The sequence below is a fragment of the Mixophyes fleayi genome, chromosome 1 (genome assembly GCF_038048845.1).
Source record: "Mixophyes fleayi isolate aMixFle1 chromosome 1, aMixFle1.hap1, whole genome shotgun sequence".
Classification (NCBI taxonomy): Eukaryota; Metazoa; Chordata; class Amphibia; order Anura; family Limnodynastidae; genus Mixophyes; species Mixophyes fleayi.
This window is the reverse complement of record NC_134402.1, coordinates 416137723-416281901: the sequence shown is the minus strand read 5'-3', so window position 1 is coordinate 416281901 and position 144179 is coordinate 416137723.

Sequence of the window (144179 nt, the reverse complement as noted above, 5' to 3'; positions counted from 1 at the left end):
AATGCCTGTATGTTTCAAATATCAGATAGAAAGCAAACAACCTTGGTGTCACGGGCACTAGGAGTCTTTACCCAGGTATCACCAGATGATGGACTTACCAGAGCAGTTTAGGTGGTAATATGGTACTCTGGTAGCGGGGTGATCACGGAACAGGAAACAGCAGATGGTAAGAGAATGCTCGTGGAAAGTCTATGACTAGCAGCACTGGTAATATATAGATAACTGTACACGAGGAACTGGATGGACAAGGAAACGTGAGGGTAGTCAGTGGTCTGCGGGTAGCAAGTTGTACCACTGCTATAGTGAGGAGGAATGTCCAAAGTAACGAGGAGGTGATGAGAGTCAGCGGTCTGCATATAGCAAGTTGTACCGCTGTCTAGGTGAGGGAATGGAATCCAGGTGAAGGTATCCGGGAAGTCAGTGGTCTGCGTTAGCAAGTTGTACCACTGCTATGTGAAAGGATACTGGAAACTGGTGACTCAGGAAACAGGGAACAGTGGTCTGCCTCTAGCAAGTTGTACCACTGAGATATATATGTGAGGAGGAGCACAGGGAGATAAATGCAATGCAGAGTATACACGGGCACACTGAACTTGATCCCACGATGATATGCACAAAATAGTAATAACTGAGCAGCACTGCACAAATATACAAAGTCACAAGAACTATCCAGGCTAAAGGTAACACAGTCAAATGATGGCAATAGTCTCAGTGGATAGGAAACTCCAGAGGTGAACAACTCAGTCCAGATAGATATGCAATACACCAGCACAGTCAATGAAAAGTATGCATACCGTGGTTTAGGAGAGCAGGCTGTCAGAAAGGAGTGCAGGGATACCTGAACGGCTGGAGGCCGGCAGGATACGAAGTCCCAGGAGGGTGGAAGTGGTAACCAAGTAGGTGCAGCGCACAGTAGGTAGACCAGCAAGGATATAAACAATACTCAGGAAGCAGTAGTATATCGAACTGGACACCCGGAGAGCACAGGAGAGTAGAGGCGGTCTAGCCGAGATGGAAGCAGCGGAGCGTTGATCTGATGCAGACAGGCGAGTTGACACAAGCGGGAACACTGTAGAAGCACGGAACAGTCGGCTGGCTGCAGATACGAGGAGTACTGGAGGGTTGCGATGAGCAGGACACTGCAGATACATGGAGGCAGCGGATAGGAATCAGCTGGTGCAGTCACGATGAAACACGGGAGAGTAGAGGTGAGCAGGATATTGTAGATACACGGAGGCAGCGGATAGGAATCAGCTGGTGCAGTCACGATGAAACACGGGAGAGTTGAGATAAGCAGGATACTGTAGATACACGGAGGCAGCGGATAGGAATCAGCTGGTGCAGTCACGATGAAACACGGGAGAGTTGAGATAAGCAGGATACTGTAGATACACAGAGGCAGCGGATAGGAATCAGCTGGTGTAGTCACGATGAAACACGGGAGAGTTGAGATAAGCAGGATACTGTAGATACACGGAGGCAGCGGATAGGAATCAGCTGGTGTAGTCACGATGAAACACAGGAGAGTTGAAGTGGACTGGAAACTGTAGAAGCACAGAGGCAGCGGATAGGAATCAGCTGGTGCAGTCACGATGAAACACAGGAGAGTTGAAGTGGTCTGGAAACCACAAACGAACAATAGGAATCAGCAGGAGCTGAATACACGAGGAAACACAGGAACACCTTCAGAGGCTCATGGGGAATGAGACTCCAAGATCAGGCAACGAGGTATTGAACACAGGTGCTTTAAATAGGGAGTGTTGCCTGATCAGCCAATTAACTAAAAGGAACATGTACTGAAGGATTGAAAGGGCTGCACATGCGCAGACCCTCAGGATGGTGGACGGCCACGGTTCCTAAATACACGAGAAATAGCACTCACAGTCCGGTGAGTGACACTTGGGCCAATTTAAAGTAACAAATTCATTGCCTGTGTTCTTTGTACACACCTGTACTTTCAAGCATTAAAATCTACAATATGTTATCTTAACTGTAACAAGTCCACAAATGACATAAAAGGACCATAAATATATACTTACAAGCTGAAAAAGTCTACAAGTCCATGTCAGTTGCCTTCTGGATGCAATGGACATTTGCAATCCACCTTAATTATTATTTTCAGGTGAGCCAGACATGTCCCAGCCAAGGCCTGTTAGTACACAAAGGAAAGCCTTTAGTTTTGCTATAAACACAACAATCATCAACATTATTGTTCAAACTGTTCTGCCTATAAAAGGCACATCTGATAATCTCCATAATTGCAGACACAGGCCTTCCAGCAGCATTTCAATTTAGCAGAAATCAAAGGTACACTTTTGATTCCCTCCCAAGTATCTGGTCCCAACATTTGTATTTGTTTCTTAAAAAGAAAAATCCATTAACATAAATTCCAATACAATAGTTTGTGTGGACTGACAGATAGTACCCCAAGTGTGACAAACCATATTTGATTGTTTTTTTACCTTGCAAATCAATGTTGAAGGCTAGGTGTCCAGGCTCCACATTTTTGTGAGGAATGGTGATCTGTTGAATAAACATGCACCATGGAAATTTTGCTATACCACATAAGAGTTTAAATAATAGGTATATGATTGAAAAGCTTCACAACACCACACCCCTAAAAAAAGGTTACAATTCAATAGTCAAATAAGACACATTAAAATGCTCATTAAACCTGCAATACAAAATGCACTGTTATTGTGTAACATCAAACATCTTGAAAACATTTAAAGTGCCTATAACACAGTAACTTTAAATAACACTCAATACAAATAAAATGCAATTAAGGAAACCACCAGCAGCAAAACACAGTACTATCTATTGATTTCTAACAAACTTTTAGTGTGCATGAGGGTGTATTTTATAGGTGATTGTAATGAGCTATGTATATGCAGGTGTATAGGCCAGGTATCAGCTGACGAGATCTGATGCTGGGTCTATGCAATGGTGGTTATGAGTAACTCTCTTTTATTTTATACTGATTAAAACAAGCTTGTGTTTAGTTCTTATAGTATAAATATTTGATATTCATTAGACTACACATTGCTTTCTTGAATTTGAAATCACCAAACATGATATTTTCTGTCTGTTACTAAGAAGGTGTGTTCAAGTGTTCAATTAATTCTGTTGAAGGACATTTTTGTGTGCAAATAGTTCATGTGCAGTTTGGTGTGGGTGTTTCCATCTGAAGTATACCTTAGTGACTAAAGAAACAAGCTGCCAATGACAAGGTAAAGTGTTTGAACCCCGAATGATACCTGTACGTGGCTTAACTTTGTATGTTTCAGTTTATGTATTACACTCTGTCATTTATCTAAGAGTGCTTTAGTATGTTTTGTTGCGTAATACGGCATGTTGAACAGTGTGGTCAGCTACAACAGAGAAAAGCAGTTGGTCCAAATTACTTGATTGCAAAGATATAGGAAATCTCTACTGGCAAAAGTGAAAAAACCTAAGTGTCCAAAATAACCTTAGAGAAAAAGGAATAATTGGAAGTGCTAGCAATATTATTATACTTTGGGTCTGTATTAATATACCGTATATACTCGTGTATAAGCCGACTTTTTCAGCACATTTTTTATGCTGAAAAAGTCCCCCCTTGGCTTATACCCCTTATACTTGTTCTCAAGTGGTCAGCAGCCATCTCAAATATATTTGCGTTGGACTTTGAGATTGAGTTGACTTTGAGAGCCGTATCTGCCGTGATTGCGTAGCGTATGTGGCGTTTTGCGCATCTCAAGTGTCGTTTCGCGCATGCGCAGAACCAATTAGCAGATGCGTATGCATTAGCATTCCTTGATGAATCGGGCCCTTAGTTATAATCTACTGCTAAACCCCTTCAATTTATAGGGCAAAATAAGTTATTTGCTTTTATTAAGCACTATGGCGTTGTAAGCATATGAAATATGTTCATTTTCAGCATGTGCGTGAATAAACCATCTTGTTTGGGAACCCATTAAACAACAACAATGCAAGCCAAAATATCAGATGCTGGTCAGAGGCCAAAATAAATGTACCAAGTAAACCTCAATGAAAAATATATAAATGAGCAATAAATTCACTGGTCTCATGACATGTGTAAGGAAGAGCAGTAAAAGGGAATAGAGGAAGCCAAGAAAAATAAATTATAACATGGCTCATCTCCTACTCCAAGCCGTGGATCAGTAAAGACCTCAATAACATACATAGTTAGGGAAATAATCATTTTTAGGTTACATATAAATTTTGCTGTCCTAATACTAAAGTGCAATCACTACTTATTGTCATCCTTCAACATCCATCAGCCAGCAGTGTCAATAGGTTTCTAGATCCTGCAAAGAAGACCCTAATGTTACCGCTGTCCAGCTGCTGATGCTGGGTATCACTGTTAAAAGGAATGGAAAAACTATTTTATATATATATATATATATATATATATATATATATATATATATATACCTAAATATATACATATATATAGTGCAGTCAGAGCCCAGGTGAAGGTAGTGTGATTGCATTCTGTGCATGCAGGACATAGAGGCGCAGCCTGCACTGCTCTGTAGTACAGAGGAGTTTCCTTATGAAATTCTGAGTATTCTGTGCTGTGCCTGTGCTGCTTCGATTGGCAGAGTGACATTGCACAGTCATTCAGCCAATCAGAGTATAGACACGCCCCCTACCCACCCTGCCCCAAGCCACAGAGGTAGCTGGAGGCTTGGGGCAGTGTGGATAGGGGGCATGTGTGTATGAGAGAGGGAGTGTTACTGTGTGAACCAAGCTGTGAATAATAGGCCCCCTCCCTGCTTCTTTGAAGACCCTCTGTCACATCCCCCCCTCCTCCCTGCTGTTAGATACCCCAACCTGCCACACTCTCCTTCCCTATGCACTACCAGTCACCCCGTGCTGCCACTGGCCCCACCAACACATTGTTCCTCCCTGAGGCTTTACCTGACCTGACACAATTTTTTCCTAAAAGACTATAGGCTGATCTCCCTACACTGCTTTCATAGCTGAACTGGAGACATCAGAAAAGAGAAGGAGAGTGAGAGAGAGAGAGCAAGAGAGAAGAAGAGGGAGAGAGAGAGGGAGAGAGGGACAATGCAAGAAGAGATCACAGCAACATTGTTATAGGTAAGTGCATGAACAGTATTTTTTATATATTATTACTAATAAAAATATTACTGCTTTATCTTTAGAATTAAAGATAGTTTGTCAAGTGGAAAATATTTAAAATATAGATACTATATTACTTATGTAAAATGTTTTGTTTTAACTTATTCGATTGATTAAAGTGTATTTTTTTCTTTTAATACTTTTAATTATACAGTCGTCAATGTAGCTCGCAAGCGCTGTGCTACTACTTACACCAGAGCTGCAGTTTTCAAACCTTCCAATGCCTGGCTGATGTAATGGCTTATCCACTGACTTGAGCCTGCAGATGGGGATTTGAAAAAAGCAGTTCAAGTAGGAAAAAGCTGTGCAGTGCTGAGGAGCTACAGTGGTGTCCGTATAATTAACAAGTGCCAAATAGAAAGACTAGCTGGCCTTGACTATGGTGGTTGGCCACACCTCTGCTGGTGGCTGGTCACGCCCCTTCATCGGTGCACCCCTGCACACTTTATTCATGGGCCTCTACCACTGCATTCCCTTGGTGGGCCCTTCATGCTCCAGGTCGACACTATTAAATAGGATCCCCCTTTGCTAACAGCCTGAATTCTTCATGGCATGGATTCAACAAAGTGCTGGAAACATTCCTTAAAGATTCTCCTTGAGATGGCGTGTGCTTGTAACATAGCATGTTATACTGCTAGATGTAACTATTAGAATATGGGTAGATTGGGAACATAAAGGGATTCTCATGGTCAGCAACAATACTTAGGAAGTCTGTGATATTTAAACGATGCTCAGTTGGTATTATGGGGCCTAATGTGTGCCAGAAAAACATTTCCCATAACATTACACCACTACCAGCCTGAACTGGTGACACAAGGTAGGATGGATCCATTTATTCATGTTGTATACTCCTTGATGTCACACCAGAAATGGATATTTGTCAGATCAGGTGACATTTTTCCCATCTTCTCCTGTCCAGTTCTGATGAGCCTGTGCCCACTGTAGCTTCAGTTTCCTGTTCTAAGCTGACAGGAGTGTTCTGCTGCCATAGCCCATTCCCTTCATGGTTTGAAGAGATGTGCATTCAGAGATGCTCTTCTGCATACCACTGTTGTAGCGCATGGTCATTTGAGATACTGTCTCCTTCCTGTTAACTTAAACCAGCCGATCTCCTCTGACCACTCTCACTAACAAGCAGGGAAGGGCATGCAAATTTTCGCCCGGGGGGGAAGACTCAACTCAACAACTTATTAGGAACATATTAAAGGCAAAACATGCAGATGGCCCAGTGACTCAACCCAAGGTAGCCCACTATGTGACCAGCCAGGGGGGGCAGATGCCACCCAACCCAGCCTGCCCCTGCTAACAAGATGATTTTGCTCACAGAACTGCCGCTCACTGGAAATATTTTTGTTTTGCAGACTGTAAACTCTAAAGACTTATGTGGGTGAAAATCTCAGATGATCAACAGTTTCTGACATACTTAAACCACCTCGTCTAGCACCAACAATCGTTCCCCGGTCAAACTCACTTGGATCACATTTCTTCCCATCCTGGGGGTAAATGTATCAACCTAAGAGTTTTCCAGCGGGTTTGAAAAACCAATCAGATTCTAGCTATAATTTATTTAGTGCACTCTACAAAATGAAAGCTAGAATCTGATTGGTTGCTATAGGCAACATCTCCACTTTTCAAACCCGCCGGAAAACTCTCAGCTTGATACATTTAACCCCTGATGTTTGATCTGACCAACAACTGAACCTTTTAACTAGAGATACTAGGGCTCGGTTTTCTGAAAATCTAGCCCACCTGGACTTAGGGGATTCAAATAGACTCGCAAGCTGGCTCAGTACTTTCGCACGTCCTCGGATCTGAATAGAAGCAAAACGTCATTGCTGCATTGTCGGATCTCACGGCTTTTGGATCCATGAGTACCTCCCTCCCCAGGAGATCAAGCGCCATTGCTCACACAGAAACAGGGGTAGCAGTGTCCTTGTCACTCTCCAGTCTCCAGTGCCACTGCTCACACAGAAACAGGAGGGGTAGCAGTGTTCTTGTCACTTGATAAAAATTTACTGAAAATTACTGGAAATTAATATTATTGAGGTTAATAATAATTTAGGAACAAAAAAAAGAGCCAAATTATGTGATTTTAGCAAAAAAAAATTAGGTATTTTAGAAAAAAATAGAGATCAATAACCAAAAACAAAACAAAACACACAAGGGTGGTTTTCCCAAAACTAAAACACAAAGTTAATCCAGATCCAAAACCAAAACACGGGGGTCAGTGAACATCTCTACTTTTAACCTTTAAACATTGAATTAACATGTTCTTCCTGATGTGGTTTGGGGCTGGTGCAATATTAAATCAAACACCTCTCCCAACCCCACCTGAAGCAAAGAACAATGTCTGCCACACTAACAGTTTTGGCAAATACAGATTTACACAAATGAGGGCAATAGCTGAGAATTGTTTGTTTTTGGGGTTTTTTCAACTCACAGTAGGTATTTTTCAAAAGGTGGTTGTAGAGGACAATCTACACGGAAGGCCTAAACAGCGTGGCTCGATCATACAATGTAATTGCATGCCTTTTGGGATATGTCTTTGGGGTTACAGTAAGAGCGTGAAAGTTCATATGGAGAAAAGAATTGTTGGTAAAATAATGTTCTCCTTTTTCTTCCCAGTTATCCTTATTCAATTAATTTGGGTAGATATAAAAGAAAAAAGATATTTCTGTAAAAATTGCTGCGGCTATAGAGATGAGAAACACTCCCCTCCCCAGAAGAGGCTTCTAGATATATCAATAAGTATATTGGAAGAAAGGGAAACTGCATTCCACATTTACCAATGTTAGCCTTTTAAATAATGAATAACTTTACTTTGGCAGAGATGACAAAAATAAATAAATAAAATCCACCCAGCTAGATTACTTCTTGGAGCACCTTAAGTAAAAATGTAGAAAAATATAAAAACCTAAACAAAAAAATGTTTTACTGTGAAACTACAGATCCAGCCCGAGTAAAAAACACATAATGGAATTTCCTATTGAATGGCTGCAGGGCAATGAATTCAGGCACAACTCCAGTCTGGTGTTCAGCAACAATTGTGCTAGGAGAGGCTTTTGTGTCTAAATGCTGTTAAATAAGACCCTCGCTTCTTGGTTTACTAGGTAATTGCAGCAGCTGAGCTCTCGAGAGCAGGCGCTCTGTGCTATATTTTCGTTATGGATCTAAATTCAGCTTGGAAATGTGAAATACATCCTTATTTTTTTTTACGTGCAACCCATTCAGCAGCATCGCTAGCAAGATATCCGTCGGTGTCCTAGAAGCTGAGTTGACGACAAGTAAAGCATAGCTGATATGACATGTGGAAGCATCCTAGCCTCTGAATGTCATTGGAAACAAACCATGCTGCAGAATTAAGGTCCCTTTGCATGTAAATGTTTACCGCTGTCGGTGTCTCGACTAGTTCCCTGACACATGAGCTATGACTTGAAAGGAATTCAGGCTTCAGCAAATTTTGCATTGCTCTTCAATGTGGCCTCTGGGATTGAATAAGGGCAAATCTATTATACTGTTGCCATGGAGACCCTGGCACAACTGCTGATAAAGAGTGTCTGATGTTTGGTGAGCCCCCGTAGCATGGTACAAACCATTCAATATGAGGAAAAAAAAAAGGGAGTGTGTGATTATACTGCACGCATGGGTGCAGAATGAAAGCAGGAACTGAATGAAATAGGTTAGATGAGAGGAATATGATGAAGGGATGTCATGTATCACCATGGTGGATGTGCAAATAATTTCATGCCTCCAGCAAGTTAGTGTACCAAGCACAAATCATCACACAGATGTGATGAGGACAGCAGGAAAAAAGAGCAAAAAAAAAACAACATGCATTTCTTTCCTTTCATCCAATGGAATACAGTGGTTCATATTAGCATGGGCTAAGCTTTAAACTCGGGACATAAATATTCCTCTTATATATAGTTAGACGCCACAGTGCATCTAAGGTGATTTTGATAAATATTCTGAAAAATCACTTATAGAATGTTTAAAACAAAAGAACGTATCTTGGGATGCACATATCTTTTGTGAGTAATGCTACAAATTGGGCTAACATTGAAAGTCATATAATCTTACATTATTTTTGGCACTACCAACTAGATGATTCACTGTTGAGTTGATCATTTTCCCAGGTATATGCTCTGAAACATTATAATATTACAATGTTCAGATACTGAACATTTTCTAGGGATGCCTGAATAACGTCTGCACCACAATTTTGATTTTACATGAGTTGTATATAAAGTGGTAAATGACACTAAGGGGTAAATGTATCAAGCTGCGGGTTTGAAAAAGTGCATATGTTGCCTGTAGCAACCAATCAGATTCTAGCTGTCATTTTGTAGAATGTACTACATAAATGATAACTAGAATCTGATTGGTTGTTATAGGCAACATCTGCACTTTTTCAAACCAGCAACTTGATAAATTTACCCCTAAGACTAATTATGCATCATTTGTATTACTAACACTTTCACACCTTTTATATTTCAATGAAACGAGTGGACAGCAACACAGTTATTATAACAGACTGCAAGGTGTAAGGTAGTAATATAAAATAAGCATTTACTTTATTTTGTCGATTCGAAAAAACCATAACATTTCCCTTTGCACAATTTCGGTAATCTTAATTTGTCAGTTTCTAAATGACTCCATTTCGCTAATGTAAAAACGCGTTAAAAACACAAATGTACGTGCAGAGGGCTTTTGAATACTTGCAGTGCTTTTTTTTTTTTTTTTCCCTTTTTGCACTTTTGGGAAATAAATGCGTTGTCAAGCTGTGGCACATATAAAAGTGCTAGGGTATACACCACTGTTTCATCAGAGCTGGGCTGATGATGGTCTGCAAGCTTTCAAAAAAGGGATATCATCTTTTATCACTATTGTGTATCGTGCAGGTCCAGATGGAGGATAAAACATGCATGAGTTGCCTGCAGCTCTGAAAATAATTATACTCATTTGCCAGAAATGTAGAAAGTGCATTCAACCAAGTCACCACCCATCATAGTGACACTCCGTTTGCATACTGATGAACTGGGGAATCAGAGACAATGGAATTGATATCAATAATAGCGGAGGGGGCTGAGTGTCATTAATGGCGCAGGATTAATGGCTCCATCATTTTACATTACGTTGAATCTCACTTATGCAGCGTGAGATTTGCAAAACTCTTTTAATAAATACAAATTGCATTTCTGGATTAAAGTATTGCAGCACACATATTTTTTTTTTTCTTTGCATTATTTATTTATTTATTTTTACCAGGTTACCCTAAAATGAAATAAGGACAAGTTACTGTATGTAGTAACAGGTCCGAGGATATGTGGTTATGTTGGGTGCACTTTATTACTTCTGAAGGCTGCATATGAATATAACAAGGCGAAATGCTTAAATCCTTGTAACTCTGGCACAGTAATTGACATATGAGTCTGGGATAAGCACTATTACTAGAGTGAATCATCTTATACCCAAAACTCTTCACAAATGACATAGCCATCACCTAATAACAGACACAGGAATATGTTACTAAGTCCGAAATAGAAAAAGAGGAAACGATATTTGGTGTCTATAAAATCTAAAATTATTTTGATGCATCATCCTTGGCGTATTACCCAGCTGAGGAGTGTTAGGTTCAGAAACGTTGTCTTTGGATAGAAAGTGATATAGGTGCTCTATAGTCAATGTACATTACTACTAAACTAAAGCACTATAGAGTCGAAACACAAAGACATCTAACCCAGCTCGATACATTATGAGAATGTTGGCTTTAAAAGACAATTTTATTTTGTAAAGTAATTTTTTAAACTAATTACTATCCAGTAACTGATGGTACTGGGACTTTAAGACGCTAAAACACCACTGGGCTAAAGCAGTGACATGACATGGCAGGGAACAGACCCAACATTGTGCTCTACATATCGGCTGCTCCTATGTGGAAACCCAAATTTCATCAAGAGCCCCACTGGCTCAGAGAAATAGGAGGAACTCTTTCTGTTCATAGTGCGAGTCAAGTATAATTATACAGACTGTAGCCAGGCCCGGCGCTCCCATTAGGCAACCTTAGGCAGTTGCCTAGGGCGCCAGGACCTGCAGGGCGCTGCTGACTAGATTTTCCAATCTAGTCAGCGGTTCAGCGGCTCGGGAGAGAAGTGCAGCGGCGGCGGGGTGCCGCAGCTGTTTTTCAATGCATCTCACTCTCACACATGATCACTGTGATCATGTGATAGTCTGTCCGGAGGCGCCTCTGAAGTATCACACTGTCTGTCACTGTCACTGACAGACAGTGTGAATAAAGTTCTTCCCGACGCCCCCCTTCCCTCCCCTCCCAGCATGCATCGCAAGGAGCAGCTAAAGGAAGAAAAGGTAAATAAAATCTAATTATTTTTTTATTTAGTGTGTTCGGGGGCGGGGCGCAGCAGCAAAATTTTGCCTAGGGCGCCGCGAACCCTAGCACCGGCCCTGACGGTAGCATATTGTGTACCTTAGTAATATCTTTAGTCATTATAGTATTTCTCTTCTTCATTATCTAGAGATCTAGCATGTAGAAACTATATATATATAAATATAAATATATATATATATATATATATATATATATACATACACAGAGAGAGAGAGGTTAGCCATACTTACATATTATTGTATATTTAAGTTATAGTTGTGCTGGCAAAGGACACCGGGTATCAGAGTTAAATAACCAGCATGGATAAAGCTGGATTTAAATTCAGAGACAAAGAAGACAAGTCAATGTCAAGCCTGGTTCAGTAACATTAGAGCATATGCTCTATGCAAGAACAGAACAGTATCCAGGAGAGCAGTTCAAAGCCAAGTACAGGGCAGGCAAGATTGGAAGTCAGACAGGACCAAAACACCAAAGAACCCTAAATAACAGGAACCTAACAGAATCTATCACAGGCCCTACACAACATGTGCCCTAGGCGTATATAGGTTCAAGATGCCTATCCACTAGAAGCACACAGAGATTGGTACATCTACCAATGAGAACACAGTGTCTAAGTGGTTAGCATTTCTGCCTTACATCACTGGGGTCATGAATTCAATTCCCGACTATGGCCTTACTCTATGAGGAGTTTGTATGTTCTCCCCGTGGTTGCGTGGGTTTCCTCCCACACTGGTAGGTTAATTGGCTGCTAACAAATTGACCCTAGTCTGTGTGTGTGTTAAGGAATTTAGATTGTAAGCCCCAATGGGGCAGGGACTGATGTGAGTTCTCTGTACAGCGCTCAGAAATAGTGGCGCTATATAAATAAATGATGATGATGACATGCCATTAGGACTACATCTCCCAGCCACTCTTGGTCGGGCACCAACTGCCAGCCTGTAGTGGTGCAGCTTGACAACTGCGTTTTATAAAATAAGAATCATTTCTTACTTGCTTTGCTGATTCCATTGCATTTTCTATAATTTTTCAGTGCATATTGAGTTAAATATTGTTTTGTGTGCATTTAGCCTTCAATATATTCATAGCTATTGCCAACCTCAAAAACACAAGAATCATTAATCTTCAGTATGGTCTATGTTTGTAGGCTGTAATATGTATGCATATGTTTCTATGTAAATTATATTGTGTGTGGGTTGGTATTTTATATCTTTAACTTTTATTTATTGTTTTATTGTAACAGCATGTGTTAAGGATATAAGATTGGATGTCATTGATGTGTTCTAACACAAGATGATCTGAGTCCAGGAGACTCTCCCTTCAGCAAGTAGAAGCCTTTGATAACATTACAGTCATCACAGAGTTTCAGACAAGCCTAGAAGTGGCTCCTTCGGCAAAATGCAATCTAATAAAGATTGCCCTATCTGTGTATTCAGGAAGCAATTGAATACCCAGAAGGATCCCTCCCTGTTTGTGAGCTAGCATAATCTCAGCAGAAGATATTAATTATGGTCACTGCCAGTGATTAAGAACAGTCTGAAAATTAAATCCATGTGCCCCCCCTGCAAACAGAACAACAGCAGCATAAATTCTAGATCCATTGTGTCTAGTGAGTAAAATGTTACTCAGAAACAACATTAATTTTTCTAATTAATAAAGCCATTGATCCAGTAGGTATATTTTTAAAATCTTTAAATCCAACCTTTTATGTTGATATGAAATATAGAACCAATGAGGTGCCAAATTCACCTGTTTTGTCATAATTTGCACATGATTACCCAATAGTACTCAGTCCCCCATGTTTATCAAAAGAGGAGGAAACAGGAACAGTAGATATCAGAGTTGAAAGCCTTGAGAACAGCACTTTCAATACCTAGTATATATACTGATTTTTTTAATGATTATCTCTTAGATTGAATCTCCACCAATTATAGACTCGAAAGTCACCCTAAACCCAATGAGTGGTTGTGATATTTTCTAATGTTATTTTATCACTAGTAGTTGATTGGACAATAGTAGAGTAATGAAGAGGTAATTGTTTTTACAGATAAAGCACTGCCCAGCCCATGTCGAGGCAGATGCCACAGCTGTCATCTTCATTACATACATTTTCTGCATTGGTAATTTGGAGTACCATGGTTACAGTCTAATCCCTGTCTGCCCCAAGCATTCCCCCGCCTTGTTACCTAATATAGCAGTCTCACAGTGACTGGAGGAGAAAGGCCTTGGTGATCATGTCTGTGTGTATGACATCTCCCTCTTTATTAGCTTGAGTAGCAGTGCTCCTCACAGTGTACGAAGAGGCCCTCTGTGCTTATCATTATTCAAGAGCAGCATAAATTATCCTTTTTCTTTCTGGCTCTTGAAGATCTCAGGATAGTGGGTCTCCAAATAAAATATACCATACCTATGATAACTATTTCAGACGCTGCTGGTGGCTGTTTTTTTTTTACATTGATCGCCAAAAAAGGTTTTAAGGATGGGGCAGCATTCTCTGTCATATTGATGGATAAGTACTGTAGCTTTAAGAGAACCGCATTCATGTCCAATAAACTTAAGTCAATAAACTCAAATGAACCAGTTGGATGTATAAGTAAATGAGCTGCAGGTGACCCCACAAAATTACCCTTCCGTTCTGAAGGGAAATATCTTGTTTCTGCTCTATGGTTTACCCAGGGCCGGATTAACCCGAGGACTAACTGGGCTAGAACTCAGGGGCCTCGGGCATCTGGGGGGCTCACCGGCAGTCATCGTGTCAGGGGCGCCTCCGCGCCCGGCTCAGACGTCATGTCGGGGAAGATGGCAGGCAGCTAACAGCAAATGTTATGCTGTTAGCTGCCAGCTGTCACTGTAGTGCTTCCAGGTTGCGCAGTAATCTTCTTACTGAGGAGATTTCGTAAGAGTGAGACTATGGGTCATAGTAAGGAGCCTACTACACGCCGCAGAAATACTACAGGGAGTGACAGAAGAACGGAAGGAGGTAAGCGCTCAGGGGGGGGAGCTCACAGTACCTCCATTCCCCTAATCCGGCCCTGGGTTTACCACTTGCCTCCATCCCCATCCCCAAATCATAACACTGCTCTAGTCACATCCCCCACAAACACAATGATAGGCTTAGTCAGGTCACTGGTTCCTACAAGATCAGCACACTTATCTCCTGAAATAATATGTGCTGCTGTGAGCATATAAAATATCTGACTGGCTACAGGTTGTTCTATTCCCACCCACATCAAAACTGGAGACAAAGATACTGGTTGGAGGTCAACATTGATAAGGTGCTCAAAGGCACATTAAAAAAATCACTGATTGTATACTTTCAGCTGAGATGTTTGAATGTGAGAACATTTCTTGTGTAAATCAAAGGGTCTATTTATCAAAGAGAGAAAAATCCTTAAATCCAGTGAAAACAGGGACCTTCAGCGAAGAAAGGGGAAGCCTATTTAACAAGAATAGCGGCGCTGCAAATACCGCCGCTGTCTTCAAGATGACGATTGCAGAGTCTCTAGACATGGAAAAAAGCATTATCATTGGGGGGGGGGGGGGGGTTTAGCCAGCAATAGAAAATCTGCCATATCCCCAAATATTGATAAGCAGGGGCTTGATTCATTAAGGATCTTAAATGAAGAGGTATCCCTTTTCAGTCTCCTGGACAAAACCATGTTACAGTGCAAGGGATGCAAACTAGTTCTCTGTTTTGCACATTTGTTAAATACTGACTGTTGTTTCATGTAGCACACAAATACTTGATAGCTTATTTGTACACTGAAATATAAAGTTGAAATTTGTGTGCTACATGAAAAAACAGTCAGTTTTTAACTTATGTGCAAAACAGAAAACTAGTTTGCACCCCTTGCACTGTAACATGGTTTTGTCCAGGAGACTGAAATAAGATACCTCTCAGGGGCAAACGGAGGATTGTCGGGGGGTGGGGGGGGTTCCCTCCCGACCCAAAAAAAAAACCACCTCCCGCGAGAGCTGCTGCGCATGCGCAGCAGCTCAGCAGCTCCGTTTCTTCAGCGCTGTCCTATACAGCAGCCGCGGCGCTGTCTAAGAAGCGTCCACGGCAGTGCTGTATACACTACAGCACCGCCGCGGCTGCTGTATAGGACAGTGCAGCTATAGCGGCCAGTTAGCGCAGGGGGGGGGGTTTCTGGAGACTCAGAAACCCCCCCTGCGTGCGCCACTGCTTCTTCATTTAAGATTCTTAATGAATCAGGCCCCAGATCCCTAAATAGTAAGTATATTTTCTTTAAAATAATTAACCTGACGCAGAAAGTTGTAACATGATGTTTAAGGAAGCATGATATAATATTATTATTACGGTTCTATCTCTTATATGTGACTCTGTATATTTTTATATTTTCATGAAGAAAAGACATAAATTGTAAACGACACTCATCTATATATGTCCTGCTGTGAAAATGGCACCAACCTAGCTCAGAGAAACCAATAACTTACAACCTCATTCTGTTGATGCCTATAAAAATAATTGAATGGTTGTCCTGGAATTGTTTATTCATTTTAATTAACAATGTTTTCCCTGGATTATGATTATGCACACAAGACGTTTTTAGCTAATTAAGTTAAACAAGGAATGCAGTGTGGGAAATAGGTTTGGGCGATAACTTGTAAAGTGTGACAGGATCTGATGTGTCATAAATGTAAAGGGTTAATACCTAGTCTGTTTCTCATTTTACAAGCAACTATATTAGTTTATGTTTAAGCGTTTGTTAGAACTGATATGCAGCGTCTTTATAATATCCATTGCAATTCCTATTGCAGGTAGTGGGTCTGATACATAAAGGAACACATACTGTGCGCAATGGGAGTTTGTTTCAGAACGTACATAATTGGGGTCTGTGCACCCCTGAAATTCAGCAAAGATTGGATCTGAAGATACCTCCACTGATGATTACGGGTGTAGGTCTGCTCTGCTCTTCTACACAGAACACTGAAGGATACGTCCAATACATATGTGGAATATCAATGCGCAAATGAACGCACAGAAAAAAATACATTTTGAATGAATGTTACCTGGTAATAATATAGGCATTAATGACAAAACTTAAATAATTAATTAAAAATAAAAATAAAATGATTTTTTTTTTACATGGAATACATTTATTAGGATGTTATTAATATCTACTATACATAAAATACATTTTAAAGTTGCTACTGATTGCATGCACCTGTTATAGCGTGTATACACAGCCGTCATCATTAGTAATCAATACTTAGACTAACCTTGTAGCTTGAGCAAGGTCTATAGTTTAAAAACAATTGCTTTTCAGATTGCCAGAGCTTGGATAGGACACTACTGCGTGCGCCGTGATTGGCACGTTCTTACTGTAGATTAACTACGGCCAAACAACCCTTTCCCGCCCCGTTCCCTCCCAGAAATTATAGTAAGTGTCCTTTGCGCTGAAAGATAAATTAAACATGGTTGCGCTCTGTGGTGTATGAGCCGGTTATGGGCAGAGTGATTTTACGGATGATCCTACAAAATCGCCATTTACGCCCCTTGATGAATCAGGCTTAGTATTTCCATCACTTGCCATTGGTCTTGTTCACTTTGACGTGACATCCCATGACCTTGGCCACACAACCACATTTTCATTAAATTGAAAACATTTCTGCTGCACTGACATAATATATCTTATAATATTTTTTATTTCCATCTAGAAAAGCATTAGTTATAATGGGAACTTATCCTGCTTCCCAAAAGACAGGAACACATTTCTTCCAAGCCTTTGCATTTCCCCAAATACACATATCAGTCTAATAATGAAGAAAGTGTTCTAAGGTTTTACAAAATAATGAGCATAACTGAGTTTCCTGTGTCTGGAACCACTGCAGTTCCTGATATACTCATCCTGCCGAAGTTTAAGTGAACATAGAGATCAGAGGGGCCTCACTTAGTAGCAAATCCAGCTCAATGGTGCAAATTCTGCCTGCGTTTCATTTAGCACACAAACATTGTACAACTTTATTTTCACATTGCGATTTTGAGTTAATCTAGAGCACGCTTCCCTCTTAAAGCTTAATCTGCCCATACATTTAAAATTTGCCCACCCACCTGAGCAAATTTGCACCTAGAGCTAGATTTATTCCTAATGCTAAATGAGGCCCCATTGTAACCAGAATACTGACAGCATATTAATGGACGTGTAACACCATGTGGTTGTACTAGTTGAGAGTAGAGATTGTTTCTACTCGGCCCTCTATACCTATTTGAACTATTCAATGGAGAAAAATGCTTTGTTCCCAATGCCTTATTACAACATTCCATTGAAAACAGTGTCTTGGCTTTGATATCAACTGAAGATGTCATAATGTTGGCACAATACTTTACTGACTATATATTTTCTCATAGCTGCCTCTACAGTGTGGAGACTGCTCAAAAGGGATGCAATTCTGTAAATAATAAAGTTGGTCCAAACTAGAGATCATTAATCTAATAAATGATGGACAGGATATTGAAATCTCAATGTAGCCTCCTGGATGTGGTCATCTGTTGGGGTTTCATCTGCCAATGTTTAAATCAGTGATCGAAGTGAAAACTTACAAGTGGCGTTATGGCAATTTAGAAGTGGCGGTATGAAAAATGTAATGGAATTTTATAGTTTTTGCATAAAGGCAGTAAAGGGAGGGGCAGTATGGCATATACCAGCCCACTTCAACCACTGGCATAAATGGTACTTGACTCAACAACTAAACCTTCCAAATATATTTGCATGGAATACCTGGGAAATTCAATTGATAGGAGTTAAGTTAAACCACAAGAAGCAAACAATAGAGACCATACAAAAATGGTCATGGCGCCTTAATAAAAAGGCAAATAAGTACATTTCTGGGGATAACAAGCAATTATAGGAGATTTATTCATAGTTTTCCAACTATTGCCAGCCCATTAACACACCACACAAAAGCAAGAGCCCAAATAGTAGTAAAATACTCCCAAAATACAGAGCAAGAATTCCCCAAAAAATGCCCAACCAGTATTAGTGGCATCAAACTCTTTCATAGTGCTGACAGATACTTCTGACATAGGAGTGTCTAGCCATAAAATGGGCTATAGGGATAATTAAGTACAGTATTATGTAGTAGGACGAAAATGTAGATTTGTAACTTACTGTGCCCCATTAACCTGGATGAGTCAAAATTAAGAAGAAAATATAAGATCAACTAAATGGTTTTTCCATTAAACACAGAGTTGGAAAAATCTCAGGTAAATTCTGATGGACACTCGCCCCACTAAGAAGGCAAAGGATATGGGACATAGTAATGGGTAGTGTCTTTATCTATCTATCTATCTATCATGATACCTAGGTGTTAGGGCAGGAGCCAGGTAACTCTGGTAACTAAGGGTTCTAGATCACACCTGAGAACTATTTAAACAAAAGAACACCCAGAATATCATTAAATATCAATAACAACCTCACAGCATTTCAGATTCAGTTTGAAGAAAACCAATATAGTTTCAAATGGGAATAAGTTATGGCCAAGAGAAATGGTAGAGAATAGTTCTCAGTCCAAGTTGCTGTGTCCAAGTGGTCCTGAGGCAACTACCTTGACAATAGAGCACTCGGGTCCAGAAGATCTTTCCCAAGTTTCAGTGTCTCCATCTTTTAATCCTATGCACTCATATATCCAACCAAATCGCACTCCAATTCCTGCCAACTTACTGTTCCCGGTGGGGATGTTAGGGATCTGCACCCCCAGTCACCCTACTCCAGTAGGCACACCAGGTGGACATACCCACGATCAGCTCCAGATGGAGCAGAGTTTTTTCTGGGTAACAGGTTTGCGATCTGGTCGCACTTTAGATCTGGTTGGAGGAAGAGCTCCAAATAGAGACTCTTAAAAATCACCAACAAACACTGTGTCCCCTTATTAAAAAGTTAATCTTTCCATGGTTGAAAGCCCACCCCACAAGGTTAATCCAAGTTCATACAAGATGTTATTGGCTCATACATCCTTAGGGGTTAGAGACTGGAGTGGGAAGTTGGGGATTTGACCCTACAAGTCTGGTGCCCAGGGAGAGAAATAGCCGTTCAAACTAGTTTGCTGATTTACCTAATCCTGGTTAGGTAATAGAGCTTTCCTGTGTTAACCCCCTCGATGCTTTTATGATGGAAGGGGATTTAGATAGTCCAGACTTCCAGGAGACAGTACATCTATCTATCTATCTATCTATCTATCTCTCCACTATGTAAAAGATGTACATAACTATATGAAATGCTCAGGGGGAAGATTCAACTAGTTTTGTTATATCTGTTCTACAGTAATCAGGCCAGTCATATACTTAGAACAGGCTCCAGTTTTGGAATACAGCAAATATACTAGGTTGCAGCTGCAACATCCACATTTGCAGACATAACTAACAGAAGCCAGCTAGTCAGCTCGCTATTGCTCATTTGAACTGTGTTTGGAGAGATACACAGCGAACCAGCAGCAGCTGGATTCCATGTTGAGCCGCATTAAAAGAGAAAAATATAATTTTATTTTAGTTATATGCATGGATTGTTTTATGGATTTGTTTATCGTGAAATTGCTGTGAAGCTCTAGGGTGAAGTCTACTGTACACTTTGCCAATTCAGATCATATATTTGCCAGGGTTGGAGCTCTGTAGATTCTAGTAGACTCTGGTGGTCTCATCTTTCCGACCCAATGATAAATACCAGAGTAAATATTCATAAGGCTGGGAAAGGCTGTGGACACCACTAGCTTAGGGGTATATACACACTTTAATAACTTGCTTATGGAAATACCTCAACAATTTGGAAGTCAAGAAACAATTTGTCATAGTTTGAAATTTGTTGGATTTTAGCCAATTCTACCACTATAAATTTTGTGAATTGTGTGTGGTTTGGCAAAAAACATTTTCTTTAACGAACAATTGAAAAAAATGCAATATGAAACCATAAAAGCAACATAGCATTGTTGACCATCCCTAACAGACACTTCGTATTATTACTAGTTTTTCTTTCAACAAACTCTTTATTGATTTTTTAATTTCTTATGGGAAACGTAGTTTTACAGATATCAAATGAAATCAATACAGCAAATATTTAATAACATCAGAACATTAAAGAAACATTTCAGATATCAAACGGAAACCATAGATAGACTGACAAAGAACCAGCCTTGTCTCTGACAATGGTCTTAGAAGTTCTCAAAGCGAATCAATCATCTGTCAACTTTTAGAAACATTGAGTGATATAATAACAAAGAACAACATGTAATGCCTGAAATATAACAAAAATAAGTCAAAGGGATGAGTTGGGATGACTACCCTGAGTGGGAACTACTGGGGAAAAGGCAGGAGGAGTAGTGCAGATGGGGATGGGAGGTAGGGCAAATTTACTGGGTAAGATAAAGGGGGGGTGGAGCCACTCTGCCCTACTGGATCATTATTTATGTGTTAATTCCAGATGGTTTATTTCAGATGGTTTGTAGAGAAGATTCAGCCTTGTAATGATTAGTCCGGGTTCAACATTAGTAAAATAATTTGAAAAGTAAAATAATTTTAAGCATTTCCCCTGACACCTAGCAATGTACAGCTGACCAGTTCTATTTTTATACAGACAACCTGGTTCTTAGGGACACTATGGCTCTATGTTCAAATATATATAACATTATATTCTAATTTTTGCAGTGGGAGTAAAAAAACATTAAGTTGGGAGAACATGACAGATGTGATACATAAGGTCCTGTTTCCCTGTTTCCATAACAACAAGTATAGGGAAGGAGCTAGGGAATTAACTAGGTAAGTCCCTTTTTAGGAAGGCCGATATTAGTTATATTTTATGACTAGAACCTGATTTCTGAAAATTTTAGTGAGAACTGCTTTATTCGAATCTGCTGGCGCTATATAAATAAATGCTGATGATGGTGATGATGATTATGATAATATATATAAAGTTAGAAGACTTTCATGTGTTAAATTAAAGGTCTGATTATCCAATAGACTGACTAGGCTGCAGCCTATGGCACGAGAAGGGTAAAAACTTTTTGGGGGTACAAAATTGTGAAAGAGAGAGGTATTAACGGAAATTCTATTTACAATAGGAGAATAGTTTTTTTCCAAAGTAAAAAGAAAACGTGAAAGATAAGTGTAGTAATCTTGACGTATTCCCATGGTGAAGGCTGAAGACAATTAGTCGGTCAGATGTTTGAGGATAGCAGAGCAGGAGAGACAAAGATGACGACAGGTGCAGGTGTGACAGTCCCCCTCTACTCCCTTCCTTAATAGCACTTGTTTATGTCCCCATTTTGCACTACAGTTGATTACTGATTGTAATGAAACGATATGAGTGAAAAAGATTGTCGTGATCTCTTTAAAAATCCAAGTGAAGCTGAGTTTCAAAACTGCAGACACATAAAAATGGGGGGGGGCAAAATTTAAATTAGTTAATTTGTACCCACCACGTATTAGCCTGGTGGGGAGTGGGCGCTACAAGTGTATTGGCCTGGGGTGGCCTGAACCCTTTATCAGGCCCTGGTTAGTTTCCTCTCCAAATTAATAGAATCCAGAAAACAGTTCAATGAAATAAATTAAAATAATGTTATTGCTACTACATTGACATTTGATCAGAATAAAATTATATTATATCTTTTTAATGATCATCATTTGCATGTACAGACATATATCAGAAAATGTTATGTGAATTCATGGAGGAGTAGGAATTTTTCCCATCTTACTCAGTGTAACCCTTACTTTTAACAACAACTCAAAGTTATTTTTTGGGCTCAGTGAAGCTCATAGCACATGTCAGCTTCGGTCAGAGCTCTAGACTAAGACAAAGTTTGTATATGAATAAGTTTAACTTAATTTTTTTTTTCTTCAGTCCAGTTTGCTAAATCTTTAAAACAAAAATCACAGATAATAAACAGAATATCATTTGTAGCAATACAATGGCACATTTTAATAGGAGTGTTTAGCTGCCATATAAGTTTTTTTTTTACTGTACTTGGAGTAGGAGATGGTCAATAACTCACCTGCTTGGCATAATTAAAAGTTATATGTAATAGCTGGTGAAGAGGTAAAAATGTTACAAATAAATAAATTAAGCAAGACAACATGATTTCAGTTGTGAAATTAAGCACAAATACCCTGTAAAGCTACTGTCAGTGTAATCAGACAAGAGATGGTGGGACTGAGCAGAAGAGCTTACAATCTTGCCACACACCAAGCATGTCATGTCTAAGAAAACAAAACTCAACAAACATCATGATTCTGAGAATTTGAATAATTACCCAATGGCATGACTGTGAGTTGTCAGATTGTCAGCTCTGTTCCAGAAGGAAACACTGGAGGTGATTTACAAACCGCAAATCATGCACAGTGCTGATGTTGATTTGGACTTGAAGTGTGTCTCGATTTGCTTAAGTACTTAGGCTTCCACCGAAGCTCACAGGTTTCTGGGCAAGATTGTGGAGTCTAGAGAGGTGAACAAACGTTTGTACAGGAATTTGGGCGCAGTGACGGCATGTCTAGCAAGAGGAGCAGTCCAGAAACAAGATTTTCTTTTGTAGAGAGAGACTATTGAAATGAGATGAAATGATGGACAGGGCACATTTTGGGGTGTTCCTTGCTGTTTGAAGGTACACACGACCATTTTCACTCCACAGAAAGACTTGAATTTTGCACCAGTTCAGTGCTCACAGTCTCGTCTTATACTTTTAATGGAATCCATTTTTTGCCCCTGTGTTGCACTTCGGCAGACAAAGCCATTTGCCAACACAATGTGAGCATCGTAATGCAAAGCTTCACACACACAAAGGACAGGGGGCCCTGCATGCTGCCTCCTTGCTTTCCCCTCTGTACTCCATTGAGGGGGAAGGGTGTGTCAGTAGGATAGGTTGCTTTCTAATTAGCTTGCTCCAATTAGGGCCCTTGCAATAATATGTAATAAACTGTATCTCATACACTGAGACCAAGTGAATTCTACAGTCTTAAATATTTTGTATTGCTAGTCATAATACTTAACCTAGCCCTAAGTGTAGACCTTACAGATGAGATAACTGCAATTTAAAAAAAAAACATGGAGTGAAACACAGTACATGTTTAATGTATAATAAACCCAAAATTACACTGTTTCTATTTATAAACATGGATAAAGAATCATAGGTAGAAAAAAAAGCAATTAAATTGTGGTCAGAATTTAAGAACTCAATCGTCACCATCAGGGCCGGATTTACCACTAGGCAACCTAGGCAATTGCCTAGGGCCCAGCGGTCCCCAGAGGGCCCTCCCAGGGCCGGTGGTGAGACCAACCTTTAAAAATGGGCTGCTACTTATGGGCCAGTGCTATGTGCTTGCCCCCCTGGGCTAAAGTCTGCCAGCCAGCCCCTGAATAGGGGTATATGTTATGCTAAAAACTATAGTGCTATGGATTTTTTCAGGGAGGGGGCCCCAAACCAGTATCTTGCCTAGGGCCCCATGAGGTCTAAATCTGGCTCTGGTCACCATCATATATTTATATAGCGCCACCAAATCCACAGTGCTCTACAGAGAACTCACATCAGTCACTGCTTCGTTGGTGTTTACAGTCTAAATTCCCTAAAACACACACACAGATAGACACACACAGACTAGGGCTAATTTTTGTCAGCAACCAATTAACCTACCAGTATGTTTTTGGAGCGTGGGAGGAAACTGGAACCCCGGGAGGAAACCCACGCAAACACGGGGAGAACATACAAACTCCACACAGATAAGGCCATGGTCGGGAATCAAACTTATGACCCCAGTGCTGTGAGGCTAACCAATGAGCCGCTGTGCTGACTTGGATGATGATGATGATGAAACACTCTAACATACATTCTGTACTGTTTTTTCCCTATTTTGTTTAGTTAATAATTGCAAAATATCAGTGTGCATGGATACTTATTCATGCAATTTGTCATCTGTTATTTAATTCAGGAGACATTTTGTTGCAGATAAAGGATATTAAACAACTGCACACAAACAGTATAATTATGATTTTAAATAAGTGTGTGTGTGTGTGTGTGTGTGTGTGTGTGTGTGTGTGTGTGTGTGTGTGTGTGTAGATGATCCCTTGCACTTCTTTCATGGAATAGAAATATGCCCAATGATATAGTTCAATTCCACAGCCACTTCAAAATTCAAACCTCAGAAAAAAAAATACTTACAATTCTGTTCTATTTTATTTTAAAATTCCGGAATATGGAAATATCCATGATGTGTTTCACTCTATAGGGCACTGTGACAGAATTGCCCTCCTATGCTACCATGTCCGTGTTGCTGGAGACCGGCTGGGCCACCGCACCCTTTTCTTTATCCCAATTGCGCCCCTCTAACTGTTGGCTATACCTTTTGATGGCGGATGTTAAGCCACAACACTTTTGTAACTTAAACACAGATGATTGCAGGTACTCACAATAGTTGGTAATTTGTCGTACAGCAGGCAATGGCCGTACTAAGCAGTCTTGTACACAGATACACTTGTTTACATTTTGTATTTCTAGTATTGGCAGTTATACAGATATGGTTGCAAGTCTCTAATATATACTGCACGTCCGTGCAGGTTATTTGTGGGCAGACAGACTTCTCTTCTATATCGCTATGTGAGCCTCCGTTCCCCTACTCAATATATTTGGGGACTTTAGATATACATACTGAGCGCAGCTAACAGTACTTTTTACTGGTCAAAGAGAAAGTGCCCCCACTTCCTGTATCCTCACTAGACCACAAGAGGTCATGCTGCGGTTGCCATAGCAACACAGTAGGGGCGACGGAGAAAAAGCGCTCCTATATACTAACATATGGAAATATCCATGATGTGCTTCATTCTATAGGGCACTATGACAGGATTGCCCTCCTATGCTACCCTGTCCGTGTTGCTGGGGACCGACTGGTCTTGCCTTACCACCGTCCCCTTTTTTATCCCAATTGGGCCCCACTAACTACAGTTGGAGGGGCCTACTGCCACCACTAGGCTCCTTCAACGAGACCTAAATCCAATTCCTTCTGGGTAACTCTCACTGCTACCCTGTACCCCCTTGCTGGACACCTGGGTTGGTACACCTTACTTCTTCCTTTAGGTCAGGGTTGCTCTGGATGGTACCCCCTGGCCTATCACACTGGCCAGAGCTGTGGGGTAACAGGCAGAGAGTTGGCCCTGGATGCTGTGTCCCAACCACAGAACAGCCAGATAACGGATTAGATTGGTCTAATCTGTTGGTCACAGGAATTGCCGCAGGCAAATAAGCGTCAAAGGATATTGAAGCAGTGATGTTATATTAGCTCAAGTAGTCCTTACAAGGACAGTTACATGCTAGTTTGTGGTACAAGCGATCTTTCCAGAAGCTACAGATGAAATGATACATTACATGGTCAAACAGTGCTCTTTTTATACAGATTCTGACATTCATGTTGGCAGGTGGTAACCCAGCCCCTGTCCTAGCTGGCACCACAACATCTGATATATCACATTCAATAATTACCATTAGGATGTAATATATCATCTAAACTTGGAGCTATTGCAATTTAAACTTTAACAAAATTTACATAAATCTGTGATTTCCTAAAACTTGGTGTTACATTTCCAATAATACTTGCATCCTGTCTTAGAGAGATAACAAGTCTAATTACCCCCTCCTGTGCCTTCAGGCTATAGGATGTGTTGGACACTCACACATCAAAAGGTCTAATTAGCCTGGGGGACTTTCTTTAGAAAAGTAACAAAAACAAGCTTCCTCCAAGAAATGGCTATTGCATCAGAAATCAATACAGGAATATGGAAATTAATACATTTATAATCCCAGCGCAGGGACTTAGTCCTTTCTGGCTCTGTGCGCCGGTTACTAACTGGTGCTACAGCTCCATACATTAAATATTTACATGTAAATTAATAAATATTCCCTTTAATCGATCAGTGCTGAGGTTTAACCCATTCGGAACAGCACCATCAGGTATTAACCCATTTGATGCTGCAGCAGTCATCGTGGTCAGGGGGGAGGTTAGGGTGACCTTGCCACAGGCACTTATTCATAGAGCGATATTTGCAGCACTAAATTTGAATTTGAATAGGGAAGGGGTCCTGGGTCTCGGCTACTGCCCTAAATGCCTCTATTGTAATCCTTATTTTGCAACTGTGATATAAATCAATGCAATATGTTCAAGATAACAAATTAAGCTACATTTAAATATTTATTTTTTAGTTTATTTTAACAAAATTTATGCTTTTTCTCTTGTGAACCACTGCTTTTCAACTATATCATTTGTTTTACATTATCATTTGGAAGAGTAAAAAGATGCACCTAAAAATTATTGTTAAGTGAAAAATAAGCAATTAAAAGTGCAGTTGTTTCCAAAAATATTGGCACCCTTGCCGTTTTTTCTGATAATGAGCAATTTCTATCAGAAAATTATTGAAATTAAAGGATATTTTTCTATCCACATTTCTTTGCTTTGGTTTGCGGTGGAATAAAACATATAAAGCAGAAAGATTCACTAAATGCCACACAGAAATCTTTAAATGAGCCTGGACGTGGCCTCAAGACAAAACGTGATCAAAGATTGCATTGCAGGATTGTTTGAATAATGGAGAAAGCACCTTGATCCACTGCCAAACAGATTCAGGCTGACCTTTAATCACAAGGTACCATAGTTTCAGCTCGCACCATCCATCCAACTCAATGAAAGTTGTTATATGGTAGGAAGCCCAGGAGGCAGGGGCGCACGGAGGATTGTCGGGGGGGGGGGGTTCTCCCCGCCGACCCAAAAAAAAAGCGCCGCGGCTGCTGTAAAGGACAGTGGCCAATTAGTTAGCGCAGGGGGGGTTTCTAGAGACTCAGAAACCCCCCCTGCGTGCGCCACTGGGAGGGTCCCACTGCTGAGAGATATATAAGAAAGCCTGACTACAGTTTGTCAAAACACATCTTAATATGCCAAATTCCTTCTGGGAGAATATCCTTTGGACATATGAGTCCAAATTAGAGCTTCTTGGTAAAGCATATCATCATCATCATCATCATTTATTTATATAGCGCCACTAATTCCGCAGCGCTGTACAGAGAACTCATTCACATCAGTCCCTGCCCCATTGGAGCTTACAGTCTAAATTCCCTACTATAGACACACACTCACACAGACAGACCGAGAGGGAGACAGACAGACAGACAAAGAGGGAGAGCCTAGGGTCAATTTTTGATTGCAGCCAATTAACGTACCAGTATGTTTTTGGAGTGTGGGAGGAAACCGGAGCACCCGGAGGAAACCCACGCAAACACAGGGAGAACATACAAACTCCACACAGATAAGGCCATGGTCGGGAATCGAACTCATGACCCCAGTGCTGTGAGGCAGACGTGCTAACCACTAGGCCACTGTGCTGCCCCTAGGTTTACAGAAAATAAAATTAAGCTTTCAAAGAAAAGAAGTTCTTCCCTACAGTCAAACATGGAGGAGGTTTAGTGATATTTTGGGGTGCTGCATCTAGCACTGGATGCCTTGAATGTGCGTATGAAATCTGGAGATTAATAGGCCATTTTGGAGCACAATGAATCCAGTGTCAGAAAGGATCTCTGCCGAAGCTCGCGGATCTTCCAGCCAGACAATGACCCCAAACACACTTCAAAAGGCACCCAGGGATGGTTGAGGAGAAGACGATGATATATTCTGAAGTGGCCAGCAATGAGTCCAGATCTAAATCCCATAGAACACCTGTGGAGAGATCTGATAACAACAGTTGGGAGAAGGAACCTTCAAATCTGGGAAACTGGAGCAGTTTGTAAAAGAAGAGTGGACCAAACTGCCAGTAGAGAGGTGCAGGGAGCTCATCCATGGCTATAGTAGGTGGTCGATTTCAGTTATTGTGACCAAAGGCCATGCTACTAAATATTAAGTCTAGGGTGTGAATATTTTTGTCATTGTCATTTCTTGTCACTTACTGATTTTAACGGATGTACAGTATTAAATTGAAAATCAAAAACAAATATTCTGTAATATTAACAAGAAAAAAATGTGAAAACAAATAATGTTGTTAATTCCAAATTATGTTTAGAGGAAAGTGTGAGTTCTATGAAAAAAGTGTAAGGGTGACAATATTTTTTACCGGAGCTGTATAATTGAAATGTGTCATTTAATTAATTTTTCTTCATCCCGTTAAAGAAATGCAGAGATTTATGAATAAGAGTTTTATATGGTCACAGCACCCCTGCATGACTTTTAACATCATAATATATTTCACAACAGGTGCATTATCCCATATATATTATGCCAGTGAGTTTAATATCCAGTTATCAGTAAAAGTAAAAATCACCTAGATGAGGATCACACCATACAAGAAATGTACTTTGTCTGTAATCAAAACTTGTGTACATGTGCTCTGTGTTGCAAAAAAAGGGGATATTAAAAGTCACCTTATGGTTTCCTGACCTGTATAAAGTGCTAAACTTGTGTGTTTACATGGTCACATTCCTTTTTTGTTGACTTCTAAAATCTTTATAATTAAAATGCATAGTGTTGATTCCTCTCCTCATGTACCCAAATCACCTCCCTTAAACTCTACATAGCTTAAACCTAACAATAAATAATGACACTGACACCAATGTTAAGTTTTAGAAGAAGATCACAGTTTATTTATAATTACCAGCGAACCAAGTGAGGTGTCAGCGAGAGCAGGGCAGGCAGCTAAAAAGCATATACCAATAAGGTGGAAGATCACATTCCCCCTGACCCAGGTTAAACCTTATCTATTGGCTAGTACTATTATGAGGCAATAAGTGACCATACCCTCTCTGGACTCAACAATGCTGTACCCTTACTAGGCATCTCAGGGTCCTCCTTACTAGAGAAACCCTGAGTCTAATGACTTTGAAGGAGACAGTGACCATTAACCAAACCGAGTAAGTACCGTTTGCTAACTGCAAGCCGACTGGGATGCTCTCCTACCACAGACGTGATCCTTTAATGGACTCACAGACCGCCAACCCTAGCAACCATTAAAGACCCCAATCCCAAATAAAGTTGCTCTATAAATAGCCTAATGCCTTCCGTAGTTAAATGTACTCCATCTGTTCTAAAAAGGTGTCCTTTATCAATTGTTATTAGGGGATGATCAACGATTGCACCCTCTAGGGCTCTAATGTTCTGTCTCGCATATCCATTAATTTTCTTTACCACTCCTGCTAAGGTGACGGGGGAATCTCCGATCTCCATGACAAACCGGGTATAATATTGGCCTAACAGACCTTAATCTTCGGCCATTTTGCATGAATATATTTCAAGTCCTCCCGAATACGAATAATTAAATCAAGGGATTTGCCTTTAACCACCTCGTTGCCACCCAAGTGAAAGACTGCTATATCGGGAACACTGTTAGTGCTTACTTCCCGGGTTAAAAGGGGGATGACTTCTGACCATTCCATTCCTTGGTTTCCTAACCACTTGATGTCAACTGGGTGGGAAAAACATGACCAATTATGTGCCAAGCTATGTTTTGCTGCCCAGAATATGAAAGAGTGCCCTATGACCAGAGCCGGATTTAGACCTCATGGGGCCCTAGGCAAGATACTGGTTTGGGGCCCCCTCCCTGAAAAAATCCATAGCACTATAGTTTTTAAGCATAACATATACCCCATATATTCAGGGGCTGGCTGGCAGACTTTAGCCCAGGGGGGACAAGTATATAGCACTGGCCCATAAGTAGCAGTCCATTTTTAAAGGGTGGTTTCACTGCCGGCCCTGGGAGGGCCCTCTGGGGACAGCTGGGCCCTAGGCAATTGCCTAGGTTGCCTAGTGGTAAATCCGGCCCTGCCTATGACCCATATTTGCATCTTCTTGTCAGTTAAACCTAGGACAAAAGATATATATCTTCATCAACATATGCAGAAAAAGAACAGGAGTCCAAGCTACTGCTACTTAAAACAAACAAACTAGAGGCATAATCAATGCAAAGGAGCCTGACAAGGCCAGTCTATTTCACCACAGCAGGGATCTAAGCTGCTGCTACTTTAAACTGACCCTCCTTACTAGAGGGCACAATAAGACGCCAAGGATCCTGACGCCATAGCTCTGTAAAAAGCCCAGCACAACCTCTTCACTTTGAAAGGGCTATAGGGTAACTTCAGGAAAAACTCCCATGTGTAGCAATGGGGCTTCCCTGGGCAAACACAGAAAAGAAAAGGAAAGAGAGGCAGGTAACACAAATGAAAGTAAAAACCCACAGAAACCCCGGAGGCACAACACTAATCAGGCCTTGGTCTGAGGAAAAAATTAGAAAAATCCCTTCAAAAATCACCGTTCAACGCCACCAACAGAGGACAGAAAACGAGCTGTAAATGAAGAGGAGGGAGGTTTGAGTTACATAACCTTATGCATCAGTCCGTATATACCTCCTATAGGTATGTGACTTCCATCTCCAAAGTGCCTGAATTTCTGAAATTGATGCGCACCTGGCTGCTGAAGTAGTAACTGTCCCAATCCGGAATTAATAGATGCCTTAAAGTACAGGGTCTAAACCTGTGAGGGTCATGGAGCGTTCTAGCAGTGCATTAAATTGGAATTTCATTAATAGTGATTTATCCAAGTGTATTAACCACAAACCTTCACATTGGGATCGTGACTCGGCAATGTTAGTGCAAAGTAGAACCGGACATATAACCTTCCGGACATATAACCTTGTCCTGATGTGCTGTTAGAGTTAGATAATGACCCCTATCTGATTGTTATGTCTTAGATCTTCTTATCTTGCAATGAATAAGTGTAGGCTGAACCACTATGTGTCTAAATAGCAAAGCTGTATCTGTAGATGTTCTGCAGCGTGCAAACAGCTCACTAACTCAAAAACGCCATGAAAAACGAATGAGAAAGCCACGCTGAGTAAAAGCGTTTCGTAAGGGTCTGTGGTAATCCCAGGCAGGGCTGTAATCAGTCTAGCCAATGTTTGCTGGTCTATGGGCTGGCATTTATCCTTTATAGTTGGGTGAATTCTAGCCCATCCCTTTAGTGCTTTGGAGTTAATGAAGGACTTGGTGAGATCTTGTGTATTATTCATCTTGAACATGAACGAAATGCCAACTAACATGGAGACCATATTTGACATCCCCTCATTATATCGTTCCCACATAAAACCTGACATAGATGCGATCTGACCTGATGGGTCATTGTTTACAGCCGCTTGATAACCCAACCAACACTAACACTCCAAATGATAGATCTTTCTAGCAGATGGGAGCAGAGATGCCTCTGCAAGACACCTTATCCCGAGTCGACCATCTGCCCAACATAAGGGTACAAATTAAGCCAGTCAGACGGGCGTGTGGAGCCAGAGTTCTGAAGCTACACCAATTAAACTGGGAAAGCGTGTCCGCCAGCTCATTGTCAGCGCCAGGAACATGGCAAACACAAAACTTGATGTCGAATTCCAGGCATTTTAAAACCAGAACCCTCAGCAGATTAATCGCTGGGTGTGAGGAGGCACTGTGGCAGCTAATAGCCTGAACCACATCAAGTTTTTCACACCAAAAAACCACGGTCCTTCCGCGTGAACAAGGAGCCCACAAATTCAAGGCTACTAATATAGGGCACAATTCTAAAGTTAGTAAGTTCCGTACCAAGCCATTAACCCGCCATGAATGAGGCCAAGGGGAGGCACACCAATCCCCTTGCAAGAAAGCCCGGAAACCTTTGCCCCCTGAGGCATCCATGTGAAAATCCGGAGCTATACTAGAAATTGATTGGGTGGACCATATCCGAATCCCGTTAAAAGACAAAAGAAAACGCCTCCATATACGCAAATCTCCTTTTATTTCTTCGTTCAAATCTACCCGGTTCCTTCAAAATCAGTCATGTACTGCTGAATGCCACTGGCAGAAATCTCGTTTCTTGGTAGACTTCCTACATTTCAAGTTCGTTCTCTCATCCTACAGCTCCACCCAAAATTGAGTCCACCAAATAGGATATCTCCTCCTCCCAGTTATCTTCTGCCCTCCCATACCACTCTACCCTCCTCTCCATCTAGCCACCACCTCTTGTGCTTCTTCTGCCCCACTAAGGGTGACGAAGTCCATTCTTTTCTATTATACTCTCCCACCTCAACCTGTGCTTGCATCCCATTCCCTCTAACCTCCTTCGCTAAGACTCCCCCACTGCCAGTTCCTACTTTGCTAACCTCTTAAATCTATCCCTCTCCATTGGCATCTTTCCTCCATTCTTCAAACATGTTCTTGTCTCACCCATCTTTAGATACAGTGCCCCATCTCTTTTCTCGCCTTTGCCTCCAAAACACTTGAGAAGCTTTTCTTCAACCGTCTCACCAGCTACATCTCTGATAACTCTCTCCTTCATCCTCTCCAATCTGGCTTCAGGCCCCTCCACACAACAGAAACTGATGTGACCAAAGTCACCAATGATCTTCTTTCGACCAAATCCAGGGGCCCTCTCTTCCTTCTGATCCTCCTGGACCTCTCTGCTGCCTTTGAACCCTAGGATAACCCTCTCCTACTGCACAACCTATACACCATTGGCCATTCTGATACCGTCCTCTCATGGTTCACCACCTACCTAGCAAACTGCTCTTTCTCTGTTTCTACCTTCCCATAGTAGTCCCTCGGGCTTCTGTCCTTGGCTCTCTGCTCTTTTCAGTGTATACCTCCTCTCTGGTGAACTCATCAGTTCCTTTGGCTTCCAGCATCAGCTCTATACCAATCGAAACTAAACTCTATGCCAACTCGACCTTTCATCTCCTGATCTCTCCCCTTCACTCCTCTCCCAGGTGTCCAATTTCCTCTCTATCAACTTCCCCTGAATCTCCCTACATTTTCTCAATCTTCACATGATTTTAACTGAAATCATTGTCTTCCCTCGCTCAAGAGTCTCCCCCCTTTCCTCAACTCTCCATCATTGTTGACAACACCACTATCTTCTCTGTTCTCCAAGCCTGTTGCCTGGGTGTCATTCTTGACTCCTCCCTTTCCTTTGCCCCCACCCCACATTCAATCTCTTGCTCAATCCTATTGCCTTCAGCTCTGCATCGTAGCTTGTATCAGACCCTTCCTCCTCCTTTATGTCACCAAAGTTTTTATCCACTCACTGATCATTTCTCGCCTTGACTACTGCAACCTTCAACTTACTGGCCTCCCCAGCTCCCATCTCGCTTCTCTTTGGTCTATACTTAACAGTGCAGCAAGACTTAACTTCCTCTCTTAACGCTCCACTTCTGCCTCCCCTCTCTGCCAAGCTTTACACTGGCTCTTCTTCAAACTCCTCACCGTCACATCCAAAGCCCTTTCTAACTCCACTGCTCCCTACATCTCAAATCTCATCTCCATACATACACCAACCCATCCTCTCCGGTCAACCACTGACCATCACCCCACATCCCCTCCTGGATGCGGACCTCTCAAATCCAAGATTTCTCCTGTGCTGCCCCCCATCACTAAACTAATATCCCTTGTTCTATCAGATTATCCTGCAAAGCTTCAAATGCTCTATGAAAACCGACCTGTTTATTAAAGCCTACCATTCCACTGTTTAACCATTCCCCTATGAAGAATACCTCACCCAATGTCATCATCCATCTCACCCACCCTTGCTTCAAATCCTCCTTTCTGATTTCTAGATCCTCTTACACTGATTCACCACTATGTGTAAAATGTATTTCTGACCCTTTCCATTTAGATTGTAAGATCTTATGAGCAGGGCCCTCTTCCCTCCTGTTCCTCCTCTTTCCATTACCTATGACTTTGGCTCAGCTGCTAAATATTGCACCTCCTACTTGGAATCTCTGCCCGTTGACTCCACCCCTCCATTGTCTTAAGACCTCTATCAGTGGCTCTGACCCTGTTTGTCGCGCCAGCGCTAATGGGCACAGGTTTTATCTTGTGTTGAATAGACCATTTGCCCTCCATTGCCCATTTAGGCTATTATTAGTTATGTTGAGATCTATGTTGTTATTTTTTTACTCTATTGTCCTGTTATACCATGTACTGTTTTCTTGTTTGCCCTCTTTACAGCACTGCAGACCAAATGTGGTGCCCTATAAATAAAGAATAATAATAATAATAATAATAATAATAATTATGTACATAGCACTGCCTGAGATGACTCCTAATATCCTTTTTAAGTCACAGTGAGGAGGATACATTATTTCTTATAGTACACAAGTTTTCCTACTAAAGATGAAGCTGTGACATCAGAAGTGACTGACTATAAGTGATAGCATCAGACCTCACTGTGCATATTGCACATAGGAAGCTGTAGCATTTAACGGTTATCTCAGCCACTCAGAGAATAGAATGTAATGAAACACAGAAACAATGAAACTTTGTAGTATAACTTTATTAAGACAGGTTCAGCTAAATAACAATAGTTGGGAACTTGGTGGCCATTGCAAGTAGTGACCCCAATGACAGCTTTGTATTGTTGTTTCTATTCATCGATCAGAAACTTGATCTGCATTATTATCTTTTGTTGGGTTATTTTGTAAGTGGGGTTTTTTTTGCAACAAAAGGACTTTTTTTTATCACCCGATTTGTTTAATAATCACACAGACAAATTAAACATCTTTATTTGAAACCATATACAGTTCTATTTTTTATGAATATTTTTCTTATTGTAATCTGTTTTCTCAGGAACGCTGCAGGTATGCATTCATTGTCCTGTTTTTACTGCCATAATTGTACGTGGATAGGAAATATTAATGTCACTGGTGCTTTAAATTAGCTCCTTGGAGATAGATATTCCTTGCACAGTCCCATATTAACTTTGTTCTACCCTAGAATACAGACTAGAATATAATGCTCTGTTGATATTAGGCTTATTTATCATTACATTTTCATGAGAGCTCTCAGTTTAGAAAGCAACAATGATACAAATAGTTTCAATAACAACACATTATAATATTTTAATTGAAACATGTTTTTTATACCCAAGAAATGCCATCCCATGTCATAGCGTTTAATATTTTCTTCTGATGGCATTTCATTTTTAAATTGCCCACTGGAAAAAAATACTACCTTAAGGAGTTAATGTATTCTCTGAATTTATTGCTATAAGCCTAATTATTTTACATGTCTTCATTTCATTAATGAATTGCTGTTTTTTACATGCATCTTCTTCCCTATTGGTTTTGTTTAAACCTCCTGGTGGGAGAGGAGAGATTCATTTAGTTTTGCCTTAATGAAACTGTATGCTACATTAGATGTAGCCATTTGGCATGCACTGCCAACATCACCATTATGCATAATGAGACTGTTTGTTGCTATTCCCAAACTAATACAGTCCTTTAATATTTGTTTCTGAACATAGTACAGATTATTATTATTATAACGTGTTGCAGCATTCCGAAACATGTCATTCAAATAAGCTGCAAAATAGAAAGCGATAGGAAGTCAGAAGCATCTGTGCTCACATAGAATATATGGCAGATGTATTATTTGGTACAATATGTGTCCTATAGGGTTGGCAGACTTGCTACACAGGCTGAATAGATGCATTATAATGAACTGAGATGCTTTCATAGTATGAAAACATATTATACATCAGAACTAATTGCAGTGGAACTATGGAGCTTCATATCCAACCTTTCAATATGACCCCATCCACTTGATACATAATGCTCGGCTCCTCAAATTCTTACTGTATCTTCCTATTACAGCAACCTGAACTGAAGTCATTATTTGATGATTAAAAACACAGTAATTAATTCTGCATCTTGTACCGCATGGAATGGGCCATATTGAAGGGTTTTCCACATGTATTTGGTAAGTGTTCAGTTTTAAATAGCCGACCAGGCAACCTTATTGCTGTAGGATGATCCATTACCGTTTGACAGCAGTAACTTTCATGCATGATGTCATCAATCAACATGAAAAGTGTCCTGAAGAGGTAAAGTATAATATGAGGATTCAGTTTATCATATGGCAATGGATCTGGCATAAGAGGCTTGTAATAAGTTATGATTCTAAAGATGTTTTTCAAATATTTCCATCTTATCCCCATTATGACTTATATATTACTGGTCAGTTAAAGAGAAGTCACAGTCATCAGGGGTGAAGTGTACAAACATACACGGGTACATGACCTCCTTGCTCTTACTGAGAAAGTTTATTGTTCATCTGTATATTTGGTGTGTGCAAACATTGCTATTTTGGAGGTGAGATTAATTGCTGTGTGTCTTTCGCAAATAAAATGTCACTGTTGTGCATACCCTACTGACATTTTTTTACGCTCCTGTATCGTTCCAGGATCCAATGTAGTTTGCATCTTAATCAGGGCCGGATAAACGTAATGGAGGCCCCTGGGCTAATGGGGCCCCCATTCCCCCGTGAGGCCCCCCCCCCATTAGCAGCCTGGCCCCCCTGTTAGCCGACCGCCCCCCCCCTCCCTCCCCTTTAAGCGCTTACCTTCTCCTCTCCTTCCGCGGCGCGCTGTAAGCTCCTTACTGAGGAGATCTCGTGACACTCTCGCGAGATCTCCTCAGTAAGGAGATTACTGAGCGCCGGAGAAGGAGGACTGCAGTGACAGAGCTCAGCATTGATCGGGTCGGGGGCGCCCCGCCCCCGTCCCAATCAATACCTCTGCTGAACTCTGTCAAGGGCCCCCTGAATGCCCGAGGCCCCTGGGCTGTAGCTTGAGTATCTCTAGTTAAAATGAGTAATAAAATGAAAAGAAAAACCCTCCACTTTTTCAGATGTAAAAAACTATAAACATATTTGATATCTCTGTGCTATGACAATAGCTGATAACATTTTTGGGGTAAATTATTTCCAAGAAGGAAACTAATTCTTATCCTGAATTTTACTTCAGTAAACTAAGAAAAATAAAGTTATTCATGGAAATTCACAAAAATGGCGTCATCGTGAAGTGGCTGATATTAAGCACACAACCTATATTATCATATACTTTATACATAATATTCTGTTTGTGAGATAATTGTGTAGAGAGAAGAACTTGAGGTGTGAAATTGCAGTTGGACAACCTATAGTTGTCCAGCTGATGTGCGACTTTGTGACTTGGGTAATCCTTCAACAGGTGGATATATACTGTATAACCACCTCTGCTCTATGTAATAAAATCATCTTTGCAGAAAAAATATAAAGTATTTCAGTCTTTTGATGTGAAGACGTCTTATTCTATCCCTGCTATAAATGAGCAATTACCACAAATGAATACTAATAGCAAAGCAAATATATTTATAACTCTAATGTTGTTCATCATATTTGTAAAATATGATGTATCACAAGATATTCCCTTAGGTGGAAGATTAGATCTTGAGTAACATCTTATAGTGTCAATCTTGACAGACAACATAATGACTGTCTTATGGATAGCAAAATGAGAAATAAAACAGAGACTGTATAATACATATCAGTGGTGTCTAAAGTTATCCCTATGTCCAGTGTACTGACCAGGGAAGCGGGTAGCCATTCAGATCTCATAGATCAGGCCTGGCCACCTCCAGGGGTTGTGAAACTATAAGCCCCAGCATGCTCTGCCAGCAGAAAGGCAGCAATAGTTTGCAGGGTAAGCTGGGAATTGTAGTTTTGCAACATCTAGAGAGCCACTGGTTGGCCAGGCCGGCCATAGATTGTAAACTTGCAAACAGGGCATTCTTACTTCTCTGCCTATTACCCAGTATTGTTTTATTACTGCGTTTGTTCCCAATTGTAAAGCACTACAGAATTTGCTGGCGCAATATAAATAAATGATGATGATAATGCCTGAGATAACCACTCTCAAATGGAGCGCCTCTTATCCATTACACAGAGCAACAAAAACATTATTAGTATTGTACACTGAAAAAATGTCACGCTCTAAGGTCTGGAAAAACCTGTATGGTCTGCTTGGTTGATGCTACCTTCCAAGAGGGGCGGAGTCTAACAGAGAGGTAGGTATTGTCGAAGTCAGCATATTGGATAAAGTCATTTCAATTAAAATCGAGCAAACTTGGTTGTCTTTGTCTGAAAAGATGCGTACGGCACGCTACGGCATAAAAGGGCACGCTACGGCGTAAAAGGGTGTACGCAGCTGCAACACGTGGCAACAACAGTATTTAGTCTTTTACATACATTCGCACACACACGCACACTTAAAAATAGTACACATTAATGGTAGTTGCAACACATAGTCATTTATGTCGAAATATAGTAGTATTTACAGGCCCGGCGCTCCCATTAGGCAAGGATAGGCAATTGCCTAGGGCGCCGGGCTCTGCAGGGCGCCTCAAAATTAAAAAAAAAATGACTATGGTCTATGGCCGCACAGCTTCGGATAAATCCACAGGGAGGGGATGGGGGAAGGGGCTATGAATCTTACCTGCATTAAGCTGCTCCTCTCTGCTCTGTCTCCTCCCCTCCGCTCACTGACTGTCGGGCGTGACATCATCATCACGGCTCGACAGTGTCTGTGAGTGGAGGGGAGAAGACAGAGCAGAGAGGAGCAGCTTAATGCAGGTAAAGAAAGACGTGGGGAGGGGAGGGAAGCGCCAATTTTAACAGGGTACCCGCGGCGGGGGACGCCAATTTTTAAAGGGGGGGTGCGCCGATTTTCACAGTGTGCCTAGGGCGCCAAGGACCCTAGCACTGGCGCTGAGTATTTATGTGTAATATCATAAGTTATATGCATATCAGTAAAACATATGGTACAGGTTGAAGGAATCATATCATGTGTGGTATCATAATACTCCTCTTAACATTTGCAACTGTCCGGGCCACTCTGCGAAGGAATCGCAGAGTGCATACGCAAGTTATGAATGATAGGGAATTATGAACTATTTAAGACTAAGGAATCTTGGCGGGAAGATCGGAGTATACCCCCTGAGGAGATGACCCCCTCCTTTGGATTCTTTAGGTTGAACTAGCCAATGATTGACAACCCCTTGGACCTTCCTGAAACCTGGACCAATAGAAGCAAGCTATACCATTCTGCATTGTTTTACTGTATTTCTGTGTGCATATAAACAGCAGCTCCTCATCTAGTGTGCAGACATCTCGTCCCCAGACTTCAGGATTGAATGACTGTACACTGGATCCAGAGCGCCTGCGATAAGTAACGGCTGTACTTATTATAATTTTCGCTTGAATATCTACTGCTACTTTTTGAGAATAAATCTTTGTGCGTTGGAAACACAAATCGAGATTCGACAATCGTTATTGGTTAGCGACAATACGCACTTAACAATTTGGGGGCTCGTGAGTTTTGGAGGTTTCGTTGCCGGACGATACGCAAGACCAACGGATTTCGGTTCCGCAACAAAGGGTGGAGACGCGTCATATATACGGGTAAGAACGCAATGTGTTCAAAACCTGAATTTTACTCTATGTTCTGAAACCGAATGTCCGTTTTGCATTGTCTAGGGCACGCTAACTAGAACCTAGGGACAAAAGAGAAAACTGTTTCTTTTTATTCAGAGCTAGTGGGTGTGGTTTAATTGCATAGTTGATACAGCTGGTTAGTGCAAGCTCTATTTAACAGGAGGTAGCAAGCGATTTCATTGAGCTTGTGATTTCACTGCTTTTTTGATTTCAAGTGCTGTTTTTGTTTAAAGTGTGGAGTTGGTTCCATTAAGGAGTTGAATCCAGGAAGGGGTTTAATCTGGTAAGTGGCTAGGAAAGGCTAGTACTAAAGTTCACTGTGGGCTATAAGAAATTAGGTTAGCCATAATAAGATGAGTAGTAGCAGGCTTGATGATCTCACTCAATGCATATCTTGTCATATGTATGCACACTTGGAGCAAGTGTTCCAAGGTTTATACCTCTGTGAGAAATGTGAGCAATTGGTCTCTTTGGAAGCCCAGGTAACTGATCTAAAGCAGACCATTGCAACATTGAGAGACATTGCCAACCTGGAGCAGAGTTTACAGCTCACCGTTGATGCGTTATCTGAGCAGGGTGGAGCAGAGACAGAGGAGGATGCACAGGTAGGCAGCTGGGTAACAGTTACTAGGGGTAGCAGAGGGAGGAAGAGGCAGGCCAGTTCTGAGCTAGGCAATCCCAGCAGATTTGCCAGATTGGATGAAGATACTGTGGAAGGCAGTTCAGAATTGGTAGAGTTGGATGACACTGCTTCCTCTAGCAACCAGGGGAATGGTCTCTCCAGCACAGAGGGGACCAAAGTTACTCAGGGACCCAGGCAGATTGTGGTGGTAGGGGATTCAATTATTAGGAAGGTAGATAGGGCAATCTGTTACCGGGAACGTGCATGCCGAACAGTGTGTTGTCTCCCAGGTGCTCGGGCTCGGCATATTGCGGATCGGGTGGACAGATTGTTGGGAGGGGCTGGGAATGACCCAGCGGTTTTGGTGCATGTTGGCACCAATGACCGAGTTAGAGGAAGAAGGGGTGTCCTAAAGAATGATTTCAGGGACATAGGTCGCAAACTTAAGGCAAGGACATCCAAGGTAGTATTTTCGGAAATACTACCTGTGCCACGCGCTAGTCCAGGGAGGCAGCGGGAGATTAGGGAGGTTAATGCGTGGCTAAAAGATTGGTGTAGGAAGGAGGGTTTTGGATTCTTAGAGCACTGGGCTGATTTCTCGGTCAGTTGCCATCTTTATTGTCGTGATGGATTGCACCTGAATGAGGAGGGGGCTGCAGTGCTAGGGGAGAGGATGGTTAGAAGGTTGGAGGAGATTTTAAACTAGGCTCCGGGGGGGAGGGGCAAGCAAGTATTTATGGGATAGACATTGAGAGTAGTAAGGAGGAATTTAACAAGAGTAAAGGGGGTGGAGAGGGGGGAAAGGGAAGCATAGCCAATAAGGAGCGGCCGTTTTTAAAGCAAAAAGAAATACCTAAGGGAGGCAATAGACTTAAGTGTATGCTTGCAAATGCAAGAAGCCTGACAGGTAAAATGGGGGAGTTAGAACTAGTAGCAATGAATGAGCAGTATGATATTATAGGTATTACTGAGACCTGGTGGGATGATACACATGACTGGGCAGTCAACTTGGAAGGCTATTCTCTCTTCAGGAGGGATAGGGTAAATAAAAGGGGAGGAGGAGTATGTCTTTATATTAAGCCAGATTTAAAACCAAGTATTCAGGAAGTTATATACGAGAATATTGGTGATAATATAGAGGCATTGTGGGTGGAAATATCCAGCGGAGGAAAAAGTTCAGGGAAGTTTCTGATAGGGATATGCTATAAACCGCCAGATATTAGTACGATTGAGGAAGCCCAACTTCTACAGCAAATTGAAAAGGCTACACAACTAGGTCAAATTTTAATTATGGGGGATTTTAATTATCCGGACATTGATTGGAGTACTGAGACCTGCGGTACAGCTAGGGGAAATAGGTTTCTGAGCACGCTAAAAGACCATTACATGTCCCAATTAGTTGAGGAACCAACTAGGAACCGGACTATACTGGACCTAGTAATAACAAACAATGTAGACGTAATATCAAATATTCAAGTAAAGGAGCACTTGGGAAACAGTGATCATAATATGGTCTCATTTGAAATTAGTTTCCAGAAACAACAGTATAAGGGATCAACTAGGACTTTAAACTTTAAAAAGGCAAATTTTAATATGCTAAAGGAGTCTATAAAGAGCATAGACTGGGACAAAGCCTTTGAAGGAAAAAATACGGAAGAAATGTGGGCTGTCTTTAAAATGTTGTTGGAAACATACACGTATAAGTTCATTCCTATGGGAAATAAATGTAAAAGAATTAAGTCTAAACCAATGTGGCTAAATAAAAAGGTAAGGGAAGAAATGCAAAGGAAGAAGCGTGCATTTAAATTGTTTAAGTCTGAAGGGTCAGAGGAGTCCTTCCATAGGTACAAGGAATGTAATAAAACATGCAAAAAGGAAATTAGATTGGCTAAATTAGAAAATGAAAGGCACGTTGCAAAAGAAAGTAAGACAAACCCCAAAAAGTTTTTTAAGTATATAAATGGCAAAAGGATTAAAAAAGATAATATAGGACCACTAAGAAGTGAGATGGGTGAATTGATAAATGATACTAAGGAAAAAGCAGAGATATTAAACACGTTCTTTTCTTCAGTATTTACCAGAGAGGAACAAATGGCAGGAGTAATACATAAAAATGGAAATGAAACCATGCCATTAATTAATACTTGGTTGTCAGAGGAAGAAGTCCAAAGGCGACTGAAGAATATTAAGATAAATAAAGCTCCAGGTCCAGATGGCATACACCCAAGGGTCCTTATGGAATTAAACTCGGAAATAGCTAGACCGCTATTCTTAATTTTCAGAGATTCAATCTCATCAGGCTCAGTACCAAGGGATTGGCGAATAGCAGATGTGGTGCCGTTGTTTAAAAAGGGGACGAGATCACAACCAGAGAATTATAGACCTGTAAGCCTGACATCAATAGTGGGGAAACTACTGGAAGGTATTTTAAGGGACAGTATTCAGCATTACTTGGTACGCAATAAAATTATTAGTGGGAATCAACATGGATTTGTGAGGGATAGGTCATGTCAAACTAATCTAATTAGTTTCTACGAGGAAGTTAGTGGGAACTTAGACATGGGCAGGACAGTAGATGTGGTCTACTTAGATTTTGCAAAGGCCTTTGATACAGTGCCACACAAGAGGTTGGTTTACAAAATAAGGGAACTGGGTCTAGAAATCAAAATTTGTACTTGGATCGAAAACTGGTTAGAGAATAGGGAACAGAGAGTTGTGATAAATGGAACATTTTCTAATTGGTCAAAGGTCTTAAGTGGAGTTCCTCAAGGTTCCGTGCTGGGACCACTCCTTTTTAATATATTTATTAATGACCTTGGTGATGGTTTAGAGAGTAAAGTTTCTATTTTTGCAGATGACACTGAACTCTGTAAGGTAATAAAATCAGAGCAAGATGTAGCTTCTCTACAGAGGGACTTAAATAAACTGGAGGATTGGGCGGCCAAATGGAATATGAGGTTTAACACAGATAAATGTAAGGTTATGCATTCAGGGATCAAAAACAAGAACGCAATCTATAAATTAAATGGAATTAATTTGGGAGAATCTATAATGGAAAAGGATTTGGGAGTGCTCGTAGACAGTAGACTTAGCAATAGTGCTCAATGTCAAGCAGCAGCTGCAAGGGCAAACAAAGTATTGGCATGCATAAAAAGGGGCATAGATGCAAGGGAAGACAGTGTAATTTTGCCACTGTATAAATCATTGGTAAGACCTCATCTTGAATATGCAGTACAGTTCTGGGCACCACTCTATAAAAAAGATAATTTGGAACTAGAAAGGGTTCAGAGAAGGGCGACAAAATTGATAAAGGGTATGCAGTCATTAAGTTATGAGGAAAGGTTAGCCAGTTTAGGCATGTTTACTTTAGAGAAGAGGCGCCTAAGGGGAGATATGATTACTATGTACAAATATATTAGGGGTCAATACAGAGAGCTTTCATGGGAACTTTTTACCCCAAGGACCATACACAGGACTCGTGGTCATCCCCTAAGGTTAGAGGAGAGGAAATTTCACAACCAGCAAAGGAAGGGGTTCTTTACAGTAAGGGCAGTCAAGATATGGAATTCATTGCCAGGGAAGGTTGTAATGGCAGATTCAATAGATATGTTTAAGAAAGGGTTAGACAAATTTTTAGCGGAAAGGTGTATCCAGGGATACGACCGTTAATTTAAAATAAAGGATAGTAGTGGATATAGGGTAAAAATTGGATTGCAATATTGAGTCTGGGGGGATTTTCAAAATTGAAACAGATGGGCGGTTGCCTACTCTGGATTAATTTCAAATATAAGTGCAGGATCGCAGGAGATCCAAAATAGGTTGAACTTGATGGACTGGTGTCTTTTTTCAACCTCATCAACTATGTTATTGTCATTGTGCGTTTTAACTGTATTGCATTGCTTAGCCTATGTGTATTTCCTGCTGTGCGTACGCTGACTTCCGGTAGATTTGCCACGTGGTTAAACAATCGTTTTGATAGTTATTATATGTGTATAGTATAATTACTTATGAAAGCCTCTGAGACATTATTACTATTGTTGGGTACTTTTGATTTTCTGCGCAGAAAAAGTGTATAGTGTGTGATGTTGTAACGTAGATACACTGTTTTATTGTGGATTGTGCTCAGTTGCTGTCTGACGAGGCAGGTTGCCCAACTGAAGGCCGGTATACAGGGCAGGTATACCGAGTGCGAAACCCGGGTTTTCGCGAATTGCCACCAATAGATCGCAAGGTTTACTGATAATTAGTATTAGTAGGCGTGCGATCTAACCGCACGGTAAACACAACCGCGAGGGTAAAATTGGAAGTGCGTGGAGGAATTATATTGGAAAGGCTGGTTGATTGTATCGACTTGGTGCTACCAGTTATAATAAACTCAACAGAAATTTGAGATAGCCGGGCTATCGAGGAACTATTTCTGTGTTAGGGATTCTTGTTCGGAACAAGAGTAAGCGAGTGGACGCGACTATTTGGAAATACGTCCACCGGGGCATTAGAGATCTCTAGCGGTGATTGTAGCAACAGGGTTGAAACTGTTGGCCGGAAAGAACAGAGCATTGCGGTGTGTCTGTGTTCCGTGTAGAAGGTATTGTTCAACATGGGTGCTAAGCATACGCTAGAGATGGCCAGTGTACTGCCTAAGGAAGGGCCTATTGGTTCAGCGAGGTTTCTCATGTGTAAGAAATATGGTGCATACGCAACTGTGTATTGTGACACGTAGGTCAAGATGACCAAAGATTATGATAGGCCTTTCCCAACAATAGGGAGTTTTAATGCAGAGGTACTAAATACTGTAAAAGATAAAGTATGGTTGATTAAGTCAATGAAAGTAAGGAATAAACATAATGATTGTTTAAAATTGTGGCAAATGGAAGGTAACATGTGGCAGAGCAGCGAATGCACAGCGGAAGTAGGCGTGGCAAAAAGCGCGCGCACGGCGGAAGTAGCCGTTGAGAAGCGTGGCAAACTCAGCGCAAGCGCGCCCCCGCCACCTTATGTGGCGGTAGAGGTAAGTACAGCCGTTATTAAAACTGAAAAAAGAGAAATTGCTAAGTTATATCCTGTCTTAAGCCAGTTTAAAACCAGTGTATCAGAAGATGAAGATGAACCCACTGTGATTTCAGCCATTGCTCATGCTGTTAATATGCTAGAGGTTCAGTGTAAGTATGGGAAAGGAGCAATGGCTGAGATAGGTGAGAGTAGTGTGATCACTAGGAGTGATAGCAGTCTAAATATTGAAACAGCAAATCCTGCAGTGTCTTCTGAAGACAGTGAACCAGTGGGTGCGTATCCAGTCCGCACAATATCAGTTCCCAATGGGACGGCGGACAAGAATGGTGTAGTTCCTTTAAAGAATGTTACAATGCATTGTCCCTGGAATAGATCAGAATTACGTTCCATTATGACTGATTTCCCAGATCCTAGAAAAGAGTTGGCAAAGTGTCAGAAATTTGTTAAAGACTTAGGAAATGCACACAAACCAACCAATAAGGATTGGCGTGTAGTGTTGATGGCGTGTCTTCCTCCCAATATTGACATACAAAAATTTATTAAAGATTGTTTGTTGGATGAAGATAACACCTTGACTGATGAGATTAACCAAGAGAATATAGAACAAATTGTCAAACATTTAGCCATCTATTTTCCAGTAGGGGTAAATTGGAGTAAGATTTTCACCATAAAACAAAAGGATAGTGAAACAGCCTCAGATTACTTTGCTAGAGCTATAGCAGCGATAACACAGTTCACTGGGATATCCAACATAGGTGAGGACCCACATCACAGAGAGGTAGCTGTAGGAGTATTAATGGATGGCCTTAGAGAAAATTTAAAGACAAGAGTACAGACCACATTACCTAATTGGAGAGGCATCACAGTAGATTCTCTTAGGGAGTCTGCTGTGGAGCATGACAAAAACCTCTTTAGAAAAAAGAAAGAGAAAAGTGATAGGTTAATGACGGTAAGTATACACGCTTTAGAGGGAGTGCATATACGACCACCAGCATACAACCCACATAATAATAAATATAGAATAATCAGGTGTTTCAAGTGTAATGAAGAAGGCCATTTCGCAAGAGATTGTAAAGAAAAAAGACAGTATACACATACGGGTGGGTCACGTAGATATCCTCCAAAGGGGAATTTTCATAGATTAGAAAACTCATATCTACCCGCGCATATTATAGCAGCAAATGCTGTGTGGGAAAAAGATAGTCAGCGCTAGGGGTCAGGTCATACCTGTAGTCTACAGCCAGTGAGGTTAACCGAGAGTCAGATAGAAGAACCAACAATGATAGTTGACATAGCTGGTAGGAAGCAAACTTTTCTTGTAGATACAGGGGCGGCCCGATCTGTGATAACCTCTCCTTTCAATCTACAGGTGACCAGTAAAACTGTTCCAGCTATGGGGGTAACGGGAAGAGTGTTGCATTATCCACTAACTAAACCTGTTGAAGTTACTATCGGGCCCCTGCATACCAAGCATTCATTTCTCTTGGCTGCGGCGGCTCCTACTAACTTGCTGGGAAGAGACTTGTTATGTAAAATGGGATGTGTCATATACTGTACTCCAGATGGTGTGTTCTTAGATATACCGGAGAAAGTCGCACATGAGGTTATATTGGACACCCCTCAAAGGTTAATGTTACACTCTCCTGTTATAGAACTAAGTCCATCTCAAGTAAAGGGGATGTTGCTGGAAATACCAGGTTCACTATGGACCAGAGATGGACAGGACACTGGACTGATGGCAAACGTAGCCCCTGTCATGGTCAATCTAAAAAGTGGTAGGATAGCTCCAAAAATCCCACAGTATCCATTAAAACCGGAGGTGGAACTAGGGGTATATCCTGTTATTGAGAGGCTGTTACAACAAGGGATTTTAATTCGTGCAGCCAGTACAGCAAATAGTCCCATTTTCCCTGTGAAGAAGAGTGGGGGGAGGGGCTATAAATTAGTCCAGGACTTAAGGGGAATTAATAAAGTTGTTGAGAGCCAATTCCCCCTGACTGCCAATACCTTTTTGTATTCTCCTACCGGGGAGTGCAATACACATGGACCAGACTTCTCCAGGGGTTCATTGACAGCCCCGGTATTTTCTCCCAAGCCTTACATGACTGTTTGCAATCCTTTCAACCCCACAATGGGTCTGTTCTAATTCAAGATGTGGACGATTTGTTGCTGTGCTCTGATTCTTTTATGTCATGTTTACATGATACTAAATTGTTGTTGCTTCATCTCTCACAAACAGGGCACAAGGTGGCAAAGGACAAATTACAGCCATGTCAGACTAAGGTCAAATACTTAGGACACTGCCTCACTAAGGGGCTAAGACACCTGACAACCGACAGGATTGAGGCTATACAACACATGACTCTGCCGCAGAGCCAGAAGCAGATTCGTACCTTCCTAGGGATGCGTGGATACTGTAGATCCTGGATCCCAGGTTTTTCTATTCTGGCATTACCATTGCAGGAGCTAGTCTCTTCGTCAAAACCAGAACGTGTTGTACACACAGAAGAGTCAGAGAAAGCATTCTTTAACCTTAAAGATAGTCTGACGAGAGCACCTGCATTGGGAATACCTGATTACGAAAAGCCTTTTGAGCTATACTGTACGGAATGGTTGTGCAGCAGGTGTCCTCACACAGAAACATGCTGACGCTAGCAGACCAGTAGCATACTACAGTGCACAATTGGACAATGTGGCAAGATGACTCCCAACATGTCTCAGAAGTGTAGCAGCAACTGCTCTTCTGTTAAGTAAGAGCGAGGACGTAGTATTAGGACATAATTCAACTGTCTATACACCCCATGCTGTATCAGCTCAGTTAAATTCAGCCCAAACCAGACATGTTTCTGCAGCTAGATTCAGAAAGTGGGAACTAGCGCTGATGGCACCCTCAAACATCACCATCAAATGATGTAGAACCTTAAATCCAGCTACATACCTTCCATATGTGTCTCTAGAGACACAAAGGGTGGGAGGTGAGGAGACCCTGGTCGATGATGAGTTAGGCAAGAGTACTGACACGCATGACTGTATGGAACACCTGAATCAGACCTTTACTGCAAGGCCCGACATACGTGACACCCCCTTAGAAAATGTAGATTTTACGTTTTATACAGACGGGAGTTGTCATAGACAGACAGAGACGGGAGAGCTATGTACTGGTTACGCTGTTGTAGACGATCGGGATGTGGTAGAAGCTGAACCCCTTGGCCCACCTCACTCAGGCCAGGTGGCGGAACTAGTAGCATTAAGGAGAGTGTGTGAATTGGCAGAGGGTAAATCAGCCAATATATATACTGACTCTAGGAACGCCTTCGGGGTAGTGCACGATTTTGGGGCCCTTTGGCGTCTTAGAAACTTTACGACAACAGCAGGTTTGCTAGTGGCACACTCACAACACAAAAAAAGGACTTCTGACAGCGATACAGGTACCCAGAACAGTAGCCATCATAAAGTGCAAAGCCTATACCTTTGAAGAAGACCCAGTGTCACAGGGCAATAACAGGGCGGACGAAGCTGCTAAATGGGCAGCAGGGCAACCTATGACTGTATCGACCGAGACTATGATGGTTTTTCAGACATTAGACATGCAGAAATTAATTGAAATGCAAGATTTGTGTTCCCTGCAGGAAAAGGCAGTCTGGAAGGCGAAGGGATGTGGTCAAGAGTCCTCAGGACTCTGGATCGATGGACAAGGTAAGCCTGTAGCTCCCCGAACGTACTATCCAAGCCTGGCTGAAGCAGCACACGGTCTGACTCACCTGGGTAAAGAAGGTATGTGCAAACTGGTGAGAGCATCCCGGATTTTCCTCTCAGGCTGGTAAGAAGTCAATGTCATGTCTTACTTGTTTGAGGAAATATGTTGGGAAAACTATTCCAACTGAGCCATCCCACATCCCTCCTACAGACGGACCTTTTTTAGGTAATACAAATTGACTATATCCAACTACCACCGTGTAGGAATCTAAAGTATGTGTTAGTGTGTATTGATGTGTTTTCCGGTTGGGTAGAAGCATATCCAGCAGCCACTAATACTGTTGTGTTCACTGCAAAGAAAATTGTACAAGATTTTGTATGTAGGTTCGGTATCCCTAGAATCATTTAAAGTGATAGGGGTACCCACTTTACTGGTGATATCTTCCAAAATATGTGTAAACTCATGGGAATCGGTAGCAGACTTCACACCCCTTACCGACCACAAGCCAGTGGTAAGGTGGAGAGAGTAAATGGTACCATAAAGAACAAGCTTGGTAAGGTAATGGCTGAAACTGGGTTGGCATGGCCTGAGGCTTTGCCATTGGTCCTCCATAGCATTCAAACCACTTCGAGACCTCCTCTTAATCTGTCCCCCTTCGAGATACTGTTGGGACGACAACCTCATTTGATCGTGAGTCCGCAAGACGACTTAAAGTGTAATAATGAAGTGACTGTGCAATATCTTATAAAAATGAGCAGACAGCTGAAACAACAACAACAAAACTCAAAATGCTGTCACCTGGTATGCCAGAAACAAATTGTCATGATGTTGAACCTGGGGACTATGTTATGATCCGCAATTTCTTACGTTCAGGTTGTTTAACAGACCGTTGGGAAGGCCCATAGCAAGTGCTGCTGACCAGTACTACATCACTGAAGGTTGCAGAGAGAGACACTTGGGTCCATTCCACCCACTGCCGGAGAGTCAATAACCCGGAGAAAGTGCGAGATAAAACTGAGACCGATGACACAGATCTGTCACTCGTAAATCTGTTCCGGGAGACCTAAGGCCCGCAGCCAAGACACCTGAGCCAGAGACATTGCATCAGAACTATCTTTCCAGCTATGGAGTGGCGGTTTTTGTTTTTCTTTTGTTCCAGGATTTTTCTTGTTTTTACTTTTTCTAGGACATTCTATTTTTGTGAAGGAGGATGAAGGATAGAGGAAGGCTCTGGCAGTGATACGGATGAAATGGAGGTTTAGGAAAAGTTATTAGAATACCCAGAGCAGTCCATCATCAAACTTGGTCCAGGGGTTATGAAAAGGTCTGCTAGCTCGGGAACTCGGAGGCAGTGTGAGGGGCTATTGTCTGATGAGTATTGTATCTGCAAGTTCTGTGACTCCCTAGTTGAAGAGAGATGCATCCAGCGATGTCAGTCCACTGGTAATCTGAATGTGGGCGGGCATCCTTTGGAGGATTATCACTCCCTGGTGGGTAAGGTGCTAAACCAAACCGAGTGCTGGGTGTGCTTTCATGTGCCGCAGGGGCAGCATAACATAGGACTAGTGCCATTCCCATTAAACTTCTCCGAAGTACTCGAATTGAGGGGTGGGAGGCCCATAGAGGGGAGGTACAACAACACTAGGTCCCCTAGTCTAACACTTTGACAATACTCTGTAGACAGATCTTTGCTGTGTCTAAATATCTCTCATGCAAAGCATCTGAAGAATTGGGAAGCTGACCTATCAGATCAGACAATGGCTCGCCACGCTCATTTTGGAGGGAGACTGAGGCCACCAATAAGCAGGAATGTTGATGGAAGTCACAAATTAGGGCGTGTAACCAAACATAAGAAAGTATCCATTGGAAAAGTCTCTATAGATAATTGTAAAAATGTCATCCATGCTGACACGTGTCTTGAGCAAATGGAGACACTAGGCATGGGTAGTTTTATGGAAACTCTGTGTGATGTAATTAATGGACATACTGTTCCTTATGTTCTCCCCGATGATGTGTACTTTGTTTGTGGGAGAAAAGCTTATTCCTGGGTGACTCAGAGTTCCACGGGCTTGTGTTTCTTAGCTAAACTGGTTCCTGAAATCATGACTATTACTCATGAAGAAATGGTTGGTATTCACAAGACTACATCACCACCATACATACACACACACACAGTATGAACACCGTGGCAAGAGAAATATGATTCCTGGTGAGGAGTCCATAGCTACAAAATTGATTAGTGAAACTGCTGGGTTTCAAGTTATGGTTGCTCTAGATCTCACCAGGACCGCTCGGGGAACATTAAACTTTAAATATATCCAAGACCTAGCTAAATTAATAGATAATATCACCGAGATGTATGATGACACTTTCAGGTATACTGGAAGGGAGCTACAAGCGTACAAGAAGGAGTTGGTGCAACATAGACTGGTACTAAATTATCTCACCTCTATTACTGGTGGGTACTGTGTAACACTGGCCACCCAGTTCGGTGTCAAATGTTGCACGTACATCACCAATAATACAGATCACCCTAAGGAGGTTATAGACCGGAAGATGGATGAAATTCTGCAACTGAAATGGGAATTTCGAAAGAACCATAATTCTTAGTTATATGAGGTCGGGGAAAAGGTGGCAGGTTGGTTTTCATGGTTGAACCCTGTGAAATGGTTCTCCGGTCTGGGGGAGTGGGTACAGGAAATGATTGTGAGTGTAGGTATGCTCCTTCTCCTTATACTGGGTGTCATCTTAGCAATTGGTTTATGTGTCAAATGTTTTCCTACTGTGTTGAAGTGTGGAAAATGGTCTCCTAGGAGAAACACTGAGGTTGAAACTGAAAGGGTGGTACCAGATACCGAGATCATGGTCTGTGAAGAAGTGTTGTATAACCCTGAACTTGAAACGGTGATTAGGTGATAGTTTATTACGCTATCAAAGGGTGGAGCTGTCGAAGTCAGCATATTGGATAAAGTCATTTCAATTAAAATCGAGCCAACTTGGTTGTCTTTGTCTGAAAAGATGCGTATGGCACGCTACGGCGTAAAAGGGCACGCTACAGCGTAAAAGGGCGTACGCAGCTGCAACACGTGGCAACAACAGTATTTAGTCTTTTACATACATTCGCACAAACACGCACACTTGTAAAATAGTACACATTAATGGTAGTTGCAACACATAGTCATTTATGTCGAAATATAGTAGTATTTATGTGTAATATCATAAGTTATATGCATATCAGTAAAACATATGGTACAGGTTGAAGGAATCATATCATGTGTGTATCATAATACTCCTCTTAACATTTGCAACTGTCCGGGCCACTCTGCGAAGGAATCGCAGAGTGCATACGCAAGTTATGAATGATATGGAATTATGAACTATTTAAGACTAAGGAATTTTGGCGGGAAGATCGGAGCATACCCCCTGAGAAAATGACCCCCTCCTTTGGATTCTTTAGGTTGAACTAGCCAATGATTGACAACCCCTTGGACCTTCCTGAAACCTGGACCAATAGAAGCAAGCTATACCATTCTGCATTGTTTTACTGTATTTCTGTGTGCATATAAACAGCAGCTCCTCATCTAGTGTGCAGACATCTCGTCCCCAGACTTCAGGATTGAATGACTGTACACTGGATCCAGAGCGCCTGCGATAAGTAACGGCTGTACTTATTATAATTTTCGCTTGAATATCTACTGCTACTTTTTGAGAATAAATCTTTGTGCGTTGGAAACACAAATCGAGATTCGACAATCGTTATTGGTTAGCGACAATACGCACTTAACAGTATTCACCCGGACTTCCTAACCGCAGGTCACGGTTCTCAAGGAGGGTCACAAGCGAGACCAAGAGGAGAACCAAGTCAAAGGAGTAAAATGGTTGCTGATAGGAGTTAAAATGAGGAGTATATTCTGCAGGTAGATGAGGCACAGAGGTTCTGTGGAGCTAGGAGGCCATAGGGTCAGGATCATAAGGAAGTGCGATGGTCTGCAGATAGATAGTGAACAGAAGCACCGATGTGCAGCAGGATAGTGCTGACACACCGGAGAGCTGGAAGCAGGTAAAGATGGTAATACTCTGCAGCCGGTTGATGCTATAGCACTGGAGAGCTGGAATCAGGTAAAGGTGTTAATACTCTGCAGCAGGATAATGCTGTAACACTGGTCAGCTGGAATCAGGTAAAGGTGGTAATACTCTGTAGCAGGATAATGCTGAAACACCGATAGCTGAAAACAGGTATTGGTGATAGTACTCTGCAGCTGCAGGAGACCAAGAGCCAGACTGGAACACATCTAGACAGGAGAGGAGGCCTGAAGATCTGGCACTCAGGTAAGGAGACAGGTGCTTTAAATAGACAGGGCTGACAGGCAATCAATCAATCAGGTGGATGGAAGGAGTATTGATAAAGGCTGGTTTTGCACATGTGCAGTTCAGATAGGCAAGATGGCGCCCACCAGAACAAGTCACAGGGACCCGCTGAGACTGGAGAGTGGCGAGTGGTGGTCAGAGGTAGGTGGGAGCGCTGGAGCCCAACCAGGTGGTCAGCAGATCCTGTGCCTAACAAAAATACAAATTATGTAAACTATTATCATTATTAGATTCACCAACAAGGTAGAAACCAGTAAATTTAAACTTTTGCTTTAAGAAAAGTAATGTTCTAATTTTGGAACAACACATTTCTCTATTTACATTTATCTGTAGAATTGAGGAGAGGGTAGAAAAGGTACATACAATAGTTTCTTCTTTATTGGAACACACATTCTAACAGCATTAGGTGTAAGCCTATTACCACTTCATATATATTATTACTTCAAACTTTGAGTTCCTTTGCATTTCTGTGATTATAGCTCCTATGATATTATGGTTCTGTTGTCATTTTGTTCCATATACTGGACTACTGATTGCTAATCGCCAGGCTTAAAGGGCTTCGCTACCTACCATCAGATGTGTTAGACATAATAAACTTCATTATTTTTTTGCAGACTCTAATTGTCCAGTAAAACATACAGTGATTCATACCAGTGGCATACTCTCCCAGGAGTCTGGGAGAACTCCCTGAAATTTGGGAGTCTCCCAGACGTTCCCGGAGGTAGAGAAGTATGATCCAGATATGTCATATTAACTTCTTGAGATCATGTCACAACTCTCCATACTATAAATTAAAACATTGTATTTGATTTTAGACTAATCTTAATCCATAAAGATCTAAAAACATAACGTATCAAAATACAACATTTATATGAATCAACCATTAATCAAAATGCTAATTTTATGCTTCTGGCATGCAATTAGTAGATTTTGTATGCAGCAAACATCTTTTCTTTAGAATTAGTGAACTAATCATTAGTTGAATCCCATAGTGATATACTTTGTGAGCTATAAACCATTAAGCATTACGTTCATTTATAACAACTTTCTTGACAGACAGTAAGAATACTGTCATGGCTACAAATGGCTAAATACCAGAGTATTGTAATTATTCTCACATGGGCAAAATAAAAAATAATAATAACTGTTCTGGTTTGTGTGATGAATATATAAGAATTAAGTTTTGAGCTGACATATTATATGTGTATTTACTTACATTTATATTTCCTTGTTCTTAAAAGCTATCACAGAAACAATATATTATAAATGTATTGCTATTATATAAATAAATGTTGATAATAATAATAATAATAATGAAGAAAGGGCAGACACATACTGTATGTGTTTGGTTACACTATATAACAGAGGTTGTCTATATTCTTCATCTGTAATCCAAGCTCTATTGTAGTTTATTAAGTGCTAATGTGCAGCAACCAATAGCAACCAATCAGCAATTAGCTTTGGTTCATTTAAACATCATGGGGCTACTTTAAAGTTGGAAATAAAAGATGCTCTTTGTGTATGCACACTTGTGTTTATATGTCTGTATGTTGAGTAAAATACATCTTCTGATATGCGTAGCCTTAAATAGAGCATAGATGACTGCTGTGTTTTTACAAGGTGCATACTTTGCACCTGTCTTCTGTAGGGGCTTAACTTACTTTCATGATGTGCAAACCAAACACTGCTGCAGCTAAGTGTTTAGCCAAAATGCATCCCCGTGCCCTTACTGTACCCCACTTGCATGTGAACATCCCCGATATGTCTCTCGAAGTGCAAGGAGCCACAAGTATTAGATATATACAACTGAAAATACTGGCACAAGTTGTGCATATTGCGTAGTGTGTCAGATTTTGCCTGAGAGGCACTTACGCCAACTCTAAATCAGCCACTATGGCTCAATAAGGTATGTACAGAAGCACATGCCGAATGTTGTTGTTTTTTCACATATTTTTAAAGATAAGCGACATCTTTGGGGGTCTGGATGGATAACGAACGTTGCTTGTTAAGTACTGATTTGGCGCAGGGATGTACATAAGTGGAATAAGTTAGGTTTAATTTTGTAGTAGGATGAGATTATTTCAATGATAATTTCCCATTAATCAGATAGATACATAGCATATACAATTGATGTGATATTTAAAATGTTGTCCAGTTTCGGGCAATCCCTTCTTAATTAAACCTTTCCTCTACCCAACCAAATAGGGATCTACCGTACGTCGTATTAATTCCTTACATAAGTCACTATAGAGATCTATTGTAAAGTTATGGACAGGGAAAACGAGCGTTATTCTGTGCTTCGTGGTTTAGGTAAGAGGTCCTATTACTACATCTAGGCGGAAGGTTAGATTAAAATCAGCTTGTCCCCTTTAACAGTAATTGTTACATGTTGTGTAGTGCATTTTGTATAAATTGATCTTTAGAAATATTCAGTTGTTTATTTAATCATTGTTTTTCTCTAGTTGTTTTCTTATCTCGTGTTTACATCTTAGCTGCTAGTGACTGATGAGATTTGAAGGAGCAGACACAAGGATGTGACGGAAAGTCATGCAAACCAAGGGGTCAGGCAGGAGTCATGATGGGTAGTCAGGGTGACAGGAGAAAAAAATAAGGGCAGTTTGGAGCCTGACCAAATTAAGGGCATGGTAAAAGAGAATTTGCATAGGATTCATTACTGATGTACCTTAATTTGCCAATTTCAAGGATTATTCTAAACCAGTTTTCTGCTTCGTAGCTTTTGGGTCTTGTCTTTGTAGCTGACCAGGGTGCTGTCTACGTGGCATTTGCAAGTTGTCCCCATGTCCATGTCCCCAGTTCAAAAATATGGTGTCTGTGTGTCTTAGGGAAATTATATTTATGCTCCACTGGGGTAGGAATATCTTATTCCTTATTTTTCCCCAGTAAAAATAACAGAGGAGGTGCTGGAAGGTCGTGTGCGTGTCTAATCACAGTGCAGAGGATAAACACTTTATCATTTTAATCTTATTTATTTGCTTATATTTCTTGTCTAGAAGATCAGAACAAACAGGATCATTATTATTGTATTGCATTTACTTTCAGCATATAATGAAAGGTCATCATGGATCACCCAGTAAGCAAAATGCAAAACTGATGTGAGTCAGTTTTCTGTGAGGAGTTTGTATGTACTCCCTGTATTTGCGTGGGTTTCTTCCGGGTTTGCATTGGTTTCTTCCGGGTGCTCCGGTTTCCTCCCACACTCCAAAAACATACTAGTAGGTAAATTGGCTGCTATCAAATTGACCCTAATCTGTCTGTATTTATGTGTGTGTTAGAGAATTTAGACTGTAAGCTCCAATGGGGCAGGGACTGATGTGAGTGAGTTCTCTGTACAGCGCTGCAGAATTGGTGGCGCTATATAAATAAATGATGATGATGAGTCATTTTTAAGGCATAAACACGTCATTTACAGGTACGTAAATGTTTTAAGATAAACATTTCATTTTTGTGTTCAGTTTTAAGGCAATAAAACATAGAAATGTTTATTAATTAATGGCAAATTTCACATTGGTATAACTGTAAACTCTTTCTATACCAAAGTATTATGAACTTGTGGAAAAAGCTTCTTTTTAAAGTGGTGGTAAATTAACTCTAAGAAGCATGAAAGGAATTCTTCGACATCTTGAAATGTTGATAATGCTATATTTATTGCATTAATCTTAGTGTGGGCTATATTACTTTATCAATGTTCACTTGTTGTACACTGCCACATTAATGATCCTTCACGTCAAAAATTCTATGTAAAAAATTAAAACAATGCACATGACAAAATGATCAGTATTAAAACAGTTGCAGTTGTTCCCATGATGCAATAAAATACGGTTTTGTACAGCTCTTATACTGAAGATACCAATTACTCACATTGAGAGACATAATTGCAGCCTGTTGCAGTATTATGAGACTATCAATAGACTTAAAAAAAAATTTGGGGGGGAATTTAAGAAAATGAATAAAAAATACAAATTAGGAATTCTTGAAATTGTAGTCAATTAACAAGGTTACAGTAGCTAAATACTTACTAATTATAAATTACACATATCTCCTAACCACATTCTTCCTGTTAATCATTTTATAATTAAAATTATTTCTACATATAATTAGCATATTAAATTTAGAGTTAACTGCTGTTTCTGTTTAGTTAACATGTGTGATTAGCACTAATTTATGTCTGCTTAGTGAACCTTGGCATATATTTCTGAAGTCTGCTTCCCTCTTCAAATGATGGGACTGAAAGGTCTCTAGAATACAGTTTTCTCATTACTCTTCATGTGTGGGTCCAGGGAGGTGGTTATAGTCTACAGAGTATTTTGCTCTAGAAGGGAAGACACTGTGCTAGTGATCTGTAGGACAAAAATGTAGCCCCCAGCTTCATCTTTGTTATTCATACTTATTCATGCACCTAATAGTTCTGTCATTACAATATTGTAACTTGGATTTATCCTATCATAAATGACACTTTTACAGACTTGGGGGCCTGAGTCATTAAGAGACGTATGTCCTCTTTTTGTGCGTATCGTACACAAAAGTCTTGTGCAAATGCCCAGAAAACAAGTGGCCGTTCGGACACGAAAGCAGAACCTTCACGTTTGCGAAAGCAATCGCCACTTACGACGGCCTGCGATTTTGGGGCATGAAAAGGGCTGTGACGGGGCGTGGTGCCGTAGTCAATTCACAATGAAGGCGTTCCCGTGAAGGGACGTCAAAGTCAGACTTGGGCGAACGTATGCAATCACGTGGTTTTCGGCGTATAGTATGCACCTGCTCTGGGTCTAGTTTATCTGTCAGTACCAAACCACTAGCATACACAATTAGGCTTCCGGATCGCAATGTAATCGTAACGTATGCTCCCAATCACCTGCATTCTCTCGCCAATTAAACATTGCTATAATGCTCTGATTACAGCATGCACCCTGTATGCTGCTATGACTGCATTTACTGGTATGTTTGCTTTATATGTTTCAAGCTATTACCAAGGTTTGTTTGGTATGTACTTTCGTAAGTGTCTGTTTACTGGTAGCCTATTGTTTATCATTTTGATACTTTTTTTGGTCTTTCCCCTGAGACATATGTATGTGCTCTTTTTTTTTATACTTTGTTTCATGTTATAGTTTCCTTGTTTATACTTTGTTGCTTAGCCTACTCATCGGGCTGTTTGCTAGCTTTGTTATGCTCCCTTTCTGTTCTTTATCTTTCCATTGTCTATTGCTGGACATTTGACACAAACGATCACCCTCCATTTTGAGGTAAGTAAAATGGCCCTAGGTGTGCAGGCTTACATAGCATATAAGGAGAAGGAATTATTTATTTTCCCCCCTGAGACATATGTATGTGTTTGTTTGTTTTTTCTTGATTTGTTTAATGCCTAGTCATGTGGCACAATGACAAATTGTGTTCTCTGTTTTATTTGTAAATAATTTTTTCTCTTTTTTTTTTACCCACTTGTAGGTGTAAGTATATTGTAAATGTACTTACACCTACAAGTGGTGGGTAAATGTTTCCTGTGCAACAGGAGTGACATTCCAAAGTGATGAGGTAATGTATTTTTTGTAACATCCTTCTCTCTCAAATATAGCGTTTCTTAGAAATGGCCGAGGCACATGTGACAGCACAGGAGAGCAACGAGCGTCGACGCCTCAAACACCAACAACTAGTCCATCGTTGCCGGCCCAGGGAGCGTGTCTTCAGGCCACGTGTCAGCCTCTTTGGGATGTCTGATGCTGAGGTGGTTTGTTGTTATCAGCTCCCGCCTTGTGTCATCCTGGACACCCTGCGCATTGTGCAGAGTGACCTGGAGTCAATGCGCAACATCCCGACAGCAATACCACCATTGACCAAACTGTTGGCGGTTTTGCACTTTTGAACCGCAGGGCCTTTTCATACCACTGTGGGAGCCGCGGCAGGGAGGTCCCAGAAGTCCTTCAGTCGTGTTCTGAAGGATGTTCTGCGGTTTTTCTGCGGGCGTTCCTGTCGCGGTTTAGGCAATTCATACATCTTCCACTCAATGAGGAGTCCCTTGTACAGATCAAATGGCAGTTTGCCATCATAACCGGTTTTCTGCACGTCATAGGGACAGTAGATGGTACTCATGTAGCCTTGGTCCCCACTCGATAAACGTCTAGGTTGTATGTGAAGAGTCTCTCCAGATTCGTGACCTGGTAGCTGTGTGGCCAGGGAGCACACATGACTCCTTTGCCTTCCGGCAATCAGGGACGTGGCAAAGATTGCAACAGAGCTAAGGCGGTGCAAGGCCAAATGGCGATGCGTGGCTATTAGGTACTATGTTTTTTCTTTTTAACCTAAATAGACGTCATATATGTTGCACTTTCAAGTGTTAGTATTTTTGTCTTAAGCCAGTGGTTCCCAAAGTCCTGTTTTAGAAGTAGTTGGGTCAAAAAATTGTAATAAGTATTTAGGTCACGACAAAAATACTTATTTAGTTGTATGCAAAAATGCCCCTCTGCATCCAGGGACACTGCCCCCTCTGCATCCAGACACTCTGCCCCCTCTGCATCCAGACACTCTGCCCCCTCTGCATCCAGACACTCTGCCCCCTCTGCATCCAGGCACTCTGCCCCCTCTGCATCCAGGCACTCTGCCCCCTCTGTCACGCTGTCCCCTCCTCTGCCCTCTGTCACGCTATTACCCCTCCTCTGCCCTCTCTCACGCTGTCCCCCTCCTCTGCCCTCTGTCACGCTGTCCCCCTCCTCTGCCCTCTGTCACGCTGTCCCCTCCTCTGCCCTCTGTCACCTCCTCTGCCCTCTGCCACGCTGTCCCCCTCCTCTACCACCAGGCACGCTGCCCCCTCTGCAGCCCTCTGTCACGCTGCCCCATCTGCAGCCCTCTGTCACGCTGCCCCCCTCTGCTGCCCGCTGTCTCCCTCCGCTGTCACACTGTCCCCCTCCGCTGTCACACTGTCCCCCTCCGCTGTCACACTGTCCCCCTCTGCTGCCCACTGTCCCCCTCTGCTGCCCACTGTCCCCCTCCGCTGCCACACTGTCCTTCTCCGCTGTCACACTGTCCCCCTCTGCTGCCTGCTGTCCCCCTCCGCTGTCACACTGTCCCCCTCTGCTGCCACCTGTCCCCCTCTACTGCCACCTGTCCCCCTCCGCTGCCACACTGTCCCCCTCCACTGCCCCACTGTCCCCCTCCGCTGCCACACTGTCCCCCTCCGCTGCCCGCTGTCCTTCTCCGCTGCCACACTGTCCCCCTCCGCTGCCCCCTGTCCTTCTCCGCTGTCACACTGTCCCCCTCTGCTGCCTGCTGTCCCCCTCCGCTGTCACACTATCCCCCTCTGCTGCCACCTGTCCCCCTCCGCTGCCACACTGTCCCCCTCCGGTACCACCATCCTTTTCACTCTGCCCCACGCCAGACATAAAAAAAAAGAGAAGACAGAAACTTACCAATCAGCGTGGCGCCGGGACCCAGCAGCCTCCTCTCTCCCGCAGCTGTCACTGAATATAGACGTCAGTGACAAGCTGCTGCGGGAGAGAGGAGGCTGCTGGGTCCCGGCGCCGCACTGATTGGTAAGTTTCTGTCTTCTCTTTTTTATGTCTGGCCCGCGGCACCCCAGTGACAGCGCCGCGGCACCCCTGGGAGCCGCGGCGCACACTTTGGGAACCGCCGTCTTAAGCTTTATAGATAAGTAGACATATTACAATGGAGCATTGCACTATCATTCCCAGTTACATTCAATTGTGATGTTTAACTTAAAATACCACCTGGACAGCTCCCCATATAAAAAGCTTTCCAAAAGATTTACCCTTGGGTCAAAATAAATTGAATATATTATGCTTCTCTGAAATAATATCTGCGTTATTTCTAATTTGTACATCTGCTACTATTTGTCATCCAACATGTTGCTTGTGATCTTGATGGAGCTACAATAATATCACTCATAGTTTTCCCCTTTGTCCTTTTTGTCACCAATTCTAGGATATAATTCGTACCCTTTTCGCCCTTGGCTCCTCACTCCTCTTTTGAACCAACGCACGGAGAGGAGGTTGCATACAACTCAGCACATACAGCCACTAGATTGTTTGTGGAGGGGGCATTTGGTCTTTTAAAGGCCAGATTACGTTGCCTAGATCAGTCTGGTGGTGCTCTAATGTATGCGCCAACCACTGTGTGTGATATCATTGCTTTTGTTACGAGCCGCGGCTCCCCGACGGCCGCCGCGGCTCACTTCCGGTTTCTCCAGACGTCCCGGTTGCCTGGGCAACAACCGGGATGCTCTGTCTTCCCTGTTACAGCGCCTGGCCAGCGCTCCTGTAGCCGGGCACATGCACACAAAGGTAAATAACTCCTTATGCATTTCTATGTGATGGTTATGGCACCTTCGGTATTGCTGCATTTGTATTGTGCATTGTCATGTCCTTTATACAGGGCATTATGGGCTTGCATAGAGGTGATTGGAGTTGGGAGGATTCTCACTGGCACTCTGCTGCTATTGGTGTTCCTCACTATTTAAGGCAGTGAGGACAGGGCCTCACTGCCAGTTATAGCTTCCTGTGTAGCTAGGCTCCTGTTCCTTGTTTCCCTGTTCCTGTGCTGTATTCTAGTTTGGATTTCCCGTGTATGACCCCTGGCTTGTTTCTGGACCTTGTTGTATTGCCTGTGACCCCCGACCTCGGTTCGTTATCTGGATTCGCTGTCTGCTGCCGGCCCCCGACCTCTGCTTGGACTCTACTCTGCCGTGTACTACTTCACGCTACTCCTGGGTTCTCCCCAGTCAGTGCACATTTCACGCCCCTCCGATCATTTGCAGCCAAGTCTGTCCCCACCACTAGGGGCTCCAGCGAACACCAGACCTTTGGAGCAGACTCCGGGTTTTGTTGTGCTGACTGGAGGGGTTTCCTAACAGCTTTGTGTGGTGTTCCATAATATAGCCATTAGGAGTGGGGTTTCTTGGATGGAAGAGGCCGAGGTTGCTGGCCATGAGGTGTGACCAGGCTGACCCCAGCCCTTCTGAATCGGTTGATGCTGTCTCCTTTAAAGAATATGTCATGGACACCTACTTTTCATGTAAGGTTGTTTTAACTAAAGAAAACATACATAAGCCTGGATTTCGGATTTTGCTTCTCTGCCTGTGTGTCTGACCCTTCACTTGTCTCTGGATTTTGCATCTGTGCTTGTGTCCCTTTGACCTAGGATTCTTCTTAACTACAGCCCACCAATCACTCCACTCCTGGGTACTCCTTTAAGCCAGTATACGTTACTCGACCCTCGGTCGGCCCGCAGCGCAGTCTGTCCCCACCACTAGGGGCTCCAGCGAACACCGGGCCTTCATAGTAGTCCCCGAGTTTCACTGTACTGACTTGGGAGTTCCTAACACATAACTAAGAAGTATATCATTATATATTTTATTTACATTGTAAGGAAAATACAAAAAAAGATCTTTAATTTGATTTGGCTGGAACAATAGTTGCTGCTGTTCTTGGATGAGTCTGGCTTCTGGTAACCCATAATGTAGAAGTCAACAATGGGGAGGAAGCAGAGGCCAGTGGAACAGCAGAGAGTGGGTGTGCAGCAGGTGTCGATTGTGTGGCACTGGGTGCACGGGTGGCACGAGGTGCACAGGTGTCACAAGGTGTACAGGTGGCAGAGATGGCAGGAGAGGCAGAGATGGCAGGAGGGGCAGAGATGGCAGGAGGGGCGGAGATGGCAGGTGGAGGTAAATGAGAGTTGTATAACGGATTGTAAAGGGTATATGGTTTATTATCCAAATATTGGTTTCTTTGGTAAGGATGGTGTTGCATTTGGGGTCTTGCGCTCTAAATAAGAACCAATAGCTATGCAGGATATTAAAGTGTCTCACTTTTCTGACAACATGCGAGCAGCTAGTTTCTCGCTTACCGAACTGCGGGTCCTGACTGAAACACTCGACCGTTGCTTTGAACCCGCAGGTCGGTATGTCAGTAATTTAGACAAAGTGAATGCATATCGAGACTTTCGCAGGAGCCTGCGCATGCAATTGGGCAGTAGGCGCTCCATTGTACAATTGCTGGAGTGATCTGCGGAGAAGACAGCCCGACCTCCTTGCAGAATTGAGGGCACAAATACATGCTCGTAAGTACGCCCAAAACACAGTATAATATGCAAATGGATCACCACACACAAAACATGGACACGTTTGCGAAGGCCTCTTTTGTGTTCATTGCCAACTGATAATAATATCATACAACAAGTATTATATACCATTATATACTTTCTTGTGTTTATTATGCTTCATTTAATGCATTTTATTTGTGATAATATTTATGTTCCCATGGCCAGTATTTCTGATTGTTTCAAACGTTAACCATTTCATTTATGGAACATAACTGGTATTTCCCATTGAAAGCTTCCATTCTCTGCATGTTTGTGTATGTTGGAGAAAATAAAAAAAATGAAACAAATATAACACATCCTACTTTCCAACAGGACGCCAACGCAGCTACCGCCACCACCGCGCCAATGAACAAGAGGGGTGGTCCAGGAGGAGCCGGCAGTGGGACGGAAACAGGCACAGGAGGAGGAGTCAGAGGTGGGAGAAGACCACCTTTCTATCTCCCCAGTCCTCTACCAGAGCCTGCCTGTACCCTCTCAGCAGCCCCTGGTGCTGGCGGTAGAAAGTAAATACAGGGAAATTGTCATAAAGTGTTTTGGGTTTTTTTACGAGAAAGACGTTGGCAGGAGAAACAGTAAAGGCCATTCACAGTAGTGGCCATCCTAAGTTCCCCCAATGGGGAAACTGCTCCCCCCCCCACTCCCCACTCCACATTCCCCCAACTTGTTGTTTTTGATACTGTCTTTGAATAAAGACTTTCTTGAGGGTGTTTGTTTAAACAAAGTAGCTAATAATGAGTGGTCATTTAATCCATATCCTCGTTCCAGCTTGGCCAGCAGTCTCCTTGCTGCCACAGCTGGAGGCATCTGAGCTCCAATGTTGCGTTTTGCCTTCTGGGCAATCCAGGAGTCGCCACTGCAAGACCCATTGGGTGTCACTGTAATGCAGGCAGTAGTTACAGTGCGGAAGCTACATGCCAGGGATGGGAGAACCCCTCTCCCCTGAAACTAGATTGTTTTCCAGTTACCGTAAACAAGAGCCGGAGCTGAGGGCCTACACCGACAGAGGAGCACTAAGCCCTACATGTTTTCTTATATATACAGTACTGTGTAAAAGTTTTAGGCAGGCGTTAAAAAAATGCTTGCAAAGTTAGAATGCTTTCAAAAATAGAAGTGTTCATAGTTTATTTTTATCAATTAACAAAATGGAAAGTGAATGAACAGAAGAGAAATCTAAATCAAATCAATATTTGGTGTGACCACCCTTCAAAACAGCATCAATGTATCAAGGTACAACTATGGTCAATCTACAGTTTGGAGAACTGTATGTTTTTGGAGTGTGGGAGGAAACCGGAGCACCCGGAGGAAACCCACGCAAACACGGGGAGAACATACAAACTCCTCACAGATAAGGCCATGGTCGAGAATTGAACTCATGACCCCAGTGCTGTAAGGCAGAAGTGCTAACCACTTAGCCACCATGCTGCCACTGTTGCCTCCAGATGCTCATTATTGTACCGCTCTCCAGCCCTTCGGCTCAGAATTTGAAAAAAACAGTGGGACCCAGGTACACCCATCTACGGTTCGGAGAAGACTGGCCAGAAGTGATCTTCATGGAAGAGCTGCGGCCAAAAAGCCATATAAGATGTCTTCGTGGTTAGCACTTCTGCCTCTCAGCAAGGGTCATGAGTTCGATTCCCAACCATGGCCTAATCTGTGTGGAGTTTGTATGTTCTCCCCGCGTTTGCGTGGGTATCCTCCAGGTGCTCTGGTTTCCTCCCACACTCCAAAAACATGCTAGTAGGTTAATTGGCTGCTATTAATTTGACCCTAGTCTGTGTGTCTGTCTGTATGTGTGTGTGTGTGTGTGTGTGTGTGTGTTAGGGAATTTAGACTGTAAGTTCCAATGGGGCAGGGTCTGATGTGAGTAATTTCTCTGTAGAGCGCTGCAGAATTAGTGGCTCTTTATAAATAAATGATGATGATGATATATTCATTCGACAAGAACACTTTTAGAATTTTTAGCAAAACCGTTAATCAATAATATTGTAAAGTGGAGAGGGTGGTACTAGCCAATGATCACAATAAAACCATGACCAATATCATGTGCAGGCCAATGTGATCTTTATTCAGGCTTTGAATGTATCAAAAATGGTAATCAGACAGCAGTGCAATAAAGAACTAGGAGTGCAGGAGGCACAAACTGAAAGTCACTTTGGGGGGATTACCTGACTGGGAGAGAGAACGATAATGATGAGTATCTGCACAGTGAACATCTTGTAAAGAGCACATTTCAATGCAAACACATTTCTAATGTGAGCATGATAAAAATGATTAATTACTGTTGCTTTTCCCTGTACAAGAAAAAGCATTCCACAATGTGATGTTGTTAATGGTACTAAATAAATCAATGTATGATAAAAGAGAAATCTGAATTAAATTAGCCAGGCTGTTTTCATTTATGTTACACTATAAAGGCACGTAATGTTTATAATAATTCTTTTGCCAGGAGAGAAGCAGTAGATGGGGAAATGAAGTGCGAGAACAAACAATGCGTGTTCTAGAACAGAATACTGTCTTATTTAGCTCTGTGGAATATCATAAGACAAATTAGATTCCTCTGCACCTGAAACGTCTGTTAATAATCTGTAAACTAGCCTCTGTAAACTGTAATTAAGCATCTTACCACTCTGCAACATGGATAAGAGGTGAAGGAGCTACAGTAACAGACAAATTTAAACCTGAATTTTAAATCAGTGCATCACTTAGGCAATCGCTCGGCAGGCAATTACAGGTAACTGGAATCCTCCATATGGACCAAATTCATCACAAATTATTTAATTATTAACAGCTTTTTACATAGCACCTACATATAGCAAAAGCCAGTTAAAGAGAATACGTAATCAGTCGCATCAGACTCTGCCCCAGTGGAGCTTACAATCTATATTCTCTATCACACACTAAGGTTAATTTTGTCAGGAGCCAATTAACTTATCAGCATCAAGAGGAAACCCATGCAAACACAAGAAGAACATTCATTTATTTATAGATGAAGTGGAGGATTTATTTTTATTTATCTAGAAGGAACTGGGAATAGAGACTCCAAATCAGAACTTTCCTTTTAATTTCTATGATGTGGGCCATTCATTTCTATGATATATTAGTGATAGAGCTAAATACGTGTAATCTTAAGTTCATTTATTGTACCTGCAATAAGGTTGATGGTCCTTGATTGACAAGTAGGCTACAATCATTGGGGAGCATATTATCAGTGATATTCTATATTTCGGAAGAACAAACTCTTCATAGAGGCAACAGTACTAACCACTGTGCCACCGTGCTACCCAATAATATAAAGAAAAAACATTGCCCTACTATTTCTAGTTCTATAACACACCTGCATTGACTTCTCTTTGCACGACAAAATGATTTGTTGGCTTTCTCATGTAATAATGTTGGCTCTTTGGATTGTATGTATTATATGGGTATGTGGACATCCCTTCTAATTAGTGTTTGGCCATTTCAGCCATGCGATCTCCATAGTCAAACATTAGCAGAAGATTGGGTCATACTAAAGAGCACTTTCTTTATAAAGGCTTCACTCTGGATCCAAACAACAGCTGTAGGCTTGGGTGGGGTATGCATTTCCGAGTTAAATAATAGCGACATTGAGTGCTGTGGCACAAAAACTCTGAATACAATGTTGCTTTTATTTCATCTGGATATACGAGTACCACCATCGTTTACTTTTTGTGGATGTATATTCTTGGCTAAATAGTTTGGAAAATGAAGTTATAATGAGTGCTGCCTTTTTTGTTAATCTTCAGGAGTTTTTTTTAGCTACTTTTTTAGTGTGAACTGCTACCTGTCTATCTATCTATTGAACTCATTGCTCCCCCTCTATGTCTTTCTCATTGCTGCTCCTCTATGTTTCTCTCATTGCTGCTCCTCTATGTCTCTCTCATTGCTGTCCCCTATGTCTCTCTCATTGCTGCCCCTCTATGTCTCTCTCATTGCTGCCCCTCTATGTCTCTCTCATTGCTGCCCCTCTATGTCTCTCTCATTGCTGCCCCTCTATGTCTCTCTCATTGCTGCTCCTCTATGTCTCTCTCATTGCTGCCTCTCTATTTCTCTCTCATTGCTGCCCCCTCTATGTCTCTCTCATTGCTGCCCCTCTATGTCTATCTCATTGCTGTCCCTCTATGTCTCTCTCATTGCTGCCCCTTTATGTCTCTCTCATTGCTGCCCCTCTATGTCTCTCTCATTGCTGCCCCCTCTGTCTCTCTCATTGCTGCCCCCTCTATGTCTCTCTCATTGCTGCCCCCTCTATGTCTCTCTCATTGCTGCCCCTCTATGTCTCTCTCATTGCTGCCCTTTCTTTGTCTCTCTCATTGTTGCCCCTTCTATGTCTCTCTCATTGCTGCCCCTTCTATGTCTCTCTCATTGCTGCCTCCTCTATGTCTCTCTCATTGCTGCCCCTCTATGTCTCTCTCATTGCTGCCCCTCTATGTCTATCTCATTGCTGCCCCTCTATCTGTCTCTCATTGCTGCCCCTCCATGTCTCTCTCATTGCTGCCCCTCTATGTCTCTCTCATTGCTGCCCCCTCTATGTCTCTCTCATTGCTGCCCCCTCTATGTCTCTCTCATTGCTGCCCCCTCTATGTCTCTCTCATTGCTGCCCCTCTATGTCTCTCTCATTGCTGCCCCTCTATGTCTATCTCATTGCTGCCCCTCTATCTATCTCTCATTGCTGCCCCTCTATGCCTCTCTCATTGCTGCCCCTCTATGTCTCTCTCATTGCTGCCCCCTCTATGTCTCTCTCATTGCTGCCCTTCTATGTCTCTCTAATTGCTGCCCCTCTATGTCTTTCTAATTGCTGGCCCTCTATGTCTCTCTCATTGCTGCCCCTCTATCTATCTCTCATTGCTGCCCCTCTATGTCTCTCTCATTGCTGCCCCTCTATGTCTCTCTCATTGCTGCCCCTCTATGTCTCTCTCATTGCTGCCCCCTCTATGTCTCTTTCATTGCTGCCACTTCTTTATCTCTCTCATTGCTGCCCCTTCTATGTCTCTCTCATTGCTGCCCCTTCTATGTCTCTCTCATTGCTGCCCCTTCTATGTCTCTCTCATTGCTGCCTCCTCTATGTCTCTCTCATTGCTGCCCCTCTATGTCTCTCTCATTGCTGCCCCTCTATGTCTATCTCATTGCTGCCCCTCTATGTCTCTCTCATTGCTGCCCCTCTATGTCTCTCTCATTGCTGCCTGTCTCTCTCAATGCTGCCCCTCTATGTCTCTCTCATTGCTGCCCCTCTATGTCTCTCTCATTGCTGCCCCTCTTTGTCTCTCTCATTGCTGCCCCTTCTATGTCTCTTCTCATTGCTGCCCCTTCTATGTCTCTCTCATTGCTGCCCCTCTATGTCTCTCTCATTGCTGCCCCTCTATGTCTCTCTCATTGCTGCCCCTCCATGTCTCTCTCATTGCTGCCCCTCTATCTGTCTCTCATTGCTGCCCCTCCATGTCTCTCTCATTGCTGCCCCTCTATGTCTCTCTTATTGCTGCCCCATCTATGTCTCTCTCATTGCTGCCCCTCTATGTCTCTCTCATTGCTGCCCCTCTATGTCTCTCTCATTGCTGCCCCTCTATGTCTCTCTCATTGCTTCCCCTCTATGTCTCTCTCATTGCTGACCCTCTATGTCTCTCTCATTGCTGCCCCTCTATGTCTATCTCATTGCTGCCCCTCTATCTATCTCTCATTGCTGCTCCTCTATGTCTCTCTCATTGCTGCCCCTCTGTCTCTCTCATTGCTGCCCCCTCTATGTCTCTCTCATTGCTGCCCCTCTATCTATCTCTCATTGCTGCCCCTCTATGTCTCTCTCATTGCTGCCCCCTCTATGTCTCTCTCATTGCTGCCCCCTCTATGTCTCTCTCATTGCTGCCCCTTCTATGTCTCTCTCATTGATGCCCCCTCTATGTCTCTCTCATTGCTGCCCCTCTATGTCTCTCTCATTGCTGCCCCTCTATGTCTCTCTCATTGCTGCCCCCTCTATGTCTCTCTCATTGCTGCCCCTCTATGTCTCTCTCATTGCTGCCCTCTCCATGTCTCTCTCATTGCTGCCCCTCTATGTCTCTCTAATTGCTGTCCCTCTATGTCTCTCTCATTGCTGCCCTCTCCATGTCTCTCTCATTGCTGCCCCCCCCATGTCTCTCTCATTGCCCTCTTACCTATAGATGTAACAGCAGTTCTGCAGCTCCTCTGCGCCCTCCTTGCTGCTCAGACTGGAAGTGTATTCACTTCTTCTCAGAGCACTGGATACTGGAGCTGCCTTACGTCTTCTTGGAACACTCAGATTGCACTTTGAGGAGATTCATTTAATAATGCAATGTGGGTAGTAACTGGACGGCAGCAGGCGTTAGGCTCTGAGAGAGGGGGCCTGTGGACCGTGCCCCCTCTTAATCCAGCTCTGATTGATAACTCCATAAACCTAAAGTAAAACAGTTTGATATACTCATTTCCATAATCACCCACATTTACATATTTAGATTTTTTTTTTAACAAGCATAAACAATGTCATTATAATAATTGAGAATTGTTTTTTAAGACATCCTTAGTATTTTATTCACATTTTGTATTTAACGGTGGAGTTTACACAGACGAAAAAATTTCTTCAGAACCCATATAAGTAAGCGCTCAGTACACAGAGAGGAATGAGGAAATGAAATCTATTATTGTAGACAATTACTTCATTATTTCAGTTTTTTATGGATCCTTTATCCAGATATCCAGCAGTTAATAAAACAAAATATACAGACTTTTCCAATGCACCTACACACCTGTCCACAAGCTTTCAAAAAAATAGAGACAAAAAACAAAAAACTAAAGAGGGGGCGGAAAAGTGCATCATTGGGCCCCATAGCTACATTGGGGTAAGGGCCCAGCAATGCTGTTCTTGCCTCCCGGCACATTGTCATAAAAAACTCTGCTCTGTTCTTTTGATCCGGGTTTCAGGGAGGAACAGTGGCCTCAAGGCCCAGAGAAACAAAGTAAGAAGCCTGTAGAAATACAGATTTACAATCAGTCCATTAGGTTACAAATGTGCAGGATCTAGAAAATGTATTACTACATCTTTTGCTATAAAGTGTAAGAAAAGTAATTTTTAGGCCACTGTCGGAATATTATCTAGCCTCAATGTGCTTAAGTTATAAAAGCACTTAAATCAGAAAATACATGCTAACAAAAAAGGAAAATGGAGAAACAATAGTAACCGTCATTATTAATAAGGATGAGCGGGCTCGGATTCCGCTAATCCGAGCCCACCCGAACTGTGCGGATCCGACGGGATCCAAGCACTGTTCGGGTACTTCCGCCTGGGAAAAAAATCCAAAACGAGGCTATGATATCCAAGTCTCGCGTCGGATCTCGCAAGACTCGGATGTCATAAATTCGACGCTTGCGGCCGCCATCTTCATTTGGGCTGTGATCAGGGAAGAGGGAGGTTGTAGGGTAGTGGTGCTCCTGCTCCTGTGTGATCAGTCCAGTGGTGCTTTATTCTTTTGTCCTGTGCTCTGTCCTGCTGAGTCCAGTGTTGCTTTGGCCAGTGCTCTGTCCTGCTTAGTCCAGTAGTGCTTTTGTCCTGTGCTCTGTCCTGCTGAGTCCAGTGGTGCTTTTGTCCTGTGCTCTGTCCCGCTAAGTCCAGTGGTGCTTTGGCCAGTGTCTGTCCTGCTGAGTCCAGTGGTGCTTTTGTCCTGTGCTTTGTTCTGATAAGTCCATAGTAATTTTATAATTATTAACAAATCATAAAAAAATGTAGAAAAAAAATTATACAAAAAAATGTACATTTTTTTTTTTAAAAAAGTATAAAAAAAATTCTAGAGCAATATATTCTTGCAGTCCAGAAATATTAGTACTGCAATACCTACGTTCACTGTTCTTGCAGTCCAGAAATATTAGTACTGCTATATTTACCTACATACACTGTTCTTGCAGTCCAGAAATATTAGTACTGCTATATTTACCTACGTTCACTGTTCTTGCAGTCCAGAAATATTAGTACTGCTATATTAAACTACGTTCACTGTTCCTGCTACATCAAAAAAGCATGAACCTGCCCTGCCATCAACTAAAACAAGAGGTAGTGACACGCTTGAACTCCACCCTCTATATGCTACAGAGGATGGAGGAGCAGCAAAAGGCCATTCAAGCCTACACAGCCACCTACAATGGGCCACGTGTTTGTGCCGCCCACTTGTGTCGCTTAGCTTAGACATCCAGCTACCTCGGTGCAACCTTTTGGACTAAAAACAATATTGTGAGGTGTGAGGTGTTCAGAATAGCCTGGAAATTAGTGAAAATTAATGTTTTTGAGGTTAATAATAGTGTAGGAGTGAAAAAAAAAATGGATTTTAGCACTTTTTATTAGAGATGGGCGGGTCCGGTTCTCCGAGAACCGAACCCACCCGAACTTTGGGTATCCGAGTACCGAGCTGAGCAGCTCGGTACTCTCCCGCCCATTCCGAATCCAAATCGAGGCCGAACGTCATTGTGACGTCGTCGGATCTCGGGACTCGGTTCTCGCGATAGTTCAACTTTATAAATACACGCCTCCACAGCAATCCATCGCCATTTGACAGAGGGAGAGAGCAGGGTGTAGTCATAGGCTAATTAGAGCAGGGACAGAGAATACCATATTGTTCTTGCAATTGCTCTAACCAAAATCGCTAGTGCAGAGAGGAGGATAGAGGTTTATTATTTTTTCTTCATATTTGGCACTCCCCAGCGCTTTTGGGGTGTCCCCCATAATTGTGCATTAATATTTCTGGCTGTCAAAAGTCATATCTGTCAGCAGTATCTACTCAATAATTTTTAGCACTCCTCAGTGTTTTTGGGGTGTCCTCCCTAATTGTGCATTAATATTTCTGGCTGTCAAAAGTCATATCTGTCAGCAGTATCTACTCAATAATTTTTAGCACTCCTCAGTGTTTTTGGGGTGTCCTCCCTAATTGTGCATTAATATTTCTGGCTGTCAAAAGTCATATCTGTCAGCAGTATCTACTCAATAATTTTTAGCACTCCTCAGTGTTTTTGGGGTGTCCTCCCTAATTGTGCATTAATATTTCTGGCTGTCAAAAGTCATATCTGTCAGCAGTATCTACTCAATAATTTGTAGCACTCCTCAGTGTTTTTGGGGTGTCCTCCCTAATTGTGCATTAATATTTCTGGCTGTCAAAAGTCATATCTGTCAGCAGTATCTACTCAATAATTTGTAGCACTCCTCAGTGTTTTTGGGGTGTCCTCCCTAATTGTGCATTAATATTTCTGGCTGTCAAAAGTCATATCTGTCAGCAGTATCTACTCAATAATTTTTAGCACTCCTCAGTGTTTTTGGGGTGTCCTCCCTAATTGTGCATTAATATTTCTGGCTGTCAAAAGTCATATCTGTCAGCAGTATCTACTCAATAATTTGTAGCACTCCTCAGTGTTTTTGGGGTGTCCTCCCTAATTGTGCATTAATATTTCTGGCTGTCAAAAGTCATATCTGTCAGCAGTATCTACTCAATAATTTTTAGCACTCCTCAGTGTTTTTGGGGTGTCCTCCCTAATTGTGCATTAATATTTCTGGCTGTCAAAAGTCATATCTGTCAGCAGTATCTACTCAATAATTTTTAGCACTCCTCAGTGTTTTTGGGGTGTCCTCCCTAATTGTGCATTAATATTTCTGGCTGTCAAAAGTCATATCTGTCAGCAGTATCTACTCAATAATTTGTAGCACTCCTCAGTGTTTTTGGGGTGTCCTCCCTAATTGTGCATTAATATTTCTGGCTGTCAAAAGTCATATCTGTCAGCAGTATCTACTCAATAATTTTTAGCACTCCTCAGTGTTTTTGGGGTGTCCTCCCTAATTGTGCATTAATATTTCTGGCTGTCAAAAGTCATATCTGTCAGCAGTATCTACTCAATAATTTGTAGCACTCCTCAGTGTTTTTGGGGTGTCCTCCCTAATTGTGCATTAATATTTCTGGCTGTCAAAAGTCATATCTGTCAGCAGTATCTACTCAATAATTTGTAGCACACCTCAGTGTTTTTGGGGTGTCCTCCCTAATTGTGCATTAATATTTCTGGCTGTCAAAAGTCATAACTGTCAGCAGAATCTACTAAATAATTTTTAGCACTCCCCAGTGGTTTGCGCTCAGAATGGATTCAAAGCAGTCCACATATGATCTAAATGAGCAACCAGGTTCTGTCACCAGTCCTGATGTTAGTGTTCCCAGTACGTCATCTGGCCAAGGCGATGTCAAACAACAGAGTGTTTTCAAATTAGTGCAAAAAACAAAAACCCAAAAAAATTTTACTGTATTGAAGCGAAAAAGAAGTGTAACTGAGCAAAAGTTAAGTGACGATAAAAAAAAAATTGCAAGCATGCCATTCTACACACGCAGTGGCAAAGAGAGAATGAGGCCTTCACCTTTGGCTATTAGTGGCAGATCCCAAAAAGTTACCCACCCTACAATTGGTGCACAACTACTGTTACGCGTCAAAGCCGAGCTGCAAGATAACAGTGAGGCATTACAGGAGAATATTTGCTCTGATTCACAAATGACAACAATCCCTGTGGAGAGTCCATCCAACAGTGGGATGTCTAATCGTGACCATTCTGTTAGTCTACCCATAAAGAAGGGCCCTTTCAGCAGTTCTGCTGATGTGTGCCTGAACAGCCCGAGTGTAGCCGGTGATACACCAAGTGAGGATGACACTTTGTCTTTAGAAGAGGATGTGGGGGAGATTTGGGTATCCGACGATGAGGATGCGGTTGATTGTGTAAGTCCTGCAGCAGTGTGGCACCAGTGGGAGCAGTTCTGGCATGTGAGGTTCTGGCACCAATATGCACTTTACAAACACAAGCAGGGATGACGCAGGGGGCAGACCACAACAGTTTGACATCTGGGCTGGTTTGAAGGATTTGTCAAAAAAATGTGTGACCTTGACCATAATTCCAACCAATCCTACTATTAACATGCAAAGGATGGTGGAGGGCCTATCAGGGATTAAACTGTATTTTTCATAATTTTCACTAATAATGTTTGGGTGTAATATACACCCAAAGACGAGTGCTCAATTGCTAAGAGTCATTGATGGAGAGGAAGACAAGCAGGCTTGTCTGTCGAATTTGCAGGGAAATTGTGCTGCGTTATATAGGTAACACCCAAAGAGAAGAGCTCCATTGCTCCATTGCTAATTGTAATTGCTGAAATAGAAATAATAGGGCTGACAGTCTTGGTCTAAATCTGCAGTTACATTTTATTGTACCATAGCTCATTGCGAAACTGGAGAGGTGGCAGGGTTTAGTGATAATCTTCCTCCAACAATACTAATTCATCCCAATATCCCAATATCATAGAAGTCTGTGTAGTATGATGTAATTGCTGATAATGGCCTTCCAAAGGGAATGACTAGTTGATTTTAGGGCAGAGCTGTCACGGTTTTTGGGCAATTCTTTTACAGCACAGCAAATATCAAAATGTTTAGCGGACTCATCTGAATCACCACTGGGTGTCTTGGGAAAGCAATTTCTTTTATTACAAGCAGTTGCCAGAGAAACTGAAGGAGAAGACGTCCCAACAAGATGTTGATAAGTCTGGGATCCTTGCAAAGAAAATTAAGTATTTCATCTACAATTAAAATATAGTTAGCACATTTACTTTGTTTTATTGCACACTATAATTTTATGTAGCACCTTTTCAAAATCTATTATTAAGGCAATCACTTGACTCAAGCTAACTGTGTCTGCACTTTCTTCACAGGTAACTACTTCGCTGGACTAAAGTATATTCCCCTCAAATGCTAGTCTTCTTGCAGCTGCTGTATTCTCCTACATGCTGTTGCAGAAACCACAAATTGACCCTAAATGTTTATGGACACAAACAGCATCTCCTGCATGTCATTTTTCAAAAGTTCTGTAACACCAAGTTGATAGTGTGTGCAAAACAGGAAATGTGATGGAATTCAGCCCCGCTGTAATGCTGGACCAATATTGGGGTCGTAATCAGAAATGACATATCCTCAGGAGACTCCAAGCAGGATTAGCCATCTTTCAATGACATCCCTTAGTTTTTGGAACAGTTTGTCAGCTGTATGCCTCTTAGTGAAGCTGCTGATACACAGAGTAGCCTACTTCTCAAAAATGTGATGCACCTGGGTACATGCTGCTGCTGTCCATGCTGGGGAAGGCGAAAGACCAACCCAGTGGGCTTTCACAGTCATATAATCTTTTGTTTGCCCAGTTCCGCTTGTACACATATCTGTGGTTAAGTGTACAGTGGGTAGAATACCATTTTGTCACCCAATAATGACATTTTTAGGAACTTTCCGGTACAGGAGAGAATAAGCTTTTCTAGTAAAATGGTATAGTGATGACATTTGCTAACAGGGACATAACACCTCAATTAAATGTCTTAAACCAACTGTATTAATAGTGGACATTGGACACAGATCTAACGCTAGCATAGTACCCAGGGCGTCTGTGATCCGCTTTGCGACTGGGTGACAGGTTTCATTCTTGCTTCCTCTTGCAGAGGATTGTTTACTTGCCAATTGTTGGGGGGGAAGATTGCAGGTGCTGGGATGTAGATGAGAGAAGGGAGGTAGATTATGCTGGAATGCTTGTTGTTAATTTTTTTTTAACCAAAGTTTCTGATTTTCCCAACAGTTTGCCAATAACTCGCTGAAAAATGACGAAACATGGATGAGGATCCCAGATGGTTAAGGTCCCTACCTCTACTGAGTGTGGCTTTCAAAATGTTACAAATGGATAGACAACTCTTGCCAGGATTCGTGTAAAAATAATTCCACACTTAAGAGGTGGATTTTTGGTAGAGATGGGCGGGTCCGGTTCTCCGAGAACCGAACCCACCCGAACTTTGGGTATCCGAGTACCGAGCTGAGCAGCTCGGTACTCTCCCGCCAATTCCGAATCCAAATCGAGGCCGAACGTCATTGTGACGTCGTCGGATCTCGGGACTCGGTTCTCGCGATACTTCAACTTTATAAATACACGCCTCCACAGCAATCCATCGCCATTTGACAGAGGGAGAGAGCAGGGTGTAGTCATAGGCTAATTAGAGCAGGGACAGAGAAAGAATACAATATTGTTCTTGCAATTGCTCTAACCAAAATCGCTAGTGCAGAGAGGAGGATAGAGGTTTATTATTTTTTCTTCATATTTGGCACTCCCCAGCGCTTTTGGGTTGTCCCCCATAATTGTGCATTAATATTTCTGGCTGTCAAAAGTCATATCTGTCAGCAGTATCTACTCAATAAATGTTAGCACTCCTCAGTGTTTTTGGGGTGTCCTCTCTAATTGTGCATTAATATTTCTGGCTGTCAAAAGTCATATCTGTCAGCAGTATCTACTCAATAATTTTAAGCACTCCTCAGTGTTTTTGGGGTGTCCTCTCTAATTGTGCATTAATATTTCTGGCTGTCAAAAGTCATATCTGTCAGCAGTATCTACTCAATAATTTTAAGCACTCCTCAGTGTTTTTGGGGTGTCCTCTCTAATTGTGCATTAATATTTCTGGCTGTCAAAAGTCATATCTGTCAGCAGTATCTACTCAATAATTTTAAGCACTCCTCAGTGTTTTTGGGGTGTCCTCTCTAATTGTGCATTAATATTTCTGGCTGTCAAAAGTCATATCTGTCAGCAGTATCTACTCAATAATTTTAAGCACTCCTCAGTGTTTTTGGGGTGTCCTCTCTAATTGTGCATTAATATTTCTGGCTGTCAAAAGTCATATCTGTCAGCAGTATCTACTCAATAAATGTTAGCACTCCTCAGTGTTTTTGGGGTGTCCTCTCTAATTGTGCATTAATATTTCTGGCTGTCAAAAGTCATATCTGTCAGCAGTATCTACTCAATAAATTTTAGCACTCCTCAGTGTTTTTGGGGTGTCCTCCCTAATTGTGCATTAATATTTCTGGCTGTCAAAAGTCATATCTGTCAGCAGTATCTACGCAATGGATTCAAAGCAGTCCACATATGATCTAAATGAGCAACCAGGTTCTGTCACCAGTCCTGATGTTAGTGTTCCCAGTACGTCATCTGGCCAAGGCGATGTCAAACAACAGAGTGTTTTCAAATTAGTGCAAAAAACAAAAACCAAAAAAAAATTTACTGTATTGAAGCGAAAAAGAAGTGTAACTGAGCAAAAGTTAAGTGACGATAAAAAAAAAATTGCAAGCATGCCATTCTACACACGCAGTGGCAAAGAGAGAATGAGGCCTTCACCTTTGGCTATTAGTGGCAGATCCCAAAAAGTTACCCAGCCTACAATTGGTGCACAACTACTGTTACGCGTCAAAGCTGAGCTGCAAGATACCAGTGAGGCATTACAGGAGAATATTTGCTCTGATTCACAAATGACAACAATCCCTGTGGAGAGTCCATCCAACAGTGGGATGTCTAATCGTGAGCATTCTGCTGATGTGTGCCTTAATAGCCCGAGTGTAGCCGGTGATACCCAAATTGAGGATGCCACTTTGGAATTAGAAGAGGATGAGGGGGAGATTTGTGTAGGCGACGAGGGCGCTAATGATGATGTTGATGATTATGATGCAGACAGATACCAAATTGCCTTTCTCAATTTCTATTTATATTCTAGATTATATAACGGCTGAATAGTTTTCTATTTTACTCCTAGTGGAGAGAGGATCTGATGCAGACAGATACCAAACTGCCGTTGTCCATTTCAATTTATATTGTACAGTATATAACGGCTGAATTTATTAGTATTTTATACAAGTGGAGGGGGGCCTAGAGAGACAGAAACCAAACTGGCTTTCTCCATGTCAATTAATATTGTACAGTCTATAACGGCTGGATTTTTTGGTATTTTATACAAGTGGAGGGGGGCCTAGAGAGACAGAAACCAAACTGGCTTTCTCCATGTCAATTAATATTGTACAGTCTATAACGGCTGGATTTTTTGGTATTTTATACAAGTGGAGGGGGGCCTAGAGAGACAGAAACCAAACTGGCTTTCTCCATGTCAATTAATATTGTACAGTCTATAATGGCTGAATTTTTTGTTTTTTTAAAAAAGTGGAGGGGGCCTATAGAGACAGAAAGCAAACTGTCTTTTTCCATTTCTTTACATATTTAACTATAAGTGTAGGGTGTAATATAGATTCAAAGACGATGGCTGCATTGCCAATATGCATAGATGGAGAGGAAGACAATCTGTTTTGTGTGTAGAATAAATGAAGGCCTACCAACGAAGAATTAAACAGTTTTTTTGGATGATTTATTACCTCAACAATTAGATTACTTATCTCTAAAACAGTTGGAGCACTAAATTGGGTTATTTTAGGCACAAAAACATGTATTTCCCAACAAAATAGCAAAACAAAACCAAACAAAACCAAAACCAAAACCAAAACACGCAATGGCGGTTTTGCAAAACCAAAACCAAAACCAAAACACGACGGTAATCCAGATCCAAAACCGAATCCAAAACCAAAACACGGGGGTCAGTGACCATCTCTAATTTTTGGTCTTATGCCCAGGCATGACAATGGCCTTTTTGTTATCACTGGCAAGAACTGCAGCAATTTTTCTTTTCAAGTGTATGAAAATCATATTGTGACATAGGAGGTGTTCAAAATTGAATAAAAAATGACTGCAAATTAGTGTTACTGAGGTTAATAATAATGTAGCTACAAAATAATACCTAAATTATGTTATTTTAGCACCAATAAATGTAATTTTTATAACAAATTGCAAAACAAAACCAAACAAAACCAAAACCAAAACCAAAACACGCAATGGCGGTTTTGCAAAACCAAAACCAAAACCAAAACACGACGGTAATCCAGATCCAAAACCGAATCCAAAACCAAAACACGGGGGTCAGTGACCATCTCTACTTTTTATGCTTTTTTAAAAAAAAATCAGAACCCAAAACCCAAAATCAGAACCAAAACCTTTCGTGGGGTGTTTTGGCAAAACAAATCAGAACCCAAAACCTCAAGCTAATCAGAACCCAAAACCCCAAAAGTGGCCGGTGCACACCCTTAATTATTAAGAACTAATGTGTTGCCAAAAAACCCTTGAAAACGACACCTGCCAATTAAGTTCCCATGAGGCTACTATATTATATGTTGTGTGACCAGTCTCCACCTTCTTTTTTAGTTTTGGAATTCCTTTATGACCTTCCAGGTAGGTTAGCCTTAAAGGCTTTCAGGAGATCAGGTCTGTGATGATCCAATTTTCTGATTGTGCAATAGATTTTTCCAATGTAGATCTAGCTGCACGGGCATATAATAATGTAAACCACATGGTCAGATGTACAAGATAATCTGGCTTTAATTTCACTTCCGTTACCATTTTGAGGGCGCACTGGGGTCATGAGTTCAATTCCCGACCATGGTCTAATCTGTGTGGAGTTTGTATGTTCTCCCCGTGTTTGCGTGGGTTTTCTCCAGGTGCTCCGGTTTCCTCCCACACTCCAAAAACATACTAGTAGGTTAATTGGCTGCTATTAAATTGAATCTAGTCTCTGTCTATATGTTGGGGAATTTAGACTGTAAGCTCCAATGTGGCAGGGACTGATGTGAGTGAGTTCTCTGTACAGCGCATTAGTGGCGCTATATAAATAACTGATGATGATGATGGGGTTACAAGTAGTGCATTTTTTCAAGATATATCAATTGTATGTGTAAAGTCATGTTCCTATTACATATCTTCCAAATGCCCCTATCTAGGCAGTATAGTCCCAATTTTTGGGGACATTTAGTAGGACATTTGCCCTGATGCCAGGATGGTTGAGAGATGTTCTCTTCTGGTAAATCCTCCTTCAATGCTGTGCATTCCAGCGGCAGTTGCCAGCGGCATTGAAGGGGTGTTTTTAGAGGAGGGGAAGGGGGCTGAGGACCGGCACCACTTCGAAACATGCGGAGTGACCCAACTTCCATGCATACACAGTGAAGTGTCGCACGGGGCTAAACTGTCCATACTGCTGATTGTACTCAGGGAGGTGCCTGAGAACCCTGCACTGACCCTGTATGTATCACAGAAATTCTTTTCACTGATATTCAGAAGAATTTCATTTCAAAATTTGCAAATTGTATCGAATTCATGTTTTTGAAATCCTACCAAGTAATCTGAGATTATGAGGGTTGGTGATTTGTGGTTCACACTGCCCAGTTTTCATTCCAGAACTTCCTTTCAGTCATTTTACAATTGTGTGGAGTGGCCGGCAACCATTGAGAGCTCCAGAGTGTGGGTGGTGCCAGACGAGCAGTTTTAATGGTACCGCTTTTATGGCTGGAAAATTGGCCATTGCAGCAAAGCCTCTTCAGAGAGTTCTAATTCTATTGTTACAGGGTAGGAGAGTTCCTCATTTACTTCAATGTGCCAGTATGGAACAATTGAGCTCTGTTAATGCTAGCACTTTTCCAGCTGGACTGACACCACTGTAACTAACAGTCAATACAAGTAAATTGGATATTGAGACTTTTCAATGAAAATGGGCTTTGATAAGAGAGAGTAGGCAGATTGATTAGATACTAGTATAACAAAAATGTGTTTTGCAGCATTCAGTGAGTTTTAACAAATATACCAGCTAATATCTCAATGTGTTCGCCGTGTATTTTTGCCATTATAAAGTTAATAGTGCTAATTACAAGTGCAGAAAAAAAGTTAGTATGTGGTATAAAAAACACTGGTGAGATTTTAAAGTATGGCATGTACTTAACACAAAATGATGTTTTGTAAGCCTCTTTCGTGGGTTTAATTAATTATTCAAGAAACTGAGGTGACATAGAGACTGTCTTGTGGACCTTTTCTGTGCCTGAAGCTTTTAATTACATTGCTCTGAGTGGGCTTAAAAATGTGCCACTGTGCAGAAGTACAAGTGGGAAGTGTGTTCCAGTAAAAGTATAGAAGATGGACAGCTCTGAGCTCATGTAAAATCCATGCCCTTTTGTGCAGTGAAAGTGAGTGTGCACCTCTCCACACAAAAAGGTGTGTCTATCTCCACCCCTTTTTCTCATTTTGATAATCGTTCTCCACATCTGAAGTCTCGTTTCTGCACTGCGCTGCATGAGTAGGCGCCTCTGCGCTGTATGGAATGACCTCATACAAATTAAGGTGAATAACAGGATCAAAACGGAGGTTACTCTGCACATTATCTAGTTTGAGCACAGAAGTAAGAATAGTCAGAGGCCATGCCACTGATAGTCACAGCTCACGTCACAAGACACAAATGGGCTTATTTACAGATTTACAGAGACACATTTTACGTCAAAACAACAGTTCCCCCAAAAAAACACTATTACGTGGGTATGCTGGTTAAGATATGTGTGACTTAGCATACTATGTTAAAAGTGCCTGCTGATTGAAGCTACACTGTTCCCTTATCTGATAGCAATCAATGTGGGGAAGAGGGACTTGAGTACTAGCAGTGAGGTATGTGACAGCTGAGTGCCGCCAAGTACTTCTAATCAGTGCAACTGGGTAGCCAGTGACCGCTGTTCCTTCACCACTGGATGGAGCAGACTTTATTGCAGCATGGTGCAGAATACATTTGGCAATTACCTTAAGTGTACTATTTTCACTAAACTAATCGGAGATTTGTCACAAGATAGTAAAGATTCTCCAACTATTCCTTAGCCATGGTGCACTATTTCCTCCAATAAATTGTACCCCAACCAGTGGTTGAAGTGGGGGTGTATGCGGAGGTATGCCATACCGCCACTTCTACTGCTACCTTGATTGTAAAACTATAAAGTTCAATTTACTTACATTCCCATTAATTTCCATACCGCCACTTCTAAGTTTCCACTTTGACCAGAGACTCCAACTACACACACAGAATTTACTCTCTTGATACTTTGAGACAGAAAATCTAATCATGACCAGAATTGAAAATATCACAAGTTAGCAATCCCACCCTTCTATACAAGAGGCACCAAATTTACGCAAAGCAAATCCTCCCGGAGGATACTGAGGAATAATTTCCTGCGCTTCTTTTTTTAAATTAACCAAATCAAATATTTCTTATTGAAAAGATTATTCTTTTTTTCCAAGCAGTAAGACTTCCTTTTATTGTAGTTTATGCTAATAAATGCTGAGCTTGTGTGAATGAAATAATATCTCAAACATTTTCCTGTAATCAGCTCCCACGAGCCTGAAACTGGGAATTTGTACACAGTGTTTGTCCATTCACAAGTAATGCAAACTCAGTGCTTTAAATGATCTGTATTAAATCTATAAAAACTATGTTTGTAAAGCTGTAAGCAAATATGCGTAATGTGCTGAACAAGATGTTCATTTTGTTTGTTTAAATATTCAGCTCTGTGCTAAACTAAAAAGCTCAACAAATGAAATTGCATTATCTCCATATTGACGGATTCTTAAAAGCCATCAATGGAGATTGAGAATAAATCAAGATAATTTGCAGTGACCTTAATTAAAGTTCTGAAACGGTTTAGGGAAGCAATATATTTGCAGGATTCTTTTGCTGTAATGATTTTTTAAGGTTACAAGGTCATAAGATTAAAAGAGACCATGTACTACATGACAGAAAACAATAGGCTCTGATAGCTTAAACCTTTCCTGCAGAAAAATTATACCTAAGCGATCGTTAATTTGTTTCTTGTAACTATTCCCTGCTAAACAAGCTAAAGCTAGACGAACATGCACCAAAATTGGTATGTCTGGCCCCAAGACAATCTAAGTTGATTGGACAATTGTTGGGTATGACCTAAGAGCAGGCCACCAGATGACTGCTATTTGTCAGGTGTGCCATCATCTGCCAACCACACTAAGGAGCCCCCATGTTTTCCATCTACAATCCTGTGTATCCTGACCCAGACTGTTCCTTACTGTTCTTCTGCCTGTTGTTTGGTACTGTGTATTGACGATTGTTGCTGACCTGGCTTGTTCTGACAATTCTTCGGCTTCCTGATTTGACATTCTGCAGTCCGTAGTGTACCAGTCCCGGCTACGTTGACTATCTCTTGCACTAGATACCAGCTCGTCTTGCCTGGAGGCAGGGCAGAGGGCCTCGACCTGCGAATTAACCTGCAGCTAAGCCCAAACCTCCTTGCGGGGATCCCTGGTGAAAACCGGTGGTTCTTTAGACTCTGCACCTCTGTTACTGCCAGCGCTAATCCAGGTTGGCGAAAGTGAATCCACTTCTGCTAGAATTGTGACAATCTGTATACTACGAATCTATGTGCTCAAGCCCAGTAGCAGTATTGGCCCCTATGTGCCTGGCATCAACAACAAGTTCATCCAATCTTTAAATGTATTTTTATAACATTGTGTATATATAAAAGATACCACTTCTGCCTCACAGCACTGGGGTCATGAGTTCATTTCCCGACCATGGCCTTATATGTGAGGAATTTGTATGTTCTCCCTGTGTTTGCGTGGGTTTCCTCCGGGTGCTCCGGTTTCCTCCCTCATCCAAAAAAAAACATAATGGTAGGTTAATTGGCTGCTAAGAAAAAATTGACCCTAGTCTGTGTGTCTGTCTGTGTGTGTCTGTCCGTCTGTGTCTGTCTGTATGTTAGGGAATTTAGACTGTCTGTCTGTCTCTGTCTGTCTGTGTGTGTATATTAGGGAATTTAGACTGTAAGCCCCAATGGGGCAGGGATTGATGTTAGTGAGTTTTCTGCACAGCGTTGCGGAATTAGTGGCGCTATATAAATAAATGGTAATAATAATAGTAATAATAATTCTATGCAAGATATATCATATATGATTGTATGCAGAGCTGAAACTACCTTTAGATGAACCTAGGCAGTAGTCTAGCGGGCCATTGGTTAGGGGGTACCTAAAACACTGAATGAGTGGCATATTGTCATTCATCCAGTGTTGTTAATGTCCCCGCTGTGCACCCACCTGGAGTGCCGGATGCTGACATGGAGAAGAAGCAGCCGGCAGCTTCTTACCGGTGAAGCTGTGAGCTGCTCCTCCTCCATGTCAGTGATTTACTGAGGGAGTGGATTTAGGCTATGATGTCACTGCCATGCTCCGCCCTCTCAGACTGATTGGAGCAGGAGATGTCGCACCCTCTCTTTTCCATTTGCTAAGTAAAGAAGCAGAGGGGGATGGGGCCACCCACCCTGATTGTATGTTACCTTGTTGTCTACCTCATTACAGAGAGGTTTGGTTTGCATTGGATACTCTCCTCATTGATCAATCCCTTATCTCATATATCCCTAAGGCCTAAATTCTAAAGATTTTACATTATTAGTAATATGAAAATAATGAATTGATTTATGTTCTCCCATAGTCATGTGTTTTATATGAGGGCAAACTTTCTTGTTTATATGGCTATATTTATAATAGTAAGAAATGTTTTGTTTAATTAAGGCACTTAATCAAGCCTTTCAGAAATGTATTTTTTTTTTATAAACACCAGAAAGCATCACTACAACGCTTATAACAAGCACTTAATCATGAAAAAGTTAATCTCCCAAGGAATATAATTTGACAGTAAATCATAGGTAGGCTATGGATTGGATAAATAACACATTTACATATACCTCATGTTCATTGGAATAGGCTTTTAGTCCTAATACACATCTTGAAGCACTTCTTCATGTTAACCCTGCTAACCTCCCGCATGTAGTTAAAGACAACCCTTTATTATACACCACTTACAGGGCATGGAGACTGATGCAATCTAAATTCTTCTTGTTACTCCTTATTTCTTCATTTAACTGCTAATCCAGGGAGATGCTTTTATCAAATAATGGACTGTAGTATATTTTGTTAAATCAAAACACTGCTTTTCTGTTCATTACTAATCCTCGTCAATATTTGAAGGTAGAAAGGAAATTGTGTTTTTGGATTTTAACTCTGGCATTTATATACTGTACAAGAGCTAAGGGATGCTACTGTGTAATATAAATCACAGAGTAATCTACTTCTGTAATAATAATTCAATGATTATTATTATTATTATTATTATTATTATTATTATTATTACTATCCAATTCAAGCTCTGGATATCTCTCGGGTACTTGTTTTTCAGCAGTATCTCTTGCTCCAAGTACAGGTCTAGTCTAAGTGCTGATTACTAGTAATGACGGCTGTAATGTTAATGTTATATATTTATTAGTTAACTAAATGGAAATAATTTCTAGCTTTCTAGGCAGTGGGCACTATGGGCCTGATTCATTAAGGAAAGTAAGGCAAAAAATGAGTAACTTTGCACCTAGGCAAAACCATGTTCCATTGGAGGGAGAAGTACATTTAAAATGTGAGGACAGATTTATAGTTGGGGTAGTGAATGTCCGAGATCAACTTTTTATGTCAGTGTAAAACTAAAGCTATCAAGTATTTGTGTGCTACGTGAAAAAACAGACAGTATTTGCCTTATGTGCAAAATAATAAACTCTCACCCCTTGCATTGTAACACGGTTTGCCCAGGAGCAAATTTATTCTTTTTTTTACTTTCCTTAATGAACCAGGCCCATTGTGCTCAGTATACGTGACTTACTTAATCAGACCCAATTTGTCCACTAGGAGGTAACTCAGAGAAGAAAATAATGGAGTCACTGGAACAGCATGGAAGGTCCTCGCACTTGCAGAGAAGTCAGCACAATGAGCAGGCACCTGACAGCTAGGTCAGGTGCTTTAAATACCCCTCCAGTAGAATAATAGTAGAAGAACGGGTCTGCACATGCGCAGACCCGAAAGCAAGATGGCGACCGCCGGAGATTCTGCCCGCTGGGAGCAGGTAAGACCGCCGGTACCCGTTTACGGGTCCGGCGTATGACATTATCATACTACATTTCACTTCTTATTGGCAGTAATTGCAGTGACCCAAACTTGAAGACTAAATAGGTGCACAGTGAAAATGTACAAACGTCATATCAAAGTCCAAATTAGTGCCATTCCTTCTTTAAAGTAAACTATTTTGTTTTTCTCCTAAAACACTACTCCGATTAGCCTCATTCATATCTTAATTTATCGTTGACAATGATGGGACTTCTGCACTGTTTGTAGTACATACATATGTCTCATTTTTTGTTTTTGAAGATATTTTATTATATTGCACAAGTGCGTCTAGAAATACACTTCTCCACCAAAGTGTAACATGAAGGTGTCACATTAGAAGTATAGCACTGAGGCCTGAAGACTGCCAGATATTTTACTGGTGCAAAATTCAAGTCCTTTTGAGGAGTAAAAATAGGTCTGCACACACAACAAGGAAAGGTCCTATAATGGTCCTGCTCCACTACTCCCGGACTCTGTCAAACTCCTCTGCTTGGAATGTGCAAATGTCTGCTACTCCGCAAACACCGCCCTGTTGGGGCAATGTAGGCTTACTTGCAGAGACCTAGATGCACAATGGGACAAAGATGATTTTTCTACAATCCACAGAAGTTGTGTGCATTCCACGCCATTCAGTATATGCTATTGCTATAGTCTACTTATTTAATTTTACAACCACTACAGCTATCCTCTTTTGCCATACAATGCATGATAATTATTTCATAATTTGCCATACTGTTCATAGGTATATATTTTCTATATGTAAACTTACATTTAAACCTTTTCTTTTGTGCCATGCTTTCCTAAATTTTACCAAAGGATTGTAACCGTAAAATGGCCTGTTTAAGTAAACATGGAGAAATGGTGTGGTGCCAAAAGTTGACAACCCTTTTGAAGGATATACAATGATGTACATGGAGAGATAATAGTTTGTGAAGATCCCTAAATGAATGTATTAAATAAAGGAACAAAAATAGGGAAGACAAAATTTTACTGTTAAATTAGGCGAACAAAAGATTTTCTATTGTTGCAATAAATGTGGGGGGAAGCACCAGCTATCTGTAGTGGAGTGGGGCGATACATTTTAAAGGCAGATTAATTAAGAATGGAAAAGAAACATCTGATGCACATAGTATTTAAGAAAGTGGTTTAGTGATGCCTGTTATGCTTTGAAAAAGTTCATGTTTGATCGAAACGCGTCAGGAGTGGCAGGTCTGTTTTTTTGGGATATTCCACTACCAGAAATACTCTTTGTTATAGACACTTCTACAGGTTTTTATTTAAGATCTTGGAATATACGACTTGTGTGAAGTGGACCCTAGATATTGGAACAGGATTTTATTACGCTGTGGGTGGCCACCCGAATAGACTTCTTGCGTCTCAACTCTGCTGAGTCATGTGATCAGTTCCACTATATCGCAACTCCCGGAAGCTGCGTAAGATCATTTTATTTGTATTGCGTGACTGAGAATATTCCAAGTATGGAGACTAAGCATCTTCTTTATGTGCTTCAAACTTGTTGGATTGGGTGATTTGTCTCATCCGAATACATCTCCCAAGTATTGGGTAAGAGAGTTTATTCCACTGGTTGGATTGAGAGACTTATTACCACCGGAATTGATTGACTGTATTAAAACCTACTGAGACAGGTGATTTGTTTTACATTTATTGCACTTCACGAAGCAAATACGTGGACTGAGAGATCATTAAAAGTCTTCACTGAGAGTCTGCATTGCTAAAACGATCTTTTTATGGAGATACCCTTCTATTAGTGCTGAATATAGGCTCCTTAATCTATCAGATGTGGGTCTCCTTAGTTATATATAAGTCTTATTTAGAGTGGGTATTTTTTGCATATTATTATATTTATTTGATCTGTTTTTTTGCTTCTCTTTGTGTATTGGATTTTTATGTATTGGTGATATCAATTTTATCATTAGTTTTTATTAAATAATATATATAATATATTGAGTATGTGTATGCTTGCAGCTCAGTTTTCTGCCATCTGAGATTCTGTATTTATAAATGATATGAAGAGCTTCTAGAGCACTGTATTAGTTTTTGTTTGTTTTGTTTACTTTTTTTGTGGGGATGTGTAGGCAATCTCTGATTACAGCAGCCTGAACTTATCAGATATTTACTGTATACAGTTATTAACTATTTATAGTTGACATCTTTAATATCTATATTTTTTTAATTAATCCATTCTGCGCCTAAAGTGTCTCCAATTTTTGGATAAAAAATAAATTAGTCTGCAGTGGAATGTCAATCTAACACTGTCTTACAATGTATTTCACAGGTCATATCTGAAAATGTCTTTGCTGTAGTATAACAGTCTTAAAAATCTAAGTGGTTTAAAGTCTAACACTATCCCAAGTCCTAACAGATCTAGTACTGTATCTTGCCCCCTCCTCCCCTTCTAAATGTATCGTCATTTTGTTGTGGGTGGGGGGTGTGATTTGAGACACAGCATATCGTATGATTTTGAACCCCGACATACATGATGCGGGAGACTTGCCTGCTCTCCTGGGTGTTTGGGAGACCTACCTGGAATTCTGGATTCTCCCAGACATTCCGGGAGAGTGGGAAAGTATGTGTAAGAAGCCCTCACTTATGTGTCAGTATTACAAGTACTAATTTTGGATAGAGTTCTCAGTTACTACTCATGTTTTGTGTGGGACCATAAGACTAGTTAATCTGATACAGCATCCCTGATCATGGCAGAAAAACATTCAGAGATCAACAGAGCTGACGGTTAGTCAGTACATAGGATCAAGCTCCATGGGTGATGACACAGTCTTTGTATTGCCACTGCCACAAACCATGTCAGTGCATGGCATTTTCAGTCATGTGAGGGGTTTGGGGGGGAGAGGTAACGAGCATACTCAATCATTTAAATGATCTCCCTCACTCCCTGAAGAGTCTGGCATTCTCCCTGATGCTGAGCCAGTACAAGATGTGGTTGGCTTCGCCATCTGTGGCAGGATGACACAGTTCAGAAATTGTGTCCTATGTCAATGTATTGATGCCTATGGAGCTGGCCATTTTCATGGAGACCAAGATTTAATCAAAGACTGACAGGTAAGACAACATGACTTCAGTAATGGAGACAGAAATGTAAAAGACACTTCAGTCTCTAGAGATTCATTAGCTGCTTTTCTTTAATGCATAGTTGCCTACTCTCCAGGAATATCCTAGAGACTCCCGCATTTCTGGGAGAGACCTCCCAGGCTCCCGGGAGAGCAGGGCATCCTCCCAGTTCTCGCCCCTGCCATAGATAAGTGGTGGGGGGGCATAATGACGCAAATATTGAGTCATCCTAGCCCCGCGCCCCCAGCTGTAATTGGCCAAAATTGTGACGATCGTTTAGGGGGCAGGGCCAAAATGATGCGATTCGTGAAGCCCGCCCCCCTTCCCCGGGATCTCCCTGAAGCCAACGAGGAAAAGTTGCCAAGTATGAGTAACCTTAGTGGCAATCATTAAACAATGTAAAATGTATAAAATTGTTATTAATATTCAAAATACATCACACATTTTGTTTCATTTTATTCATTTAAGAAGACCACCTTACATACTTAACACACTGAATACATATTTTCCTTGTTACAGAATCTAATACATACTGCACACTGGCAGCTGCACACAAGTCTCTTGCACAAAGATATTGCACACTCCAGCTTCCTGCTCTCACGGCACAGGAATAATTCACTCTGCATATGACATTCATTAATGCATTAGTATGCTTTATCAGGCATGATTAACATTTCATTGGATAAAGCAGGAGGAAGAGATCTCGGTTCACCTTCGTGCTTGAGAGAAAAACACATTGAGCTGAGTGAACCAATAGATGTTTCTAGGAAGGAACAAATAAAACACGTTAATGTGAGAGAACTTCATTATCATTTAGGGAAACCCAGGACTATTACACATAGAATATTAGAATTAAGATCTTCTATCTGATTGGCTATAACTTATAGAGGTACATTTTCAATCAATCTCTCCACTATCTCTTAAATGTTCCATCATTACTCTGTGCCACAATTTTAAAAATAAAGGAGCGCAACGGTTTACTTTTATTGAAAATAATAACAAAGTTGTCAATACAAGTATAATAATGGAAATAATAAATATAACACCTTAAATAAAATAGACACAATAATTAAAAAGTCTTAAAACATTATAGAAAACTATGTCAGAGTAATCCTGCAAAATGACACCACGACCTGACATAATTCATGTAAAATCTGGCTGTGACATATAAGCACTAGAGATGTTCACTGACCCCCATGTTTTGGTTTTGGCAAAACTGCCCTTGCGTGTTTTGGATCCTGATTTGTTTCTAAAATCCTTATTTTTTTTGCCAAAATCACATATTTTTGCTTTTTTTTTGCCCCCATACATTTTTATTAACCTCAATATCACTAATTTCAATTCATTTGCAGTCTATTTTGACCACCTCACAGGTCACTTTATTATTTTCATACACTTTCAAACAAAGACTGCAGCGACCTGGCTGGATGCTAAGCGACAAAGCAATGACTCAAACACAGCAGTTCCTAGCACATCTAGGAAATATTGCCACACAGCAGTGTTAGTAAAGAAAAGTGGTGCAATTAGCAATGGAGCAATGGAGCTCTCCTCTTTGTATGTTACCTATATAACACAGTACAATGTGACTGCAGATTTAGAAGACCAAGTCTGCCAGACCTATTATTTCTATTTCAATGACAAATAGCAATGGAGCAGTGGAGCTCTCCTGAATGTCACTGGAGACTTTGAAGAACACTGCTACCCCTCCACTTTCTATTCTACCTATGACGCTGCCCAACTGCACTAGAGACTGCCAAGAACTGTGCTACCTCTTCTGTGTCCCTCTGTGAAATGGCGCTGGATCGCCCTGGAGGGCGATACTTATAGAATCCAAAGGTCGCGAGATCCATGATCTGACGACGTAATGATGACGTGTTGCCTCATTTTCAATTCTGAGGGCGCGCAAAAGTACCGAGCCGGCTCTGCGCGGTGCTCGGATCTGCTAAGTTCGGGTGTTTGGTTCTCGGGGAACCGAGCCTGAGCATCTCTAATAAGCATATAACTAAGATCAAATGCTTTTGATTTAAATTGTCGGATATGAATTACAAAGAGTGTATTATTAAAAATGTGTACATTTCCAATGAGTGTTTCAGTTGAGGGGATACTTATACCATATTCATTTTGAAAAAGCTCATTAAATCCACTTTTTTTGTTTTGCGATACAACAACACAGAATGGTGTTTAAATAAAATAATAATGGAAATGGGGGATTCCTCTCCTGCACAACCACCCAACCGATAGTTGTAGAATAGAAGCCAGGAACTGCTTTGTTTAGTGCCTGGCCCTAAAACCTGTACAAACCATGCACAAAGCTGAAAGCTTTTTGTACAAGGCAAATGCAATTTAATGCTACAGCATTGTCATGGGAAGTCCCAGTGTCATGATAAATAATAACAGGTGAAACGTAACAGTGCAAATCAAGTAAAATAGGTCAAAGGGTTTTAAACAATATTCTGCTTTGAAAGGGCTAACTGGAAACGATCAGGGGCGCATGCAGGATTGTCGGGGGGGTTTCCCCCCCCCCCCCTGACCCAGCTCCGTTTCGGCAGCGTTGTCCTATACAGCAGCCGCGGCGCTGTCAAAGAAGCGTCCACAGCGGTGCTGTATACAATACAGCACTGCGGCGGACGCTTCTTTGACAGCGCCGCGGCTGCTGTATAGGACAGTGCCACTATGGTGGGCACTTAGTGGAGGGGGGGTTTCTGGAGACCCAGAAATCCCCCCTGCGTGTGCCACTGACGATCATGAAAGTAATAATAATAATAACAATATCTCTATATTTTATGTTTGCCAATATTTAATAACAATTAAAGATATACATGAAAGTTTCTCAGAAATCTGTTTGCACACACATAACTCTGTTCAGGATTCTAATCAAGCAGCTGCTGGTGTTACATTTTTATTGCATTTAAGTTATAAAACCAGCAGCTTCATTACAATGTTAAAGTCAAGTATGGTGTGTGCTGATGTAAGAATGATATCTCATGATTCATGTTTGTTACCTTTATCATATTAAATAAATATTCCCTTTTTATGAACGTGTAATTCCCGTTCAATAGTCTGTTCCTGTTAAGGTAGAGATGGGAAATAGTTGTTCAGACAGTTGTAGAATATCTTCGGCCAGGGTTGAATATCACTAGAGCTGTATTGTGGGCTGTTGGCTGTATGAAAAGAACAGTAGATGTAGTTCCACAGTAACCAAGGATTATATACATGTTATTGTTTTAGAGATGTGTGTTATTAGTTTGAACATGGCTCCTCCCACTGGTGTAAATGTAACATTACATTACCTCCTCTGGATGTGATCATGGTCCGATTTGTTTCAAATATCATATTTTATTGGGTATTATTCATATTTGCCAACTCTCCCTGAATGTCAGGCAGACTCCCTGAAATAGGGGTGATCTCCCTCACTCCCTGAAGAGTCTGGATTTCTCCCTGATGCTGAGCCAGTACAAGACGTGGTTGGTTTCGCCATCTGTGACAGGATGACACAGTTCAGAAATTGTGTCCTATGCCCATGTATTGATTCCTATGGAGGTGGCCATTTTCATGGAGACCAAGATTTAATCAAAGATTGACAGGTAAGACAACATGACTTTAGTAAAGGAGACATATATATAAAAAAAAAGGCACTTTAGTCTCTAAAGATTCATTAGCTGCTTTTCTTTAACGCATGGTTGCCTACTCTCCTCGAATGTCCGGGAGACTCCCGCATTTCTGAGAGACCTTCCAGGCTCCTGGAAGAGCAGAGCAACCTCCCGGTTCTCGCCCCCGCAATAAATAAGTGGTGCAGCGGGGCTTAATGACGCAAATATTGTGTCATCTTAGCCCCACCCCCTGCTGTAATTGGCCAAAATTGTGACAATCGTTCTAAAATTATGTGATTCATCAAGCCCTGCCCCCGCACATCCACCTCCCCGGGATCTCCCTGAAGCCAATGAAGAACAGTTGGCATGTATGATATTATTATTATTATTATTATTATTATTATTATTATTATTATTATTATTATTATTTTAAACAAGATAGCAGAAATTCTTACATGACATTTAATGGAACAAATTACATGATAAGTATGGGATGTATCAGTCATTTGCACAACAATAAAGTGCCATATGTACAAAGCAATAAGTTGCAGAATAAGTTGCAGAACCCTGCAATAAAACAAATCACAGAATCAGCGAAATGCAATAAAAATTTCATTGCAGTAGCTCACTGGGTATTTGCAGATGTGCGCAAGCCTGAGAGGACGCTCTGTCTCGGGTATGAAAGAGGAACTGAAAGTCCAGATTTGGGCTCAATAAAAAATATGATAATTACCGTATATACTCGAGTATAAGCCGAGTTTTCCAGCACAAAAAATGTGCTGGAAAAGCCCCCCCTCGGCTTATACTCGGGTGATGCTCCAGGACACCAATGCACCGCCGTAACGAGGATGGTGCCTGCCTCCATAGCTTCAGCCCCTAAGTTCCGCTTAAGGGCTGAAGAGAAAGAGAAAGAAAATATTAACTTACAAGTTTGGTGAAAAAAAATCAACTTTCAAGAGCTTGGTGCCTGTTCCCGTAAGTTCCGCAGTGGAACGCATGTGCGTTCCACCGACCGGAAGTTCGGCATTTGGAACTTCCTGTCGGTGGAACGCACATGCGTTCCACTGCGGAACTTACAGCAACAGGCACCAAGCTCTTGAAAGTTGATTTTTTCTCACCAAACTTGTAAGTTAATATTTTCTTTCTCTTTCTCTTCAGCCCTTAAGTGGAACTTAAGGGCTGAAGCTATGGAGGCAGGCACCATCCTCGTTACAAAATACAATTCTGTGCCCACAGTATACTATATCTAAAGTAAAAATATGGAATATATTTAATACACAGTAATTTGTGAAAATAATATCATGTAGCACATATATCAATGTAAATATGCAATGAAATATTAAAATATTGTACAATATTATAGCAACAGATATATACCGGTAGGTTAATTACAGGTAATGACCGTACTGTAACATGCGCATAAAAACCATAAATGCGTATGCAGACATATGGATAAAGTCCAGTTATCAATAAAGGAGGCAATGTATAGATAAAAATAGAACCAGGGTTTGAAATTCTCTATGTCTAAGCAGTACGAGAATAAGGAGATCTCCAACATGTATACTCGTTCTAATAAATAAGAAAACTGATTGATAAAACACAGCACAATCATGAATGTAGAAGTTGCTGCATGCCATCAGTAGAACAACTCGCTCATCGCTTGAGTGTTCAATAAGTACCGGTATATTATTAGTTGTAGTCCTTTTAGCTTCAGTATGGTGTCCGTGGAATTGTAATCGTGCATTGTGGTCCTGGTAGGTTGAATACAGTCACCATCAACGATTGGTGGTTGTATTATCGCAAAAAAGACACAATGAAATGTCTTGTGTTGTGTGTTAACACTTCATTCCCCCATATCCCTCTAGGATTTAACAAGGGGATGTGAAATGTCTTGTTGGTATTTTCCCCCATTAACTGTATATAATGGATTACCCGTATGTTGTTGTTATATCTGTAAGATGTACCGTACCGGTAATTAGAAAAACACAACTCCATCATTTTACTATAATAACATTAGTACACGTGTCTCTTCTGCAAAAGTACGGTAATAAAAATTAACCTAGTAGTATGTTTTTGGAGTGTGGGAGGAAACCGGAGCACCTGGAGGAAACCCACGCAAACACAGGGAGAACATAGAAACTCCACTCATATAAGGCCATGGTTGGGAATTGAACTCATGACCCCAGTGCTGTAAGGCAGAAGTGCTAACCACTACACCACCGTGCCGCCCAGATATTCAACCCTGCATCATCACCCATCTTTCACAAACAAAGCAACCGAAAGTATGTGTGTCTTCAAGAATTTGGACTGTGCGCCAAAGCACTTAGCGGCGAGGGGTGCTGATGAGAAGCCGAGATGCCCTCACTAATTGCAATGCACACATCCTGACAGGGGGGGGTCACTGTTATCTAGAGCTGCATAACTGCTGGGTGCCGCTGCTTCTAATGAATGTGCTTCCACTGTAGTGGAAGCCTGGGGTCTCAGCTGAATGTATAAAAGTAAAGTAAAAAAAAAAAAAAAAGAAGATGAGCATAATAAAGTGCATAAAATACTAGATGTTTTTTTTTATCCTGTTAGAAATGGATCCCAGTACTTCTAATCCTGGACCAAAACAAAAACGCAGGTCATACGAAGCTGGCTTCAAACTTAAGGTTGTGTCAAGAGCAGAAGAGAGCAATAACAGTATTGCAAGTAGGGAATTTTGTGTTGACGAAAAACAAGTGAGGGAGTGGCGGAAAATGAAAGCTGACTTGGAAAAGATTCCAAAGGCAAAAAAGGCTCGACGTGGTTTAACGACTTCATATGAAGCTCTAGAGACTGAATTGCATAAATGGGTTATAGAGTGTCGTCAAAATGGTTACTGCGTGACACGTATGGGAATTCGCTTACGTGCCCTTCAATTGGCTAAAGATGACAAATTAAAAGCACCAGGCATTGAAAATTTTGTTGCGTCAGCAGGATGGTGTACCCGCTTTATGAATAGGTTTGCCTTATGTTTGCGGCAAAGAACAAAGATTTCACAGAAGTTGCCAAAAGACCTTGAAGAGAAAGTGATGTCATTCCATTCATTCATCATAAAACAAAGAAGGATCCATAACTTTGACCTGGGAGATATTGGGAATATGGATGAAACACCTATGACCTTTGATCTTCCTAGCAACAGAACTGTGGCAAGTTTGGGAGAAAAAACTATTTTACTCAGAACCACAGGAAATGAAAAAAACCATTTCACAGTCGTTCTGTCATGTTTGGCTAATGGAACTAAGCTGCGGCCTGTCATTATTTTTAAAAGAAAGACCTTGCCTAAAAAGGTCAAATTCCCACCACGAATTACAGTGCGTGCACATATTAAAGGCTGGATGGATGAAGACGGAACAAAAAAATGGCTGGAAGAAATTTGGAATGGACGTCCAGGAACAGCCTTAAAGAAAAAACCATCATTGCTAGTTTGGGATATGTTCAGAGCCCACACATCTGATGACATAAAAAAATTGGCAAAGTCTTCTCAAGTTACTTTGGCCGTTATCCCAGGTGGGCTTACATCTGTATTGCAGCCCCTAGATGTGTGTTTAAACAAACCTTTCAAAGACCGTGTGCGAAAGATGTGGCATGAATGGATGTCATCTGGTCAAGCCCAACTGACAAAAGTTGGAAATCTGAGGAAGCCCGACATAGAATTGGTAGCAAAGTGGGTTCGTGATGCATGGGAAGAGATTCCAGAGGACATGGTGCAACGTGCCTTCAAGAAATGTGGCATTAGTAATGCTATGGATGGCAGTGAAGACAGCGCTTTGTATGAGAACGACAGCAGTGATGGTGATGACTGCGAACTCTGTGATGACGACAATGTCTATGCTGATAGCCTCACACCAGATAGAGTTGAAGCTCTGTTTGGACATACAGATGATGAGGAGGAATCCAGTTTTGAAGGATTTTAACTCTTGTGTTTTAGCTTGGTTGCTGATTGAGCTAAGGTTTTTGTACTTTTAAAGTTATTGTTGATACCATATTAGTTTTGTTGACTCTTTTCCACTTACAGAGCTAGTTTACTGTTTTTCTTTGAAATAAATATTCAAAAACATTTAACCTACTGATGCCTCAATTAATGTAATTTTATTGGTATCTATTTTTATTTTTGAAATTTACCAGTTGCTGCTGCATTTCCCACCCTAGGCTTATACTCGAGTCAATAAGTTTTCCCAGTTTTTTGTGGTAAAATTAGGTGCCTCGGCTTATATTCGGGTCGACTTATACTCGAGTATATACGGTATATAAAATTTAAAAAAAAATTAAATTAAAAAATTTTTTAAAATCCTTCACACATTAAAACTGACTAATTTATTAAGTAAGAAATCATTTTTTCTATGATTTTAATCTGTAATCTCCAACCCCAGAAGAGGTGATGCAGCAGTACAAGTACCGCCACCATGCAATTTACCACAGGTGGCAGACAATGTGATAACAGTGTGTCTGCTGGAAGTAACCCTTTGATGTATAGGGTAAAATGAAGTTATATCCAGCAACAGGGCTTTTGGGCCTTTGATAAATCATCCCATTGAAGGACCACTATTTTAAAAAACAGGTTACCAGAGCTATTATTTTTTTATATATATATATATATATATATATATATATATATATATATATATATATATATATTAGAGATGGTCACTGACCCCCGTGTTTTGGTTTTGGATTCGGTTTTGGATCTGGATTACCGTCGTGTTTTGGTTTTGCAAAACCGCCATTGCGTGTTTTGGTTTTGGTTTTGGTTTTGTTTGGTTTTGTTTTGCTATTTTGTTGGAAAATACATAGATACTGCTGACAGATATGACTTTTAACAGCCAGAAATATTAATGCACAATTAGGGAGGACACCCCAAAAGCACTGAGGAGTGGTAAAAATTATTTAGTAGATACTGCTAACAGATATGACTTTTGACAGCCAGAAATATTAATGCACAATTAGGGAGGACACCCCAAAAGCACTGAGGAGTGCTAAAAATTATTTAGTAGATACTGCTGACAGATATGACTTTTGACAGCCAGAAATATTAATGCACAATTAGGGAGGACACCCCAAAAGCACTGAGGAGTGCTAAAAATTATTTAGTAGATACTGCTGACAGATATGACTTTTGACAGCCAGAAATATTAATGCACAATTAGGGAGGACACCCCAAAAGCACTGAGGAGTGCTAAAAATTATTTAGTAGATACTGCTGACAGATATGACTTTTGACAGACAGAAATATTAATGCACAATTAGGGAGGACACCCCAGAAGCACTGAGGAGTGCTAAAAATTATTTAGTAGATACTGCTGACAGATATGACTTTTGACAGCCAGAAATATTAATGCACAATTAGGGAGGACACCCCAAAAGCACTGAGGAGTGCTAAAAATTATTTAGTAGATACTGCTGACAGATATGACTTTTGACAGCCAGAAATATTAATGCACAATTAGGGAGGACACCCCAAAAGCACTGAGGAGTGCTAAAAATTATTTAGTAGATACTGCTGACAGATATGACTTTTGACAGCCAGAAATATTAATGCACAATTAGGGAGGACACCCCAAAAGCACTGAGGAGTACTAAAAATTATTTGGTAGATACTGCTGACAGATATGACTTTTGACAGCCAGAAATATTTATGCACAATTAGCGCTGGGGAGTGCCAAATATTAAGAAAAAATAATAAACCTCTATCCTCCTCTCTGCACTAGCGATTTTGGTTAGAGCAATTGCAAGAACAATATTGTATTCTCTGTCCCTGCTCTAATCAGCCTATGACTACACCCTGCTCTCTCCCTCTGTCAAATGGCGATGGATTGCTGTGGAGGCGTGTATTTATAAAGTTGAAGTATCGCGAGAACCGAGCCCCGAGATCCGACATCACGATGACGTTCGGCCTCGATTTGGATTCGGAACGGGCGGGAGAGTACCGAGCTGCTCAGCTCGGTACTCGGATACCGAAAGTTCGGGTGGGTTCGGTTCTGAGGAGTGCTAAAAATTATTTAGTAGATACTGCTGACAGATATGACTTTTGACAGACAGAAATATTAATGCACAATTAGGGAGGACACCCCAGAAGCACTGAGGAGTGCTAAAAATTATTTAGTAGATACTGCTGACAGATATGACTTTTGACAGCCAGAAATATTAATGCACAATTAGGGAGGACACCCCAAAAGCACTGAGGAGTGCTAAAAATTATTTAGTAGATACTGCTGACAGATATGACTTTTGACAGCCAGAAATATTAATGCACAATTAGGGAGGACACCCCAAAAGCACTGAGGAGTGCTAAAAATTATTTAGTAGATACTGCTGACAGATATGACTTTTGACAGCCAGAAATATTAATGCACAATTAGGGAGGACACCCCAAAAGCACTGAGGAGTACTAAAAATTATTTGGTAGATACTGCTGACAGATATGACTTTTGACAGCCAGAAATATTTATGCACAATTAGCGCTGGGGAGTGCCAAATATTAAGAAAAAATAATAAACCTCTATCCTCCTCTCTGCACTAGCGATTTTGGTTAGAGCAATTGCAAGAACAATATTGTATTCTCTGTCCCTGCTCTAATCAGCCTATGACTACACCCTGCTCTCTCCCTCTGTCAAATGGCGATGGATTGCTGTGGAGGCGTGTATTTATAAAGTTGAAGTATCGTGAGAACCGAGCCCCGAGATCCGACATCACGATGACGTTCGGCCTCGATTTGGATTCGGAACGGGCGGGAGAGTACCGAGCTGCTCAGCTCGGTACTCGGATACCGAAAGTTCGGGTGGGTTCGGTTCTCGGAGAATCGGACCCGCCCATCTCTAATATATATATATATATATATATATATTGCCATACCTGAGCAGAACTTGAGATGTTAGGATATTGCACATCTGCTGCTCTTCTGAGGATAAGTTATTGCTCTCTGTTATCTGCTATTTTTTGCAAAAGGTGACTGACAGAGGCTCGCAGCTGTCTCCTTCTATGGGATAACTGACAATACGTCTTTTGCCTTCTTTCTCCCACTATACCTGCTGCCTTCATTTAACTTTTTCATTGCTGGGGAATAACTGGAGAAGGGTGATGCTGCATGTTGCCGCAAGAATGAACAGGAAAACCGCCTCCCCGGACCTGTGCACTTCCCCTGCTCTGGCTGTGTAGCTTGTGGATTATCATGCATTGTAAGTCTGATGGGGAAACCCTCTGGCCACCCTTGTTCTAATTCCTGGGACTGATAAAGAGGCAGATCTATAGCTCCTCAAGAAGAACAAAGCACTAAGGCTAGGTACAACGATTGTACCTACGGCTGAAGGTCCGACTGGGTGGGCGATCCATGCATACACACTACACACGATTTACCATCAGATCTGTACTCTTCATCTGGTCCTCTAGTCATTTAGAGAATGACAGCACAATAGTCACTCATTCATTCATTCCTGTCACACTGATTAAAACTGCCTGGTTATAGCTATCCACATGTTATAACGAATTTCTTTAGCTTCTGTGACTCTGAAACTAAATATTCAGTCTCAGAATGAACGAACTTATGATTCCATCTACAGCACTCTCTACATTTAGTCAATGGGGCATGTTCATTGCCAGCATCGGCTGAAAAGACTACCACTCTGTTAACTCTATGGAGATCATGATCGTGAGTGAATGTACACTACATGATTGGAAGGTGATTTTAACGAGATTATTAAAGAGTACGACCAACCAAATGAAACAACACTTTGGAACGACCGTCTTTCATCGTGTAAGTATAGACACAAACGCGACATGTGGCCAAATGGTCGTTTGTTGGGTGATTGGCCCCATAATTGTCTGAAAAACCTCCAGTATGTACCTAGCATTAGAACTGGCAGTTCTGAAACAACCTTCTTATTCTTGTCATCAGACAATGCTGTGTGCCTGAACCTTGCCAGGCTTCTCCAAGGAAGTCGAACTATTTAATTTAAAGTACTTTGAGGCACCCTATGTCCTCACGTGTTGTATTGTCACATTTAGGCATCCACCACTTGTCTTTTCTATTGTTTTGATTGATTTTTGTTGCTTTATGTGTGCAGATTGTAGTATCCCATCACAGGGTCATCTTAACAACATTTTGTGCCCCCGGGGCAGCACAAAAAAAACAACCTGAAAAAAAGAAGACAATACTTACCTTGCGGTCAGCTGGCGATCAGGCACCCTCCATGGTCTCCTCCTCATGCGCGCTCCGCAATGGATGTCGGGCGTGCGTGATGATGTCACACTCGACATGCACTCCGAGCGCCGCACGGAGGAGGAGACCATGGAGGGAGCTGGATCGCCAGCTGACCGCAAGGTAAGTATTGTCTTCTTTTTTTTTTCAGGGGGTTTTTTTTTGTGCTGCCTCCGACGGGCCCCCCTGGGCTGCAGGGCCCCCGGGAACCTGCCCATTGTGCCCAATGGGAAAGACGGCCCTGTCCCATCATGCAGAGCAGCAACTGGTCTCCTTATTTTTGGCTTTAGTAAGAACGAATCTCTTGGCCAGGTCCTGGAGACCATCTCTTAATGAATGACATTTACTGAAGGTCAGCTCTTTCCTTTATGGTAGATTTTGTGAGACAGTTTGCTTTGTTCACTCTGCTGAGAGTTAAATAGCAGGTTTTTTTGGATCTCATTAACTGTAAAGGTTGCAAAATGCTATAACAAAACTGATAGTATGGACGATGGGAGGATTACATTAACTATTTAGAGTACGGACTATAAAACCCACTACCTTAATTTATCCTGAGTTGTATTTACCATGACTCATAAATAATAAAATGCAATTTACAGTAAAACCAATCACATCAAATTTATTTTGCTGAAATCAAATAGAATGAAAATTTAAGATTTGGTTTCTATTTATTTTCAGACAATACTTTAGATTTAGACTTTCTAAGACAATACGTAACTTGGGTGTTCCACTATTTAAGTGATAACGTTCATTAAAAATATGTCTTCTATAAAATCCCTCACTTCCCCCAACAGATAAAACCATAGGTTAGAATGACTGTACTCCACTTAACTGTGAGGTCCCCACTTTCCTGTTACAATTTTACTAATTGTGAGGGCAGGCATTTAAAAACAAAATATATAATATAGAAATGATTTAATTGTTTTCGGTCTTCTATATGATACAATACATTTGAAAACTTACCAATCCGGCGGCACCCGAGACCCAGCATCCTCCTCTCTCCTCGTTTCTCACTGATTGTCAGGCGTGACGTCATCACGCCCGACATTCAGTGACAAGCGGCAGAAGAGAGGATGCTGGGTCCCAGGCAACAATGAATTGGTAAGACAGAAGAAAAGACAGAAGAAATAGAAGAAAGAAGGTCAAGTATGGTAAGTAAAGAAACGGAGGGGAATGGTGATAGGAATGGAGGGGCAAAAAAATGAAGGAGGGGGTAGAGTGAGGATGCAGAGGGGGCAGAGTGAGGATGCAGAGGGGGCAGAGTGAGGATGCAGAGGGGGCAGAGTGAGTGGATGCAGAGGGGGCAGAGTGAGTGGATGCAGAGGGGGCTGAGCGAGTGGATGCAGAGGGGGCTGAGCGAGTGGATGCAGAGGGGGCTGAGCGAGTGGATGCAGAGGGGGCTGAACGAGTGGATGCAGAGGCATAGAGTGTGTGGATGCAGGGGGCACAGAGTGTGTGGATGCAGGGGGCACAGAGTGTGTGGAGATGAAGGAGTACACAGAGTGTGTGGATGCAGGGGGGCACAGAGTGTGTGGAGATGAAGGAGGGCACAGAGTGTGTGGAGATGAAGGAGGGCACAGAGTGTGTGGAGATGAAGGAGGGCACAGAGTGTGTGGGGATGAAGGAGGGCACAGTGTGAGTTAGCTGTAAATTATTCTTTGACAGAAATACAGTTGAAACAAATATATAAAAATATTCTATTCCCTTGGATTTATGTGTATTATTTTTGCATACAACTAAATAAGTATTTTTGTCCTGACCTAAATACTTATTCAATTTTTTTGATCCAACTACTTATAAAACAGGACTGCTCGGTAATTATTTTGGGGGGGTGCCTTGAAAAAAATTATTGAGACTCTAAGGGTGCCACGAACTGCAAAAGTTTGGGAACCACTGGCCTAAGGTATCCAGTCTGACATTGTGTTTAATTATCACAAACAAGTCATGAAGATTCAAAGCTGAACTTGTGTACTATTAAGCTTTCAGACTGTGTCCTTAGTTCTCTGTTCACTACCCTGTTTGCCTTATCCATTGTATTGTCCCAGCTGGAAGCTTAGTCCTTTAAACAGGTATCAAAATACTAAGTGGACTGGGTTAGTTTAGGCACTGTGGGCAACCGATAGGCAAAGAGTTGTCTGTCTATTCCTCTTCAAAGATCATCACAGGGAGAAAAACTGGCTTGCTGCTGCCAATGAAACTCTACAAAAGACACCTGGAGAGCTTAAAGGACAATTAAAGAACAAAATGTTTTTTTATATTTTACAATACACTGAGTCACAATTGCAGGGCTGTCAGAAATGATCTTGAGACATTTAAACTACTATTCTGAGAGTGCACATTCCCTGCTGTTGTTTAACAACCTATAAGGTTCATAATATATTAACAAAATATATTTTATACAAATATCTGGTCAGTGCAAAGTGACCATTATGAGGTCAGTAAGAGACATAAATTAATGTCAAAAAATGTAATAGCATGATTTACATATATACTTACATATATTTATGTAAAATAATGAACCATTAATAGAAAGTATTACATTGTCAGCACTAAAAAGTCTGTGTGGAAACACAATATGATATTTGACCATAACCTTAAATGCATGTTCTGTGTATAGTGGAAAAACAGGTGTCAGGATTCCCAGTATGAATTCCACGGAAAGTAGTTGTACTTAAAACTGAGTGTCTTTATTATAAACACAGTTCATGGCGGTATAACTAAATGCAATCAATGGAGAAACAGCAAACAAAAGTCCATTGGAGTAGCAGGTACAATGGGTGGAGTGCAGGCATCAGACAGCAGTATTACCAGATTTAGCTTGGAAACTGGAGATGCAAAGGGTAAATTGCGGACACAGGATATCAGGATTAACAGGTTTAGCTGTGTCAAAGATATTTTAGATGAAGCCAATATAATAGCATGAAATATATATGTATTTTTTACTTTTATTTGATGTGGTATTTTTGCTGCAATTATATGGGTAATATGAGCAGCAGTGGGAGAGTTAATTCTAAGAATAGAAGCTTCTAATTAACTGCTATTGAACAAAGACATTCCTCACTTCTAAAACCCCCATCACAGGCTCAATGGACTATGGAACACCTATATACTATCTCAACCAATTGTACTATTGCATTTGAACTGTAATACAACTTACTTTTTCACTGTTTATAAAAGTAACTGTTTTTGTCACTGATGGGCAGAATTTCAGGCTTGAAATTTGATAATAATATTATCACAGCTCCAGCATTTATTTTGATAAAATATTTTATACTTTTTTCTTCAACTTCCTTTGCTGCAAGAATTCAATCATTGTTATCAAAGGACCCTGCACTTGGAAACTGCTTATCACAATGATTAGTCATATGCATCCACTCTTGCACAAATAGTAGAAGTACTATTAGAAGTATTCTATTGACGCTCAAGATTTATTACACATGCCAGCACGATTGTTTAATTTGGAACACCTACTTTCAGCTTGCCCATACAGCAAATGTTGGATATAGTTCCAAATCGGTAATCAGTCAGATAGCCAGGACACAGCCAGAACATTATTCAATGTTTGTTGGAGCAAAAAATATTGGTAAGAATTAATAACATTTGTAACTCCCAATTAGGAAATGCAGTGGTTAGAATTTTAGGTATGTGTATGGTCTAAGAGCTATAAATAAAGTTGTTAAGTCACAATACCCTGTAGTACCCAATCCAGCAACCATCCTCATGCAAATCGCACCTGACACTACACACTTTACTTTTTCTTCAGAATTCTTTTCAATACCATTGCATCAGGATTGTCAGTATTTGTTTGCTTTTACATATAAAGGGGTGCAATACACATGGGCCAGGTTTCTGCAATGGTTCATTGATAGTCCAAGTATCTTCTCTCAGGCGTTGCATGATTGTCTTAAAGCTTTTATGCTACAATATAGTTCTGTACTGATCCAATATGCTGATAAGTTACTGTTGTATTCTGCTTAATTACATCTCTTGCAGAAACCAGTTCGCTGTTATCATTCCTATATCACACTGGACACAAAGTTTCCAAAGATAAGTTGCAACCTTGCTAGACTCAGGGTAAGTATTTGGTCCATTGCTGATCCAAAGACTAAGATATCTGTCACTGAAAAGAGAGCATTTTGTGTATGTGTAGTTATTGTCAGTGTTGGATTCCTGGCTATGCCATCTTGCCATAACCATTGCAACCCCTAATGGGTTTTATTCTTCCAGATTTGGAAAGCCATACAAAGGACACAGAAAATGCTTTTAATTTACTTAATGATGTTTAATGCAGGCCTGTGCATTAGGTATCCCAGACTATTGTAAGCCATTCTCTTTATATTGTACTGATTTGTTTAGTTGTGCAGCAGAAGACCAAACACAATCACAATCAGAGGCCTCTTGGATATTACAGTGCACAATTAGATACAGTTGCACAATCAATACCACCCTGTATGTGTTCAGTGACAGCTGCAGACCTGTTGGTAGACAAAACAGAGGATTTAGTGCTCTACAGCTTGGTTTACGAGATGGGAGCAAGTATTAATTGCCCCTCTATATCTCCCCATTCGTCAGTGTACTACTCTCAATCCAGCAACTTTTCTACCGATTGTGCATGGACATGCACAAGTAGTTGAACATATTGATAAAAATAACAATTAGATTTCTGGCAATTTAATATCGAAGCATGATTGCTTTAAATTCTTAGACCAGACTTTTACAGCCAGACCTGATATTAAATAAATATACACCACTACTAGATGTAGGTCTGACCTTTTATACAGATGGTAGCTGTCATAGGCATGAGACTGGAGAGTTATGTACAGGATATGCAATGGCAACAAAGGAGAATATTGTTGAAGCAAATTGTTTAGGTCCCCCACATTCAGCTCAAATAGCAGAATTAGCACTCACAAGAGCATGCAAGTTGGCGCGAAACAAGTAAATATTTAAACAGACAGCAGATATTCATTTAGAGTTGTTCATGACTTTGGTGTATTCTGGTGACTTAGAGATTATTTGACCACAACAGGTACCCTGGTAGCACGTTTGCAGCACATAAAGGAATTGTTAGATGCTATTCAATTGCCATTACAAGTAGCACTTATTAAATGCCAGGCGCATATAAACAGTTCAGATCTAGTTGCTTAGGAAACACAAGGGCAAATGAAGCTGCAAAAGACGTAGTGAAATGACCAATGTTAACAAATATTTCTTTACCGGACACCAGCTTAATGTTGTTTAAATTAGTTGATGACAAGAATTTAATAAAAATGCAAAAGTTTTATAATCCACAGGAAATGGCCTCATGGAAGTCAAAGGGATGTGTACAAGATAGCAATGGTCTGTGGAAAGATGGTAAAGGTAGACCAGTGGCCCCAAAACCGGTGCTGGCAGAAGCAGTTTATGGATTGATTAATTTAGGCAAAGATAGCATGTGCAGTCTATTGGTATGCACCTGGGTTCTACTCTCATGCAGTTAAAAGGCTATTTATAGTTTTATCTATCTGAGAAAGAAATCCAGTTAAAACTGTACCAACAGAACCATCTCATATTCCTAATGCAGAGGGCCCTTTCCAGGTAATACAAATTGACCTAATCCAAATGCCAAAATGTCATAATCTACAGTATGTACTAGTGTGTGTTGATATGTTTTCTAGTTGGGTAGAAGCTTATCCATCTGCAAGTTGCAGTGCAGTATTTACAACAAAGAAATTGGTACAAGAATTTGTGTGTAGATATGGTATACCTAAAATGATTGAGAGTGACAGAGGTACACATTTCACTGGGCAAGTTTTTTCAGACAATGTGTACTTTACTAGGAATAAAAAGTAAGCAACACAGACCTTCTAGACCACAAGCAAGTGGTAAAGTGGAATGATTTTATTGGTATAATAAAAAATAAGCTGAGTAAATGATGAAGGATACAGGGATGGTTTGGCTACATGCTTAGCCTCTAGTATTGCATAGTATCAGAACCACTCCCATTCAATCTTTCACCGTATGAGATTTTGTTTGAAAGTCAACCAAATATTATTATCAGCCCACTGTTAAGTACTTGATTGAGATGAGTAAGCAGTTACAAAACCAACAAGAGACTTTGAAACTGATTGTACCACAAATGCCTATTGAGAACTGTCATGATATAAAACCAGGAGAATATGCTATGGTCAGAATTTTTTTTCTGTTTGTTTGACAGATCGTTGGGAAAGACCATATCAAGTGTTGTTAATCAAAACTACAGCATTGAAAATTACAGAGATAGACACTTGGATTCATGCATCCCACTGTCTTCATAATTCATTCTATTCACAACTAATAACACATACAATAATTACACATCTAATGTTAGAATTAAAATACCAATAATTGGAGGACCTAAAGATTGTGGTTAGAAACTGCCAACTGAAATGTGAATATGCCGATATTTTGATAACCCTCCTGCAGAAAGATGTGTAAAATGGTGTAAAAAGGACACAGAACATTTTTTAAACCAACATCCTATAGACTTGTATCATGATATGATAGGATGAGCAATTAAACAAACTAATTGTTGGATATGTACACACACACACACACCACAAGGACACCAAAATGTTGGATTTTTGGCAATACCTTTAAATTTTACAGAGTTGCTTAATTTGCCAGAGGGAAGACTAGTTGCTAGGAAATATAATGGTGCACAGCCTCCTTACTTGAAATTGTTGCCACATGTAGTGACTGAACGTGTTATATGTATAAATTGTACAACTACACAAGAGATTAAAACTGGGAGCCCAAGTGGTTTGAATTAGTGGTACCACTTTTAATAGATCTACTGAGGAAAGAAGTGAATATCTGGGTAAAATTGGGAAAAGTCCTACATTTGAAAATCCAAAATTTAAATATGTTGGACCAAAGAGATCTTTGGGAACAGTAGCATCAAATTATTGTAATACAGATTTACAAGATGGTGATTATAAAGAATTAGAGAATATTAAGTATGAAAACTTTATAGATATTCTCTGCACCGATATATTACATGTAGCAATGCCATATATTCTATCAGATAATATATATTACATATGAGGAAGTAAGACTTATAAGTGGTTACCATTGAATTCAGGGAGAATAAGTTATTTAGGTAAAGTTCCAGCTGTTAATATATCTACACAAAATTATTTAAAGGAAATTGTAGAGCAAAAGTATTTAATAGATAATTCAGTAACAAGAAAGAAAAGAAGTGGAAAATAACCAGTATCGCAACTTATTAGTAAATCAACTGGTGTACAAATATTGATTACTTTAGAATTTCAATTATTGCACATAGAAATATGAATTGGTTTTATATCCAAGGTTTAGCTACATTAATAGATATAATATCTAATATGTGTGATGAAACCTTCCATTATGTTGCAAAAGAGTTTCAAGTTTTCACAACAAAGTTAATAGAACATAGATTGGTGTTAAACTATCTTACTGCACAAACAGGAGGTTATTATGTAACATTACAGATGAGGCATGGTACACAGTACTGTACCTATCTGACAAATGACACAGATAATCCAGAGGAGATAGTTGATAACTATACGGATGAAGCAGTGGAAATGAAGAAAGATACATAACATGACATTATCTGCAGTAGATGGTTTTTGTGGTTGGATCCAAAAAAGTTATTTTTTCAAGTTTTGGTACATGGTTTCAATTATTGTTACATTCATTAGGAAGGTTTCTTCTCTTTATATTAGGAATATTATTGATTATCTATTTTGTCTTAAAATGTATACCAGTATTGTTGAAATTTTGTAAGAAAATATTTAGAATAGAAATTGAAAAAGTGAATAATACAGCGGAAAAATTATAGAACTGTATAAACAAATAAAATGGATCCTCCTATTGATATGTAATACAGATATTTTGTTTTGATAGGTATTTATATATTTGTGGTACATAAGGAACACATCAAAATGCTGAAATTCTCTGAATTTGTATTCCCTTTTTCTTTGGATATTATGTTTTATATTTCAAAGATACCATGATATATTTGTTAATATGTGAATTTTTTGTATTTATATTGTGAGTTCAATAGAACTTGTTAAATGGAACAAATACAACCTCATAAAAATATAGTGTGATAGTTGATGTACCTATTAAATTGGGGATTTGTCAAAGGTATTTTGGATGAAGCCAATATATTAAACAGTGAGGCATGTTGGTGTCAGTAGCTGAGGGGGAGTGGTGGTGCTGTATTGCCACTTGGAGGCTTCTGGGGTACCTCTTGGTAAGTTAGCTCTCAATTTAAAATTACATATATGTATGGCCCAAATATATGGGACTCTCACTGTTTAGAGTTAGGACCACCCTATTAGCAAAAGCGCCCTGGAGTGGCAGGTGTCTTAAACATACATTTGCAAATGTGTGCAACTGAGACTTTTGCATTTTTATGTACAAGTAGAAATGGTAGCTCCTTTGCTGGCTATACAAGTGTGCTGAGGGATTTTTCTCTGTGTTTGCACCTTTGAAACACTTGCCTAGTCTCTCGGAATGTCTGGAATTCCCCCCAAATTTTGAGGAGTCCTGGACTCCTGGGAGAATCGATTACCTTATTTCACATCTCTTTGTTTTATATTGGCTGAACAGGACCTTGAGTGTACTCTTTGCATCATCAAGCCCTGCCATACAGCTTCTAATAATGTGATTTGCATCATCATTCTCTGCCACCGACTGCGCAATGACCCAATGTATTATTGCACAGCACTTGCACATTGGACCTCTCTGCTGTGAGCTCCCAGAGGCTCTGTAACAAAGTAGGCATCATTGGGGATATATCGTGCCATCCTGGTCTATCAAACATTGAACCAATTGTGCTACATAAGCCTACCACATTTATGCTGCCCAGTGACTGGATCCAGCATTGTTTTGGTGACCAAAGAAGGAGGAGGAGGCAGCCCACAGGAAGCATGATATAGCTGGGGGCCCTTTGACATCACAAAGGAGTGGAAAGGGTTAAGAATGGAAGGTTCAGGACTATATCTAAGATCAGGAGGTGGGCTCTGCCTATTTACTGACCATTATCCCAGCATGTCCCAAGACTTGATGGCAGGGGAACAGCAGGGGGGCTGCTGCTGAGGTCATGTTCTACCTACACCCATTACAACAAAAATTCTATCCACCACCAATCAACATGGATCATGGCCTGGGGATTGGCCCTGGGAGGGAGCAAGGATCAGGGGATATTGGAGATGAACAAAAAGGGAAAGCCAGAGGATAGAGGGGATTGCTGTTGTAGAATTTTGGAGAGAGAGGACTTGGACTGATGTTGAGTAGCCGTACTCTATCAGGGCCAAAGGAGTAGCCATACTCTATCAGCCAGATTGATTGCTGAAACTCTAGGACTGATTTATCATCACTCCATCAGGAGTCACCAATTCTGGGGAATTGGTGAGCCTGAATCGGTCAGGAGACTGATACCCACTGAGTCCCACCAAGCTGGTGGAGAGTTGGCCGAGCAGCTGGGATAAGTAAGACACACAGACCCACCTATCAGATCAGAACCCCTGAACCACCTGAATTGCCAACTGTGGGCTTTGTTGCCGGGAGTTTGTATCTGTTTGAACACTGAGCTGGTAAGTAACCTGCTGGGGACTTTGATGGGTTTTTTTTACTAACACTGGTAAATTTACTGACCCTTGGTTATAGTTGGTGGGGGAACAGGTTTCTCCTTGGGGAGCACTGTTTCATTTATTTTGCGTGTACACTTTGTGAAAATAAAGAGGTTATTATCTCTTTCTTGCTTCCTTAACCTGTGGGATCTGTGAATCTACGGATCCAACCCCGGTGTCCTCACGTGACCTTTGCATTTTTATGTGTTGGAAATTACCCTCAAAGATTAACAAAAAAAGAAAACGTTTTGTGGGAACTTTACATCATGCGGAAATTAATGAATTCGCACTAGTTTTTTTCCATTGTATTGCTAATAAACAAATGACAGTATCAAAATGACAGTTTAGTTTGCATTTACATTATTTAATATAACTTGCTTACATTGATGTTCAGCTTAGCGTGCTATTCAGTGCAAAGAAAACAAGCAGGTGTTTGGAGGAAATAAGTTTTAAAAGCTGAAGGTCTACAAAAGTTAACTTTTTATTTACAATTGTTTGCAAATGTAATCAATTTCAATATATCACTTTAATACACTTTAGATACCTGTATAAAATTAGCATGTGAAGTCTTAAATGCTTAAAAAGGTAATAAAGATGATTTGTGCCTTACATAAAGTTAGAAAATAATTACATGTGTTGTGTTCTTGATGTCCCGTAGACAGGAAAGTGACTAATGTAAGGCCCTAGGTGATAACACACAGACATGGTGCCGTATAATGTCTTTATTAAGGACATTACTGATTTGCTGGAAGGGAAATCTGACTTTTTGCAGACTAAACATGAAACTGCAATAGAGTGACTCTCCAGGAAGGTACAAGGAATGAGAAATGACCCTAAGTCTGGCAAATAGCGTCCCATACAAACTTAAAGATCAATGGCATTTTTTATGTTGACTACCTCTGACAAAAGGCACTTGGGGGCTATTACTGTATTCCTGTCTGTACAGTCTTGTATAGTGAAGGATAGCAGGGTGCATCATTGTGCAGGAAAATGTATGACCAGCATCAAAACAAGACTATTTTGCTAACTTATTGAAGATGTAACTAGTGAATTGTTACATTCCATATTGTTATAACTTTGAACGGCTTTTGGTTGGTTGGTGTGGATTAAGCAATGGAGCAGAGCATATATACATTCATACACAGATGGGAAAGGTACATATACACATCGATAAAACAGCTGAAGTAGGCAATGTATTGTATTTCATGTAAAATGTATTATGTTCTCTACACAGTTTTATTATATGTGTAAAGACTTACTGAAAATTTTCTTGATATGATATACATTAATCCTTGTGGGAATCAGAGTAAATAGAGCAGAAATTGAAATAGAATTATCTTTCTAAGGACTGGGTTTAAACTAGAACCTACCTTTGTGAAGGTAGGTGTTAAATGGTCATTACGATATTAATGAGATTTATATTATTAGTATATTTGCCTCACCATTGGACCCTTGTGTTTTCAGATTGCAATAGCAGATTCTCAGGGAATTATGCACTGCTATAAGCACCCTTTTACAAGTTTGATAGAGTTTTCTCCCAAAAAAGCTAAATATAGGTCATTGCTCAGCGCTTGTCTGTAAATTCAACAATCTGCTGTTTCTACAGAGAAGTTCTGTTACCTAGAGGACTGTAAAACTAAAATTTCTGCAATACCCCTGCCCTCGCCATGAGGACGGAACAAATACGCTTTACAGATTAAGAAAACACACTTCAGTTATTTCTGGTATACTATTTAGCACAAGTTTTTATACATTAATACCAGATTCTCCAGGGCCCCATGCCTCTTCTTGCTCCTGTTAACACTTTGAAGCAGACAATGCTGTTGTAAATGCCCCTCCACCATGAACTTCCCATTAATGCATTATTTAATCAGGTGGAATGCCAGACCTCAACTAAGCTGTAGCCAGTATCATAGATTAACTCATTAAACCCCACTGAATTTTAGAGTTTTGTTTAGAGTTAGCCAATATAAAATAATGGCATACTTTGTAAAAATACTATAGCACCATTGTGTGTTATTGAAAAGTATTCTATTCACTCTAAGGTCAAAGCTGTATTAATTTGATTTGTTTATCTGTGAGTTCACAGCAGGTGATCGGGACAACTTAAAAATATGTATAACTGATATAAATATTATAGTTAGCCATTTACAAGCTAATAACCATTCCAAAACATTTTTAACAAAAAACAATATAGTAGGCCTCATACATTAATTGTGTGAATAAAATAAATTATTAGGCAAGCCATTGACTCACTGAACTTAATGCTGGTACTGTGTCATAAATCCATAAATATGATTGATCAAAGAGGACACACCCATATATTTTTAAGCCGCACCCCAAACCACACATACAAAGCCAAAGTGCTTTTACAAGCAATTAAAAAAAATGACGCAGAAATTCTCCCTTGAATATTTTCCTTAATTATCAATTAATACAGAAAAGAGGTTTTGACTGAATGGGTAGTATAGGCAGAGCTGGATTTAGAACTAAGCACATAAGGGGGTAAATGTATCAAGCTGAGAGTTTTCCCGTGGGTTTGAAAAACCAATCAGATTCTAGCTCTCATTTATTTAGTGCATTCTACAAAATGACAGCTAGAATGTGATTGGCTGCTATAGGCAACATCTCCACTTTTCAAACCCGCCGGAAAACTCTCAGCTTGATACATTTACCCCAAGGTGTTTGTAGGGGAGGGCAAGACTTCCATCCACTCTATTACTAGGCAACGTACCTGCAATTACCCATGTCCGTTCACAGCTGCTGAGGACTATGTGGTAGAAGTGATGTGAGAACTACAGAAAAGGAAGGCAGCAGCGAGGACAGTACAGCGAGGATCATACAGGTCACATGGCTCTGAGGAGTCAAATGCGGGGGAAGTGCATGACGTTACGTTTCAATGCACATTTTCATCTTCATGAAAGCTTTTCGCTAGGTGTCGGCAAAGAAGTTTCACTTCAATAATAATAATAATAATAATAATAATAATAGTTTTGATTTATCCCTTGGATTTAAAGATGTATTCATTATTATTAATAAAGTGGTGAACAAGGGTATTTCAGGAGTTCCATTTCAAAAAAAAGTTGATTTAACTATCACGTGTTATAATTGCCTCCATGATATGCCGGTAAGTATAGTACCACAGCAGCTGGGGTCACAGATTGCTTAGTTATTTCCAAAACCGATTCCACTGTAAAAATGACCCAACATTTGCAAACCAAACTTGCAGCCAATAATGACCCACAGTGACTTTGTTGCTTTACACACCCACTGTAGTGTGTAGCTGTGGTTTTGTCTCTGTATAACTTCAGTCACCTATGGAGAGATGCAGTGAGTGATGTTCATCTGTAAATCAGCTACTGCTCCACTACTATTGGTGCTCAACTTCATTTCGGGGGTAGTTTCTTGCTCATCAGCCATAGACCCATTTATATGCCCCATGCCACAGGCACTCAGCCTAGTTGGCCAATGTGCATAGCTCTTCATTTTGGTAAACACCAGTTTTCCAGGCTTGTAATTCTGGGGCTTGTGCTAAACCAACCCTTCCATCCCCTCTCTTTGGCTGGAAATGTGGGTTTGTGAGAAGTACAGCACAAGGGACAGTGACCATCCCTCAAAAAGTCCTTCCTTGAGTGCAAACCCCTTCTCTCCTGTCACACAGACTGCCACAGCCAGCTTTATGGTGCTGTGGGAAACAACAGGGCGCTGCTCACCAATTTAGTGTGGGCAGAGACTAATACAAATAATATTTCACTGTGTGGTGCTGGCATACCCCTTCGGTTGTTCTTTAGTCACAGATATCTTGATGCAATAAAGGAAAGTTGGGCTGCTCTCATTATTGGAGCCGTGGGGATAACGAACAAGTAAGATTATCTCCTTTACCCTCCTAATTGGTTTAGTATTTATCAGTCACCGGCAACCTATTTCCTGCCGCAGGGTCCGCTCTCTTCGTGTCTAATGTGCCCGGTTCAGAGTTTGACATTGTTACTGATGTATGTGTGCTATAGTACACTTTAAGAACAGTGTCTTTTTTTCAGGTCTCATTATCCCTACATCACAGGACTTGGAGTATTCAAATAGAGTGTGCAGGGGAATTTCATAGCATAATTTCCGTTACACATTTCCACCTCACAAAAGATTTTCACTAGGTTTTTCACCAGCAAAGAAGATTCACTTCAAAAACACCTGCGAACCTGCAGTTCCCTACGTTTTAAACAATTCAGGTGTCAGTGCTCACGAGGTCAACTAACCAGAAGGAAAATCGTCCATGTGGACATAGGCCAGTGTTGGCTAACCTGTGACACTCCAGGTGTTGTGAAACTACAAGTCCCAGCATACCCTTCCAGCAATAAGCTGCTGGAAGGGTATATTGGAAAAGCATGCTGGGACTTGTAGTTTCACAACACCTGGAGTGTCACAGGTTAGCCAACACTGACATAGGCTAAGGTATCACAAAAGGAAAATTTGGTAGGAATTTGATGGTAGCCAGAGGGGTCACACAGAGGCTGCAGTGATGGCTAGTATCGGACAAAGGTGTAGGCACCTTCCATGTATGTAATTGCCATGCTAAAATACTGTCTGGCTCTAGCAGACAATGCTGTGAGCAATATATAAAGCAGGCTTCCAGGCTCGAGGTCACCTCATGTCTGCAAGGCAGTAGATAAGAAGCTAAGTTGTTGTAAGGGTACTCCAGCCTTCCATATAAAGCATTGCATATCACACAAAAAGTTACATTATTACATGCAATTTCATGACAAAAATTTGACATTTCTTCTAACATTTCACATGCATATTTTCACATACAAAACATATTTCATATTAAATAGCCCAAACTCAGGCCGTAAAATGTCTTAGAAGTATTGTGCTGACATAGACTATTGGAATGAAGTTTTGAAATTGGGCTCTTCAAAATGAAATATGTTTTGCTTGTGAAATGTTAGCAGAAATTTCAAATCTTGCCAATTAAGTGAATGAAACGGAAACAAATTGGGGTATGGTGAAGCATATTTTTCAAGTGATTAAGTTCACAAAATGAATCCTATCATATATTATGCATCTATGGAATTGTTATAAGAATACAAAACCCCCTATGTGATACAAAAATGTTCCTGTACTTCATTTTAAATGAGATTTCCATTTTAATGATCCTAGGAAAATAACGAACGTGTGTATAAATAGAACGCAGCTGACAGCAATTAGCCAATGACAGGAGGCCGCCGCATCCTACATTTTGCTTCCTGAAGAAATGTTTTTGTGACTACAGAATGTCCCCAATTTACGGAACCAGAAGTCAAACACACACTAAATCATATTTGGTAATTTGTACAAATTTAAAACATCTGGGTTTTTTACATTAAAAATCATATTTATTTCTTAGTTATCCAAGATACAATTATTGAGATGTGAATACTTAATGTGCTTATATCTTATACGTCTGCAGTTTACATATTTTAGTAACGAGTTGCCAATTATTTTAATTATGTATATTTTATATAAATATATCAGTGATTTTATGGCTAAATGTTAATATTACATATTGTGTAGAACAAAGATGTTGAAGCTTCTCATAGAGGAATTTATTTGAAATAAATATTCATTGTTCGAATTTTATTACCAAAGGTAAAGGTGTATACAGCAGGTATGCAGGAAGGCTCAGCAAGGAAAAGTGGAGATGTTGTCTATAACAACCAATGAGATTCTAGTTATCATTAGTTAAGTACATTCTATAAAATGACAGCTAGAATCTCATTGGGTTGCAATAGGCAACATTTCCACTTTTTCACCTTCTAAGCCTTAGAAGGTGGCTTTCATGAGGTGTCATTGACTGTAGCTTTGCTGTTATTCAGCTTTGACATCAAAGTGAAATATGGACTCTGGATAATGTACACATAAACAAGTTATTTATGAGTAAATTATACTTTTATTGTCACACCACAACAAAACAGCATACACCGCTGTCAGGATGACACCAGACAACCTAACACTGACTAGACATACCCTCCTGTCTAGACACCAGCCCCTGTCTGGCATCGGTTGCCCTGCACAATACAGATTTATATACACAAAACCCCTCCATTTGATCTAATTACCTCATTAGACCACCTGTGTGTGTTCAGCCTAGCAGTTTTACTGCTAGGGTTAAGGACTTAACCCTGTATGCAGCCTTCCCCTGCAAACTGTCAGCTGAATAGCTAATTTCTCTTAGAGGCCTGTGACAAATATACAATAAATCCTGGTGCTCAATCCAAGACTGCAAACACTACCAATTAATGTCCAACGGCTCAAAAAGCCCTTCCTCCATGCAAGGAGCCAACCTTCCTTCAGTGAGTCGGATGGTAATGCTGAACAAACAAAAATCTGGAACAAAAAAAATAGAAGTCTAAGGGCACCCAATAGTGCAGTATTTTCAGGAAAGTGATCCCAAAAACTAATAAGTGTCAGAAATGCATATTTTAAACACAAAATTGCACACTCAAAATAAAAAGCTTATCTGTAATTCAAATCTAATAGTTCCAGTTGTTGCCACTTAGTGGAATCAAGAAATAGAAAGCTCAAATTACTGGTGGTTCATTTCAAAAAGGATACAGATACAATATAAAAGAGATGTAACACCTCTTAATTACACTACGCATTTCGTCTATTCAATACTTCATCAGGAGGATAAAATCACTGTCACGGTTTGATAAACTGGATTCTTAGATCTGCCCAACTTGACACTACTCCTAGCAAGGCGCGGAGTCTAACGAATGGATGGTTTTCACCAGGGACCACCGAAAGGTGGTTTGGACTTAGCTGCGTCTGTCTGCAGGTCGCAGCCCTTACCATAAGTGTCAGGCGAGACCCTTTAGGGGAGAAAATTGAATAGGAAGAACAAGATACTGCAGCGAAAATGGAGCCAGCGGCACAGTGGAGACCGATGAAACGTAAGCTCTTTAGACAGCGACACATATATGTATATATACATATATATATATATATATATATATATATATATATATATATATATATATATATATATATATATATAAAACATCTATAAAATGGTTGTGCCAATTTTTTTTATCTCTGCCTCCAAGATGTGTCACATTGCACAGCTCTTGTGTCAAGTGATTTTTGTACAATAGCAGTATGTGTGTCTGGTCATTTCTGTGCTACTTTTCTTTGCTCCTACCTTTTGTAATGCAGATACAATAATCTGTAATAGATAACCACATTGATCAATTTTTCCATAACCTGAATTTGTTTTTCACAATCTACTGGATCAGCACAGATCTATAATACACGGATGGATTGATACATTGATAAACTATTATGTATTGTGTGTTAAAATAATTAATTAACAATAACCAAAGGACCATTCCAGATCAGACTAATGTAATCAATGTACTGTAGACACCTACTTATATGGCCAAGGTACATCTCTGATATACTGATCAATTTCTTCTTCCCAATACACCTCAATAGATTGGCAAAAGATGGGGCAGCTGCCCATAGCAGTGCTGTATTGCTGTTTAAAAAGGGCATTGTTTATTTGAATACATTATTTTCAAATATAACCTCAATGTAGGAAATTGCAAATAATATGGACATAACATTGTGATCACAACGGTAAGCAGATCTCAGTATAGTATATGTTGAGGACCACCATATAAAAAGTGTACCCAGAGTGATTTACTTTACCGTGGGCTATTACATAGACAGGATAGGTAGGGTGTCCATAGGATTTTATGATTCCTAGGTCACTATTCACCTGATGCACTGATTGTAAAGCAGATTTTAAATCCTAGTGTCAACAAGTTCTTAGTCTGTATAGTTGATAATAATTGCCTGTGCAACCTTTGGTCAAGATGTATTACTTACTTTTCATTTAATGTTCCTGGAGAAGGACATCCATTACAAAGGAGATCATTCAAAGCAATAATAATTAAACACACAAAAACATATTAGTTGTATAATAACCGTACCTGCGGAACAGGTACCGTACCAACAGGGAATGGATCTGAAGATACGTGCGCTGATGAATTTGGGTGTAGGTCTGCTCTGGTCTACTACACAAGACACTAAAGGATACGTCGAATGTCACCTGTTAATAACAGGCATACATGATAAAACAGTAATTAAAAAAGAGTTTGTTTTTTTAAAATTTGTAGCCCCTCTTCGACCCATAAAATATTTTTTTTAGGATGTTCTTAGTGTCTACTGAACATAAAATAATTTTTCTACAGTTGCTCCTGTTTGCACTCATGTTATAGCATGTCTATGAGACTGTCATCATTAGTACTCAGGACTTAGACTGGAACAAGAGATACAGCAAAAAAAACAAAACTTTGCGATGCCCAGAGCTTCATTCGGACGTGACTGAGTGCGCTTGAGTTTGGCGCGCCCTTACTGTAAATGGACTATGGCCAAACGCTCCTTCCCACTCCCATTCACTCCCCGAAATTGTAGGCTGTTGTAGGTGTCCTTTGCACTCAAAAACGGAGCAGACGGTGTTGCGTTTACTGCCGTATGGTCCGGTTCTGGGCATGCACAGAGTGATGTTGCCTGCGATACTCTCAGAATCGCCACATATATGTGCAGTAGCCAGCTTTGTCTAGTTTGAAAAACTGTTGGCTAGTTGAGGGAATGCTTTCGATTGAATGCCCATTTAAAATGCAATATAAGTATGGTTCAGATTTATTTTTCCTTTTAGAATATTTTATATCCCAAGACTACTTTTTTTTTAGGTTTTGGCTACTTTGAAGAGGTCTTGGACTATACACTAAAATTACAACAGGTGACCATAATGTGCTGAGTCTCAGTGGCCTACTGCCTATGGGATTCAGGAAAATAGGATTGGGGCAAACAAAACATGATGGGGGACAAACAAAGTTAATAAATGGTGCCCCTTAGTGGTTGCCAGCCTAGGAGGTGCCCTCTATACAGCCTGTGTTTAATGCCCTGTGATCAATATGATGGTGAATAAAACAGTAACCGAAAAACAAGACCCCCCCACCCCCCCCATATCATTTCAATTGTTGGAGAATATAAAATGCAAATAAATAATGAACACCACAAGCTGCTCATTTCATTTATAATAAACCTGACATAGAAAATGAATATATTTTTATTGATATATAGAAAGCTGACACAAGCAATTGCTATAAAAAAAAAGGCATTAAACTGCTGCGTCCTCGCTTCATTTACCACACATAAAGCCGATCCACCTGAATGAATTTCCTGCCAACCAGACAACACACCAGCGTGGAAATTGTGTGCACTTTTTCATAGCCATGAAATCCATTGTTATTTGATTATAACTACGATGTTCCCTTGTCAGTTGTCCGGCTCTATTCTCTGTGTTTTATGAAAGCTGTGATTACCTTAGTCATTCTATTTTAGAATGTAATTATCTTGCAATGTGCTCTGCCAGTCTGAATAAATTAGTCATATGCCTCGCAGTCTCTTTAAAATATTGTTAAATGGTGGCAATAACAGAAATGCCAGTGGTCTAATTCACCCAATTATATTCAGAGACATGTGAAATTCATCTGCCATATTCACAGAACATCAAGCTTGGGATTGACAGGTGCTTGGCCTCTCAATGATCTCCAGTTTTGTCGAACCTTTTATATTAAAAAGTACAAAGTAGCGTAATATTTTAAATATGAACCCCATGGTTTAAATAACCATTATTTAAACCATGGGGTCCATCTTTTAACAGTCCACATTTTTTATTTTCTGTAATGATTAGAGCTTGAATATAAAATATATAAATTCACATATAGACCCATGTGTGTGTGATATCACATATATCAGTTATTCCCAACCAGAGCTGAATTCTCCATTAGGTAACCTATGCTCTCACCTAGGGCCCAGTCGGCATAGATTTTGAGGCTCTGATCCCACCTGACATATATAGTGGTGTGTATTCCCTTTCATTTCAATACAGAAAACTACTAGTGGGCTCCTACAATTGAAAAAATGACCTATGATGATGCATTGGTTAGATACACTCTCTCATAGAGTGTCTCTAACTAATTCTGCTCTGCCACTGTTAAAATTGGTTTCCATATGAAATTCTCTGAACAGTGAAAAAACACATATATATGTGACCTATCACACCCACTTCATTTTCCAATCGCCATTGGGGCTTTCAAACCCCCCTCCCCCCGCACAAAAGCTAAAGCTAAAGTTGCAGAGTTTTCTAAATTTAGTACAGAAAAATCCATCATGTGCACTCAACTATTATAAGCAACCATTTTTGTGTTGGAGAAATCTGGTTATTTAATTAATGAAACTTTCATATGGCCCGGTGATCAGGACTCACTGGATGCATATTTCTAATGGTTTAGCTGAATATATCCAATTAAATGGATTTTCAACTAAATATGAATTTTACTAAATTCCCTACCTTCCCAATAATAGTACTTTGATGGACCTGTCCTCCCTTTTGTTATATTTTACAGGACACGCCACTTAAATATAGTCCGGAACTTTGACAATCACTTTAAGCCCCTCTCTCCATAGCAGGGGATATCTGACATGGCAGCTCTAGCTGAAAGTCTTAGGGCTATTATATCTGGTTTGCCTTCTACAAATCTTTTTTATATATTTTGTTTTTAAAAAAAAGTACTGCATTTTAATCGTGTTTTCTTTAAGCAGGATCCTTTTGTGTTTCTATATGCTTTTTTTTCCTTTTTGTTAAATCATTGTTTGGACATTAAATTGGACTGGATATGAATTTTTAGATCCTTCTCCACAGACACGATGTCTTGATTTATAAATTGATAATTGTATTATAAATATATTTGACCAACTAGAGGAATATTAAAGAAAAAGAAAAAAAGAATATAGTGAAAAGAAGTGAAACACATGTGTTTTAAATTAATTATAAACTCATCAATATGGCTATGGTATTTAATTTTTCAGTTTTTCCCAATGGTATTTACTCAGTGCTCATGTCCCATCATGAATGGACAATCTATTATTACCACATTGTTTGTTCAAGATAAATATAATTGATTTCTTACAATACAATCAAACATAGACTTTGTGTTCTTCCACCTGAAAATTGCAATAAATTAGTGTTTATAAAGTAGAATGTTGTTATGTTTTTCTTTACATATCATATCCTCAAATAGTGTCAAATGCTTTGTTCAGTTATTCCACACAGTATAATAGTCTTATTGATCCTTGCACTGAGTATGATATGCACTAATATGCTCTACTGAGGGTAATGATCAGTTTATTATCTAATTTCCGATCACAATCATATTCCCATTCTGTATGAGTAGCAGCTCATTCATGCTGTTCCCTTATTGAGTGAATTTGTGTCGCCACCTTTGGTGGTCTATAAGGGATTTCAATAGTGCTAATTAGCAAATGTTAATGAGGCTCTGGAATGTTACTCAAACATATCCCATGCCCAAAAGCAATTGCAGTATTACACGATTTTAATGTCACATATTTAGCAATACTTGTTGCAGTCATTTGTTGACTCAATAATGTTTGTCATATATCATGCACTGTTGGATATTTCAACATTAATTACCAACAGATTATTTTTTGTTTTGTTTTTTTTAATTTTTGTTGGGTTTACATTTAGATACATTATGGAGATTGATCATTATATGTTGTTTTAGTATATTTGCATCCCCGATTGTCTCATATGCATACACATTGATACTTCTACTAACTACTATCACCACCTATTGATGTTTATGTAGTGGTCAGAGTAAAAATCTATTGCCTCTTATTAGCCAACATTTAATTTACACCTCAGCAATCTTATATCTTGTATATCTTGAATAGATTATAGTTACAACTGTGTGCAGTCCTATATATCTATAAGCACTGTTTTGTAGTGTAAATATCTAGATGTGTACACTTCACATTACTTGCTGAGTATATCAGCTATCTATTGCAAACTCATCAGGTATCTATTTTTATTTTATTTTGTTATAGTATTCGTTTAGTCTACAACAATTTTCAAATCATTAATTGACTATGTAATATCACGGAGAGAGACTTATTCATTCATTATTATCTCAAACTAACACTGTTGCCTAACGGCATTTCAGAGCGGTGGTTGGCAAACAAGCTTAGTCCTCAGATGCATATTTCAGGGTTTGTGATGTCACAATGGACATCCTACGTATGTATCGCCCTGCAACTTAGTCATTGGATAAACCTTGTTATAGGTAACAGTGTTTATTGAGAAGGGCTTCAGCCACTTACAGCTTTTCGTTTGGGTTTGGCAGATCTTAAATTCATAGACTTCAATATGTATGAAACTATTATCCTCATCATCATCATTTATTTATATAGCGCCACTAATTACGCAGCGCTGTACAGAGAACTCATTCACATCAGTCCCTTCCCCATTGGAGCTTACAGTCTAAATTCCCTAATGTAGACACACAGTCACACACAGACAGAGAGGGAGACAAACAGACAGAGAGGGAGACAGACAGGGAGAGACTAGGGTCAATTTTGATAGTAGCCAATTAACTTACTAGCATGTTTTTGGAGTGTGGGAGGAAACCGGAGCACCCGGAGAAAACCCACGCAAACACAGGGAGAACATACAAACTCCACACAGATAAGGCCATGGATGGGAATTGAACTCATGACCCCAGTGCTGTGAGGCAGAAGTGCTAACAACTAGGCCACCGTGCTGCCCAAAATATAATAATTTTAGTGCAATAAAGAAGCAGTGGACCGGAGTGCCTCTAATTATAACTTTCCGGTCTTAAGGTTGATTAACTTGGTCCATTTTTTTTAATAGAAAGAGGATAACCAATGCAAGAAAAAAATGTCTTCAATCTCAAGTAAAATAGACTAATAATGATATTATACTCAAAGCTGTGAAAATAGATCTTTGGTCCTAGATGAGTATTGGCACCAATATATTGAACAATGAAAGACACCAATTAGAGTGGAGTGAAGAAAAACTTTTCCCATGTGGCGTTGCAGGTCTCCCATCGTGCACCTCTCCAGGTGGCCGATAAGGGAATGCTCAAAAGGTATGTGTCAGAATTACTCTGTGGAATTAATGATACCTGCACCAGGAACCCCCGCAAGGAGGTATGATCTTCGCTGCAAGGGACGCGCAGGTCGCGGCCCTCAGTATCAGTCAGCTGGCGAGGTAACAATTGAGGCAGCGGTGACAGCCCACCAGGATGCAGGATGGAAGAGTAGTCAACAAGCCGGGTCACAACCAGAGGTACGGATATAGCCAAATCAGAAGCAGGAGAATGGTCAGGAAGCCGGGTCAATACCAAATATCAGTTTAAGCCAGAATCAGGAACCGAAGGAGAAGTCAGGACAAGCCGGGTCAGAATCCAAGTAACAGCAACACAGGAACAAATGCTGGAGCAAGGCTTAAGACCAAATACTCTGGCACTAGACATGTGTCAGAGGCTGCTTTATATACCCTAAGGTGCCTCCTGATAGGGTTAGGGAGATTTTGGCGGTAACACATGCTGGCTGCAGACAGGTGAGCAAAGATAGCGTCCTGCTGCTAGGCAACAGGATGTGCTTGCTTGGAAGGTGCAGGCGTCCATCTCCTGCCCCAAGTGTCAGTGCGAAGACGGCGCCTGACAGTATGGTTGGGTATCATGAAAATAAAATACCCAGGGCAGATGAAAACCAGCAGCTGCAACCTTGCATTTTGGAGATGGCTCTTCGATGACTAGGGGAAGAAATATGGATCAAAAATCAGGTCAGTGCCCACTCGGGAGCTGTGGGCACTCCTTAAAAATAAACTAGTACAGAAAACAGAAGAAAAACAAAGCTGAATGGATCCTTTGTTGACAACCTTTGACATTAAATGGAAAATGGGAATTGGAATATGGAATGTGAGAACCCTGAGGGAACCAACCAAGTTAAATAATGAAGAGAAGGAAATGAAAGGATGTAGTCTAGACATCTTAGGCTTGAGAGAAGTGAGATGAACAGACTTTGGTGAATTTCCAACAGGGGAAGGTGAACCATTCCTGTATTCTGGATGAGGCAAATTTCACTTAGGCAAAGAGGAGCCTAATCAAATGGAAACCTTTGGGAAATACTCCAGATAGCGCAGTTCTAAACTCAAGTCCAGTATATCACAGTCATCCACTATTATGCCCCAATTGGGTTGTTAGACATCCAGAAGAAGAACAAGCTCTACCAACTTTTAAATTACACTATCAAGGTGACAAAAAGGAAAGACATTATTATTCAATGGTAGCTTTGAATACCAAAGTGGGCTTGTCAAATAAAGGACTCGAACAGGTGATGGGAACTCATAACCTGGCTAAATGAAATGAGAATGGCAAGATGTTCATCAACCTCTGCACTAGCCATGACCTGGTGATTGATGGGACACTGTTCCTAGGGAAGCTATACCACAAAGTCACATGGGTACCTCCAGATTCAACCATGGAAAACTAGATAGATCACATCACTGTGATTAGAAAATTCAGAAGATTTCGGACCGATGTTAGAAACAAACAAGTCGCGGACATTGGTAGTGATCATCATCTTGTAGCAGCCGAGTTCCAGCTGAAAAACTTTACAGAAGTTTTTGAAGGAATAGTAGAATGTTGCAAAGCTAAGTGAAGAACAAACTAAAGATGAGTTCAGGTTAAAGCTGAACAACTGCTTCGAAGCATTGACACCTGAACTAGAGCATGACATCATACAAGCCTGGAGTGCAGTCAAAAATACATACCTAGAAACCAGTGAATGTGTCCTTGGCTTCAGAGACCCACTAAATTGACTAGAAGAGTAAGCGAAACTGGGAATACATCGGTAAAAGGAAGAAGATCAAGGCTTAGTGCAACAAGAACAAAATGAAGCAACAGAGAGTAACAGCTCAATCTAAATATGCAACTGCAAACCAACAAGTGAAAAGAAGTATTTGGAGTCAGAAAATGGGTGGATGATCTGGCAAGGTGAGCTGTCCAAAAAGGATTCAGTAAAAGCAGACCCATAAGAAATAAGGAAGGTAGGTTACTCACAGCTCAAGAAGAACAGGTGGATTAATAGAAGAAACATTATGACAAAGTTCTAACTGAGATAGGCACATAAGAGAAATAGAGAAGCAATGTGGATGATGATCTCAACTATTTTGAGTCCCATCTAAAGCAGAAATTAAAATATCTCTGGAATGAACAACATCCCAAAATCTTGAAGGTGGACCTTGAGGACGAAAAAGATTCAGAGGGAATGGAGAAAGGGCATAATTCTTAAGATAGTCAAGAAAAAAGACACCTCCAACTACAACAACTGGAGAGAGATCACCCTCCCTCCTGTGCCTAGCAAGGTGCTGGCACGACTGATCTTAAACCGCATCAAAGTTTTTGTCAAGGCTCATCTTCAGAAAAAGCAGACTGGGTTCCAAAATCATTGCAGTTTCTTTGACCTGTTCGATACACTCTGAATAATCATGGAGAAGAGCAGTGAGTAGCAAAACACACTCTACCTATTATTCATTGACTTCGAGAAAGAATTTGACTCAGTCAACACAAGAGTCATGTGGCTTTCCCTAAAAGAAATTGCGCTTTTGTATAAAAAAAACAGCCACAAAGTTGAGGTTGTTCGACAACAATTTTAAGTTACTCCTCTACGACTGTGAAGTTTTGCAGATCACAAAGCAGAACACCAGCAAACTTATTCATAAATAAGTTCCTCTGTTGGATTATCAAATGACAACTTGGTACAAGGCAGAAACTGATTGACAACCAGGTGAAACAAAGGAAGTGGGAGTGGCTAGGACACATGTTACAGAAGCTAGATCGAGTTGGGGAGAAGGCAACCTTAGATTGGATACCTCCAGGAGCTCGGAAATGGGGTCATTCAAAGAAGACATGGGGAGGAATATTGAGATGGAAGCCCTGGCAAGAGGAAAGAAGTGGAATGAAGTAAAGAGGCTTGCCGACAACCAAACCTGAGGGAATTGCTTCTCAAAAGCACTTTTGCTTCACATAGGTATTATAGGAAGAAAAATAAACTTTCAGAAACACCCCAGTTACCTTCCCCACTGATAATTATCCAGCATTCTATCCAAAGGAATTTACAAACTGAAATTATAGGAGAGATGTGCCAAGCATAATAAAGTCTGTAGTTTGGAGATCAGAAGCAAAAATGCCCAGATGCCACATACCAACGGACATCATATTTAAAAGGATGTGTTCTATCAAGAAACCACTATATACAGTAGCATCCCAATAGCCCCAACATGTGTTTAAGTCAAGAAACAATTGGACTACCTATTGGGCAATAGAAACAGCCCTGTGTTCATCAGCCAACATAAAAATGAAGAGAAAATTAATTAACCATACCCATGGTTTACTAGCCATTTTGTTTGTAATTTATTTTAATTACATTTTATTTGTATTTTCCCTAAAAAAAAATCTATATGTAACAAACATTTTAGTAATGCTTAATAAAACCTTAACCAGTGATTTCTATGTGGAAAATTAATGGATTAAGGGATTAATGCTCTGCTTACTCTCTGCAGTACTATCATTAAACAGTCATTATAGTAATAATGCTATTGTGAGGTGTGGCTGGATCACTTATAGATAACTTATGGTATAACTTTGTTTTAGTTAGTAGGGCAGTGCTCCAATGTATATCATTGCAAATGTACTGACATTTTCATCTAGTGACCAACACTTTTATTAGCCTGAATACACAGCAGGGGCTAGTTACCTGTTATCCTGTCTTGTTAAAAAGATAAACGAACTACATGAATAATGCAATCAGCAAGAAATTTAGGAAATTACAGATTGATGTGAAGTTTGTTAAATCCAAGATTAGAGAATATATTACATCCTGATGCTAAATATCTAATGTAATATCTCAGACTTGTGGTGCCAGCTAGCAGGGGGGCTTGATTACCTCCTGTCAGGTTATGTGTCCAAAACTCTATAAAAAGAGCACTGTTTGACCATGTATTGTATTATTCCATCTGTAACGGTGGCAAGGCTAGCCCAGCCGGTCCACAGAAGCACAACAGGGTGGCATAGGAGGTCCATCCTGTCACAGGAGAGAAAAGAAATAAAACTACAGTTTTAACACAAATAGATCGGTCTCTATAGTGTTTCCTCCCCTCCCCTTTCTTCTCTTACACTAGTGAATCAAATAATTATTGTATAAGTTCCTTAATTGCACATTAAAATGGCTATACATTTAATGCCACACTTAATTCCTAATAAAACAGGATATTGTACATATATAGAACACTATTAATGTATTAATGTTAGTATTGTAATCTGTTATCCAGTAGAATAGATGAACAAAAGTTGTACACAGATGATACTGTTTAATGAATAACTAATTCTATAGAATTTGCAAGCTCTCAAGACACAAAGGACCCAGACATGGTTTACTAAGAAGGGGCCTTTGTGTCCCAAAATCTTGCACAGGCTATAGAATTAGTTATCCATTTAACAGAACTGCCTGTATACCAAGTTTGTTTTATGTGATGCTGAATCAAAAGCTAAAAATTAAAATAATGCGATCATTTAGGGGAAAAATATTCTTTTTACAAAAGTTCGTTTCCATATAATACTGACAAAATCATTTCTGAAACATATTCCTTTTTATGAAGGAGAATAAGAGCAAGATGGAAACATACTTTTATTTTACCAACAATTTCCTTTAAATTGAAGTGTACTTGTTTTAAAGGCTAATTATGTTTCCATCACATTCAATAGAAGTTATAAGCAAGAACTGAAAGAGAAAATAAGAGATGTCAGGAGCATTCTTTAAAATTATATTTTTCAGATCTTGACTCAGTTCAGTGCTAATTTTCCAGAACACATACAGTAATTGGAAAGCAATTAGTCAGTGCTCTCAGCCCTATGTTTATAGTCAATTTGCTTAACTACTGCATGTATTTTTGTCTTGCCCTTCCTCTCCCAGGTGTTACTGTGCTCCAAGAAGGCCAAAGACAGGAATTGTTAGCAGATTATTTTAAAGAAAAACACATTTAAATATATGTACCTTGTCTTCCAGTCCTTCTGCATACAAGTGGCTGTTGCTTAAATCTCTGTTGTGTTATATTTGTTCAATAAAGTTTCTCTTATTCTAGTACAATGAGCCAGGGACTGCAACTGAAAATCGTCCCTGGCATTGAACGCACACAGACCCACCTGCCGTGGGCTCTATGCAAAATAAAGCAACACGCTGATGGGCCATTGCTGGTGCAGTGCAACATGAAGCATCATCACAAACATATGTATCAAACTTGGCGTTCTTCCCACACCAATCATTTCCCTTGTTGTGCAAATCAAACAAATACCGCAGCACCAGGAAAATCTATATTACTAAAATGTTTATTAAAAAAATGTATATGGTTAAAATGCAATGTCTACTTTATTTTTATTTGTATCCTTCTATTATAGGTTTTGTGGACAGAATGAAATAATGTGTGTAATAAACAGAACACTTACAAACTTACCGTTTTCCCCTGAATCGAATAAGACACAATAATAATTCCTGTCAGGTAAAGCATCACGATAATTTACCAATTTTTAAGCTACACCATTAAACTAAAAATATGTTTTTATTAACATTAATATTATTATTATGTACAATACTTAAGTTTACATGAAAACATAAACATAACAATATTTATCACAACAAAAATCACAATATTTAATCCAATGCAAACAAATTTAAACCATAGTCCACTAACTAGTGGGATAGTGGGGGGCCAGGTGGTTCACTGTTAGAAATATAGAATGCGGTCAAAACGTGTATCTGCATCTATTTATACCATACTTGCGAACTTTCCCGGAATGTCCGGGAGACTCCCGAAATTCGGGTAGGTCTCCCGGGCTACCGGGAGAGCAGGCAAATATCCCGCATATGGCATCTTGCTCCTCAAAATGACGCGATTCGCGTGAATCGCATCCTGCGACAAAATCAGCATTTTGTTGTGGCGCCCCTCCTGCCCACCAACCACACCACCCTGCCTGGGATATCCTGGAATTAACTTACCAAAGGTTGGTAAGTATGATTTATACCCTTAGAAGAATTACCCAGCAATCAGCTGCAGGTCACCTGCGCAGTCACACACTAAATACATCACAGGAAGCTCAAGATGCTTCCCAAAAATAAAAAGCTATCCCTCCAACAACTCTGATTGTGTTTACCAATACTTGGCGACTCTTGTAACCCCCTCTCTGGGAGAATATAGAGGAAAGGTTAGGTGACAAGTGCAGAAGGGGGCATGGTGACAGTACAGTATACACTTTGGGCATGATTTATTAAGACATGCATACTGAGCGCAAATTTAAGAGGGAGGGGATCTCTGAAGATACGTGTGGTGATGAATACGGGTCTAGACCTGCTCTGCTTAGTAGACAGGACAATGCAGGATATGTCCAGTACATATGTGGAATATAAACTCAGAAAGGAGACATAGTAGAAAAAAAAAGTATTCACCTATGTCACCTGTTAATAATATAGTTATTAATGATAAAAAATAAAAATAAGTGGGGAATTTTTTCCCCCCATGAAATACATTTATTAGTAGGCTATGAATGCCGATTGTACATAAAATACATTTATTAGTAGGCTATGAATGCCGATTGTACATGAAATACATTTATTAGTATGCTATGAATGCCGATTGTACATAAAATACATTTTTACAATTGCTCCTGATTGCAAACACATCTCCTAGCATACATACTCAGCCATCATCACTAGTAATCAGCACTTAGACTAGACCTGTAGCTGGAGCAAGAGATACAGCTGAAAAACAAGTAGATGCCCAGAGCTTGAATCTGATGCTGTTCCGTGCGCTCCAGTTCAGCACGCCCTTACTGTACATTGACTACGGGCCCCTTCCCCACCCTGTTCTCTCCCTGAAATCGTAGGTTGTAATAAGTGTCCTTTGAGCTCAAAGATGAGTTAAACATGGCTCCATTCTGTGGCATATGGTCCATTTCTTGGCATGCACAGAGAGATTTTGCGGATCGTACACACAAAATCGCCCTATAAGTCGCTTGATGAATCGGGTCATTTATGTGCACCATAAATCGTATTTGTTTTGCATAAGTGTGTCCCAGTGATGCCTTGGGTGGACCATCTAGACACACTGATATACGCCTGCCCTCCTCTCTTGGGGGACCCTCAGAACTCCCATTGTAATATCACTTTACAAACACTCGTTTCAATAAAATAAACCTTTTACTTTTTCTCCTAAAGTACTGAATGCATGGCTTAAAATAATCATAAAGTGAGAGGACGCTGGGAACTGTCTATTACCTTTGGTCACTTTGTGTATGTCAGGCTTTTTATTACATCCCCTGGAGCGCACCTGGAAATGGTTTTCTCCATTGAAGTGCAACATGGAGGCTGAAAACGAGGTGCAAAAATACAGTCCCTTTGTAGAGTGGAATTGGCTTCACACCCTCTGCACTACAGGGATTGCCCCTTAGAACGCACCCTTCCCACCCCTTTATGTAATTTTAGTAATCTCACACTGCAAAATAAAATCTCATTTTAGCACTGCTCAGCAAAACTAGGCACACCTTACTTCACAAGGAATATCCTCATCCTGTCCAAACCTTCTCATCAACCTGGGCAAACTTCTGCTTCTCTGCAAATGCGGCCATCTTCATCCACAAACCCACATTTTCCTATATGTATAGAGCATGTGCAAATCTTAAAAATATTACTCACACCCACCCACTGGATGGATTCAATATACCTTTATTATTTATTTATGAACTGTTATATATTCCAAAGAGCTTACAATCTATATTGCTTACTGTACAGACACACACTCTGGACCCAATTCAAGTACGAATGCAAATTGCATTTTCACAAATAGCGTAGAACTTGTGCATAGTTCCGGCCATATTCAGATCTAAGAGTATCTCAACATATTAGAATCTTTGTGTATAAACACTCCAGCTAAACATTACTTGCTGTACGTAGACACACACAGCATTAAGTACATAAATGATGATGAATTAATTGAATTGAATTGCCATAAGGCCCGTATCTGTGCATGCGCAGAGCTATTTCACGCAAGGTATGCTACGCAAATGAAACTCAACATGAATCAAGCCCTCTATGTTCAGTTTTGTTAGAAGCCAAATACCCTGCCAGTATGCCTTTGAACCATGGGAGAAAACAAGAGCACCTGGTGGAAACCCACGGAAAAACGGAGAGAGCATACAAACTCCACTCAGCGCTGTGAGTTAGCAATGCTAACCACTGTGTCACACTGTTGCCCATGCCACAAATATTTGCCCACCTTTTGAACTACCTAGGAGGTGGCAGTACTTTTTCCATGTTTTCCTCTAATAGTTTTATGTCCAGACAATGCTTTGGCACTATAAATGATGAGCATTTCAGCTCTATTTTAGCCACACCTTTGACTTTATAAAGTAAACTACAGTGTGCGCAAAATAACAACACACAACTACTGCTGCAGTTTAATAGAATTTGGCATCTTCTACAATTAAAAAAATAGCCTTTCAGATGCAGAATTTTAGTAATATCATAGAAAAAATATATATTATTAAAAATGCTGTTTTTTTTTAACTTATTTAAATGAATAAAGTTTATTTTTTTCTCTTTTGAACCTTGATAATTATACGGTCGCCATTGTGACACATCAGTGCTACACCACCTCTTCCTCTAGAACCGCTATTTTAACATTTTCAGCCATCTAGTTGGCATGTTGACTTATACACTGACTCATTCACTGAGTTAAGCCAGGCGTTCGGGAGATTTGAAAGCAGTGGTTAAGGCGGATGAAGCGGTGCAGAGACGGTGAGCTACAGTGGCGTCTGTATAATTAACAAGTTCCAAAAGAAAAAGTAAACTTTATTCATTAATTCTTTCATATTGTTTAGCTGAGCTCTTCGTGGTAATTAGTACAAAAAACACTTGCTGAGCATGGTGGCTTAGTGGTTAGCACTTCTGCCTCACAGCACTGGAGTCATGAGTTTGATTCCCGACCATGGACTTATCTGTGTGGAGTTTGTATTTTCTCCCCATGTTTGAATGGGTTTACCCCGGGTGCTCCGGTTTCCTCCCACACTCCAAAAACATACTGGTAGGTTAATTGGCTGCTATCAAATTGACCCTAGTCTGTGTCTCCATGTATGTGTAAGTTAGGGAATTTAGACTGTAAGTTCCAATTGGGCAGGGACTGATGTGAGTGAGTTCTCGCTTAGATCCCATTCACTTTGGATGTGCCAATGTGTGTTAAAAATGTACCTGATTAGTACATTGTGATTTAGTTTTGTTTACTACACATTATGTCTTCTTTGGTCTATTTTTCATCTTTCTCTATCATTATTGTAGTGTAGTAACTCCAATAGCAACAGACTGGATAAGATATAGTACTTCTGAGGTCATTTTGTCTCTCCTCATTAATCCTTTAGTATGATTAATGTAGAATCATCTACTGTGGTCAGGCGCTGTCGATGGCATTATTACCACATATAGTACGCCAGAGCATGAGGATGGTAAGTTTCATCAGCCAAACTCTGCAGAAAGTCAATATATCTCCTGAATATAAATAAGTAATTAATTCTATTTTTTTTTCTTTGTTAAAAAGGCAAAGTGACTGTGCATTGAAATGTGCTCTCATCCCCCCACCCCTTCCCGTTCTGGGGCTGCTGCTGATGATATACAGTCAGGATGAGTACTCTTTTACAATGCAAAACTAGAGATCCTCAAAAGACATATAAAAAAGTAAAGAAAAGTCCCATAAATCAGTGGGAGAAGCAGTAAATAAATTACAAAGTACAGACAGATGGAAACCAGAAACTTCTTAAGATTTACAAAATGCTGTAATGGACAGAAGTGAAGGACTAAACTCTTGTGTGTGGCCCTGAGTTTTTATCCGACGCTCGAAAATAATACCAGAAAACCTGAAAAATAGAATAGCATATTTTATTTTGTGCTATGGGAGTGGCATATTAAAAACCTTTTCTTCCATCTTAATAATTTGTGATTAATTTAGTATGGAAGAAAATGTTAGGGGAAACACTAATGGGTTATCTCATAGGAGACTGCAAGACTTTCAGCATAGGAAAGGCACCTCTGGAGTTAGATTACACAGATTTAATACAAAATAACTGATCATCATTAAATGATTACTGTCATCTGAGTGCCAACTAATCTAACCTAATTAAATTAGTTTATTTATCATAACCAAATTTGTTAAGTAAGGCACACATGGGAAAATCCAGTTGTGTGATGGAAGCAGTGCTGGCACAGGGGGCATGTGTGATGGAAGCTGCTCTGGCACAGGGGGTATGTGTGATGGAAGCTGCGCTGGCACAGGGTGCATGTGTGATGGAAGCTGCAGGTCAGAGGGGGGGCATGTGTGGCTAAAGGTGCTGGGCAGAGGGGGCATGTGTGAAGGTGCTGGGCAGAGGGGGGGCATGTGAGTTAGAAGTCTGTTTCCCACACGGCCCCTCCTCAGCCAACAATACCCTTACAATACTCACTATCTTTTCTTTGATATTCGCCATGACACGTGCTCATTTTCTATTCAGTCACATGACCCGCTGCCTCAATCCTGACACCTCTTACCTCAAAATGAAAAGAGACACCCTTTATATTAATATAATATGTGTGTGTGAGGGGCCAGTGTATGTATATTATGTGGGTGTGAGGGGCCAGTGTATTTGTATTATGTGTGTGTATGAGGGGCTGTTTGTGGGAGTGAAATAGGTTTATTTTTTAAATGGTAATACTATTAATTTAATGTTGGAGCTGGTTGGAGGGAAATACGTCTATTTATTAAATGTGTATGCTATTAATTTAATGTTTTGGTTGGAGGGAGGTCTACTTATAAAATGTGGGTGCTATATTGATTTAACACTGGGGATGGTTGTAGTTTACTAAATTTCGTGTACCCATTTTTTTTCCAAATAGGGCCTCCAACATTTCAGGATCCAGACAAGCAGCAGCTGATCTAAAGACACCAACAGCCACAAACTTTGAAAGTGACGAGAACAGGTAGGAGAGAGTAGGGCAGTCTGCCAACTATCCTGAATCTGGTGGGATTTATATTATGAGGAGGTCTGACTTGTTTAAATGTTGCACTATGGGACTCATGCAGAAGACTGACATATTAACATGATTATTGCATTCCAGCGCTTTTTCATGTTTCTGTAGGAAATGCCTGACCCTTATGATATAAAATAATGTAATTGAAATAGACTCCATACATCTCTATATTGTTTGCTATTATTATTATATCTTTCTTAAATTTAATATGTTCATTTTGACCCTGTTATCATCATCATCATCATCATCATTTATTTATATAGCGCCACTAATTCCGCAGCGCTGTACAGAGAACTCATTCACATCAGTCCCTGCCCCATTGGAGCTTACAGTTTAAATTCCCTAATATAGACACACGCACACACAGACACAGACAGAGAGGGAGAGACTAGGGTCAAATTTGATAGCAGTCAATTAACCTACCAGTATGTTTTTTGGAGTGTGGGAGGAAACCGGAGCACCCGGAGGAAACCCACGCAAACACAGGGAGAACATACAAACTCCACACAGATAAGGCCATGGTCGGGAATTGAACTCATGACCCCAGTGCTGTGAGGCAGAAGTGCTAACCACTAGGCCACTGTGCTGCCCACATTATATTAAATTTAACTTGGTTTTGATTAAAACTAATTGACAAACATCACTTAGATCTTAGCAATATGCAATATAGACTTTAACCTTGTGTTAATTTGAGTGTGATGCGCTTTATGTACATTTTAAATTGTACCTGTTGCTATTATCTAGTGAAGGCAGTAATTTTGTGGGTGAAAAAGAGTATAATATTTTCTATTTTCCCATTAACTAGGACATTGCTTTCCTCCCCCACCTTATATGGAACGCTTAAACACAATAGCTAGAAAAACAGGTTCCACTCTTTGAAGCTGCCTACATTTACATATCAAATGCTGTGAGCCAACTTCCGGTGAAATGTCTTGCTCTTCCCCTTAGCATTTGAATAGACTTTTGCAAACACTCTGGACTCAGACATAGCCATTCTTTTCTCTCCACTGGACGCCATGCACAGGACAACAGGACTCTTTCATAAGTCATTCTGGGCTGTGGTAATATTTGATCATGACGGGATATATAATGGCTAAATATCTTTACTATGTTCAGTGTTTAGTAGAGATGGGCGGGTCCGGTTCTCCGAGAACCGAACCCACCCGAACTTTGGGTATCCGAGTACCGAGCTGAGCAGCTCGGTACTCTCCCGCCAATTCCGAATCCAAATCGAGGCCGAACGTCATTGTGACGTCGTCGGATCTCGGGACTCGGTTCTCGCGATACTTCAACTTTATAAATACACGCCTCCACAGCAATCCATCGCCATTTGACAGAGGGAGAGAGCAGGGTGTAGTCATAGGCTAATTAGAGCAGGGACAGAGAAAGAATACAATATTGTTCTTGCAATTGCTCTAACCAAAATCGCTAGTGCAGAGAGGAGGATAGAGGTTTATTATTTTTTCTTCATATTTGGCACTCCCCAGCGCTTTTGGGTTGTCCCCCATAATTGTGCATTAATATTTCTGGCTGTCAAAAGTCATATCTGTCAGCAGTATCTACTCAATAAATGTTAGCACTCCTCAGTGTTTTTGGGGTGTCCTCTCTAATTGTGCATTAATATTTCTGGCTGTCAAAAGTCATATCTGTCAGCAGTATCTACGCAATGGATTCAAAGCAGTCCACATATGATCTAAATGAGCAACCAGGTTCTGTCACCAGTCCTGATGTTAGTGTTCCCAGTACGTCATCTGGCCAAGGCGATGTCAAACAACAGAGTGTTTTCAAATTAGTGCAAAAAACAAAAACCAAAAAAAAATTTACTGTATTGAAGCGAAAAAGAAGTGTAACTGAGCAAAAGTTAAGTGACGATAAAAAAAAAATTGCAAGCATGCCATTCTACACACGCAGTGGCAAAGAGAGAATGAGGCCTTCACCTTTGGCTATTAGTGGCAGATCCCAAAAAGTTACCCAGCCTACAATTGGTGCACAACTACTGTTACGCGTCAAAGCCGAGCTGCAAGATAACAGTGAGGCATTACAGGAGAATATTTGCTCTGATTCACAAATGACAACAATCCCTGTGGAGAGTCCATCCAACAGTGGGATGTCTAATCGTGAGCATTCTGCTGATGTGTGCCTTAATAGCCCGAGTGTAGCCGGTGATACCCAAATTGAGGATGCCACTTTGGAATTAGAAGAGGATGAGGGGGAGATTTGTGTAGGCGACGAGGGCGCTAATGATGATGTTGATGATTATGATGCAGACAGATACCAAATTGCCTTTCTCAATTTCTATTTATATTCTAGATTATATAACGGCTGAATAGTTTTCTATTTTACTCCTAGTGGAGAGAGGATCTGATGCAGACAGATACCAAACTGCCTTTGTCCATTTCAATTTATATTGTACAGTATATAACGGCTGAATTTATTAGTATTTTATACAAGTGGAGGGGGGCCCAGAGAGACAGAAACCAAACTGGCTTTCTCCATGTCAATTAATATTGTACAGTCTATAACGGCTGGATTTTTTGGTATTTTATACAAGTGGAGGGGGGCCTAGAGAGACAGAAACCAAACTGGCTTTCTCCATGTCAATTAATATTGTACAGTCTATAATGGCTGAATTTTTTTTTTTTAAAAAAAAGTGGAGGGGGCCTATAGAGACAGAAAGCAAACTGTCTTTTTCCATTTCTTTACATATTTAACTATAAGTGTAGGGTGTAATATAGATTCAAAGACAATGGCTGCATTGCCAATATGCATAGATGGAGAGGAAGACAATCTGTTTTGTGTGTAGAATAAATGAAGGCCTACCACTGAAGAATTAAACAGTTTTTTTGGATGATTTATTACCTCAACAATTAGATTACTTATCTCTAAAACAGTTGGAGCACTAAATTGGGTTATTTTAGGCACAAAAACATGTATTTTCCAACAAAATAGCAAAACAAAACCAAACAAAACCAAAACCAAAACCAAAACACGCAATGGCGGTTTTGCAAAACCAAAACCAAAACCAAAACACGACGGTAATCCAGATCCAAAACCGAATCCAAAACCAAAACACGGGGGTCAGTGACCATCTCTAGTGTTTAGTGGTATAGTGTTTTATATGTTCAGTGTTTAGTGGTAAATTGTTTTTAGCAATAGGAGTTGTAGATAGTTTCAGTCTTCGAAGAATAAAATGTTATTAGAATGTTTTGTTTAAGAAATATTGTTACACTATTAGTACACTGTTTGCAAGTGACTTTGGATAGTTTTTTTTAAGTGATATTGTACTTAGAAAGTGAAATAGCAAGTGATAAGTTAAGTGATATTGTTGGAAATTGTTACTTAGAAAGTGAAATAGTAAGTTATAAGTTAAGTGATATTGTTTGGAATTTGTTACTTGGCAGAGATAGTTTAAGTGATTGTGTTACATTGTACTTTAAGAGTTTGACTGCAAATATTTGTGGACTTGTAAGTAATATACAGTATTATTGTTGAAGTTAAGAACTGGACTTGTTTCTATATTTACAAAGGTTGCATTGTTACTTTTGGAGTTTTAGTATTAATATTGCTAATACTGGTTGTATAGTTTCATACGGACCGTATTGTGTAATACTTTTGTTACATGGTTGTGTGTATATAGGATTAAGTTATACTGTACTTGTTTTGTAGATTATTACTGCAAACTGCATGTGTTTAAAATACTGTCTACTAAATCCACATACCTTGAGTAGTATAACACAGGCAATAAGGAGACAAAATGGCCACCAATGGGAAATGTTCTGTGTTAAAGGTGACCACCATTGGGCCATATGTTCTGTTAAAGGTGGCCACACACACACACACACACACACTTAAATCTGAGCTTACATTCTTACAAAGGTAGGAAAGAAACATATAGCACATTGATAAAATAGCTGGAGTAGGCAATGCATTGTATTTGATGTAATATATATTATGCTTTCTACACTGTGTTATCATATCTGTAAAGACTGTTATTGAAAATACCAAGACAGTCAGAGGGTATCTTCCCCACTTCCCCATAGCATTCCAGCCCCTCAAACATCACCTCCACCACACACACACACACACAACAAGAATACATCACACACCCTTCACAATAGGCACTTTTTTATACTACACCCCAACCCACCACACAATACAAGCTTATTCACACATCCTTACTTTAATAGCCAAACACACACATAATAGCGTATATGTTTCTAAAATAGGCAATGAATGTAATGTATTGTATGAACATCTATACTATACCACCTTTCTCTAATAGAGTAAACGAAACTTGTTGAGTTTATATAATATACTCTGTTTACTAAAACTGTTTTATAATATATGATTGTTACAATACCTATTGTTAATAAGAATACATATTATCTTAAATGAGACTTTGTGGAGAATCTTTCTTGAAATGATTATCATTATTCCATGTACTATACTGTGTGTATCAAAGTAAATTGAGTGGATATTGAAATGGAGCTGGGTTTAAACTAGAACCTACCCTTTGTAAATGGTAATTAATGAAGGTAGGTATTGAATGATCATTAGCATATTAGCATATTTAATGGTCATTAGTACACTAGCATATTTACCCACAGTGCTAACAGAGAGCAATAACAGACTAGCAGAAATAGATTTGTTTTACGAACCCTTTTACAGTGGGCTTAAGGAAATATTCACCCTATCAGTTCACTGTGAACTAGTGACATGCTGTAGACAGTGATGTCACTAGTCCTTAGGGAGTTGACAAGCTGCATTTTCAGGATTATTGGTTCAGTCCAGAAAATGGCTGTCTTCACTGCCTATAGGTGTAAGGTAAGTTTTAAAAGTGGTACATTACATACATTTTACAGGTCTCTCTATCAATTATAATGACAGAATTCATTTTAATGTTATTGCCTTCTACTCAACAAAAGCAATGCAGCTATCACTAGCAATGGAAACACTGAGATATGATGGGATGAGCTAAAATTCTATTATGCTGTTGCCAATTGTCTAAGAATAAATGGTTTCCTCATACAATTTTTGAATGACTTACACATACAATGAAATAAACTTTAATGCTGAGTTTTTCCAGCCTGTAGATGGTTTTAAGGCTTTTAATGAAATTCCTATAGAAAATACAATAATCGTATAATATGTTTGTAAGGATAGAAAGTGGGTGTATATTCACATCAGGATATGCTGAGGAATCTGTATAAGCTTTATGTATCCTTGTAGTAGAGAAATGTTTTGAATTATTGAGCTGTCAACTCCAGCCTACACAAATTATTTTGCTGCAATCATTAAATTATCCTTGACATTTAATACATAATCCCCACAGTAATCAAGACCCATTATATTAAATATGTTTTTATTTCACATAATAATCTGTCACTTTTTTATGTGTTTTTCAAGCACTTTTTTTGTAAACATTTATTTCAATTGCTATTTAACTATTTTCCTGCTGAACGGTGATTTACTTTTATATGAATTGTATTATTGATACTTGCTGTACTACAAATGTGCTATTTGCTGTTTGCCAGCTGCCCAGGGCTGGCATACAATTCCTCTTCCACCTTTGGTGGTGGTGGTGGTGGGGAGTTAAAACAGAAGAGTCTTGCCTACAGGAGTCGTTATGGACAACACGTGGAACGCCATCAATTCTACCCAGATGCCAGTTCAATGCAATCAATGAGTGTGCTGACCCATATGGGCTAATAGCTCAGCCCGCTCCTGTAAGTGTCCACAATACTCTCCCAATATAGGTCATATAAGGATATATTTTAGAGGATCTTTTACATATATTCATATGACCTATGTATTATGATATATTAATTATGTATTAAGCATAAGGAGGACGCACTTTCATGGCCAAATAAAAGTATAGTGTCACAATCACAAATATGAAGTTGGTGACACTTACCAGCTGTTGCCACTACTGAGTACTGAGGCGCAGAGTCTAACATGCCCCTAGTTTTCACCAGGGACCCCCGCAAGGAGGTATGGACTTAGCTGCAAGAGGCGTGCAGGTCTCAGACCTCAGTATCAGTTAGCTGACGAGGTTTTAAATGAGGCAGCGGTGAGGGGGTACCAGGATCAATAAGGGAAAGCCCAGAAGCAGCAATACACAGAATAGTCAGCAAGCCGGGTCAAAACCTGACAAACAAAACACAGCCAAATCAGGAGCAGTAGAATGGTCAGGCAGCCGAATCAGAACCAAGAGTCACTCTAAACCAAAATCAGGAACCAAAAGGAGAAATCAGGAACAAGCCGGGGTCAGAATCAAATAGGCAATAACACAAGAACAAACGCTGGAGCAAGGCTGAAGACCAAATACTCTGGCAAGCAAATGGTGTTCAAGTGCTCTTTATATAGAGGAAAGAGATTCCTGATTGGTGCTGCCACAAACGGCGGGAGGAACGCAATCAATCACCGACTTGTCGCATGCGACGGACCGATGCCCTGCGCATGCGTATGGATCTTAAACATGAAGAGAGTCTGCAGTCGCTAAGCAACTGTAGCGGACAGCGCCTGACATATGGTCATGGAGGTTTGAGTATAAAAGTATTGTTGATCATTTTGGATAGTGCCACTAGATGTGAATAAATAAACATTATGTGAGCAGCCTCTCCAGTGTCTGCTAGATACATCAGGGGAGATTTTATTCATCTTGTGGGTACTAAGTACAATCAATATAGGAATTTGTAAGCATTCACCTTTATCCTCATGCAGATGGAGCTGAATGCTGTGTTCTCTCTTATTTCCTCCCGATCTTCACCATCCACGGTCTTTCCCACCCAGGCTCACTCATTAAGTTCCCATGCAGCAGGCCCATTTCATGTAAATTCCTCGCATATAAAAGATATAAAGATATAAGGCTTTTTGTCGATGAATGTCTGAGGCTAACAGATTTGAATGTGGTTAGAGGTGTACACCTCAGACAAGATTTAATTGAGGTGTGAACATTTTTCAATTGCAAGAAAGGAAAAAAAAAATTCTTAGACAAATAGGGGAAGGAAGCATCTCACAAAATGTAATTCATAAATTTAATATCACTTGCTAAATATGGATTAAAATATGTTGGATTGCAGCCTAGGGGAACCCTGGATTGTCAAAAACTGGAATAATGGGCCCTGGGAGATGCTTGCCCTGCCCCATGAGAGATTACTGGATGATGTTGAACCGCTTTCAGGTGTTAAGTCGTGGAAGCCAGAGAGCAGAGGAGACCAATAAATACACAGTGATTTTACATATATTCATGTCACTTGTATATTTGAGGCTGTATAATTTTATATAATATATTGGACATTATTGGCTATATAATGTACCGGACACTGGGAACTCTATGATATGCCAGATATTGCTGTATGTGCTGGACATTGTGTATAAATAATATGGCATGGATTAGATATGTAATTTGCTGTGCAGTTGGGACCATATAATAATATGGATATTTTGGCTAATTGCTTGACATTTGGGCTATATATTAGGATAGAAATTTGGTAAGGCATATTATATGCTGGTCAGTCTCTGTTTACATTCTGTACACCTTTTTTGCTATCCTGTCTAATCCCAATTAAAATTATACTGTATACATGTTTTAGAAAATAAATAACCACAGTTGTATTTCCTGGTTAGACCAAATTTAGTAATGCAATAAACGTGCTTTGTTTAATATTAATAAAAACAACAGTATTTGCAAAAGCAAAAGTGAAAACTTGTTGACTTGAATTTAGCAGTTTTTCCTGTTAATAATGGTTTGATTCAAGGTAAATGTCATGGTCCGTGTGCAAATAGCATAGCATGTAACAAATACTGCACACTGGTTGATTTTACATTATTGCTGGATTGTAAGGTAGGATTCTGGAAACCAAATAATTCATTCATATATTTTCACTATTCTTTTTCTGTTTAGCATAACTTTATTGAATTGTCCACTTTATACTACAAATATAGTGGCAATAGAAAGCTATAAAGTCCAATATATGCAGGGAATATGCTTTTTATTGCACTTATTTAAATATTGTATCTGTTCACTCACACATGGATCTGTATAAGAGTGGATGACTGATCAACCTGCCTAAGTATCTGAAGTCCAGCACTGGTGCTACTGCCAGGATCTGAAGCTATGAAAACCAGTTTTCCATGATGAAAGGATCCTCCAACTTTATAAGGACAATCCCATTCTAACTACTTGCCAGAATATTAAGTTTCTTTTGATATTCATTCATTCTTCTAATCGATTATATCCTGTCTATCAGTTTGTGGATTGTGGTACAGATTTTCCTGATTTCACCCATTCCTGACCTTGGACTTCCTAGATTGCAATTTACTCTAGCTCCTATGTATTTATTTCTTAATTAGATCCAATATATTACACAGTGCTTTCCAGAAAATATGGAATCACTCACATCAGATGGGAAGCGGGTCATCTAGTCGGGACTATTAAAGACAACGCAGGATTCGGGGGATTAGGTAAATGAGATTTTCTTGTTTAACTTGTCTCACCTAATTCCGTGTTGTTTTGGGTGAAATTACCATTTAGTACACTGTTATCAGGGGTGGAGAATCACAAGTGGGCCCCCCACCACCAAATCGAGAAATATAGTTCAAAAAATAAAATCTTTATCAGCTACAACCCCTAAATCTTATCATTTAAATGGTTTACAGAATTTATTGTAGAATGTAGTGTGCACTATTTATATTTACAATACTTGTGCATTATCATCATTATTATTATTATTAATATTTATTTATATAGTGTCAGTATACTCTGCAGCACTTTACAATTGAAAACCAACACAGTATTAAAACAAGACTGAGGGGTAACATTATCAAGCTGCGGGTTTGAAAAAGTGGAGATGTTGCCTATAGCAACCAATCATATTCTAGTTATCATTTATTTAGTACATTTTACAAAATGACAGCTAGAAACTGATTGGTTGCTATAGGCAACATCTCCACTTTTTCAAACCCACAGCTTGATAAATTTACCCCTGGGTGTTAACAAACCCTGAACACAAGCTCACAATCTATAGGAAAATGGGGGGTTGATACATGAGGTTAAATACTAAAGATTGCATAGCGATCCAACCAGATTGCAATGGGAAAAATGCTTTGTGGGGCTCTATGGCTCAGGCCACAGCAATGCAGGTTTGGGGGTCGGTAGGTTCTTTAAGTATATAAAAAGTAAATGTAAGTTTTGCAAGAACAGTGTAGAGGGGTTGTAAGCAGGTAGAATAGACTAT